Below are 139,457 nucleotides of genomic sequence, written 5' to 3'. Positions count from 1 at the left end.
TGTATTTGTTTCAAAATAAACTAGCCACTCAGTGAATAATTGTGCGTTTGTCCAGCCATTTTTCGAACATTCAATAAGACCATTCCTTTGCAAATGAGGTGTCATACGTTTCCGCCAATAAATCAGCATTGGAAGAATATAAGATTCTGTTTCGTTCAAAGCAAAAACACCAGTTATTGTACGCCTTTTTTCTGCTGAAGTAGCAACACCAATCTTCTTCACAACTTTCGCAACGTAAACATACGGACACTTCTTTGAGACGGCGGTGATGCCAGTCTCATCCATGTTGTAGATTTGTCTTGGCTCAAATTTAAGGTAATCCATAACTTTCTGAAGGTTTGGGGAAAATAGCTTCGTTTCTGCTTCATTGAATGCAGTAATTCTATTTAAACTTGTTCCTTCATTTTGTCGTATAGTTACATCCTGATTGGTTTTAAAAATCCGTACAACCAGTCCTCACCTGCTATAGCCTTTTCCATATTGAAAGTAATGTGTAGTTTCATATATCTTCTAATATCTAAATGCTGTACGTTGCAATCCTTTTGGAGTTAACTTTGTCAGCGTTAAAATATAGTCCTTCAATTCTGTTTCCACTTCAGCAGAAACGTTGATTTTCTTCCGAGCTGTGTTGGAGTAGGCATAGCACGATCTTCTACAAGCTTTTTCATAAAGTATTCTCAGGTACGTTGAAATATCTGCCAAATTTCCGTGTTTTTACTGTATTCTTTTATTTTTGATAGCGTCCAGAGCATTTCTTAAACTCTCCTGAAAGTAGGAATTACACCCTCTCTCTGAAGCGTACCATTGCTACACACCGACATTACAAAATAAAACTTACTACAAAAATATTTGAAAAAGTATCCCTCATAATAAGTAGACATGTGTATAGAAAAGGTCATGCATTATCGAAACAAGCACAGTTCAAAACAGTACATTAAAAATTTAAGATATATCTCCTTATTTTCCCCAACATCAAAGTAACAAGAAAGGGCAGAGAAACAAACATCCACTCGTCCCACACAACACAATACAACTGGCTCGAAAGGCCAATTTGGAAGTTGTTCCTATGATGACCCCGAGGTTGTAGCATCAATCAAAAGTTCATTCTCTGGCTCGTAACTTCGGAAAGGTGGTGTGGCATGGTTCCCCGCCGCGCACGATTCCCCCCACATGTTTCATATTCCCTAAATGTTTCATATTCTAGGATTATAATGAAAAATACCAGGTGTTTACTATTGAGATACAATGATTATGTGAGTGCAAAAGTCCAGGCACTGAAAAAGTAACACTTCTCTTTAACAACTAAAGATGCCATAAAAATATAGAATAACAAAATACTCGAAAGGGAAATCACTGAAAGCTGAAGGAAAGTATACTTTTTATTAAATATGTTAGGGAAAAAATATTTGTCAACTATTAAATATTTGGAGATAATTTTGCCGTTTGCTTTACAAGAGATTTTCCGATTCGATTATCTCTTAGCATTGGGACTTACGCATTTACATTTTTGTAGCGAGATAACTTTCCTATAAATTAGGAGTTAAGGGTAACTATTGCTTTTTTTGCTTCGTTAAAATTTTATCGTAAATAATTGAATTAAGTAAAGTAGGAATTATGTAGATGCGCAGTAAATGCACAATAAATACTTATAGGTTTGACCTCTCGTTTGACCAAAATATTACGACAAAATAAACATTTACTATTTTCAGATATATTGGGTCTTCTTGAACAAAATGTCATACATTTAGTAAGTGATTTAAATCAAATTGAAAAGAAAAAAAGAACGTGTAATAATCTTGAAAGAGAAAACACCTCCGGAAAACAGTGTTATGAAATGCTGAAAGTGCGACACATCAAGCTTCATGATGTTCTGCCTCGAAAATTACACAGGGCTGCAAATTGAAAAAGAGTTCATGTTGTTTTTTAATAGGTGAACTTAATTATTTGTTCCTACCTGATTACGAATAATGAATTCGTTTTTCCCTGTCACGTAAGGTTTTCTTACAAATCAATGTCAAAATTTGGGCCTTCTTCCGTATTCAATACTGCGTTATTATACCTTATTTCTTATCTTCTATCAGACTAAAGAGCTTATTATACTAAATAACTGAACATGTTTTGTTTAATGTGAATGCAGACAGATAAAGAAAAGAATATAAGATTCTCTACACATACAGATTACTACATATATACATATAATACAGAAATATATACATAAATATATACGTTGTAAAATGGAAATCAATACAGTCGTATAATATAGTTATTTTTCACATCTTTTTAGCACGCTTTCTCTTATAAGCTTTCCTAATTTTCTTCTGAAGTTTCTCTGTGCAATGTGCAACCCTAGTCAGCCATCATGCTAACACTCCAAAGTGCCTGATACCTTTTCTCCATATCCCTCATGTCTTGGTGGAACCGTTCGCCTTGTTTCTCACTTAATTCTCCGAGATTTGGTGGAAAGTAATCAAGATGAGAATGCAAAAAATGGAACTTGAGATTCATGCTGCAACCCAGTTCTTGGAATTTAACTAACATATTCTCAACAACTTCTCTGTAATCACCACTTTTGTGGTTCCCCAGGAAGTTCACCACCACGCTTTTAAATGCTATCCAAACATCCCTTTCAGCATTAGTCATTGTTGCCTCGAAGTTCTTATCCTTCAATAACTTCCTAATGTCTGGGCCAACGAAGACACCTTCTTTCACTTTGGCACTTGAAAGTGAAGGAAATTTGTTGCATATGAACTTGAAACATTCGCCTTCCTTGTCGAGTGCCTTAACAAATTGTTTCACCAATCCTAATTTTATGTGAAGGGGAGGAAGTATAACATTCTCAGGACTGACTAATTTTGCTGAATGATGTTTTTTGATCCCGCGTTCAGTGTTTTCCGTAATAGCCACTGTTTCCTTCCCCAGTGGTCATTCCGTGCCCTACTATCCCACTCGCAGATGTAACATGGTATTTTTGTATACCCACCTTGTTGCCCAAGTACAATGCTCAAAATCTTCAAATATCCACATACCACCCAACCTTGTATCTCGTATTTAATTTTATTAAGAATAAATTGCACATTGTCATATATTTCTTTCGGTGACACAGAATGAGCAATAGGAACTGGGGGGAACTTATTTCCATTGTATAACAGAACAAATTTTTAAACTTGTTTTATTCGAGTCAATGAATAATCTCTAATCACTAGAAAGACAAGAGAAATTTAACTTGATCAACAAATCTGACACATCACAACAAAACACGACACAACCTTCTTTTGAGAAATACTGCACAAATTCTTTTTCCCGATATCTGTACCAGGAAAATGTTCCACAGGCCAGCAAGTTATTTTCATTAAGTCTGGAACCAAGAAGTTCAGCAGATTCTTTAGACAGATTTATGTCTCTTAGTAGATCATTGAGCTGGCGTTGAGTAAGTGGTATAGGGTCACGAGATCCGCTAGGGTGGTTGTAGAATCACTGTACGAACTAGGATCACTTACAAACTCAAGACATGATGGAGGTGTCGGAACAGGCAAGTCTAAGCCGTGTAGCACATGTCTCATTGCAGAGGGAATATTGGGATACGCTATCTTTGTCTTGTTTCGAGTATTGTGTCCTACAATTTCACAGGAACAGAAGTAGCAATCGTCGCTGTGGTTTTTGGGTTCTCTCCACACAATTGGTACTGCGAATGGCATAGATGACCGCTTTCCAGTGCTCCAGTTCCGTAACGATTCCACACAAGATCTACACAGATTGTGTGGAGTCCACGATTTATCTGCCCTTCTTACCAAATCTGTAATTTTCTGTCTCTGTGTGGAACAAATTCATCACAGATGTAACAAAAATCTGGTCTATTCTTACAACCACGAGATGCCATGGCAATACAGTATTCAACGAACTACATAAAAGAACTAGCCTCAGATAATAATATTTTATACTATTAAAGCACATCTAAGATTTGCGATAATTAAATATGAAATTTATTTGAAATGAGATAAAAAGGTTTGATATAGAAATATTTTAAATATTCATACAGGCAAAATTTTAGCTAATTTAATTAAATTAAACTTCCTTACATTTAAAACACATTCATTTTTATTACGCCTAGATAACTTCACCACGTACTTGGGACATCTAGAGTCAATCAGTTGAATTACGCTTAAACATGCATATCGCAATCAACATACATAAATCGTGAATTGTAAGAAATTCTTACGTGATATGAGAAAACTAATGCCAATTTCGGTTTCAGCATGTTCAAATACATATAAAACACCCAAAATTATAAAAACAACAGAACCTATGCGGCCCTGTGTTATCAAACCAATCCATAGAGGTCAAAGAGTTGAACAGGAAATAATATGTCCTTTATCTAAAGATCCATATTCCACCAGTACTTACCCAATAATAGCTCAATTAGCACCGAAAACGTACCCTCGTACAGTTCGAAGCATAGAAAATGTTACAAAAAGTTTAATTCCAACTTAGGAACAAACTCCTGCGCCGTGTGCTTATGCATTCCGAAATACACTTCTCATCGACTAGGTACTTCCGGTATTCAACCCAACTCCCCCTCCTCCTCCACCTCTCCTTGTCAAGCGCGGTGTGTGACGTAATGTACCATTTAGAAAGGAATGATTTTCATATATAAGTTTAGAATTGGGAAAAAAATGATCGGACAGTATCCGCATTATGATGGAAATTGTGACTTTGAGAAACAGAAGAAGGAAAGCTTCCGAACTGCGAGGATCACATTAGGCAGTTGTTGAATTAAGATGGAGAATTCTTTTTAGAGCATCAGATGATTACGAAGGGAGAGAAATGTCTTAAAATCTAAAGATTTAAGAATTTAAAAAGTATTCAGCTTCCGAGCTGGGTTTCGAACCACGAACCTTTTAGTTATCGATCCATGACTTTACCCACTCAGCCACATAGTACGCTACGTAACCTGTCACATACTTTTGCTTCACCTACTACAGTGGGATATTCCAAACGTTGACTTGGTGGATGCGCAGTTCAGATAGGACGCAGACCTCTTGTAACTTAGTTATAGGGTGTATAATGAACTTCCCCTTGTTCAGGAACACTTTCTAAGTCAGTAAAATTTATTCTTATTGTGTTCATTAAGTCATATTTGATAGAACTATATGATAAAATAGTGCCCAGATACTTTCCGTCGTTCTCTGTTACATAAAAGTTTAATGTAAGGGATTCCTACTTGGAGGTCTTAGGCTCGAATCCCGTCCATTCTTATTGACGTTTCCTTCTAGCCACGCTCATACTGTGCAATCGAGAAACTCAATTTTGAAGTGAATGTAGTCACAGTTAGTTTGAGACGAAATAATATTCAAATATGATATTTGTTATTACATGATTTTCTTTAACTTACGATGTTTCAATGTTGATATTAAAACCTACTACCTTAATGTAATTCATTTGCCTACGTCATATCATGCTGAATGTATGCACGACGACAGTCGGAGGGTAATTTAAAAATCCTATTTTTGCTGTAATATATGTAACTTACAAATTTACGCAAATTTATAACTTACAAATTTGTATGTTCAAATCGTGGCTTGTGAGATGAGGGTTTAGTGAACAGTATTCCTTCTCTGGTTGTCCTAGGTTCGAATGTAGTCAATTCTTGTTAATTTTTTTTCTTTAGTTACACTTAGTTTATGCATTCAGATCTTCAAGCGTGAATCAAATATAGTATCAGCCAGTGAATTAATTGTAGCTGACATTATTTCCAAATATGACACGTTAATACATGCTTTTCATTAGTTTACAATATACAACTTTGGAAATAATACTACATTCAACTTTGTAGCTACATTTAATTCACTAGCTGTTATTGTATTGGCTTTAAGCTTGCAGATCTGGAGTGCATAAACTAAGTGTTGCGAAAAGAAGAAAATAACAAAAATGGACGAGATTTGAACTCATTAACACCAGCGTAGAACTCCCGTTCACTAACCTCTCATCTAATAAGCCATGACTTAAATATGACTATTTGTAAGTTATAAATACTTATCCAAATGACACAATTATGAGAATCTTATCAACCTTTTGCTGTTTTTCTCTTCAAAAACATAACATATTTAAGACAATTTGTTTCGTTTTCCATTAGAACTTCGAAAAAGATGATTTGTGTTTGAGTATATTGTCTTCTTTATCATACATTTCTACCCAATACAACTCAATTCATACAACAGTAAAAAACTTAATGAATTCGAAAATGTTTCTAAAAAGAAAAACTGCATCATGCATCCTGAACGGTGGCGTAACTAACTGGAGCGCGGTGCGGGAGGCTCACGGCAGAAGGGGACCCATTTAAGTTTCGTAATTCCTCTTTTTTAGGTTTTTGTATAATTTCACACATTTTCCTCAATGTGTAAAATGGACACTACCTCAGTCTTAGAAGAAAAGCAAGTTGTAAAGGGAATGTAGACTAAAATTTGCTCAAAACATTTATCACCTCTTTGCTGCAACAACTTTAACGGACAGTAATAAAGGAAAAGATTGCGCGAAATTTCAACCTAGCATGAATTAGCTAAAGTTTTATTCTTAGATAACTGTAATTGCTGGTAGTGTTCCGTATTTGTTTAGCTAGTAGTGTTCCGTAGTGTTTGTAAAGAAAAAATATATGTATAAAGCCATTTTCCATTTATAGAGGCTACTAACAAATGAGGAGCACTCATCTAAAGTGCCAGTAATCATCTCTTCTATACTACATGCGTTTGGATTTCCTCCAGTAGTCCATATTGCATTGTACGGTTTATTGTACTTTTTTCTGAGTCAAACTTCCTAAATACATATTATAATAACAATCGATTTTTTTAATAACCACACGACTGTCGTCGTTGTGCAAACATTCGGCATGATATGACGTACGGAAATGAATTACATTAAGGTAGTAGGATTTAATATCAAAGTTCAAACATCGCAAGTTAAAGAAAAGCATATAATAACAAATAAATTTCATATTTGAATATAATTTCGTCCTAAACTAGCTGCAACTATACTTCCTTCAAAATTGAGTTCCCCAATTTCACAGTATGAGCATGGCTAGAAGGAAAAGTCAATAAGAGTGGTCGGGATTCGAGCCTAAGGCCATCCGAGTAGGAATCCCTTACATTAAACGTTCATGCAACAGACAACGACGCAAAGTATTTGGCACTATTTTATCATATAGTTCTATCAAATATAACTTAATGAACACAATAAGAATAAATTTTACTGACTTACGTTGCTGAGTGGATAAAGTCATGGATCGATAACTAAAAGGTTCGTGGTTCGAAACCCAGCTCGGAAGCTGAAGCTTTTTAAATTCTTAATTCTTTAAATTTTAAGATATTTCTCTCCCTTCTTAATCATCTGATGCTCTAAAAAGAATTCTCCATCTTAATTCAACAACTGCCTAATGTGATCCTCGCAGTTCTTAAGCTTTCCTTCTTCTGTTTCACAAAGTTACAAATTTCATCATAATACGGATGCTGTCCGATCATTTTTTCTCCAATTCTAAACTTATATATGTAAATCATTCCTTTCTGTCTCAATATTTGAATCTCTCTCAATGTCGTCCATGAACTCTTATGGCTTGGGATCGAGCCTTCAACTTTTGAAACCAAACGTAAGCGCTCTAGCAATGTGCTTTCGTAACTATATAGGTTTGTTCATAAAAGCAGTGTCATTTTAGATTTTGACCAGGTTCGGGGGAGGCCGCCGACATAATATTTTCTTTTTTTTATTAGTAAAAAAGTGAAATGAAAACTTTAAGTTTTCCGTCCCACGATTATGCGGGTCGGATAAAGGAGACGGTGAAGATAAGCAATGAAATTGTGGAATGAAAAAGTGGGAGGAAACGGGAGAACCCACGCTCACGGTGTTTGTCCACCACAAAATTTAGTTGGCCCGAGCTGGGATCGAACTTTTTTATTATGTTACTACACATTTGATCAAACAATATGTATTTCTTAAGCTCAAGGAAGGGGACAATTACATTCTTCTGTCCTGCCCAAATGACACCAACTGGAACATTTGCTTGCAATTACTGACAAAAAATGAGTAACACTCATTTATGTCAGTAGTTTTTAGAGCTTTGCGCCCGGATTACAGAACTTGGGAAACACAAAACCTACTGCCATGGTTAACAATTTCCATAGAATTCACAAGGAGCATCTTTCCTAGTTTGATGTGATATGCAGCCTTTGAAGAAGGAAAAGAATGCAAATGAGGGTGTTTATGAAGGTATAGGAACATTTTGTGACGTTTTGTTTTATTCAGGCTATAGAAAGGCATTTCAGAATAAACTAATGCAAGAGACGGTTTTAGAGCTTATAAACTGGTACCTGATTTTTTTCCGTCTGAACGGAAAGAGTACATTACGTCACACACCTTTTTAGACAAGGAGAGGTGGAGGAAGGGGGGTGAGTTGGGTTGAATACCGGAAGTACCTAGTCGATGAGAAGTGTATTTCGGAATGCATAAGCACACGGCGCTGGAGTTTGTTCCTAAGTTGGAATTAAACTTTTTGTGACATTTTCTATGCTTCGAAATGCAATTCGTTTCACCGGTAGTGGAGGATTGTGAAACATGTACAACTAGATTGAACCAGCGATGTATTTAGGATTTTGTTTCTATGGGGACTATGCACAACACGGGGTAGCAGGGGGTCAATTGCTCAACTGAGTTTGAGAATTAAATATATTTTAATTGAATTGTCTACTAATATACTAGGAAAAAAGTAAAATTCATCTGTCCTTGAAGGATCTTACCTCTCCCCCTCCCACAGGCAAATCAGAAATGACGCTTCTGCAAACGCATGTTGAATATTTGTAATCTCATTGCAACTTGACTAATTTCATTTTAGAAAAAATGGAAATATTCTGTTTTATCTGTGTATTACCTGAAAGAAAATGTTGAGACAAGTCCAAAGATGTGAAAGTCACAAGTTATAAATTGAATACTAATGCGTGTATCCGCAGCTATAGCCACATTCACCTTTTCACGCGCATCTTCTGTTGCAACAACATGGACTTGATCAGGGCGGGGATAATCACTGGTTTTTTCACGCCCCTTCCGAAACATTCTGGCTCAGTCCACCACTGTTGCTTTAGAGACGAATACATCACCATACATGTCTATTATACGCTGGAACACTTCAGCTGGTTGACCACCTTAGACACTCAGAAACTTTATGACGGCACGCTGGTCCTTTTTGGACGGATTGGGGATCTTGAACGCCATCTTTCACTTGTTATACCTGCAAAACGGTGACACGTATCAACAACATTCCTACACCCAGCACACAGGGACATTAGCCGTTACACACTATTAAACAAACAATGTCCTGCTACACACTATTTCAGTAATACATGGAACAAACGGGTTTCAGTTGATGGCCCCTTATACTTAATTCTACACGTATCAACATTGTTCTTTCGTGATGTTCATATTTATTCATAATACGGTTCCACACACTATTTTTCGTTGAGACTTTTCTGTAAAATTTTATTTAACACTCCACAAAATTTTTTCCTTGTTTCTAGTAGTTTCTGTTTCAAGATCTTTTCTTTTAAAAAAAATCTACCTATTTTAGCGAAACCACGATATATTGGGTTCGTGTGTTTGAAATGTCCGTTTTAAGTCTGCTGCAAAACCAACCTCCGTAACGCAACCAATGAGTAGACCGAGATCATGCATACGACGTCACACACTCCGTATGTCATTAACCTTTAGGACACGAAGTAACTATATATAGATACCTTGCAGTTTGCCCACTAAACCTAATTGTTCTTTAACTTTCTGGGTATCAGATATATGCACTTGCATGTGTTTTATTCAGGAGACATACTAGGCAACTGCTGAATACAGAAATTATGTTGTTATTGTTTTTTTTAAAGTGAACGAACGTGACTGTTTGTATTTATCATACAAGCTCTTTAAAACGCATTTAAATTTTTAAAGGGCGCAGTTTCATTGTCAGAGGTTTAACACAACAATAAGTTAATTGTTGTGAAAGAAAATATAAATAATCAGTCAGGAGACGATTCCCTTTCAATCTTGGTGCCAGGGACGTAATTGGGAATAGAGGGTGTGGGGGGAGAGGTCTTGACCTGGCTGAGAAAGAAAGATTTATTTCTGCACGTGGTAATAACATGGAGTGATAAGAGAGTTTGTTTGGGTGAGGTTACGACTTTCGTGAGGTTACGACTATTAGGGCCTGATCCACAGCCATTTGAAAATATCCCTACATTTCGTTCAAAATTGGCGCCGTATCTCAGGCTTTATTTTTTTAAAAGGCTCCGTAATTAAAAGGTTAAGAAAACCCTGGAGTCAGTGTATTGTTGGCCAGAATAGTTTGAAAGTTCACCATGGACACACAATTGCGAGTTGTTTTCCTTTAAAACTTTAAACCGACTTAACAACGCCGCATTATGAACCTAGAATATGGCTTTAGTACCAGAAAACATCAGGACCATAGGATGTATGTGGTGTCTAAAATGATGACATAATCATGATAAATAAAACAATCGGTAAGCGTCACCAAATATGAACTCCAGGGTATTGCTGCTCTAGCATCACCAAACCGCGGTCATGTCTCCTATTAGATAGGGCGACCATAAATCCCGTTTTGACCAGGACAGTCCCGTTTTCAGGGCGTCTCCCGGTCGTCCCGTCAGTAGATGGGAAAAAATAGTATTTATCCCTTTTCTGCAAATGAAAGTAGTATGCAACAAACCCAGGCCATACGGGCATGGCGAGAGATGTTAGTACTTCGACACCTGCCGGGCTAGGGTATTGGTTGGGTGTTTGCAACAGTGGAAAAGTCTGTAAAACGCAAGGAGATGTTCATTGTCTACAGAAGGTTTTTGAAGATCGTGTGCGTCCCAAGCAGCTTTTTTGTGCAATTTAAGTGCGGAAAGAGGAATCATGTATTTGTTTCCAGACATGTGGACCAAGGGCAACATGCGAATATTTTAAAATTAGTGATCTCATCTATGGCTATTCCTTCACTCTGAGAAATAATTTATGCTTAGTACATTTTTAATTAATTGGCTCATCTCCCCATAATGAGCACCTAGATGAGAGGGCAACATTGGACCTCCCAAGTTAGTAAATCTAACTTTCTTAATGCAATAGCAACTTCAAGCAAATACGATTGGAGTAAATTATGTATTCAATTAATTATCCGTCTTAGGAACTCTTGAGTTCATATCTTCGTCACGCTATAAAAGACGAAGATATGAATAACTGCCGTTTATACGTATATATTTGCTCGACACAGAAAGGAAATTTTGATTTTTGTCATAAAAAAATTGATTAAACTACTCTTCTATGCCGCAAAATAGGCGATTATCTTACAATAATTTAAAAAGAATTTTAAACTGCAAATTTGGTATTTGTTTCAGAGATTTTTGCTAGTTTATTATTTAGTTTTATTCCTATGTGATGTAACGAGTTTTGTGTTTTTGTTAGGCGAAAATCTTGCATAGGAATATTATTTATTGTTTACTGTTGTGTTCGTATGCACTCCAAATTTAGTGAAAAATTTCATTTCCACTAAATATGTTTGCAGATACAGATGAATTTATCTGTTTCCTATATATATATATATATATATATATATATATATATATATATATATATATATATATATATATATATATATATATATATATATATATTGGAAGTAGGAATAATTTGGTAAGGAAGTCGAATAATAAAAGTGTGTTATCAATTTGTAAACAGCATGTATTCACCCAGATTTTGATCAGTGAAGATTTGAGAGATTGATCTTCTTCTCTGATGGTCACTTCAAAACTCTCTCGAGTTCACTACTCTTTTCGTCCACCTACCTTTTCTTCCTAGTTTTTGGTAGCGTCATTTCTTCCGCTTACAATTACATTTTCAGAAATACCTCATAATTTGAAGTAGGAAGTGTTTGTTATTGCCTTGACACATTGCTACATAACATAAGTTATGTTTCCTATTAAAATAATGTTTTATCTACACATAGTTTTGAATTGTTACGAGACTTCCTTAATTTTTTTACATGTGTGAACAACCTAACTGCACCAGATTGGAAATTGAGTTTTATCTGTATTTAAGATATGAAAGTTTACAAAAAATTAATGTCAAAATTAATAAAATATTATTTGCCCTTTACCAACTCGCTTCAGTCATATTACATTCCTTCCCGTTTGGATATTCGGCATAAAAAAATCGAAGCAACGCCAAACCATAAATAAATTAAATATATGTATAAAACATTTCGTTAAAATAAAATCAGTTTGTAGCAAGCTGAAATGAATGAGGGATAAAACACTGCTTAGTCCAAGATAATCATATCAAACATAAAAACGAAGTCGTTATGATTGCGTTTGCATATTACAAGGTTAGTTTTACAGTCACAAGAATATGGATGCGTCCTTGCAATGTCACAGGTAAAGAAAAATCTCCACACAGCAAAACAGAAATATAGGTCAGTTTTAGATTGTTTGTGTTTTGTGATGGAATGAATGAATTTCCAGTCGGTATGGCAGGAATCCAGATGTGTCCTCTTCCGTTGGCACTTGGCGAAATTTTAGTGTGCATGGAAAATATATTGGTGGAATAAAGTCGTCTTGATGTAGAGATGATTATTTATTAGCATATAGGTATAGTCGACATAGCCGTCTTGAATATATCCTTTACAGTCGATGGTTGGTGATTTGTAATTACACAATTCTTGGGTGTTTAGAGTACATGCATGCTGGTTTGATTGACACGACACAAATTCGACTTAAGGAGAAATATTTGAAGTATAGTTGGAATAAGTAACTATGTAATTTAAACCATGAATACGCAGAGAAATATTATCTGAAGAAAAATTAGGTATGTTTTGATTTTGCTCATTTTCGTAGTAGATATCCTCATATACAAAGTCTAGTTGAGGTAAAGATGGGATTTGAATAGAACTAATTTTCTGCTGTGGCTGTTGAATTACATTTTCTGAAGATTTTCTGCATTGAAAATAAATAGAAAGGGCTAACATAAGGAAAATTAAGATAGAAACGACAGTCAATATAATTATATAGAATATGGTGAAGTTCATGTTGATTATTTGCCTATAGAGGAAAACAGAAGAAAATACTATATAATTTTACGGTAGTATGGGAGTTTAATGAATAGATTTATAATTCATCCAATATAATTCATTATACACGCATCCAATGAACAGTGGCCCATGTCCCCGTCACTATTGGCTTCGTGCTAAAGCATTATTATCCCTTATCAACCGTTTTGCCCACGCTACCCGGCCCTAATGTTCACATTATGTAACTCTCTTCGATACAGGCTGTGGGAGGTGATACGTAAGTTCATCCGTCACTTGCACCTTAGTCGCATTACGGTTTTGAGTGACAATCTGCTTTAATCTCGGCAAGACCTGTCACTAAAGGTTTTTCTCTTCGCCTATTAGCTTTTGACATGTCTCAGGCACGTAGCCAAGGGGTGGGTCCGGGGGGTCTGGACCCCCCTCTTCGGGACCAGAAATAAAAAATAAGGAGGGATGAAACAAAAAGAAACGAGAAATAGGAAGAATCAACGTTAAAAAATAAAGATAAAATATAAAGATAAAAATAAAGCTAAAAATAAAAATAATTTTTTATCATCGCTTCCCTGTAGTATCAAACGTTATTTCGAAAACAATTTTCTACTGCCCCTTTAACTTGTCGTTGGGAACAGACAGTAGTTGACGAAAAAATAAAACAAAAAAGTTGTGTGGAAAGCAAGTCCTGTTAACATTTGATTCAACAGAGAAAGGAACGCAGATATTATAAATATTTTACAAGACATTATTGGATAGTACTTTTTTTTAAAAAAAAAAATAGTTGAGGTCATAATGAAAGGAAAATTGTTACATTTGGCTGAACAGAAGAAGGAACGTAGATATTGTAAAATTAAAAAAAAAAAAAAAAAAATATTTTTTAAATATTCTTTTATTCGATATTTCTTCATAGTCTGTTACTAAAATAATTACTAACATGCATGGGCGCCGATCCTGGGGGGCCGAGGGAGCCCGGCCCCCCAAAGGTCATGTGGGTCCTCTTGTTTATTTATGAATATACAATATATTGGCATAATTTGAATGCAGTTTGTCTTAAAATCCTCATATATCCCTTCTGCATCTGAATGGACCCCACCCCAAATTTACAGAGAAATCGGCGCCTTTGCTAACATGTCCTAATTTTAAAGTCTTAACATACCGATATATGTTGCTAGTAAAATAGTTTAAACTGATCAAGCCCCTGGTGTCATAACCACAATATTTCATATCAAATTCCCCCCCCCCAACACGAAATCCTGACTAAACGAACCAATATATGTTACGAGTAAAATAGTTTAGAATAATCGAACCCTGGTGTGATAACCACAGTATTTTATGTCTCGGACCCCCCTATTACGAAATCCTGGCTACGTGCCTGCATGTCTCATTGGGAATCAGAGAAGTCACCCATTTTACACTATCACTATCTGCTCAGTTCATTGCACGCTGCCGTGCTATTGCTCCTCATGTAGTTCGAAGTTTGTTCTAACATACCACTAGCAACAGCCCTGTGCTGTTGTTTTCGTCTGACCTTTGTCAACGCAGACACCTGACGTATTTCCAATTCCAGATGTTTTCATGAAATTGTAAGATTTATAATTTATCCTCAGTCCCATCCCTTTTAAATTGAATTACGTGTGTAGCTTATAAGTTACTAATGTTTAAATAAAACTCTTAAGACACCAGTCTAGTTCAAACTGGGGTCTATTTGTGCGTTACCTAAAACTTTCGGGACCATTTTTGTTCATGGGCCACAGTTGACGGTTCCAGGGCGGAAGATTTCTAGAAGTGACATCTTAAAAAAAAAAAAAAAAAAAAGAGAGAGAGAGAGAGAGATTGAGAAGAAAAAGGAGTGTATATTGAAAACGATGTTGGAATGCATCATAGCGCGACTGAAGTTTCTCGTTACCGTAGTACGCTAAAAATTATTGGGCCTGATATACTGTATATTGGCTGACAGCGTAATTCGTGCATTTGTTTATGTATACCCTGCTTCATTGCTCCTCCCAATTTTACTTAACACTTTTGACACAAGCTAAAAACTAGTTATGATGTAATAACAACATTGAAAAACTCTATAAATTATTGATATCAGACATCAATACAGGTTATCTGAAACAATTCATTTACACTTGATAAACATACATTAGCAAGATACTACTATGTCTTTCGGTTGTGGCTAGAGATAGCTCTCCGTGTGCCTCAACTTTTCTTCTGGTCTTTGCATTATCTCTTCCTTCTTTGGAACATAAAGTAGACAGCTTTGTTCAGCAATTACAAGTTGAATTTAACAAACATTATATGATATTTGGATTTCTTTTGAAAACATACATAAATCTTGAAATTTTCTAAAATAATCACGTAGAAGCAATAAAATGATTTGAGCTTCTTCTTGTTTGGGCTAATAGCAATCATGGTTTGAATGTCTATTTCGATGTCACTTACTTTAGCTTTGAACTATCTTGTAATTCGTAAATTAACGAACTCTTTCGTAACTAGTCTGTGTAACGGTTTCGAGGAAAACACATTGCCTTCACCAGGTACATTGTTTACTTCCGCCAAGTTTTATTTTTATGTAAAAAGTATGAAAAGCGAAGTATATAAGCGTAAAACATAAGTCATTCAGGTAGATCTTAAATGTCAAACGGTATAACTTCAAAAAATTGAAATTTTCCAGGAGAGAGCTTTGTGCTTCAACATCTCGCATAAATAACGTCAAGAAAATGTTAGGAAATAAACTTCATAATTACTTTTTTGATTGCACTCATTAACATAATGAGATTTTTTTTACTTTTTTTTCATGTTTTCTCCTAAAAAAATAATTTTGAAATTAAACAACTTGATGTCCAAGCGATCCAAACACAATCAATCTCACATCTTGAATCAACTTCGGTAAGCCCCTGAATAGAACATGTTTTCTTTTCTCTTTCTATGTTGGTCTATTTATGACAGAGTTTGTAGTCTATTCTGAGTACAGTAAAGCCACGATTATCCACGAAATTGGGTGGCAAATGCAGTGCAACGACATTGCGCATTTTTTTTAAATATTAGATCGTTGATAATTTTTGTAATCTATGACTTACTAATGAGGAGCATAAAGTGCTGAAATTGCGCAAATTTCCACCGCAATGTTGCCAACAACAGGATTCAGGAAATTGTGAGAAATTTTGCACCGAAATAAAATGTACAAATGCCATTCCTTTGATAAATATACTTGTATTACATTATAATATTTACAAAGGAAAAATATGTATTTTCAGAACATTTCACGTTTACAACCTGGAATTTAAATCTTACCGCTTTTAAAAATGTTATACGTACTTTCTCATGGTTTATCTGTGAATTCCTAAACCCTGAAAAACTTACTTCTGCTGGTCTTTGGGCCTTTGAAATTCCCTTGACTATCGACGTCATTTTCATGGCAGTTTCCGTTTGGATCTCTAGCAAAACAGAAATCAGCGTATGAACAGCAGGAGCAACGAAGTAAAATTGACTATTATAGTGTCTGAAAACCTTCTGGTCCATTTGTTGTTCGACGCAGCCCGGATGGTGAAGGACAGTTTCTAAAATACGTGGTAAACACACACATGAAATATGCAAACAAAATACTTGTTTATGATTGGCTAAAACTGGAAAGTGTAAACAAATCTTTATCTCTGATTGGTCTAATGCCTGTCCGCGATATTTAAAGGAAACTTCTAGAAATATATTTTTTTGTTCATTTCATATAAATTTGTTTTCCTTACAATTTGCCAATAACTATTTGCTTATAATCACTATTTTCTTACAGTTTTAATCTTACAAGCAATCTTACAGTTAGGCATGATATAGAAAATTATTGACAGGGTCATGTTAACCGACCCCCTCACTAACGACGCCCGTGCAGACATATAATAGCCTGAAAAAGCTATTGTTATCCATTAGTTTGTATTTTTCCCTAAAAAGACTTTCGTTTTGGTGACTATTTTTATTAGTCGAGATGCTTATGATAATGATGGCAACGTTGCACAACATTTTTCGCGCAATTTCTAATTTTGTTGCCTGCTCATTAAGGCTTTATCTGTATCCACAGATATGGGAGTGAAAGTTTGCGCAATTTCAGTGCACCCCGCAAGGGCACCGTGGATAGCGAAAATCAGGATAACCCCAAAGAGACTAAAAATTAGGTGCGAACAGGAAAAGAAAATCAGCATGTAAACTATATTTTATTGTACAAACTCATAATAAAATTTTTAAAATACCTTTGTATGTATGACGTCTAAATCATTAAAATAAAGAACAATAAACAAAAAAGAATAATGTACTCTCCTTTATAAACTTGTCAGTAATTTTCGACTTTCATACTGAGAAAAAAATGTAGGTGGCGTACTTGAAAAGATAGGTTACATGCGTAATTTCTGTAGTTTTTAGACTTAAGGTAGAGCAGACGTATAACTGAAAACGCATGTTTTATAATACTTTCTGTATAAGTGTTCCATTTATACGTACTTTCCATATGAAACAATGTAGGCGGTCAGGATCTCACATACAAATGGACGTATATAGCATATAGCTGACGAAGGTAACATAAGTATATGCATGTGATATACGGAAAACTGTTAGATGTCAGACATCCTGCAACGGCATGATGTAGCATCTAAGGGCAGTGCCTATGTACCATACGGATAACGCATGCTCCATACACATTTCTATAGAAGCAAGAGGATACCGTATATTTGTACAATATACCACTGTCCGGAGAACGGATTTTTCTCTGTGCATACTGTAGGACCTATTGAACTTTCCCGGTTCTTGGCTTAGTTCTTTTTTTTTTTTTTTTGGTTCGTAATTAACTGTCCAGTGGTCACTCCGCAGTGGACAATGAATGTAGTCTAATACCACGCAAATTCCCTATTTCCAATTCCCGCTTTTTATATCTTACAATAACTGGCAAATAATTGGCTACTCTAATTACACTGTTCAACAACGAAAATGCAAATTGAACAAAATCAGCTAATTCTTATTGATTTTGTGGTGCTGATCAGGAATTTGAAAGTTATTTTCGAATATTAGCTCTACTTTTCGTTTTACAGGCATGTCTAATAATAACGCTTTAAAAATAAATATATTATTTTCGTTTGGGGTAAAATGTTATACTGATCCGGCAACTGGAGAAACTATATGAACGCTTGGTTTCATTGTGTTCCTTATCTCAGTAGTGTTCTGCTATTGTTAGAAAAGACAGGTTTAGTGCAGTTATCAGCGTTTTGGGTGTGACGTTTGTGTAGTGCAGGACATAAAAATACAACTACAAGTACGCAAAAATACTGGTATTTCGAATGTATATTTTTAAATAGTTGTCGGAACTATTTCAAGTGACATTTTGAGGATTTCAATAAACAAAAATGCCGCGAAATTGTGTAAACAGTGCGGATAGCTTCTGCTACGTGTGTGGGGAAGTGACATTTTCCTCACAAAAGCAGACTATAACACCACTAATAAGAAAAGCCTATCAATATTACTTTGGTTGTAAAATTGGAGACCAAGATAAATCTTGGGCACCCCACATTGTGTGTAACACTTGTGCCAGCAATCTAAGAAATTGGCTTAATGGGAAGGGGCGCTCAATGCCTTTTGCAGTGCCCATGATTTGGAGGGAGCCAAGCGACCACATCAGAGACTGTTATTTTTGTATGGTTCCTTCCGTCAAGAAGGGAATTTCCACGAAGAAGAAGCGGGCCTTGATCTATCCTAACATTTCTTCTGCAATGCGCCCTGTTCCACATGGAGAAGGACTACCTTTTCCTGACCCACCTAAAGAATACGATCTTTTTTCTGATGATGATCAAGAATTTGAAGCTCCTGAATCAAGTACTTCGAAGGACCCTACGTTTGTTGTAGAAGAACTTCCATGTGAACCACATAGACTTACTCAAAAGGAACTAAGTGATCTAATCAGAGACTTGGACCTCTCGTAAAGCAAAGCCGAAATTTTAGCGTCACGCTTAAAGCAATGGAATTTATTACAGGAAAAAGTAAATATTTCAGTGTATCGGAATAGGGAGAAGATGTTCACTTCATTTTTTACTATGGAAGACACACTTGTGGCATGTACAGATGTAAATGGCCTCATGAGGGCACTTAAAATTAATTACGAACCTACGAAGTGGAGGCTCTTTATAGATTCGTCCAAGGTGAGTTTAAAGGCAGTGCTTTTACATATTGGAAATGAACTTCCTTCAATTCCTGTAGGTTACGCAGTTCATATAAAGGAATCTTATGAAAACTTGAAACGTTTACTTCAAGCCATTAAATATTACGATTTTCAATGGCTCATTTGTGGTGACCTTAAAGTAATAGCACTGTTGCTAGGTATGCAGTTAGGGTATACAAAGTATTGTTGCTTTATATGTGAATGGGACAGTAGAGATCGTGGATCTCATTACCGCAAAAGTGATTGGAGTACCAGAGAAACTCTTCAGCCGGAAGTGAAAAATGTGCAGCATGAACCACTGGTAGATCGTAACCGAATTTTGCTTCCCCCTCTACATATTAAATTAGGTCTTATGAAAAGTTTTGTTAAGAGCATGAACCAAGAGGATGAGGCCTATAAGTACCTAAGAGGACAATGCCCTCGATTAAGTGATGCCAAAGTTAAAGAGGGTGTTTTCATAGGGCCACAGATTAGGCAACTATTCAAAGATCACAAGTTCGACGAAATTCTCCAAGGTGAGGAGAGAGCTGCGTGGGAAAGCTTGAAGAGTGTTTGTTCACAGTTCTTGGGAAGACACAGAGCAACAAATTACAAACAACTGGTAGCAAAGTTGTTATTGTGCTACGAAAATCTTGGTTGCAATATGTCTCTGAAACTCCACTTTCTTCATTCACATCTAGACTTCTTTCACGAAGATTGTGGAGCAGTAAGAGACGAACATGGTGAGCGTTTCCATCAAGATATTGCAGCCATGGAGAAGAGATATGAGGGAAAGTGGAGTTCTAACATATTGGCCGACTACTGTTGGACTATTGCAAGGGATGCTCCAGATGTAACCTACAAAAGGCAAGCCAAGCGAAGACGCTCAAAATAAAATAAACATAATCCTGTACAAGGGATCACTTTGAACTTTTGTCTACATTGCAGTGTAGTTCTTGCAGAAAAAGGTATTTGTACATATTTTTCATGTTTTGATGTTAATACTGATTTTTATTACGGAATTGTTAATGTTTAACTTGACCACGGTTACTTTATTTTCTGTATCGCTGTGAAACTGGTATTTGCGCAATTTTGAAAAAGGAAGTACAAGGGTATAGAAAGCTATAGGTTAGGGTACTTCTTAACTCCCCAGCTTATCACATCACAGTGAAATAGATAAAAAAAAGTGAAATGTAGGTTTTTACAAGGATTTTGCTTAAATGTTCTATAAATATTAATACATTTGTATATATACAGCTACTGTTGTACAAGGGCGTTTTTTTCACAACCTGAGCTAAGAAAATTCTTCTATTATCATTTCCTTTCATATTATGCTTAAATGAATGTAAAAATCGCAATTTCAAAGAATTTACATACTTTCGATCAAAATTTGTTGAACAGTGTTATCAGAGTAGAGTTGCACTTCGAAATGTACAGTATTGTTGGAAATATTGATGTTTACAATACAACTTATTATTATGTTCTAGAACACACAATACCAGGGCAAGATTTAGAGGGGTGCAAAGGTGCTCGTGCACCCCCTTTCGTTGTAAATATACACTATCTAAAATGAGAAGCTAGCAGTGAAACTAGCCTACCAACACTTTCCAAAACTTTCTGCCATCATGTTTGTGTTTGAGGCTGAAAAGTAAGCAGAGCTTTGCAAAAGCAATAGTTTAAGTCGGTTTTCAGAAGGTTGAAAGAGAAGGATGCACCAAGCAAAACAACGCATCATTTGTCAAGAAGGCAAGAAAACAGAAGCCAGAAGGAGAGAAGAACATTTTCCCCTGCATATCACTTGCTACCCTCTTTAAAATGCTTTCCTCCGTTCTATGCATCAGTGTTGTCAGGGGTCAAGAATATTGTCACATGTCACTTTGAAGAGTTTCAGTGTGATTGATTAGTTTGGTAACTATTGATGCACTCTCCCTCAGACAATCCTGGATCCGGCCGTGAACAATACTTATTTGCATCCAGCGTGCCAGTCCGCAGCGAATACTTATGAAAAAAAAAAAAAAACCTGAGCGCGACTCCATCAGGGTTAAACATTTTTTTTCGCCGCACTCATGGATAACCCTCAACACGGATCATCCTCTCGCGGATAATCGGATCTTTATTGTATTTAATTAGTTTACAAAACGTTTAAAAACAATTGGATAACCTATTTCATTTCCTTTATTGAAGCTAGCTTTCCTTTTAAGCACCTAGGCAATATGCGATGTGGACCTAGAACTCGGCACTCGTTCTAGTACCAAGGCATTTACTCTCTTCTTGATGGTAAAAGTAGCATCAAACACTGATCAAAAGTTTAGAAATATATGGTAGGTGTCTTTAAAAAAGACCAAACTTTTGCTATAAAATGTATAACTTATCGTTACAGTGATTGAAAAAATCTTATTCATATCCTCCCCCTTTCCCTTTTCCATATAGATTTTTTTCTTTCAGATTTCCAGATAGATTTCACACCATTCTTAAAGCTCTGTCCCTCTCAAAGAAGACCCAACGTATAACGACTCTATAGAAAAGCGTCGTCAACCTGGTCCGTCTGGTAAAATATAAGTTACGAAGCGATAATAACTTTTCTTTATGCAAGAATCAACTCAGATATTCAAAGATCATTAGCCTCACCTTTATTGCTTGATATGTCTTAAATATTCCTTTTTAAAACCGTGAAATACATAAATTCACTTGACTAAGTCAACACATAACATGTACATAGCCACAACTATCCCATAATAATCTCTTACATATATTAAAAACATTCTTCTTTTCTGTTAATTTAAAATGAACATTCTACTAAGTATATTACATATTTATGAGCACTTTTTGCCCACGGTACAGGTAAATATTATACAAACTAAAGTATTTCGTTATAGAAAATGTCGCCTGACAAAGGGACTGAATATAAAAGTCATGAGTAGGCTTGGCTTTTATATTCAAGAACCACTGGTCTGATTAGATTAATGTTCGTACATTACATATGTTCTTTATATTTTGATCACACCTCGTATATATCTTCATTATTTTTTTTGTTTAACCCTCATATATATATAAAATATTAGTTATTATCATTCACATAAATACATTTACAATAAATCTTTGATTTCATTAATATTTCTCTTTTATTACATTATTATTTATTCTTTATCATTAAAAACATCGTCGCTTAGAAATATAATTAACGAGGGTGAAACACAAATTATCAAGATTACTAGTTTCGATCATTATTACAAAAGATGATGTGACAAATAATATTTATTCTTTTCGGGCGCATTGTATAACAAATAAGTTAGATGTTGCAATTGTAATGTATACATAGTAGCACTAAGATGTCATAAATAAAGAAGAATTTCATTCAAGGTAGTTATTGAATAATGGATTTTATAGAATGGATCTTATTCTTAACATAATCTTTGACAATTAAACACAAATCAATCTGATATAAAGTAAATTTTTTTTTGCCTTTAACTAATTATAAATTGAATTATGATTCTTCACATTAATAAGAAAGAATAAAAATTAAACATAACCTACGTTTGAATAATCAAATGGAAGTAAATAAATTTATTTTACAGAAACAAAAGACACCTTTTTGTTATTAAATAAACACATTTTTCATTATTATTGTTATTTTTCATTCTTATTTATTTGATCAAGAATGTTGGGTGCTACTAACTCTTTAACTAGATGCATTTCAAATATTTATAACCATCGTTTTCATTATTAATATTAACACAAACTTTAAAACGAAAATTCACAAGAATCTATAACCAACATGGGTTTAACCTAATTTCGTTAACGGTACTCATGTTACATTCACACTGTCATATGAATCTAATAAAGTGCATTGTACCGCACAATCGTGGTTAGGTTCTACATTAGGTTGTACATGTCTTTCATCGTGATTTGAATTTGGATACGAAGTACCATCTCGTGAACAATGATTATGTCTATACATAGGATTGATAGCATCTCTAGGATTTCGACATGTATTTCTATTATTTTTGTGTCTACTTCGGTTGATTAGGTTAGGCGGATTCCTTACATAACCTTGTCTATTTTGTTCATTTTGATTGCTAGAGTATACTCGTCTTAGGTTCGGTTCATTATTATTCACACTTCGGATATTCAAATTCCGAACAGGGACCAAATGATCTGAATTATTCTTATTTTTACCCATTCCTGATTGTGTTAGATTCATAGCATGGTATTGAGTTTCGTAGCATTGTACAAGCATTAATAAATGACTGAAACTCATACACTGTGTGGAAAATAAGATCTGCTGTAATTTAAATGGAAGCAAATTGCGAATCGATGCAATTATTCTTGATTCCGATTGCAAGGGATTAACAACCTTTAATTCATTATAGACATTTATAACAAACTCTACAATAGATTTGTGCAATCGAGGGTTGAAATGTTGATTTCTAAGAGTGGCATCTCTGTTTGCCAGCAAAAAGTCATTTTCGTAATTCGCGATCAATGCCGCTTTAAATTCCTCATATGTACTAATGTGATCACGTATTGCCTTAAACCATAAGGAACAAGGTGGGAGTAATACATGGGGTATTAATTTCATGTATTGTGATCGGTCGATAGACATTATACTGCATTCGTCTTGAAACTTCTCTAAGAAAGAACTAGCATTTTCATTGCACTTACCACTAAATTTACTCATGGCTTTGATTTCGCTCATCTTGACACTTAGCTTTACCTTTCTTTTCTCACTCCTTGTTCTTGTGGTGTGATTGTTCCGGTCCGTAGCGTGCTGTGTCATGATACCATTTATATTTCGTTCATCAGTGATCTTCGGACAATTTTCCTCTAATATAATATCCTCCTCAGATTCCGGCGAAGGCGTATTTATATCCGGTGATTGGGGAAACTCGAAGCGATCACTGCCCAGATTATTGCGATAAATGGTGTCTCTAGCCTGTAACGTTTTAATTTCTTCCTGCATAGTAGCCAACTGGATTTTTTGATGTTTAACGGAAGATTCTATTAACGTTAAATCCTTTTTTACAGCACAGATTTCATGATTTTGATGATCGTGCTTTTCTTGACACTCATCGGCTAACCTTTTTAACTTCTCTTCAAACTGCGAGGATATGTCGTTCATCACCTGGACGATTGTTTGTTTCGTATCGTCTGATTTCAGTTCTATCCGTTCTATTCGTTTACTTAATTCTTCATACTGCTTGCTAGCTTCATTAAATTTCAGTTCTATCTTCTTTTCCATGGTCTGGTTAGCTTCATAGAACTTCAGTTCTATCTTCTGTTCCATGGTCTGGTTAGCTTCATAGAACTTCTGTTCCATGGTCTTGTTAGATTCATTGAGCTTCTGTTCCATGGTTTGTTTTATCTCAGTCGTCATTTGCATAATTTGTCGCTGCACAGCTAACAAAAGTCGATCCTCAGATGACAAACTTGGTGTTGCACTAATTTCACCTGGATTACTGGTATTAGATTCCTGTTGCACTATTTCACTATCCATTTTTCTTTTGATGACCTTACCGCTTCGTAATACGGTTAAGTTCGTATTCATAAATGGTAATATCCAAGTAAATTCAGCCCTACTTTCCTTCTTCGGGAACTGAATTTTCAAAAGATCCCGGGTTTGGTAAACCAAATTTTTATAACGACTCTATAGAAAAGCGTCGTCAACCTGGTCCGTCTGGTAAAATATAAGTTACGAAGCGATAATAACTTTTCTTTATGCAGGAATCAACTCAGATATTCAAAGATCATTAGCCTCACCTTTATTGCTTGATATGTCTTAAATATTCCTTTTTAAAACCGTGAAATACATAAATTCACTTGACTAAGTCAACACATAACATGTACATAGCCACAACTATCCCATAATAATCTCTTACATATATTAAAAACATTCTTCTTTTCTGTTAATTTAAAATGAACATTCTACTAAGTATATTACATATTTATGAGCACTTTTTGCCCACGGTACAGGTAAATATTATACAAACTAAAGTATTTCGTTATAAACGTTTCTTCCATTTTTGCAAAGCCTGCTGGAACGAATTTTCTGAGATGCAGATCTCTTGACGCAGTTCTGAAACCCATCTACGGTTTATAAAGGACAACCTTTGAAAGTGATTTTAAGTTTGGGAAACAGGAAATAGTCTGCTGGGGCTAGGTCAGGAGAATAGGGTTGATCGGTCAAAACGGGAGTCGGATGTTTTGCCAGATGATTGCAGATGAGGAGAGAAGCGTTAGTTCGCACATTGTCACGGTGCTCCATCGAAGTCTGGTTTCCTTACAATTCAGGACTCTTCCTGAGCACAACATTCCTCAACCCTGCTGAAAATGATCTTGCACAACTGTTTGTCTGAATGTCTTTGTAAATGTTTTACCAAGTTTGTAGCAGAACTTCACACACACATGTTCTTCAAGATCTTTCACTGTCACTGTATCATTAATCCGACGAACAGCTTGTGCACGTGCTGACTTCAGCGACTGTAACTCGACGACTAACGATTATAGTAAAACAAGGCGAATGGTGATTTTTTTTGTCTAAACCTGCAGCTAGGTGCGCTCAGTAGCTACAGCGTGCTCCCTCTGCCGGTTAACGCGCTATTTCAAAAGTACGGTTTCATTTTGAACACACCTCGTATGAATTTTTAAGACATCATCTTCGTTATCTGTTAGACTTTCACACTATTCGATAGCTCGAACATTTGAAGCAAGGACAGTTTAACTGCCTTGGTACTAGTACCATGTCCTAGCTCAAATTTCTATTATCATTTTCTAATACTATACAACTTGGAATCAAATCTTGGATAATAAGCACCAAAGATACAAGGAAGCTCCTCAACTAGGATACTTTCTTTTCATTTACCATAGTTAATAATCTATTTAATCCAATACGACATGAGACAAGACCACAGAAACTTCGAAAACATTTAGGTCATCCGCAGAGTGATGAGAGGTAGGATAGTCAAGCCGTTGGAGAGAGCGGGAGGAATGGATTCGGAGAGACCTGATTGCGTTGACAGTATCCCAACAAAATGTTGGAGAGGTTTTTGTCTAGTGCATGCTTGAGTGAATATGCAGTTCGAGGCTTTGTTGCATTGCTCACAGACCCATTCCACGTCTGGGATATATTGTCCTCTTTTCAATCAGCGGATGGCCTTAAGATCACCAAATCTGTGTAGTGAGATTCGAGCTTCCAAATGAGTTACGTTCTACGGTCGCAGTATAGTGCTATGGAGGGGGAACAGAGCAGGGCGACTGGCCACGGGCAAGGAATTAAGGGGTGAAAAATTCAGGAGAAAAAAGGAAAAATTAGTTGGTGTATATGTATGGAGGGGCCGTCGTATACTCACCCCGGGCGCTGATTTTCTACGATACGGCACTGTACGGTCGCCAGCCTAACGCTTCAGACAGCCCGACAATATCATACCAATAGCCACTAGATGCGGGTAAAGGCTAGCGTTTAAAACTATTTTCCTTCCCTTTATTTTAAATCGAAAACTCGGCGGTGCTATCTTAAGAATTCACATTAATAAACTGTGTAATAGTTGAGTTTATATTCTGAGCTAATTTATATTACCTTTTCTTTGTCAGCAGCTGGCCTATATAGGAAGAGACTTACAGTATAAAATAGGATGTGTGTCTGTGTACACCTAAATACAGTGATTTCATTCTACCCTAGTAAAGTAATTTGATTCTTTTCTCTTCAATTGGCATGAATTCTAAAATTTTGTTAATCTGTAATTGTTCGAATCATTGAAATAACATTTTACCTCACTTCCATACACTTAAAACTCAATAAAATAAGCGCGTCAAGCCGAACGCATACATTTTGTATAGTCTCACTGCTGAGAGGCACGCTAAACTCAAATCAAATCCAAAAAGTGAAGACAGCCTCTCTCATTAAGAATATGCAAAACTGGTTTTCTGATAAGAACACTAATTTTTTTACTATGCAGTATTGTTAGCACTAACTTAGTATTACTTTTGTGATAGTTAGTGCAGATTGTATGTGGGTAGCGCTGTCTTCACGGAGGTAATGAACTTGTCACATAGTCAAATGTAGAAGGCAATAACTGGAAAGTGATACATTCTCGATCGACTGGTATATGTAAATGTTAATACAGTATTTGTGTTAGTTCATAAGTTCCAACAATGTCAGTGTCTCAGACATCAACTCATTACTCTAGGACAAAAGTTCTCAACCTTTTCGACTGGTGTATTATAGTAGCCTCAGTCTAAAGACAGACACTTGCTAATAAAGGGATGTCACCCCCATGTGAGGTTTCCTTTCATATTGTCCTGTTTTTTTTTTTTTCTTTTTTCTCCCTTGAAAAGTGACTGATAGGCAATAAACGGAACCCAAATTGTTGCCAAATCTTTGTCAATGATCTTTTTTTCTTTAACACAACGTCCTCCTCCACACACTGTTAGAGACATGGATGGAAGAGAGAGAGAGAGAGAGAGGAAAGGGGGAGAGGGAAAGGGAGACAAAAGTGTAACTGTTCTTAAAATATAGAATTACGTTATGTGAGTATACACATTTCTGACAATGGTAACACTTCTGTCCTGAAATAAACTTACAAGGAATTGACATGAACCTGTCATCCGGACATCGGAATCAAACCTAGTCTATTCGATAAACATAACAAAGATATGTTCATGCACAAAAAATTAGGTGCCATGGACAACGGAGTAAGTCCCTGGTTCCCATCGACCCTGTTAGTATAAAGAAAATGGTAGACTCGCAGTGAAATAGCTATTGCATCAACATTGTTCATTGGAAAGTTACAGTTTATAGTTCATTCTCTTTAGCATGGCACAAGCTTTCCAGAGTCCTATGTATTGGTGCCCATAACGTACTTGAAAAGGGAATATTTGGAGAATATCGAGAAAATTCCCTCTAGAAATCCCTCCCATCAACTTTGGACTCCTCTGGAGTGGTCCCGGGTAAAAGCACACAATCCAAATATACGTATCTCGAAAAATGCTGTACGGGATAAGATATGACTGTACCAAGTTTTGTATTGATAGATAGAGTAGGTATGAAGGAAAAGCGTGAATTGGTATACAAGCTATCAATACAAAACTTGGTACACACACTTCTTAGCCCCTATAGTATTTTTTGAGATACATTTGGATTGTGTGCTTTTACCCGAGGCCACTCCAGAGGGGACCCAAGTTGATGGGAGATATTTCTGGAGGGAATTTTCCCGACATTCTTCCAGTTTTCCCTGTTCAAGTACGTTAGGGGCCCAAATACATAGTACCTCTAAAAAGCTTGTTTCATGCTCAAGAGAATGAACTATAAACTATGACCTTCCAAAGAACAGTGTTGATGCAATAGCTATTTCACTGGGAATTACCAATTTTCTTTATGCTAACAGTTTTAATTGGCCCCAGGGACTTACTCCGTTGTCCATGGCACCTAATTTTTTGTGCGTGAACATACCTTTGTTATGTTTATTGAATGGACTAGTTTTGATTCGGATGTCCGGACGACAGTATTCATGTCCGTTCCTTGTTAGTCAAAACAGTCAATGAGTGTTAAAAAAGGAATATTATAAAATTCACACTCTTTTTTCAGTGTGAAGATTATGTTTGTTAGATAAACACAGTTTCTTAAGTCTTGGTTTCAATTGACTTAACTTCAGTTTTAAAACGGGTTCAACATTCAATTTGAACTATCTTGTACTTGATTGTTGATATCCATGTGAGAAGAAATTCACACTCACAGAGGTAAATAGTAGTAGAAACCAATAGAAATTTTAAAACTCTTGTTTGCTTGAGACTTTCGTCATCGGCGCAAATCTGTCTTCAACATTGGGGGGGACGGTAAGACCGTTCCCATATTATATATATACAGTGGTCGAAGTGAGACGGTATGCGGTGGTATGCCATACCGCCTCTGGTTTTTCAGTAATGAGGACATACCGTCTCTGGTTTTTCAGTGATCAAGACAATATTTAAATAGCCAGTATATTGACTCAAAATCATAATGAAACATACCGCCTCTGCTTTTTTCCACTTCTAACACTATATATATATATATATATATATATATATATATATATATAAAAGCGATGTTCAAAATATTTATTAAGTTGAAGAGCAATGCTGTGAAGAATCAGGGGACAATTGTCTTCAGTGGCGTATTTAGGAGGCTATCGGGCTCAAGCTCCCCCCGAAATAAATTTGTTAGTTTTTCGCATTCCACGTAGTACAACAATAATCCTTCTAACCATTTCTAAGAATGACATTGACTTTCCATTTTCTTATGCTATTTGTTCAGAAATAATACTGTATTTGCCAAATTTCAATCCATGTAAGTACTGCGTCCTTTTGTTCTTTCTTTCGTCCTTTCTACTTTTCTGTTTCTTTTTCTTGACGTTACTTTCTTTCATTTCGTCTATCATACTTTATCGACCATGGTCAGTTGTGATTCAAGTCGGCCGTCATCAGTAACACCAAAACTAAGAGGAGTTGATAAGCGAAACTGGTATTCCACACCAACTTGCGCGGATATCAACATGACAGGACTTGAGTTATTATAAAGAAAGGAAAAATTATATCGTTTAGTTATTTTTAAAAGAAGGAAATGTTTGAATTTAAAAAAATCAAAACGGGGGAATAATTAGCCCGGGAAATTAGGAAGGCCAAGAGGATGCTTCCTTTTTCTTGTATGAATAGAATAAAGGGTTAGATTCACTCCTAAATTTTTGTATCATATCATATAGGATTTATCGGTCTGCAATTCTTGCCATTATAACTTCAATTTATGCATAAATTAAAATATATTTAATTCTCAAAATCAGGTGGGCAATTGCCCACTTCTTTCCTCGGAACAAAATCCTAAATACGGCATTGGTTGTCTTCAACATTGGGAGGTGGGCAGATTTGAGGCTTATTCTAGAGAAGGGAGATGAAACTCAATTTACAGTAGATGAATCTACTCAACTGTTGTAGAGAATATTATATATTAGGCGGTGTAGATGAAGTAGTAGTACATATCAGTATTACAAACCACTGCCGTGAACACATTCTGAAATCTGAATACATGCATATTTATAATTGGTATGTTTCTAATTAGGCATCCACAAAGATCCACGTTAAAATTGTTTTATAATATAATAATATAAATAATGACTTCCCCAAAACTATGAAGAAAGAGTATCAATTATGTATGACGCAACAATACTCTTTGAGCAAAATGATGATAATCTCAAACAAGGACGCCGATTTCTCTGTAACTTTGTGGGGGGGGGGGGCATTCATAAAAATGCATAAAACAATACATATAACAAGAGAAAATACATATACAAATACATATTCATAAAAATACAGGGGGTCCACGTGACCTTTTGGGGGGCCTCCGACCTCCCAGGATCGGCCCCCTTGATCTCAATAACATTAAAGGAATCGTTACAGAAATCTAACGCATGTCATATACTCTTTAGTTAACAGATGTAACCTTAAGATTATGGAGAAAAATATTCCAGCAATTGAATTCTTTTCTTTGCTTACGAAGCATCCTCTCTCAAAACAAAAATTGGGACACGCGGAAATACGTAGCAACAAACCACGGTTCGAACGAGCAGAAAAGAGAAAACAAGCAAAATTACGTTGGCTACAAAATCCGAATGAAATAACCACACAAAATTTCGTAGACATCAGGGGCAAAACTTCCCAAACTTTTGGAACAAAGAAACGCGATTTTTTGAAAGCTAAAATTTAGGAACTTGAAGATAATAGTAAAAATAAAAACATTCGGGACATGTATAAAGGGATCAACGAATTAAGAAAGGCTATCAATCTCGTGCTTATATTAAAGAAAGCTGATGGAACAGTTCTCACTGATACAAATAGCATTTTAAAAAGATGGAAAGATTTCTTTAACGATTTGCTTAACACCCAGCAAAAACTAATGTGCGTGGAGAAAGGGAGATACACACCGTAGTAACGTATATTCCCGAACCCAAGCGAATAGAAGTAGAAATCGCTATAAAGAAATTAAGGAAACACAAATATCCGGCTGTAAACGAAATTTCGACTGAGTTAATTTTAGCTGGAGGCGAAAAATTGTGGAACAAGATACACAAACTCATTCTCCTTATCTACAACAAGGAAGAATTGCCAACAACAGTGGAAAGAATGAATCATTGTTCTAATTCACAAGAAAGGCGAAAAATTGACTGTAATAATTATCGAGGCATCTTTCTTCTGTCAACATCCTATAAAATCCTTTCAAATATTCTATTAGCAAGATTGACCCCATACGCAAATGAAATGATTGGAGATTATCAGTGTTGATTTAGACGAAATCGATCAACTATCGACCAAATATTTACCATTCGTCAAATACTCGAAAAAAAGTGGGAATACAGTAGCCCGGTACATCAACTATTTATTGATTTTAGAAAGGCGTACGACTTGGTTAGGGGAGAAACATTGTACAACGTTCTTACAGAATTTGGAATACCGAAAAGACTAATTAGATCAATTAAGGCATGTTTAAATGAATCCCAAAGTAAAGCCACGAGCTTTTCACGTCGAGAATGGACTGAAACAAGGAGATGCGTTGTCGCCATTATTATTTAATTTTGTGCTGGAATACGCTATAAGGAAAATCAAAGATAGCAACCAGGGCCTAGAATTGAACGGTATTCACCAGGTTATGCGTACGCTGATGATGTAAATTTAATAGGGGATGACAGGAGAACAATAGAAAGAAATGCACAGATCTTATTAAACGCTTGCAGGGGCATGAATTTAGAAGCAAATGCAAGGAAAACTAAATACATGGAAGTGCGTCGGGACCATAATACGGTAAATTATGGATGCGTTAAAATATTAAATAATTCTTTTGATAAAGTGGATACTTTCAAATATCCAGGATCAATATTAACAGACGAAAATCATATTCACGAAGAAATTTAATGTCGACTAAAAGCAGGGAATTCATGTTACTATTCGGTTCAAATCTCATGTTGTCGCGAATTCTGTCGAGGAATTTGAAGCCTAAAATATATAAAACGATAATCATACCTGTTGTTCTGTATGGTTACGAAACATGGTCGCTTACTCTAAAGGAAGAACATAGACTGAAAGTATTTGAGAACAAGATCCTGAGACGAGTATTCGGACCCAAGAGGAACGGAAATGGAGAATGGCGGAACTTCATAACGAGAAACTACATAATTTATACGGTTTACCGAACATTGTTAGGGTCATCAAGCCTAGGAGGCTTAGGTGGGCAGGACATATAGCCAGGATGGAAGAAAGTAGGAACGCTTTCAAAGTGTTAGCGGTAAGACAAATCGGAAAACGACCATTAGGAAGACCTAGGCGCAGATGGGAAGACAATATTAAGATGGATCTCGCAAAAATAGGAATACAAAGTAGAAACTGGATCCAGTTGGTTAAGGATAGAAGTCAGTGAAGAGCTTTCGTGAACGCGGCATTGAACCTCCGGGTTCCATAGGCTATAGAGTTAGCTTACGAAGCATGAGTAGATGCCTAGGCTGATACTACAAATAGATTAATTTCCCATTTACTGAAAAGATGGGTTCTACTGACATTGGATAGTCTGTATATTCTTCGTGTGCTAAGGCCTAGGGAAGAAAAGGAGATAAGATTTCATATCAGGTTACGTCACGCACAGTCGCACGCCTTCATTTTCATTAAAAATGAAAAAGCCAAGAGAAACACATTTCATCTCACTTTCCTTTGTGGCAGTCGGACACAAATCACCACACTTTTCTGCAAAAAGCAGTTTTCAAATCGGATTATTGGGAGAGCCTCCAGTTCCAATGTTAAGGGGGACATGTCTCCCCATTTCCCCGGAATTTGTGCCCGTACCTACAGCTGAGACAACTTTCCAGCATGAGGAGAGGGATATATCCTTCTCTAGCATTTATCGCAATTTGTGCCCAAGTAGTGGAAGTGTAATTAATACATATTGATGAGACTACTAAACGCACTACAGCATGAAGTTCAGTTTGAAATACTACAGATTACGATTCTTTTTTAAAAATGGAAAAGCCAAGAGAAATCAATTTCATCTTACATTCCTTTGTGGCAGTCGGACACAAATCATCAAGCTTATCCCAAAAAGCACTTTTCAAGTCAGATTATTGGGGGGACTGTCCCCCCCAGGTCCGTCATTGGGGGGACATGCCCCCCTCGTCCCCCCTGGGATTTGCGCCAGTGACTTTCGTAACATGAAATCTCGATTAACTCGTTTCTCCAATAAGGGACTAGCATTTCTGGCACTGCCTTACATTCAAAATTGGCCCCTAATCCCAAATTATGAAGCCAACACACTGCCAGTTCAGTACCAGAAATATTTCCATTCTCAGATATTCAAGCATAATCCAACAATGAAAAAGTTAAAAAAGAAAATAAAAAAACTCATCGACTCATGAAGCCAAGTTATTTCCTAAGAAGAGCAATTTTTATCCTAATCAAGTATAAGGAGGTATACACACCCTGTTTTTCTCTAATACAGCTGGCTGAGGTAGCGAAATAAATCTGCAAAACAAGCCAACCGAGCTAGCCAGAGAGGATCACTAAAATAATTCAAATCTGAGGGTGCAACTGGAAGAAAATATTCCTATAGTTCGAACGAAGTTCTAACAGGCGACTCAATATATACAGAATAGCCTAAAAGTAGGTATACAGTTCTATATTGATCAGCCTGTGGCATTTTATAGTAATTTACTTTTTGTTATCCATACAAGTATCAATTAGTTTGGTTTATTATTTATTTTTAGTTTCTTTTCACTCATACTTTGAACTCGGAACAGACTGGAGCAAATAAACTCAATGTTTTAGTATACTGAAACGTCATACTTGATCGATACTGTATACCTACTTTTGGGCCACTCCGTATTTCATTTCAACTATTATCTTGTTTTCAGAATGGAGTAAAAATGGATCATGTTCAGCAGTCATTTCATTGTACTAAACGGATATAGTTATGACTTCAATGTTCTGCCCTTAATGAAATTAACAATTTTAAAACGTTTACTTAAAACTGCCCTGAGAGGCTCAAGTAACTTTATACAGATAAAGGTGTCACATCAAAACGGTTAATATCTCCCAACTCACAAATTTTATATAATTTTGTCTGGAGCTACTTCTTTAACTAATTTTCGCAACACACATCGAATGTGTTTCCTAGTAAATGAATGTGCTCCATTGGTAACAAACACAAAAATATATTTTTATTTTCATTCTATGTTATTTGTTTCCATAAATTAACGTAACTTTGAAAATATTTAATTTAGAGTTGATCAAGTAGGCACTGATTGACCAAATACCAACCCTTCCTTCATTACTTCGCCATCTATAAATTTTATATACGTATTTAAGAAGATTAGAAGATAGTACGTTAGAATATATACGTATGTAAACTTTATATACGTACGATGTTAATAATCTCGTAGTTTTATCCATTGCAATATATTTACTAGCCTGAATTTTGTCAACTAACTACTCAATAACATTTGAAGACAAATCTGAAATCCTTCGTAATACATTTACTCCGTTGTTGGACAGTGCAATCATTTCAAGTTGTTTTAGGTTTTGACTTCAAACATTATTCTAACGTTATCTGTAGCCAGTGGCGTATTTACGATTTTGTTTCGGGAGGGGCTTTGCTAACTTTCGGGGGGGGGCTTTGCCTGGAAATGTGAAAATTCTGCAAGATATTTCATTTACTTTACTATACTAAGTAAGATTTCGGGGGGGGGCTTAAGCCCGGAAGCCACCCCCCTAAATACGCCATTGTCTGTAGCTGATTATAATATTGAGGACTGCAGTTAGGGAGGAGAAAGCAGAACAGGTACCTCGGGAGCTTCATTAGAAGGGTTCCTGAAAGTTAATAAATATATGTCAATAGAAGGCACCGAATTTCGTGTGTGTCACCGGTGACTCAAACTGTATTTGTGGATCTGGTAATATTAATGATTCTCCAATCGTGCACCATTTTCTTGCCTTAGCTGTTCTTAAGCTGATGTCATGTACCTCCAGAACCTTCAAGTGGTATCCTGGAAACGAGGATATAGTCTACAGTATTCGTACAGTACCAGGTTTAGTAGAATTTCAGCGGTACCATTCATATCTAATATTTAGGATGGTTAAATTAGTTATTTTTAATTGTTTGTACATCTATGAAGATATTAACGTTGCTATTTTTAAATAAAAGCTATTTTCTCTTGGTAAGAAAAAATAAAATAATTCTAAAATCATGCATGTGAAAAGTACGGTATTTGTACAGCTGACATACTCAAGAATATAATAATAAAAGCAAAAACGTTTCTAAATTGATTAACAGTTTGTAGAGTTCCTTCTAGCAGCTATAATTGCTTGAAGCCTTTCCGGAGTGGTATGAATTAAGTTCGCAATAATTGCATCTGAAATGTTATAGCATTATTCCAATAGCGCAGTGTTAAGATATGCTTTGTTAGAAATAGTCCTCCATTTTATTTCTTGGTCACGCACTCCTCATATATGCTCTATAGATTTGATGTCTATTGATATCGGGTGCTCGTGAAATTGTTTGGGTATCTTAATTAGCGCCTGGATCTCGGTATTACTTGCACTATTATCACGTTTTGGATCATTATCGTGCATAAATATCAAATCTTCATTGAGACCCATTCTTAGAGCACTTTATAGCAAACTGTTCCTCAGAATATTGATATAATTTATTTGGTTCATTGTTCCTTTTGCGAAGCACAAAATCCCATGCTCCGGCAGCACTTGATGTATCCCAAACAAGCACAAGATGTCCTAACACGTTACTGTGGAAGTAACATTCTTGAGGCTCATGTCTGTATTCTTCTTTCTCTACGTGCTTCTTCTCCCACCTGAACAAAGTGTATGTACTTACTCTCATCCATGAAAATAACTTGGTTTCAAAAGTCACTAGGCTTATTTACGTGCTTTTAAGGGCGAATTCTAGGTGTTTCTTGCAATTCCTGTCATTCACTAAATGTTTCGTTTCCTGAGACATGTTCGTCATAGCTGCTGTTTTTAACGTATTCCTCACTGTGTCCACTAAAGCCTTTCCTCCTCGTCTCTGGAGCTCATTTATAACCACCTGAAAGTCACTTGTCTTAGGATTTCTTATGATAGTAACCACTATAATGTTCTTTCCTCTATTTGATAGCGCTGCTAAGTTTGTTTTCAACGGACTGGGTAACGCAGTATCTGTCTAATATCGATTGAACTGTTGGACCAGTTGGTTATGCTATTTTAAACATTTCAAACAGAGATTTGGTTTGATTGTGAAGTCTGATAACACTGTTCTGCAAATTTAAATTTTTTGTTCCTCCCTGTAAATTTTTTGGCTCAGTTTTGCTCCATCACCCACCAATTTCGAGAGAGAATCGTTTAATTTTTGCCAATTTTCCATAATGTTTAAATACGTTCAATAGATGTATCTGTATCAAAATTGAAATAATCAAGGAAATTTAGAACTCCATTTCCTTCTGAAAGTTAAATTGTAATAAATCTACATCTCTAGAAGGAAATAGGATACACTTTAATATGAAATTTATACACGAAATAAAAGATCCTACTGCATATGACATGTCTCAATAGCATCATATGGATCAATTGGAATACAGTGGTTCAGTGTCTTTGGTTTCACAAATAGGCATGTCCAAAACGCATAGAAAGTAATACTGAGTTCTTATTTTGTCATCTTCTGTCTCTTGTATTGCTGGGGAGGTGTGACACGCAAGATAGTCCAACAGTAGTCAGCTAACATATGCTGAATACATTTACCGCTGTATCGGTTCTCCATTTCGGCTACATCTTGATGGAATCTCTTACCATGTTCGTCCAATACAGCTCCCATATTTTCTGGGAAAAATTCAAATGGGAATGCAGGACATGAAGCTTTAACGACATGTTTCACCCCAAAATCCTGTAAGAGGAAATAAGTTCTTCCACTATTTCTACATAGTTTTCCGATTTGTTGCTTTCCAGAAAATTCTTGCATACATTTTCAAACGCATTCCATGTTCTTCGTTCCACACCATTTAATATCTGCTTGAAATTAGTATCTTTAAATAGCTACCTTATCTGAGGTCCAACAAAGATACCTTCCTTTATTTTCGCTCAGAAATGCTCGGAAACTTTTCTTTCAGGTAAGCAAAACCCTGTCCTTCTTTATCGATTGTTTTAACAAACAATTTCATGAGGCCAAGCTTGATATGCTGAGAGGTAATATGACTTTAATTTCTCAACTAAGGCTGGCTGTGCTATATTCTTCTCTCCAGGAATGTTTTCTCCACGAACTGGCCATTCTTTTACAACGTAGTGCTGGTCTTTTGTTCGACTATCCCTTCGCAAATGAAACAACAAAATTTGTGTAACCTGTTTGCAATCCTGTCAATAACGCCACAACTTTTAGATCCGCACATATGCTCCACTGATGTTCATCATAACATATTTTTTGCATCATTCTCTGAAGATAGTCATATGTCTCCTTCATGTGAAATCCGTAGGCAATTGGTACTGACGGTAGCTTGTTCTCGTTGTCAAGTAAAACGGCCTTTAAACTAACTTTAGATGCATCAATAAAAAGTCTCCACTGAGCATGTTCATATATTAGTTTCAGTTCGTTAAACAATCCTCGAACACTGTTAGTATACACTAAATCACCGTCCATTTCAAACCACATTGCAATGGCCGATTCCCTCTTTCTGTACTGTGATACTTTTGCCCCACTTTCCAGAAGATTCCATTGTTGAAGTCTTGAACCGAGCAGTTATGTCTTCGTTTTAGGTAGATCCAAGTCCCGAACTAGGTCGTTCAACTCAGCTTATGTTATCAGGTGTGGTGTGGAAGTCTCGGGTGAAGGAAAGTCTCATCATCATCATCTTCCTCCTCTTCGCCATCATCTTTTTCTTCCACCTCTGAGTCCACGGTGTACTGCTCTGGAGGCACTGACACAGGCATCGAGTCGTCGTGAGGGACAGGTCTCAGCGCTGAAGGTATGTTTGGGTACTACAATTTCTTCTTTGATTTACCAGAAAAACCACTTACGTTCATTAAACAAGAATAACAGTTGTCCTGATGCTTGCGGAGTTCCCTCCATACCATAGGAACAGCAAAAGGCATTGCTTTATGTGTGCCCTTTAACCAGCCCAACAAGGTCCTTGAACAGGAACTACAGGTAATTTTAGGTGACCAAACTTTGTCCTGATCACCCACTTTACAGCCAAAGTAAAGCTCATATGCCTTCTTCACGAGTGGTAACAATGGCTTCCGTTCAGTTTTAAGAGTCAATTCGCCGCAGATATAGCAAAACTGTTTGGTTTGTTACGACACGTACGAGACACGATTGAAATTAAGAAACAGAACACTCACTCACCCCTCCAATTCTGATCGTTCACATTAACAATATTTTTTTGCCAGCCGACACCAGCTACCAATAATTTTTTTTTGCTAGCCCAGGCTAGCGCCCGCCCAAAGGGTTCCGCCCTTTATTCTGGATGAGAGAGTGAAGGAAGTTGGGGATGTTACGGTACATATAGTTGGTTAATACAGGGTCTTATTTATTTATTTACCTTTATTTCAATAAATCCAAATCAATAATGGTCATTATGGCCTTTTGGCCATAATCATTAGGAACGGAAAGTGAGCCAGGATTTTAATACAACTATTACAATACAAATTAATATATACAATACAAATTGAGATATTTATGAGCAATACTATAGAAAATGACGATCATGTGATGAGATTAGAGTGAGGTGCTATGGACTACACAACACGAGGGAAATGTTAGTCGGACGAATGCAGATTATGTTCTTATCCAGGGGCTACTCTGGATATAATGGAGACATGGGGAGCCCTGTTAGAACGGAAGGATTACTGTGCGATATGTGATGGAAGTATGTAAGGTGAGTTCAAGTCTGTGATGTAATCTTCGATGATTGGTAGGAAGGGACTGTTTGGCGCGAGAGTATAATGATAGATTTTGAATAATAGAGATAATGGTTTATGGCGTAAGAGCAGGGGGCTTGCGAAATGTAACATCATGATGCATGGTGTCGAACAGCATAGGATGGTGATTCTGGAATCGCTTCTTAATATAGAGAAGTCGCAAATCTTCATGGTAGAGAAGGTTGAAAAAGGGGGTCCGAGCATACAGATCTGTGGTAGGACTAGGAAGCCTAATACGGAAGCAAGACGTAGGGCATGGCGTTCTAAAATGAGCAAACATTTGTAAAAGGAAATCGGGGCATCGACTCAAGCTGTATACCCATACGTCAGGACAGGCCGCATGAAGACTTTATTGGTGTTTAAGACGGTATTTGCTTGGAGACCCCAAGTGGTACCTATAAGGAGGCAGAGTAAATTGAGGCGGTTTGTGGCTTTGGCCGTAATGCGTTTAAGATGAGAATTCCATTTCAGCTGATAATCGAAGGTTATGCCGAGATAAGTTACTGTTTTGCTTGCGAAAATAGGTGAATTCAGTAATAGTAGTTAGTTAGTTAGTTAGTATCTATCTATTAAAATGCTACAATAGCAATTAAAAGCGACCTGATGGTCTAGCTGCCTTTCAGAGGGTTACGCCCTCTTTTAGGAACGAGACTTGATGGTTAACTACGGAATGGGTATGTTAGATGGGCTAAGTGTTTTTAAACTTTATTAGCAACAACATTTACATAAATAAGTAATTTCGGAGGTGGAGACTTAAGGAACATTAATCCTTAACATTTGGTGCAGGTATATTTTAAACAAATAAACGATAATAAAATGATAATGACGATTAGGGATAGTTCAGTAATAAAACTTGTAACATCTCATATAAATCTATATATAACTGAAATCAGCAAGAGATACTAAAGTTACTCTTATTTATCTTCTCTTTTCATTAGTTTTACAAAACTGCAATGCATAAGTTTTACTACGTAAAGTATTATTTTAAACGCAATGCAAACTTTCATTCCTTAAGATATCAGACGGAATAAAAGGAAATAGTTTCAACATCTATGTGCAGCGCCATCTATTGACAATATTTGAGTCACCATAAAATCGTCGAAATAAAGATATCCTAAAACGTACTCTCCTTGCAAATTGGTGGGTGATGAGCAATTTGTCTGTCATATTCGAATTCAGCATCCTTGAAAACGTTAGAAACTACTATTTTTATCACAGGAAGCATATCCATGGAGGACAGTGTAATTTTTCGTTCGTCCTCCGGCGTTTCTTTTCCTTTGTACTTGATCTTTTGCAACACATTTGCAATGTATGAAGTACAAGAAATTGGTTGATATCTCTCTCAGTAATATTTTTAACGTATCACTGCAGGAGTGATTGATCATAATAACAATGCTTGGCAGCTGTTTACCATGAACAGAACTATTAGCCCAGTCAATGAAGGTAAAAAAACATCAAAGTTCGGAAAAAATTTGGGTAAAGCTGATTTTCTCCCAAGTGATAGACCACTATGAGAGAAACATTTTCCCAAAAGTCCCCGACCCTCCCCCTGGAGCTTTCCCCCACGCCCCCTCAAAGTTAAAAAATGGTCGTTTTAGATAAAAGGCCATATCTTCAAAACTAATTGACATATTGACATGCTTCTTTTTTTCTCGTAATCTGTGAAATGTGCTCTACAATTTCGTATTCCTTAAAGTTTTTCATAAACCTAATGGTTTCTTGGCAATTTTAACCTAAAGAGTAAAAAATGAAAAAAATCGCCCACGCCATTTTGTTTTTCCTCTTATATTTCCTTAGTGAGTTGTGATATGGAAAAATGTTTCAAATAAATCTTAAAGAGCATAAAATTATCTTTCCAACGGTGTATATATTGTGTGGGTTACTCTTAAAATTAGCCATGTAGCGAGGTAAGTTTGAAGACGAGCGGGCTCAAATTTTCGCCTCAAATATCAGTCACTATGTTTCATTTCGAAAAAAAAAAAAAAAAGACAAAGCTTTTTGTTTTTCAACTAATAAACCACTGCATTATTAGAAAAGCATTTTCGTGATATCCCTTCTCTCCTCTGGATCTCCCGCCTTACCCCTTCCCATTCTAAAGTTAGAAATGAGGGTCATCCATCAAAAGAAGTTTTGTAGTTGTGTCATATGATTTTGTTATGTGGTTAAATGACTAAATGAGCATTACTTTATTATAATTAATGTTTCTATTGACTTTTGCAGTATGTTTAGACTATGTAGGCTGTATGTGTAGCGACATTATTGTTCACGTTGTTGGCAACCCTGCCCCCTTCCACTCAATCTTTATCAGACTTCCTGAAGAACAAAGGAGTCAGTTGAGTCATAGCAACTGGTGAGCTAGGTGTTTGTGTTCAGCGTCTCTGTAAAATACTTTGTGCTATATTGCAGGAAAGATTTCCCATCTAAAGCTGTTTAATAATAAAAGAAAAATAGTTCTTTCATTCTAAGTAACCTTAATAAAAGAACTCCCCCAAACGTTTTGAATTGTAAATAATCCTAATAAAAACAACTAGGCCTAATTAATCTTGAGTGCGATAAGGTTAAGTAATTAACCTGTCGCCATATTACTGTTTATTTTAGGCTTATAAATATTTTTATAGCTTGTATTGTTTGATAATAATGGCCAGTTCAAGTTTCTCATGTATTATTTGTGGGGATGAATTGGAAGGAGATACCGTAATAGTTGAAAAGGGGCTGAAAACGATTATTGAAAGTAGCTTAAAGCTCAGCGATGGGCTTCATGAAAAGTTGGAAGGAAAACAAAATATTACATTTCATAAAAGATGCAGGCAAAATTATACTCGACCTTCGAGTATTAACGCTGCTATTAGAAAATCAGATAAATGCGAAAGTAATCCATCTTCAATGGCGTCTTCGGTTTTGAGGAGTTCGGAAGTGAAATTTGATTTTAGAAAAGATTGTTTTCTTTGTGCAAAACCAGCAGAAATTGACACAAAGGCACCTTCAAACCGAAGGAAACCTATTCACATTGTAACGACAATTGAAATAAGAGAAAACATGCTGAAAAAGTGTGAAGAAAGAAACGATACCTGGGGACAGAAAGTAAAGGCCAGGCTTCTCAGTGTTAGCGACCTTATAGCTCCTGAAGCAAGGTATCACAAATACTGTTACAGAGATTTTTGTAGAACTACCAAACATGATCACGGGTCGTTTGGTAGGCCAAAATCAGAGTTGAACGAAGCATTTTCTAGATTATGTGAACATATAGAGAATAGTGACGAATGCCAGTACCCAATAAAGGAACTACAGAACCTTTTAACGGAATTTTCCGGTCTCCAGGAAACGTACACAGATAAACACTTGAAGAACCTTCTTAAGGAACATTTTAAGAATCGTTTATTCATGTCAAATATAAAAGGACAACAAAATGTTCTGTGTTTATCTGATAAAGCTAACAAACTGATTGATCAGTGGTACAGAGATAGAGACACAGATCCTGCTACAGAGCGTATGAGAATAGTGTTAGTAGCTGCAGACATTATTAGAGAGGATATACAGAAAATGATGTACGATTTTCAGAAATATCCAAGTGTTGAAGAGATCAGAAGTGGAGGGGAAAATCTTGTTCCAGAGACTCTTAAATGTTTTACTAATAGAGTAAGAGAAAAGAAAGGAGCTCCAGATACGAAGAAAAATGAACGAAAATGTGCGGTAATAAATCACGCAATAATTTCTGCTGTGAGACCAAGATCGTTTTTATCTCCCATTCAAACAGGTTTGGGATTAACACTGCATAGGTTATATGGATCAAAACATCTTATTGATCTTCTAGCATCAATGGGTGTTTGCGTCTCATACAATGAAGTATCTGTATACATGAAGTCTCTCATAAATGCTGGATCGCCTAAGGTAAATGATGAAGGACTCATCCAATACGTATTTGACAATGCAGATGTTAACGTACGAACATCGACGGATTAAACACATTCCACGCGATGGGAGGGATAAAATGCATAACACCAAGTAAATGTGTTAAAACAGAAGTGGAGGTGAAGCGAACTCCGTTGGGAACATTTAATCCTGAAACTTCGTATTCTTTCGTATGCCAAAAAAAGTCACCGTAGTGGGCTCTCCAATATTTTTGTGGAAGATTTTAATGACTTAAAAGTTACCAGAGGAATTGAATGTCGAACGGTACACCCCATATTTCCAATGAATGTTTTGTGGATTGCAGGCGCAGATATGCAGCCTGGGTGGAATGGATTCATGACCTCGGTAATGAGTAGAAGAGAAGATTGTGAGGATACATATATTAGGAATTCCCTTTATAAACATGGATCCTAGCAATCCATCAACAATTTTCTCTGCTCTCAGTTATGCTGCAGAACAATGTCAGAAGCAACGCCGTGCCTGTATTGTTACGTTCGATCAACCATTGTTTTTAAAGGCGGCTGAAATTGTAGCGTCAGCAAATCCCAACAGTGAAGTATCAAAAATTATTCTGAGGCTAGTAGGATTCCATCTATTAATGTCTTTTATGGGTGCTATTGGAAAGATAATGGAGGGGAGTGGTTTGGAAGACCTATGGGCTACAGTTTACGGTAAACTGACTGTGAACCACATGTTGAATGGTCACGCATACGCAAGAGCTGTCCGAGCATATAGCCTTACTGCTTGTGCGATTGTTAAAGTGATGAAGAGCAGTTTTCCTGAAATAAATGGCTCTCTTGCATATTTGGAAAATATTTCTAAAGATCTTCTTGAAAAGGGTTTTAATGAACAAGATGTTCTAGAAGAACCAGCTGTTAAAGAAGCTTTGAGCAAATTTAACGATTTCTTGCAGGAAATTAGAACTTTAAGCAGAACAATTAAGCTGTGGGTTAATCTCCTTAGGTGCATTGACCTTATAATGCTGTTTATCTTTGCAGAAAGATCAGGAAACTGGGATTTACATCTGAATACAACAATTCAAATGCTCCCATATTTTCATGCTGCCGGACATCTTCCCTATGCTAAATCCGCCCACTTGTATGCACAAGAGATGTGCAAACTTGAATCAAAACTCACAAATCAAGAACTAGTTCTTTTTAAGGAGAAAGGGTTCTTCACTATTAGGCGGAAAGGCAAGTACTGGTCAGGAACGTGGTCTGATATGTGCATAGAACAAGATTTGATGCGACCCATGAAATCTGTTGGAGGACTGACACATGGCCGTGGCATTACTGACAATACTCTTTCAAAATGGGTACTTCGAACACCATTCTTTCTCAAAGTCCATGAGGCTGTAGAAGATTTTTTCGGAACAGCAATGCAGTTTAGCGAACAGCATGTTGAACTACGAGAATCCAGAAAGAAGAAAGACTTGTCAGACTTACAGAAGTTTACAGCTTGGTTACAAGAACACAATCCTTTTACAAAGTTGTCTGGTGAACTGGTCTCTTTGGCCACTGGGTTTGTTTGTGATGATTCAATAAACTGTGATCAAGCATACGATGTCGGTTTGTCTACCATAAACAAAATTAAAGGTAAAAATTTCCAAGAACTAAAACTGCAAAGAAAAGATATGGTGAAGACACAGGCAGCACAGAAGTCAGCAAGAGTAAGGTCAAAAGAGGTCAATATCAATTCTCAACAGCTTTTTAATCGGATTTTGTGTGTCTGTGATAGCGCCAGCAAATTAAAGACATATTTCGAATATGAATTGGCAGTACGCCCACCAGCTCTGTTTGATGAAGTTTCTCTTCGAAAAGGTACAAAATCATCCTTGATGAAAGTTTTTGAAGAAGGAATCATCGAAGAACTAGATGTAAAGGATGCAACATATATTGTAGACGGAGGGTTTCTTCTTCACCATCTGCCATGGCCAAAAAATTGTACCTTTGGAGCTGTCTTAGAGAACTATTGTACACATGTTCTTAATAAATATGGTCAAAAAACTATCGTTGTTTTTGATGGTTACCCTAGTGAGCCTACCACGAAAAATGAAGAACAAAACAGGAGAGCGGCGAAAAAATCTTCACAAGACATAATTTTTTGTCAAAACACAGTCTGTACCACGGGAAAAGACGAGTTCTTAGGTAATAGAAACAATAAGAAGAGATTATCGTTGGCTCTGGGGTCTGAACTCGTGAAACGGGGATTGACTGTAATAACAGCAGAGGAAGACGCAGATGTTGACATTGTAATGACGGCCATTCAACAGATGAAAACTGCTTCAAAAGTTATTGTTGTAGGATCTGATACTGACCTGGTAGTCTTACTTACTGCTTTGTCTCCTGAGAAAGAAAGTGCTTCTGTTTACTTCTGTAAAGAGAAAGGTGGTGTGACTCCGAACACACGGTACTTCAGGATCGAAACATTGATTGAAAAGTTTGGAGATTGCCGGCAACTACTTTTGTTCTGTCATGCGTTTACAGGATGTGACACGACATCGTGTTTTTATGGTATGGGCAAATTAAAAGTAATAGATATGCTCAAATCACCGGAATTTCAAAACTGGGCCAGAGTGTTTTTGGATATTTCAAAATCTAAAGGAGAAATATTATCTACAGGTGAAAAATTAGTTTTGGCTTTCTATGGTTTGGGAAAATACTCAAATTTGAATGAAGCCCGATACCACAGATTTTTGTCTTTGACAAAGAAAAGTTCACTAAGATCTAACTTTGACCTGGCCAAACTACCTCCAACTTCTGAAGCGTGTAATGAACATTCGCTCAGAGTATTTTTGCAAGTACAGAAATGGTTAGGAAATAAACTTCCTGACAGAGAATGGGGTTGGAGGATAGAATTAATTAAAGAAAACGGACGCTTCAAAAAGACATTGAAACCTATTCCCACATCCAAGCCATTTGCACCAGACGAGCTTCTGTACATAATATCATGTTCGTGTAAGCAAGGATGTGGCCAATACTGTAAATGTAAAATAGCTAAAATAGATTGTTCTGCAATGTGTGAGCACTGTAGTGGGCTGTCTTGCCTAAATTCACATTTCTATTCCGAGGAAGAACTTGTAGAATCATCATCCGAAAATTAAATAGTATACTGTATAGCTACGGAAGATTAAGTTGAAAATACTGCAGTAAGCATAGGGGACATGTTCAAAATTAAGATGTAAACATAATAAAAAATGTTATAGATATAATTTCATATGCTAATTGACTGAGGAGATCCAAGGCAAAAAATAGGGAAAGGAAGAGCAAACAAAATATTTCAAATTTTTATAGTTTATTTGTTTATCTAGAAATTATTAGATTTATAAAAAAATAGAAAATAAAATAAAATAATTTTATCACTTTTTAAGAATAAAACAGAATGTGAAAATTATCAGTGTGTTGAATAATTTTGGAGATAATGCCTTTTGTCAGAAACGCTTATTTTTAAATTTGGAATGGTAATGGGGATAGAGTAAGGGTTAAAGCTTCACAGGGGAGGCAGGACTAAACAAAAATGCTTTTCTAACAATGCAGTGGTTTATTATTTAAAAAACAAAAAAGCTATATCTTTTTTTTTTCGAAATGAAACATAGTGACTGATATTTGAGGCGAAAATTTGAGCCCGCTCGTCTTCAAACTTACCTCGCTACATGGCTAATTTTAAGAGTAACCCACACAATATATACACCGTTGGAAAGATAATTTTATGCTCTTTAAGATTTATTTGAAACATTTTTCCATATCACAACTCATTAAGGAAATATAAGAGGAAAAACAAAATGGCGTGGGCGATTTTTTTCATTTTTTACTTTTAGGTTAAAATTGCCAAGAAACCATTAGGTTTATGAAAAACTTTAAGGAATACGAAATTGTAGAGCACATTTCACAGATTACGAGAAAAAAAGAAGCATGTCAATATGTCAATTAGTTTTGAAGATATGGCCTTTTATCTAAAACGACCATTTTTTAACTTTGAGGGGGCGTGGGGGGGAAAGCTCCAGGGGGAGGGTCGGGAACTTTTGGGAAAATGTTTCTCTCATAGTGGTCTATCACTTGGGAGAAAATCAGCTTTACCCAAATTTTTTCCTTGCAAAAACCTTTATTGACTGGGCTATATAGTGCACGAATATATTATCGACGCAGGGAAGGCATACATCCAAGAAACAACATAGATGGCCACTGCATAGATGACGCAAATAGTAAACTAATAATGTAATATAGTATATGATATATAGTATATGAACAACTTAGGGTTTGTTCATATACTATATATCATCTCTATCTACTTTGATCATAAAATGTTTGTAAATACGACTTAATTCCTTAAAAAATACATAATAACTGTACGAATACTTTTTTCAAGTTACTATATTTGTTTCTTCCACTTTGATAAATTGAATAGTTTTCTTTCAAAATATTCCATAGGTTTGTGTTTCAATCCTTATGTTTGCTTACAGTGTGACGTTTGAGACAGTGTTGCCAGATCTACTGATTTTGCAGGAGATCTCCTGCTTTTTCTCCGTTCTACTGATCTACTGCGAAAGAAAATGAAAAGTGAGCAATCTCCTGCTTTTTCCTTACTTCGAGAAGTTGAAGGAATACGAGTATATTATTATTAATATTGAATTTTTAATGTTTCCTCACATAAAAAGACGAAACTTCTCTGTTATAATACACAAAGCTCTGTAGATCATATAGTTATAGAGCTTTACTGTATATAATATGAATCCAAAGAATAGGTCTACAACTGTACGTCATTCTCTATATGCATTATGGTTAGCGTTTTTATGACTTTCTGTAAGATTTACAAGTAAGTGTTGTTTAAATTTGGACTTGGGCTGGAAGAGTGGCTTAGATCGTTTCTCCGCGATCGTCAGCAAGAAATTGTCTTACGCCACGGTCACGTGTGACTGCACAATATAGCTACGTTATCGCTACGTGCATGAAAAGACATTTTCCCACTTCACTTTGCTCTTTCACTACGTTTTACTTCACACATGTTTGTATCAAAAAATATTAATATAAATCGGGACTTTTCACTTTCATTTGCTCAACGTAGTTCATCGGAAATGAATTCTGGATTGCTTGTTTTGACTACTGCCCTCTTAATAATGGCAAATGTTATTGCCCCCCTCCGGATTTACATTCAAACGCCACCACTGTATGTGTCTACTGCTTTCTCCTGTTTTTTATCTTCAAATTTCCTGCTTTTCCAACTGACTGGTCTGGCAACACTGGTTTGAGATAGAAATGCTTCAACGAATGATTTGATATTATTTCGTAACAGACTACATACTGGGGAACAGAGGCTGGTTTTCTTCAATGTATGTGAGACTAAATGTATAGTTGACACTATATTTACGCTGTGCTACACAATGCTTTTTGTTATCTGCTTGCCTAATGCTTTCCAGCGGTTGCTCAGAGTTTGAAATATTTTAACGCTGTGCTACACTATGCTTTTTATTATCTGCTTGCTTAGTGCTCACCAGTGGTTGCTCCCGTTAATCAGTAGGTCCACGTTTCTTGTAGCCTCGCTGCTGAACAGGACGTTAAACTCAGAATCATCATAATCATCAGAGTTTGGTATATTGTTTTTCAGACTTCGGTAAAAATGACGTCTTATTTCCACTTATGATCATTCATTTCTTGAAGTTTTTTTGGGAGTTCTTTAATTTAACCATAACTTCATAAATAAAATAACAACTCTCAAGACAATAATGTAGATGCACTAAACTAAACACATGACAAACTATTTCCAACTGCAGTCGTATCCACCGACTTTCAAGTGTACAACTATCTCTATAAGATTATGCGTTTTACATTAGGTCTTTACCTATTGTTGCGGTATGTCTGCTAAAATAACTTAACTACAATACAGATAAAGGCGTATCTGTCGCATTTCACCACTGCCAAGTCTATAACTCAATCATTTATGTAACTAAAAAACGGAACCGAGTTTTATATTATGAAAATCTAAAAATGGAACCTAGTTTTGTACTTATTATCACATTAGCGTCATTACTGTCATTCTACTTTTTATCGGGATAGTTATACTCGTTGAAAATAAAATAAAAGGCCACACTTAACGTTAGTTCTACATATCGATACTGTTTTAGTACTTTTCACGTTTTAAATATAAGTTGAAAAGAAAACTTGAAGACTGAACGACTTTGTTCTTAATTGAAATTTTGGTGTCTGTCTCCCATGACAGTTTCTTACTCGTAATACGAGTACTACTACTTCTTTTTTTACTTTTAAATTTAACTTCTCTATCATTTTAGTACTTTTTTATTTAAAAAATCTTAACGGTAATGATTAAAATAAATGAAGAGCAAACTTCATTTTTAGTATGAATTATCATCAATTGTATTGTGGTTTGCTCATAATTTTGAATACTTTTAATTTGGATGGGTTTTTGAAATGTGGTAATTTTGTTAAATTTTTAATTACATCATCACGTTTCAAGTTCTTCCGAATATATTTACGTTGCTTTTAGCATGATGCACGTATTTTGTATGTGTCCGCGATTACTTCGTCCACGATGACTCAAAAAATTTTCACCCGACCATCTTTAAATTTGGTAGGCACAAGTTACTAATCAGTTGCCACAGCAAAATAGATATTGCTAGAAATTTTACAAAGAGTTTACAAGAGGGTTGGGACTAACAAAAAATCAAGACATTGTAGATGTTTGGATTTGTCAGATGAAAGAAGATGTTGGAGACCAGGTCTTTAACTCGGCCACCCCTTCCTGAAGCAAGAAAATTTTTTCGCGCAACTTAGCAGAAGTCGTTACGTATCACCCATGAGCGACTTACGTACAACTAGCAGTAATTGTGCTACTAGTTGAGAAACGTTGCTGTACGGTATAACTTCCCTACACCCTGCTTTCCTATCGACGTCAGCTGTTGCTTTATGTAACTTTGATGCTGAAAGTTAGAAAATCAATTTCAACGCAGCAGTAGTGGAGAAAATGTTTGACAATCTTCCTTACGTTTTTTAACAGCAGAATTTATTCAACTTAAAGTCTTGTCTATCAAGAAATATCTCCTATTTCCTTAAATTTCAGAGAAATGTAAGTTATAATTAGATAATAAGGATGATATATCTTAATATAACTATTATAAATTTATTACATGGGAACTCATGTGCCGTCCACAAGCAAGCTTTCAAGGCATTACTTGCTTATTGCGTCGTCAACTCGCCAAGACATACCGTTGCTCTTACAAGGTTTTGGCACGTAATCACCACTAACGTACCCTGGTACTTAGTACTTAACATTTAGGTTACAGCGATCTTTACTTATACAAAATAATAAACAATAAAATTCATATTTATTTATTTAAAATATTTTTTCGCATACAGGTCGCAGACTAAAAATATTTTTTAGTATTCATCAAACGTTTTTGGTCCTTCAGGTAAATCATACTCATATTCACCGTCATCTCGCGGGTCATCTTTTGAATGGGTGTTAACTTTCTCCTTTCCATAAGTGTGTGTGTCTCTCGAGTTGTAATCATCTCGTGGAACATCATCCTTATGTTCTTCTCGTTCCTTCATTGCTAAAAAGTCCAGCGCCTTTTGTATCAACGGAGGAATTGGTGGAGGAACAGGCAAATGGTCACCTTCTGGTTGGAATCCATGGTCGTTGGCTATATAAGTTACTTTAATGGGAGTTCCATCCGGTGCTGTGTAAGAGTAGAAACCCTGAGCGACCTGCGCCTCTATTTCATCTCCTTGTCCGGGATGTTTAAGGTATCCAGTTTCTTCAACAGCAATGCCATTTGCTGTCTGATATCTACGATAGAAAAAGAAACAAATGTAAGTACATTTAGATGTGTACATGTAGACATATATACATACACGCATGCACATATACAGCGCCTGGCTATTGCTAGTGGTGTGTTAGGTGATTGTCTATTGTATGTCATTCAAGATAGTACAGAGGCGGAGTTGAAGCGGGAAGACCATGCTGATACAAAATTGGAGACGTCTCTGAGTTTCAAAGTAGAAAATTACGGATGCGAGCTTACTAAGATTATAGAAATCTAAGATGGCTTTTGTGCTACGTGAGGAATAGCGCACAAGATGATGGCCTGCATAACTCATGGGGAAACCACGTCGGAAGAGAAACTTTAGTGACACTGATCGACAAGTTTTGAAGTGGATCTTCATGACTAAATGTAGCCTAGATGAAAGAGGCAAAAGTGACTCAATCAGCACCGGAACAAGTTATTGCGATAGTAAGAGTCTTGCAACTTGCGTGACCTGAACATCTGAGGTCGAAATGCAATTTCCAAATCGCTAATTATCACCAGCAAAACTTTGATTCGAAGAAAATTATGTCGAGAACACTTATGACTCATGTGCATCCAATCTTCTAGCTAGGAATATCCTGAAGGCCAACGGTGATCTCACACCGCATTAATCAGGCATAGGTGTATTTTCTCATGGGTTTTCCTTCTTTTGATTATCATCAAAATACCCAGGCGTTTACGGAGGGTTCCTAGTTCATCATCTTCTACCCTTATTGCATCTTGTGTGCCTTTGCCACAAAGCATTACTTTCTTATTGAATAACTCTGATCTTCAATTCCGGTGCTGTAGGGAATTTGTCATTTTGAGTTTCAAAATTACCTAGAAGAATATTATAATTTTATGATTAGGTTATTAATTGGACAAAGGTGTTATTTCAATATGATTGGACAAGGTGTTGAGATGTTGTAGTAGGTTTGGGTACAAAACCTCGCGGCCAGAACCTCGCGGCGACAACCTCGCGGACCAAAACCTCGCCTGGCCAAAACCTCGCCTCCCAAAACCTCGCGGCCCAAAATCTCGCCAGGCCGAAACCTCGCCTGGCCAAAACCTCGCCGCCCAAAACCTCGCGGGACAAAATCTCGCCGGGCCAAAACCCCGCCTGGCCAAAACCTCGCCGCCCAAAACGTCGCGGGCCAAAATCTCGCGGGGCCAAAATCTCGCCTGGCCAAAACCTCGCCACCCAAAACCTCGCGGGCCAAAATCTCGCCGGGCCAAAACCTCGCGCCCCAAAATATCGCCATACCCAAAATCTCGCCTGACCAAAATGTAAATCTTCCAACAGATGATAAGGATGACGGTATAAAAGACGCTGTTTCAGAAGAAGTATCACGGGTATTTGACCAAGTCCCGCGATACCATATGAAAATTCTATTTCTGTATTAGAGGATTTCAATGTGAAGGTAGGGCGACAGGATGTCTTTAAACTGGTTATAGGGAAAGAAAGTCTGCATAAGGAAAGTAATGACAACTAACGAGGTTAGTTTCGTGAACTTTGGAACATCCAAAAACTTAAAATTTTAACAAAAATCTAATAATATTTATGAAAATATGAAACAATATATGAGTTTTTACGACGTCCCTTGATTATGTCCTATAGGTTAAAGGAGACGTAGATGACCAGGATGAAGGAAATGATCGAATAAAGAAAGTGGGAGGAAACGGGAATAACCCGAGAAAGCTCACGCACACGATGTTTTGTATATTATTATTATTATTATTATTATTATTATTATTATTATTATTATTATTATTATTATTATTATTATTATTTGTAATGTGGAATTGCATATTAGGAAACAGATTGGGTAAATTTTAAATAAAAGTTTCATTCGCGGCGAGGTTTTGGCACGGCGAGATTTTGGGCGGCGAGGTTTTGGCCCGGCGAGATTTTGTCCCGCGAGGTTTTGGCCACGCGAGGTTTTGGGCGGCGAGGTTTTGGCCACGCGAGGTTTTGGCCCGGCGAGATTTTGTCCCGCGAGGTTTTGGCCACGCGAGGTTTTGGCCCGGCGAGATTTTGTCCCGCGAGGTTTTGGCCACGCGAGGTTTTGGCCTGGCGAGATTTTGTCCCGCGAGGTTTTGGCCGGCGAGATTTTGGGCGGCGATGTTTCGGCCGCGAGATTTTGTCCGTATACCGTTGTAGTAATAACAAAAGTGCGTTACTATAGATTTTGTTTTGCGACAAAATATGGCGTTTAAAGCTTATATATTCATGAATTTGATTCCTTGCCATAGTGGATGTTCATGTATCAACAAGTCTAGGTATGTTAAAGTTTGGAAATAGACTGAGAAGAATTACTTCATTTCTAGGTAATTAAATAAGTGCCAACAATTTATAGTAACATTTATTAAAGGTAGTTTTATCCAACAAATACTTACACAATCTTAGATAGATCGTTGAGTGAAATTTTTCTTTTTGTATGGGTTGTATACAACTTTTCATATCTTTCTTCTTGAGAGAAATCCATGATTTAAGTTTCTCAAATGGAAAATTTGAAGATGCAGGATATTTCAAGAGATATGGTTAAACGTATGAGAACTACAGCTGAGAGTGATAAAGTAAGTGTTATGGCAATAGCGGAATGGTTTCGGGCGTTCGGTATCTGATCGCAATGAGTACTTTTCATTATGAATTTCAGCCCCATTGAAGAGCAGGGGTGTTTTTAACCATCCTTGTAATGTCTTTGTTCATGTCTCAGTCATTTTCTAGTAGAGCAGACTATTGAAAAAAACATCTGAAGACCATGGAGACAGGTATTCTGGTTGAACCGATTTTCAGGAAATGGTAAAATGTTCAACTATGGTCCGAGGAGTACCTGCTTCAATCTCAGGTAATGCGAATTTCTGGTGAACAACATTGTATCTTATGATTTTCTCGGAGTTCTCTCTTTCCTCGTACATTTTGAATCCACTAATTCTTTCAAATTGTTTGCTTTCTTTAATTATCTGTCTCCTTTAGTCCACACAGTTGACCTCAACAATTTTTTCGGTGACGGTACAGTCTTGTTTGTTGAGTGTACCTGCGACACACTAACATACAATTTTAGAGTTTTGTTTTGCATATATTGAATTATATTGCATTTCTTTGTAATTTCGTATGTCCATTGTCCCATTGCCTCGAATACCGCGGCACACAGATCGATTTTTGCGGCATAGCAGTTAAGAACCTAGCCTGTAGGGTATAATCGTGGAACATAAAACAAAAAAAAATGTTACTTTACGTTAAAATTAGATGTATTATTCATCAATTTTTCAACTAACTTTAGACTTCATTTACATTAATTCTTTCATCTAAGCCTTTGGCTCGTTTGCAAATTGGCTGTACCTGTGACATTTGTTGGTATGAGGCAGGAGTCAGATCAGCTAGTAGCCGCTATTCTCCTGACTATTAGGACTGTTAGTACTTAGCGTGACTGATAAACTCAGGCGTCTTGTGTTTCTAATAAAGATTCTGCAGAGACCAAATCATTAGCTATAAGACTGTTCATTGAAATTAAGAGTTGAAATTTACTGTTTAGAATTTTTTATTCAATTTGAACAAATAAAAAGGTATTAAAATTATGTAGCGTAAATTTTTAGTATTTACAAGACGATAAAAGGTGTACAGCAGTTTACAATGTTTTCAGCAAACATTTCACTTCTGGGTAGTTTGCCGATTTGTTTTGCCTTTGATTGTAATCACGTACAGAAACTAGAGCAGGATTACTTTCCAGAGGGTGGTCAAAAGACCGACATAAAATGGAATGAAATTAAATCTTTCAGTTTCACGCCCCACGTTTATGCCGGTTAGGCTAAAGGAGACGGTGATAATGAGAAAAGAATGAAGGGGGAGGAAACGGGTGAACACCGAAAAAAACCATGCATACGGTATTTGTCCATTACAAAGTCCACTTGGCGCGAGATGGGATCGAACCAGGGAGCTCACTTATCAGATGTGATCGCTATACCAATAAGCCACCGTGGCTACGCCGATACAAAACAAAGTAATAAATTCGCAAATACTTAGATGCACATAATACTTCATGTAATGCAACATTATTTATGCATATTACACACCTATATTATGTACACTAACTATATAAACTAATTTAAGGTGTCAGTAAGCAAATCTAATATATTTTCACAACTTTGTGGAAGAAGCGGACTCTTTTTCGAAAATCCAGGGCAATCTCTTGGCCTTCGCTGCGTGTGCTCACAGACGCGTAGCCTAAAACTTTCACTCCTTAGAAAATTTGACTATTTTAGTTTATAGGCTCTAAACCCAAACACTTAAAAAGTTAACGTTGTAACTCTATGATATTATCTGCAACTTTTCATCGTAGCATTTGAAGGACTGTAAGGAGTGTACCATGTTTTGTTTAAGTCCATAATATACTGCTTAAATTATCGGTAAATACGTATATAATCTAAGAATTTATATTTCAAGCATTAAAAGTATTAATAATAATAATTCGCAATACTCGTAATAGCATTATTTTCGATTTATATATCTTAGAATTCTTTCCAAAATATTACATTGACCATTTTATTTTGCTTTTCCAGGAGCCTACATACGATTTGATATTTCAAACTTTTCAACGAACTTAAGAATTTCGTTACTGAATTCTCTATGTCTGTGTGCAGGGTTGAATTCAGGGGGTAGCCTGGGGGAATCTCCCCCCGAAGAAAATTCATTCCCCCCCCCCTCCGGAGAAACTCAAAGAATTTCAGTCACAAAATGTAGAAATTACTTCACATAATTATTTGCTTTCTTTCCGTGCACGTGCAGACGAAATCCAATCTCTCAATATACACATAAATGACGCAGACCCATTCTATATAAATATTAAACATGTAACATCTAAGATAGAATACCAAATAGCCAATAAAACTTGTATTTCTTAACGCTATGACCGAGTTTGGCAGAACATGAAATTGTCAACTGTTGAAGAAAGGTTTGTATCTTAGTAGGTACTATACTCTCGCCCTATATTGTATATTTGTAGGTAGCACTAGCACAGGTTGAGATAGGAAAGGAAAGATAGGAAGATCTTTCGATCATTCCATATGATCTCTGATGTCAACAGATTTCAGTTCTTGCATTATTTGAAATAGGGCACCTAAATCCCATTTCTCGCATCGGAAGTAACAGACGTAAATGTGTTTTACGATTGTTAAAGTAAACACACCTTTCTTTAATTAAAAATAATTAAGTTAAAGGGAGAGATTCAGAGGACGTCATTTAGAGGGATCAGAGAGGAACAGTTATCCCTCCTGAATTAGAGACTTATATAGAATTCATCAATATGATAGTAGTATATAAGTGAAAGATCGCTATTGAAGGTGTTGAAGATCCTGCTCAGAGCCGTGCCATGGGGGAGGGGCAAGCGGGGCGACGGCCCCGGGCGCCGAAGTAAGAGGTGCCAAATTCGGGAGGGAAAAATAAAAGAAAAGAGGGAAAGAAAAACAGAGGAATAAAACACACGTGCACATATTATATAAAATAAAAGAAAAAAAGTAATGAAAAGTGCTCAAAATCAAAAAAAAAAGCATGGTTTACTTTTTAAAATTTTCTCACCTTTAAGGCTGGTCTGTCGACCTCACTCATATATACGGGTGTGCCGTCGTATACTCTCGCGCCAAGCGCTGATTTTCCACGACACGGCACTAATTCCACTGAAGATTTCGTAAACTAAACTATTGATGTGTATGCAGTGAAGAAACCAAGGCTAATATGCTTGATTTAGAATCAGAAGTGTGAGAAAGAATGATAACTTTTTGTTAAGATATTTCTGTGTGTGTTTGTTTTAGGACAAAAAATATTTGAGTTAATTTAAATCTTTTTATAAACTTCTACATTAGTAACAAACAATAACTACTGAATATAGGAAATAATAACAAAAATAGCTACTGTAAATAGCAGTTAAAGTTTAGTCTAAAATATTTTTGCCAGTCTTTGCTTTAGATGAAATCAAACGATTGTTTTTTTTTTTTTTTTAATTATAATTTCACATTGAATATTTATCAGCAATTAGTCTCAATATTAGGTAAGATGTGTATGTGAATGGAATTGTTAAATATGCTGCTGCTTTCTTGCAAAAATACAGAAAAACAACCGTCCCCCCCGAGGAGTTGACATTCCCCCCCGGGTGAAAATGTCTGAATTCAACACTGTCTGTGTGTCTATCTGTCTGTCTGTGATTTGCGATTTTTTTTTCAATTTTGAACCCTGTATTTGATAGAGCATCAGAAACTATAAGAGAAAGTGATTAAATTTTTCGCACCACTCTTACCGTTCCTGAGATATTGGCCAAACAATGGCCGACTTCCAGAGATTTAAGGAGCCATATCTCGGGAACCGTAAGCCATAGAGAGATTATATTGGTGTTGATCAATATCTGAAAGGATGGTAAATAGTTTGGTACCAAATAGTAATTGGTGGCCACTGTCCAACTGGCCACTGGTTTGGCCAATAGCCAGTTGGCCAGTAGCCACCAATTAATATCGGTACCAAAATGTTTATCATCCTCTCAGGTATTGATTAACACCAATATCATCTCCCTATGACTTACCGTTTCCGTGATATTGGCTAAAAATGGCCAATTTCTAGATATTTAAGGAGCCGTAGCGCGGGAACCATAAGTTGTAGAGAGATGATATTGATGGTAAATATTTTGGTTCCAAATATTAACTGGTGGCCATTGTCTAACTGGCCATTGATTTGGCCAGTCGCTAGTTGGATAGTGGCCATCAGTTAATATCAGTACGAAAATGTTTAACATTCTATTAGGTATTGATTGACACCAATATCATCTCTCTATGATTGACCAAGAGATAGTTCCGATTTTAAGGAGATTTAAGGAGCCAAATCTCAAGATTCGTAAGTCACACAGAGATCATATTGGAGTTGATCAGTATCTAAGAGAATGGTGAACATTTTGGTACCAAATAGTAACTGGTGTCCACTGATTAACTGTCTATTGGCCAACTGGTCACAGTTCCCCAGATATTGGCCAAACTTTTCGAATTTCTAGATATTTAAGCAACAATATCTCGAGAACTGTAAGTCATAGAGAGATGATATTTTGTTAATTTTTGCGAGAAAGAGAAGATGCGGATAAAAAAATTACTTCTACATCTAGGAACAATGACAGTTATATTTCCAGCTTCATCTCTCCATTCTTTTTAAGTTCGTTCTGACAATGCTCTTGGAGCATTCTTAACTGGTTTAATATAAATAGACGTTTAAAATAATTACTCTTACTTTATTTTTGTGGACGTTAAGACATTTTCATATGTAGAATATTCATTTATCATTTAATCCAATATATAAACATAAAATTGTGGATAGAAATGTAAAGCTATTTTTCAACCACGAAAAAATGAGTAGAAATATGAATAATGTTATCAGATTTCCAGTTTAACTAGAACAATTCCGGAGTTACATCATCTGTTTGCCGAAATTGGTTCAAATATCCAAATTTCCCATTTTTCTTCTGCAAAACATAATATAATTTGTGATTTTAAAAAAATAACCTTTTTATTAGTAAATTTTGTTGAAATCTTGACGTTAAAGTTTAATTAATTCTATTATTTCAGTACAAAGCAGATGCATAACTATGACAATAATGCAAATGCTGTTTCGGTTTTTTAAACTGAAAATCTGGAAGTTTTAAATTGTGGGAGAAAGTTGAACCTGCACATACGTATGTACAAAGTTACCTCAATTTTCCAGATTTTCAAGTTATGGCGGTTTGTAATTTGACATCAAAATTCCAATTACTGCGTTCAAAATTCCAATGAACGCAGTCGCGATACGTCTTCCACTCACTGCAAAATGCAATGAGAGTTGCAGTTACTGTGAGTCTTAGTAGTAATTATCCCCTCTTCGCAAATGGCAGGATTTAAAAGGTTACACTTTCATTCTCGAGATTAATGTATAGATACTAGAAAGTTAAATAATTAGATCAAGGTCATTAGAAAACACTTGCAATAGATGTAATAGATGAAAACTCTTAATTTTCGCAGAAAAGGATTGTAAATCGCCTGGGAAAAAAAGTGTGTATATTTGTATTTGCTGTCGACTTCGCAGAGAGATAAACAAAATATCAATTTAAATATTCTTATTTTTTTTCTGTAACCCAGTCGTGGGGTGTTAGCTGATTTTAGGCAGCCTTAAGGCTATATTCCCTATTACACTATGTTCGTTATATTTAAGTTGAATATGCTGTCTCAATAATCCAACTCTGAGTGAAAGTCCTTATCAATGAGGGACCGTATAATCCTTGAAACAAGTTAGTTGAAAGTCTTCTCTGATTTTATTATTGCCTGTTGATAGACGTAAAGTTAATATTGTTGAATTATATCTGTCTTGGATAATAAGTACATCATATTTGAATTTACGGACTGGTCTGAAACAAATTAATTATTTGATATAGTTCAGTAAATTTTTTATTATAATCTTGTAAGTATGAGGTTTCGCTAAATGCTTCGTCAGATTCACTTTTTAAATATGGTATATATAATTGAATTTCACTGAGTTGTAGGAATTCTATAATGGTGTGAATTAGATTCCAAATAATTGTTGCCAGAAGATTTTGTAGAGAATAAGGTCCATATTCAAGATTTCTAGAAATTTTATCCAATATAAATTTCCTTCCTTTTCTAGTGTTTTCACAAGCAAAAATTATATGGTTGATAGAGCCAATATTTTTTTCTAGATTAGTTTTAATTTTAATTATTTGATATAATTTGGAGGGTGTTAGTGCGGTATTAAAGAGTAGTCGCTAAAGCAGGATTATTTGATATCTTGTCCACTTATATATGAAATTAATGCAGGTTGTCCTTCATCACATGCAGATTTCGCAGCCAAGTCTGTTTCATCATGGAATTTTATTTTTGAGTGTGACTTTGTATATAAAAATGAATTGTATACCCTTTTTCTTGTAATTGTTTGTACAAAATTTTGATATTAAGTAGAAGCCAGGTAGTTTTGATAGTCCAGTTAGTCTGTTGTAAAGCATTATTCACACTTAGGGCATCAGAGCATATAGTATAAGAACTTGTCGTAATGCGAAAACCTCTCCTTCAAAAATTGTAAAAAAATTTGTAAGTTTGTACTTTTTAACAATATTCAAATGAGGAATTAATATTGCGGCACTAACATTTTTCCCTTGTATTTTGATGCATACGTGAAGAGTAAGGTACAATTAGCAGGAAGTTGATCCAAGTGCATATTCCAAATATTTTTGTTGATATTTTTTTTATATTTTCTAGATTATTAGATGTGAAATATTTCGGCGTAATAGGCTTAATTTGTATTAAGTAACTAAAATAGTCAATCACATAGCAAGGTAAAGAAGGTGTTTTAACTGTTAGTTCATCATACCTTTTTAATAGTGATAAAAGCTTGATAAATCCATGGTAGATTGTTCTTGTACGGTATCCTTTCTTTTCCATTTCCAACTATACTAATGAATCTGATGTAATTTATGAATGATCGGACATTTTGTTTTTGCCATTCTGTATAAGATGAAGTTTTCACCTAGTTTACATATTTGAAACTTTAGAGGATAGTCCCAGTTTCTTCAAAAGTTACATTTTTTGGACTGAAGTTAGGTTGAGATAGTATAATTTTAAGCATATCATATATAAATTTTGTTGATTTCTGGTAAAAGTATGTCATATTCTCAGTATAAAACATACTTCGATATAAATGTTTTTATGATGCATTGTGTGATAAGTTTATGAAGACAAATAGGATTTGTTCCCCATTGCTTGGAACTTAAACTTTTAAGTATTCTTTGATATTTATTTAAAGTTGTACTTAAATAAGATAAATGGTGTTTCCAGTTGTGTTTTGTGTCTAAGTAAAGCCCAAGATACTTAAAGTAATTATTATGATATAAAGTGTGTCCTTCTATTATAAGTTCTTGAATTATATATTTTTCTCGTAAATACTGAATATATGGCATTTTGTTCCAGTTTATCTCAATCCCATTAAGTAAAGAACATTTGACCATTTTAGTTAGGACATGTTCAAGTTTATTTTTGCCTTTAATAAGAACGTTGGTAGAAAGAAGTATTACAATATCATTAGCATACAAATATATTTTAATGTCTTTTGATAGCTCTGAAATTAGATCCAAGATATAAATATTGAAAAAGATAGGGCTCAACTTGGTACCTTGAAGGAAACCAAGGGATGTTGTTTGTGGTTTACTATAGGTTTTATTTACTTTAATAGCTATTTTTCTATTTATAAGTAAATTGTGAATAAATCTGACGAATTTAGGAGGTATAGTGATTTTATGCATCTTTTCTAGAAGAAGATCTAAAATAACTGAGTCATACGCTCTTTTTAAATCAATGCTGATTGCCATGACAATTTTCCTTTCAAGACACGCTTGATATATATCGAGAATAAGTGGTCCAATTGGATCGTTTGTTCAGGAGGCTTTGCAAAAGCCTGTGATATTCTGAGGTAATTTTGGTAATATTCTGAATACCATAATAGTCTATGTAAGATCAGAATTTCAAATAATTTAAGTGAGCAAGGAACTAACGCAATAGGTCTATAATTATATGCATTGCCTATATGTCTTTTATTTTCAATTGTAGGAATAATTAGTATTTGTTTCCATTGAGGTGGGAAGTGACCTGTTTTCCAGATGTTATTATATATTGCTAAAAGTATTTATCATCTTTCTATATTCTGAGTGGTATTTGTAATAAATTTAACAGATCCCATTGATTCCAAGAGAATTATTGATATGTAGATTTTGAAGTAGAATGTTGAGTTCCACCTGAGAGAAATCTGTTTCCAGTGTAGATGATTCTTTACTATATATATATATTGCATTATATTCATTAATGAATTATTCATATTTGGCGAAGTTAATTGATGATGAAAATCAGTAAGCCATTTTTGTTCAGCACTGGAAACTCCTGTATGCATATGTGAATTCTGATGTTTCATATTTTGTTGTTTGAAAAATTTCCAAATGTTACTTGGAAGTAATAAATGACATGTTATTACAAAATTGCACCCAGCTCTTTTTTTTTTTTTTTGTAATATAATACGGTTTTTTAAACTATAGTTTTATGTTTCTGATACGTTATGAAATTTTCTTTGGATTTATTTTGTCAAAATAATTTAAGTGATCTTAGACATGGGTTTATAGTTTTTTGAGATTCTATATTGCACCAGATTTTGTAATTGATTTTGGATTTATCTTTATTTATTGTAAATTGTTGAGTGTTGTAAGAAGTTTTCTTTTATATTGATACAATTTTTTTAAAATCATATTATGAAAGAAATTAATGTTATTTCCAAAGTCATTATTTTGTGTTACACCCATAGATTTGTCTGTTTGTTCAAATACAGATTGATATGCATTCCAGTCTATATTACAAGTGACCGTTTGTAATTTTGATCTGAAATCAGTAGTAGTGTCCATTTTACTAGAAGCTGTGAGATTAATTTCATGTGTAGAGAATACTATTGGGTAATGCTCACTACCTTCTGTATCAAAATAAACATTCCAATGAGTATATATATATATATATATATATATATATATATATATATATATATATATATATATATATATATATATATGTATAATGACAATTTTTAACTATAGTTATGTCTGGTACGCTCTCCCCGGTTTTAGTAATTGTGGTTGGAATACCATTATTCATAACAAGATATTGGGAGGTAGATATTGCTTGTATAAAATTATTTTATGCCGTATTTCCTTTAGAGCTTCCTAACAGTTTGCATTGTGTGTTCACATCTCCAAGAATATTGTCAAAATTGTATTTTGAAAAGATGTTTTCCCAGAATACAACATTATATGTGGAGGAATATATAGGTTTAAAAAATTAAAATTTTGTATAGTGCAGATAAATATTGGAGGCTATGATCTGGACAACTAATGTTGATGTGATCAATTTTGAAATTTAAATTAGTTTTGATGCAAAAAGCAAGTCCCCCATATCCGTCTTCTCTATTTTGTTTTATTATATTGTAATTCTTGATAGATAACGGAAGATTTGGCTTTTCCCAGGTTTCTTGTAAGATTATAACTTCTGGGTTAAAAATGGTAAATAATTTATGAATGAAAAAGATTTTATTATGGATGCTTTGTCTGTTCCATTGAATAACAGTAAGCGAGCGAAGTCGCATATTTTCTTTTCCATGATCAAGGTTCCTTAGATTTAAGATATTATATATATCTATGTTACTATGTATACCCTTAAAAGGAGTGTGAAGAACCTATCTTTTGTTAGAATATATATTAGTATTTGTTTCCGACCTACACATTTGTTTAATACGAAAGATTTCATATTATTAGTAAGAGAGATTAATAATTATGTTATTTTTTCTTCGCATTATTTAAGTAAACGTTTAGGTTCACGTCAACAGATTTTTAAAGTATTTATTTTTACAAAAATTCTGCCATCTATTCTTCAAGCAGTTAATTTAGTAATGTACTCTTCTTTTCTATTTACGATTATCTTCCTGCACGTATATGTAATTCCTATCAGCAAATTTGAGAAGTTAACTATCTTAAATGCTTTCTTGCCAAATTGAATTATGGTTACTGAAACCATTGCGAATCATATAAAATAAGGACAATCATTGCGGATACAGTTTAAAGGAATTAAAAGAAGTATCCTTTCTAATGATACACAGCAATAGCAGAGGCAGCGATATATATTTCATGACGCGGGGAAAGCTGGTAAGGTTTAATGCCATCTCTCCTCTGCAGAAAAGAAAGAGTTTTTAATTTTAAAAAAAAGAAATTAAGGGATCAAACAAATTAAACGCGCCCCTCGCATTTTTCTCTGGCCGTGGATCGACCATAGCGTAATTAGATTTTTCGTCTGTTTGTTTGTTTTAACAGCTTAAATGATTTATTATTTTATATACTTTTATAACAATGGAGGAAATCACGTGTATCGTACAAACAATTACAAAAGATGTATGTTCCGCACTATCTACGTATACATTATGTAATCCTACTGAATGTTCTACACTTTCCTAGTCTTGGAACCTTCGTCGTTACAAAAATCTTGATTGCTTGTGTCATACTTAACTTCTACGTTGCTTTCGACTCTACAGATATTGTAGCTAGTCTCTCAAAGTATAAATAGTAGATGTAGCTAGTCCGGTCAGTTTCTTCCCACTCATTGTTGATCTGAGGTCGTTTTCTATGATTTTCAGTTTAGAAAATCTTGCGCGAAGCTCACAGGTGTGGTCAAAAATATTCGAAAGGCAATACTGGTATTTGTCACATTTTCAAAAGGGTCGTCTTAGGGAAACATAATGGTACGTATGTCAAATTTTCTAACTTTTGAGTAAACTGGGAAAGAAGGTTCCACATTCCCATTTAACTCAATGGAATGACACATACCAATCAAGATTATCCAGCATTTGCAGGTTCATTTCTAAAATTAAACTACCTACATTCTGTTCTATGATTTCAGTGCCTTATTTTTAGTTTCAGATAAAATTTTAAAGTTTTTGGACTTAACTTACAGCAGACGTATAACTGAAAACGCATGTTTTATAATACTTTCTGTATAAGTGTTCCATCTGTACGTCTTTCCGTATGAAACAATGTAGGCGGTCAGGATCTCACATTCAAATGGACGTATATAACATATAGCTGACGAAGGTAACATAAGTATATGCATGTGATATACGGAAAACTGTTAGATATAAGATATTCTGCAACGGCATGATGTAACATCTAAGGGCAGTGCCTATGTAGCATACGGATAACGTATGCTCCATACTGATTTCTATAGTAAGCAAAAGAATACCGTATATTTTTACAATATACCGCTGTCCGGAGAACAGATTTTTCTCTGTGTACTGTTAGTCATTCCTATGCGTGTAAACTTCAAGCCCCTCTTCCCAAATAAATCAATTGATTTCTAAAAAGAAATAATATTTTCTCAGTGAAGCCTCTCTCAAACTATTTTTCTTGATCCCTCACTGTTCCAACATGAAATCCATTCCGGCATCTACTTAAATAAAATATTTACCTAAAATTAGAAGCAGGACGTAAAAGCAGTAGCAATTTCCTATCTAACGAGTTACTTTGGACCGATGCAAAGTAACCCGGACTAGAGACTGAAATCGCCTTCTCTCAGTTTTATTTTTTTATCTCCCAGTTTCACACTTGAGTTTCAACTATTAGAGGAAAGGGTGCAAATGTGGAAACGTGAGGGTAATGTGGAAACGTAACTTATGTTCACTGCAGAGACATTTACCCTAGCGACAATTGCCGTAAACAATCACCCTCGTCCCCATTCGTCACATCACAACGCTATGAACCAGTCGGCCAGTGTAGTTGATGGTGGTGCGTCGAATGTTGTTTACACATTTTCGTAAGTTTTTGGAGGTAAGTATGAAGTATTATTAAGTCTAAAGTATCATGGATGTAGTGCAATACATATCAAAGTATTGTGAAAGGGAGTTATTGGGAAGGTATTGGTGGCTTTCAATCAAACACAAGCACACGTGCTTTTAACTTAACTCGTACAATCCAGTTTGACTACAGTGCGGGTAACTTGGAAACATGTGGATGAGGGAAATGTGGAAACGTTTCCACATATCCCTCACCCTAAAGTCCATTGGATTGCTTTATTATTACTAAATAATTTATTGAAGATAACACACATTTGAATCATACAAGTATATATTAGATACCGGTACTTTTTATTCATGGTCTAAGTGAGAGATAGGGCAGAGGGGTAAGGCTTAGGAGTAAAGCAAAGTTGAAACTGACAAAGAGGCAGAAAAAGGCAAATAATTGTCTTCACAATTTTTATTACAGGGTTCCAGCGTACCGAGTATCTCTTCAGAGAATCCCAGCGTACCGAGCACCTTTTCCGAGGATTCCAACGTTCGGAGCACCTCTTTAAAAGTTTGTGTGTCACCATATGAAATCACGAAAATCCCCCTTTGAAGAGGAAGACTTCGAATAGAGGTCGTAAGCCGAGTTCTTGCGCTGTTTTCACATCGTCTCCGCCAAAAAACAGCTCGAACAATCCTTATCTAAGAGTACGACTAGACCTAAACAGAAACCGCCTGCAGGCGGTAAGAAAACTTGAAAAATACCCAAAGTTCTCCTCCAATTAAAAACAAAATATAGTCTATCTTCCAGTTGGAGTAGAAGAGCCCACCGAAAAAGGCACCCTGTGCATATTTTATGGGAATCCATTTTCGAAAGATATGCGTGGTGAACTATGGATTAATTGTCAATTATGTTAGAAATGGAGTCACTCTGAGTGTACCGGTGTGGAAACAGACATTTGTATTTGTGATTTCTGAAAATAAGACTTGCCTACATAACATCTTTGTCTATTGACAAAAAAAACCTTGAATGAAATTTGTTTACTTTGTAACTTTCAGCTTTTCAACTTTGTAATTATTTCAAATATTTTGTTGTCTTTTTTTCGTCTACAGATTAAACACATACTATGATTAAAAAACATGCTATGATCCAACAACTTTGTGTGTTTACACATTGATTTAGTGTAATTTTAGGGTGTTTCCACATTACCCTAAGTTTTTTAAAAATCGAAATATGCTAGTACATGTGCCAAACATGTTTTTATTTTTTACATACATGGTTTTTGCACTTGCGAATTATGGTCCCATATTTCTAACATTCTAAGGCATTTTGAGGCAATTTTCCAGGTTAAATTAACGATTCACTGCTTTTTTACAAATTAAATACAAACTGGGTTTCCACATTTGCACCCTCTCCTCTACTTTAAAGTTCCATTATACACAGCAACAGTGGCGTATTTAGGATTTTGTTTCGGAAGGGGGGAGGCTATGCGCAACAAGTAAATAGCCACTTATATTTTTTTCCTTTTGGGTGTCGACAAATTTTAATGAAGTTTAGCATATAACAAATTTATTTCGGGAGGGGGGCTTGAGCCCGGTAGCCACCCCCTAAATACGCCACTGCACAGTGGTATTTTATGAAACTGAATTAACTTTTGACGGAAATTCTTGTACGTAGTATCTTTCAAATTTTGTCGGTATTTACAATGACTGTTTTCCATACCTCTAGACAACAAATCCTTCGGGTAATCAGAACTAATGTTAACCGCCAATATTATAGCCAAAATACATTTAGATGCAAAGATGTTATATTTTACGGTGGCAGTTGAAACTTTCTCTTTACAGTTCATGGTTTTACCGACAGAGGTCTGTGCAAGTCTTTTCATATTTTGTGCGACGTTTCACTTGAAGTGCAAAGTAACCTCGTCTGACAGTAGTCTATACTTCACTAAAATTTAACTTATAAAATATTAAAATTAAATAGGAGTGCAAAAGGAATTAATTTTCACCGAGTAAGGGGCATTTCACTAGATTTGAAGACAAATATCAGTAAAACCAAGTATTAAAGTATCAATTCATTTCAAACGATGATCCCATATAAAAGCAACAGACTTAAATGAAAGATGGCGCAGGATTATTAAACAGAATTAACTCAAAAACATCTGTGATACTTCTTTTCTGCAGGTATATGTATAATCCTTTACAAATTGTGATTAATTCAGGTAGCATATTTTTTTTCAATTTTTTCATATATCGCATGAATTTGAGGGGCGACAGTAACAGTGTCGATATTTACACACCAAAATCTGTTGCTCATAAGAAAGTACTTAAACACAATTAGTGTAACTTTCTCCAAAACTTGAAGTCATGGTTTCAGTTGGACGTTTAATAACCTTCTCTAAAATGTGTTTGATTTCAATTAACTTTATAATAGAAGTACCTTATTACCAAATTTCGAAAGTAAGATGTAGAGTTTGAGTTTAACGTCTCGTTCAGTAGCGAGGCTATATGAGATGTGGACCTAAAGCTTAATGTGGAATCCGTACCACATGAGCTTCCGCTGAGAATCGAACCCAGTCTCCCACTTCAAAGGTCGAAAGTAAGATTTGGGATTGAAGTAAACGAGGTAAAATGAATGCCGTAACGTAAATTTGTGACTGTACATAATGTGAAAAGAACATTTTCCAGTATAGCTTTGGTAAAGCATAATCGAATTTGACGTAATATTGTGTTTATTAGGATCACCCTAAGTGACGGTCATAAGATAATGTTAGTAGTCCGATCGTTCGCTTACTAAACACGGTAATTTTTCAGCGAGAAGGGGCATGGTGGCAGGCCGGTATCCAGGGGGGGCTAAGCCCCCCGTAAATTTTTGTTGACCCCTCCTAAAAGTTTCACGGTAGGCTTGCAAATGAACTATAATATGGTGATGAGCTATAATATGGTTGTATCGTGCCCCTCTTAACTTCAGCCGGGCCCCCCCTACATTTTTGAGCTGGCTACAGGCCTGCATGTCGGGGTTAATAGTAGAGCTCTTACCTCTGGTATGTGGGGTGGATAGTTCGATGCCCGGCGAAGTAAGTTTGTGGTGGGCAACATTGTGTCCGTGGGTTTTCTCATTGTCCTCCGATTTCCTCCCATTATTCCCATTTCTTTAATTCCTCTATCATCAATCACTTACTTTAATCATCCCAATTCCTTAACCTAAAGGCCATAGCTAGTCGTGGGATGTTAAAGATTTTATTTTATTTTATTTTCATTTTCTTGAGCGAAAAGGAACCTCTGATTTTTTTTTTTTTTTTTTTTTTTTTTTGTAATAGGTAGCTGAGCGAATATTTCAGCCGAATTGGTTAATGGAGTGAATTCGTTAATATCTTACCAATTGTTAGCACATAACGGTGACTTTAAGGTACGTCATCTTTTAAAATCCATATCTTTCATGGGTGCCCGAAGAAAATTTCCTGGGGGTCTCAAATCCCTAGTTGCTATATTAGGCCTACGTTTGGTATTTTTTATTTGTATTAAGAAATTTAGCTTCAAAATGGGGAAGGAAAAAGGACCCGCGAGATTTTAACTGATTCTTGTAGTACTCGACGAGAGAAATCGATTAGTGAAAGAATTTTCAAAATCGGCGCAGGCAAACATGGAGAAAATAGCATTTTCGTGTACCGCTTCAAAATGGGGAAGGAAAAACTCGCGGGCCCATTTTCCTTCCCCATTTTGAACCGGTACATGAAAATGCGACTTTCTCTATGCTTCTCTGCGCCGATTTTGAAAATTCTTTCACTAATCGATTTCTCTCGTCAAGCACTACAAGAATCAGTTAAAATCTCGCGGGCCCTTTTTGTTCCCCCCAGTCGAGATTTAATACATTTTCGTAAGCCAGGGGGCCTCGAACCCTACTCTGTCCTCCCTTTCGCGCGCACATGATACCCACCTCTGGTGCATGGAGTCCCGGTTTCAAACCCTGTTCTAGCCAAGTGAACTTTGTGGCGGACAAACACCGTGTGCGTGGGTTTTCTAGGGATTCTCCCGTTTCCTCCTACTTTCTTCATTCCACCATTTCATTCATTTCTCATCTTGACCGTCTCCTTTAGCCTTACCGGCATAACCGAGGGACGTAAAACTCAACAACTAACAACTCATTCCCTAGCTCTATGCAATCTATTCAGCAGCAAAGAATGTTGGATGCCTATGACAAAAGGATATGTAAAATTTCTTACTGCAAAAAGTTTATTAGCGTTTGTTACTAGCTTAAGATTATAATGTTGATTTGTATCTTCTTCGCGTGATCGATCCTGGAGTCTGGAGTCTTTACCAAATGTCTTTATGGGTTTACAATCTCTAAGTGTGGTTTAATATCGAAGATAATGGGGCTAAAAAGAAGTACACTTCAATAAATTTATTGCGAACGTGGACGTTTTCATGTAACGCCTATTACATATGGAAATAATTGTCCACTATAGCATACATTCGAGATGAAGTTTATATTTTATTTAGGGTTACTCGACAATCTGGATTGATTAGTTTAAATCAATCAAGAGTAAGATGCTTAAAAAAAATAAAGGTAAACTCATAACATACTTGCTAATTTTCTGACAAAAGCAATAATTTTAGGAATGATCAAAAAATGAATCAAAAGATTGCGTCCTTCGCCAATAATAGTTTTGATCAGGCCACAAAACTTTAGAACTGCTTCTAAATCAAATTTTCGTATTTTTCACGGAATAAGCACATCATACTGAGTTAAGCAATAGTTTGACTTTGGCTACACTATATGTAGTTGTCCAGATATAAGGCGTACAGGAAAATTTTTGAATGAAATATTTTGGATATTTTGATGCATTTTTAGATCAGAGGGTCACAAAATTTTTGAACGGCTTCTAAGTAGAATTTTCGTATCTTTACGGAATAAGTACATCATACTGAATTAAGTGATTGGGTTTGGCTACACAATGCGTAGTTTTCCTACCCTATACTTCGAAACAGTCTGCTGAAAAATTTAGAAAACTGAACATATGACATTTGTGCTCTCAAGACTCGATATTTTATTTTTATTTTTTTAAATCATATGTTCTATTATAAAGAAGCCCGCACTATCCTAGTAGAAAAACAGTTTTGGTTATTTTTTTAAAACAAAAATTGTGATATAAAATTGTGACATCGTACTGAATAGAAATCGTAATAAGTAAAACCAACAGCGAGACCATTTAAGCCCTTTTAATCGGGCCCTCAATCATTAGGATAACACAATTGAGGAGTTTGATGTAATAAGCGAGTTTATGCCCTTTTTGTATCAAACGCATTTGTGGCTTTTGCCATTCTTGTTTAGCCTCCTGGTAACATTTCAATTCAATATCGGAATAAAATGCTGCATATTACATTGTTTTATGTAAGGAAAACACACTACCTAAATTTTCAACATCGTTTTTCTTCAACTGCATGTTTCAGACTTACTCTCTCTTTGCATAAAACTCCTCAATTGAGACCAATACAATTGTGCTGTTAGTTCATTATTTCGTATGAAAACTCTTGAACGAACCATAATTTTTAAATTGTATTTCATGTAAAGGATATTTAGAACAATTATCTCTGCAAAATGTGTTAATGAAGTCAATGCCGTGCAGGTTAGGAATATAGGAGCCACTTTTATGTTCGATTGTCCACATGATAACTCTTGAACGAAACTTTTTTTTTTTAATTGGAGCAATTATATCTGCCGAGTACGTTAATAGAGTTTCTAAAATGCATATTTTTAACTTGAACTGAATTGACTCTATTAGCAAATTCGGCAAACATAATAACTTCAATTATCTATTGAAAAGAAAAACTGAGTTGAGAACTTTGGTTTCGTCCAAGAGTTACCGCACGGAGTTATGTACTTATAGCACAATCTCACTTGCGTTTTCGTAATAATGATAGCTCTATTTGAGGACTTAGTAGGCCTTTCCGGCTGTTGTACCCACTATGACTTTTCGTTTAGTTAGATATGGAGAAGGAAACTGCACAAAATTAAAAAAAAAAAAAAAACATAACCGAAGCCATTTTACCATAAGGAAAGTGTTGGGTCCTTTCTTAAAAATTCTCTAAATTTTCTGAAATAGCGTGTGAGACTTCAGACTAGTGCCTAATGCTCCGAGTTCAAATTAATCGGAGACAAAGTAGTGAGTTTATTTCATTAAAAATTTTTAAGTATACAATTCTTTAAAATATTAAAATTTTCTTAATCCTTATAACTAATATGGCATAGTGAAGTCTGTCAATCATCCCCAAAACTCTGGATTGAAATTATTCAAGAATGAGGGATTGTATCATACCATATTTCTTTCTTCCCTATTTTAAAATATAGATTCACGATAAATTCCTTGAAAGTTATCTGACTTTTATGAAGTTTGTGTGCTTTCTATGGAACTTAAGACTTGTCCCTATTCTTTGAGAATAATGCTATTCAGGGACCTTTGCATTGAATTCACCTCATTTGCCAAAAGAAAGGTATAAAAAAAATAACCATGTGTTTTCTAGAAATTATCAGATATTATAAAGCTATGATGTGTGATTTCTTAGAGGTTTTCAAATGGAGCAGGTTGTTTGGGGCTCACATTCCAGTCAACGGGGTCATTAAGTTCAAATTGTCATCGCTTGAGAGTAAAAATACGAATTCATTCCGTTTCAAAAAAGTAGCAGTGTCACGTGTACACGACGTGAAGAAGTTTGGTTTCTGTAGCGTGATTTGTTCTCAATTATTATTGAAACCGGAAGTGGTAGTATATTTCTACCACTTCCGGTTTCAGTAGAGAGATTCGAGTGGAGAGAGAATACATCTTTGGGACGCTTAATTGATTGTAGAAATATGTTTCTTGCAATTACAAGGTTTACAGTATAGAGTTCAACATTAAAGCGGAAAGTGATTTAATTTCAGCCACTTCCGGTAAAAATAGTTGCTTAAGACAAAATATTTTACCTTCTTAGAAAGGTAAATCGATTCGAAAAAGAAAACTTCTCACCATCTCCTATAATTTTGTTTTATGTAGATCAACGATGAAACCAAAAGTTGTAGTAAATTTTTACCACTTTCGATTTTAGTAGACATTTTAAGGATAGAGATTTAATTAGTCCTAGGACATTAATCGATTGCATGAATCCGCTTCTAACTATCTATAAGCATTTTTGCACTATAGTGATCAACGTTTAAACCAGAAATTGTTCATTTCTACCAGTTTCGGTTTGAATATCACCCGATCAAGTAACTCGATGGCTAACTTTTGACCCTCTAATATCCTGAACAAAGTTGATGGTGATACGTCAAGTTGTTCTAGAGATATTTGTACTCCGGACGGACTGACACATGGACACACAGTGTATATCTAGAAAAAAAAGTTTTAGTAATCCAGCTCCTTAAAAATAAGTGCAAGATAAAATTCATAAAATTTTCAAATTTTGATGTGAGTTTAGAATTACCCCCAAAACATTTTTATTACAGTCAGTGAAGAAAATGTTCAACATTGCATAAATTACATTTCATGATACGTGGTACGGAATGTGAATTCTTTGAGGCTTTCGAATTAATACTATTGCTTAGAGCTAAATCAGTCAGGGTTGAATTCACTTCATCTAGCCCTGACTAATGTCATCAAAAATGTCTAAATATATACTTCCTGGGAATTATAAGCTTTATACGAGGCATGGTAGGATCACTGTGGTTCAGTACGGTAGTAGAGCATTCACCTCTGGTACGTGGGGTCCTTGTTTCGATCCCAGATCGCTCCAAGTTGGGTTTGTGATGATAAAACACCGTGTGTGTGGATTTTCTAGGAAGTTTCTTGTCCTCTCCTACGTCTTTTTGCAGCATAGACTCCAAGTTTATTTCGTCACTGAACCTAATCGTAGCTGAGCGATGGAAAAGTGTATGCTGGCCGACGGTAATTATTTTGATGAATCAGGCATTTTCATTTTTCATTTTTTTTAGGAGTTTTAGAACTGGGAGCGGGCATTTCATTCGCAGAAACCTAATATTTCGAGTGGTTATACATTGTTTACACTTTAAAAAAGTTAAAATGATTTTGTCTCACTACTAATTATGTTCGGTGTACATTCTTCATATTTTATTTTATTTTTTATTTTATTTATTTATTTGATTTATTTATTTATTTATTTTGCTATCTCGTGTACCAATTATTACGTACTCGCATACGTTTTTTTCCACTGGAAACAAAGGATGAAGTATCTTTTACCCTGTAACAACTAAATTACTTTTCTCGGTATCCTGAATGGTCTGGCGAGTACTCTCACAAATACGCTCTCCACAGGTTGGGAATAACTGTCTTACATTATAATGGATAATATATTACTACAATCTAGGCCTATATATAAACAGATGTAACAATCTCGTTTTTTTAGGTACCTGTATTTGTAAATGCCTTCAAATCCAACAACTTGTTCCTGACTAACGATCGGAATAAATGGCAGGGGTGTGGGAGGACCAGATGAGGATGATGAGGATGGTGATGATGGCGGTGGCTTCCCTGGTTTCATTTGTGCTGCAGGAGGCTCTTCGGACGGAGGCGCAGGTGGTGGCTTAGGTCGAGGACGTGTTGGCCTCTTCTGTGGCCTCTGGGGCGCTGCTGTCGCAACAACAAGAACGACCATAAGAAGAAATATCTGTAAATATGTCACACAGAAAAAGAATTATTAGACCTTGTCTGTAATAGGATTTACTTACAGAAAGTCGAAGAAAATTTTACATAACTTTCATCTTAACCTTCAGTGATATATCTGAAAACATAGAAACATAATTAATAGTCGTTTAACAACTTTAAATCTAACTTTAGGATAACAGATGACACACGCTTACTTAAAACCAAAATGTTGTTTAGTGATACCACTCTTAGCATGAAATCTTTGCTTCTGTTTCTTAGGTTCAAGGTAATCGTACACTAGCTTCGTCGAAACATTTTGTAGAAGAAGCAATTACTTATGCACATGCTAACTTATACGGAACAAGTCTAGGCCTAATAGTATTATTATTTTATCATTTTCCCCTCCGTATTTGTATGTGTAATTTTAGTTTCACTCTAGGTAAGTACTATTGTGGCATACGGAGTGTTTGTAATGCTGCTTGTAGACGATCCAAGAAAGCTTGAACAAGACCATTCAATACCTCAAATTTACACGTTCAAAGGAGTATTGTTCGAAACAATTGAACAAGAGTCTCGAATGGACTCGAAACAACTTTTACACGATCATAGAGGTATTGAATCTGTTTTATATTCTTGTTAATAGATGGCAATCCAAAACAAGAGACTGTAACTATGAAAACAAATGAAAGCGAAACTGCGTACTGATTTAGTTCAGACCTGCGCGTGAATAGCTATAATATTAGCATATTTTTCGTAACTTTCTGCAGGCATTTGTAATTTAATAGATTGTATTAAATAATTTAGAAAACAGGCAATTGATTTTGCAGCAATCCAATCGAATTTTCACTGAGTAGTTTGTCCCTTTTATATTAAATGCGAGTTAGGTTAGCTGATGTTAAAAAAGTAAAGTGCTGTTAGATATAAAATCGTTCCCTTTACTGAGCTTTTTTTTTAAAAAAAAAAATATATATATATATATATATATATATGATTCTCCAAATGGCGTGCTGATGACAGAACCACACTCAAAAAGAAAAAATCGAACTGTTTCCTAAAATTGTATCACGAGGCAATGACTGCCTTTTGATGTTATTTATGCTTTGGCATCGAAGACTGTTTAAAGAAAATATTGAAATCACAGAAAACCAAGGAAGCAATGATAATAATGTTTCAGCTACAAGACTTACCGCCCATATCTGCATCAGACTTTCTTCACAAATGTATCCCTGTTTTGGTACTGGTTAAGAATAACCCGCCAAACAAATAGTAATTTTACTGTTATAATGTGTGAGTGTGTATGAAGGAGAATTATCTGAGAAACCGTAATAAGTCCCACTGTCGAAACATGCCTGTAGAATGTAGGAAACCAGTATTTTATATTTAGAATTTTAATGTTACCAGTATCAAATCATTGCAAGAGCTATAATTCAGTTCAAATGAGTGAATACGATGTCAAGGGTTTGTTGCACTATTCTCATTTATACATGATTCTTATTCCTATACTATAACCTCCGTCGATGATGCGCCTGCTCCGTACGGACTACTCTCCCGTGGACCCCCTTCAATGCTTCTCCCCCGATACTGTTAAATAGTATCTCGATTTTATTTATTTATTATTATTATTGCACAGTCTTGTATGTAGCATATGTTAGAATGCACATTTGTACCTTACGGGAAAGCACTGGTAAAATTAATCTGCGCGCGTGAAAGCAATCTCTACCTTAACAAATAACTTCTCAAATACTGCGTGTGGATTTCGTGATAAAATAATTAGAATACAATAGGATAACATGTAATCATTTCCAGGATACTTCAGTCTGCGAACAATTATCAATCTGTACGCAATTATTTGATATTATCGGAGATCAATAACAGTACAAATGTCTTATTAAATCAAGAAAAGTCAGTTATATATTCTTATTACTTAATGGTCTCTTCTTTCTTAATCTACGCCCGGTATTCTTGTATATTAAATTCTCAAATTAATAATTATACTTCTCATTGCCTCAAAATTTTTACAAAAGTTATGGGCATGCAAGCATTATAACTATATAAATCGTGAATATTATCGATAAAATAACTAATAATATCTTTCGGGCCAAATATTAGCTTTTATTTATTATAATACACACTTGGAATATCAGATAATTATGGAAACGAGTAACGAAAAGATAATTATTCAATTGCAGCTCTATCTCACGACGCCATCATATTTGTTTTGTATTTTCCTGCACTCAACTCGAGCGCTGATTGGCTATTGAATGCTCTTGAATTGGATTGTTTAGAACAGGGCCGAAACGAAATTTCTTGAACGAAACTATTGAATTCAAGACAAAAATGATGTCAGTGCTGACGTGTTTTTCATCAAATAGTCTTGAATGGTCTAGAACAAGTGTCTTGTTCAAACTTTCTTGGATCGTCTACAAGCAGTATAACATGCATTGAGGTAAACAGAAAGTTTTACAGATAAATTTAAACATTAACTAAACACCACATAACATAAAATAGAAAATTCGTCCACGTGTTATAGCTTGCAATATTTTGCATTCCTTATAGAATTCTTTTTGGACAAAATAAATTTTAAACGCGTATCCTCGCACGATATTCGAATACCTCTTATTTTAGTGGGTATCTTAATAATCCATCCCCACACATTTTTCTTCCCTTTTAGGTCAAAAATTAAAAAATAAATAAATAAATAAATAAAAGTAAACGCTGAAACGCTAGAATTATTTTAAAAGTTCGTAGTGCAACGCTTTTTCACTTTCCAGTAGATAAAAGGTAAATCCGATCTTCATGTTAGAATTTCCGAATCGCATTGTATCGAAATCATTATCTTGAAGATTAGACGTCTTTACTCCATCGAGAAAAGATACAGACGTGAAATAGAACGGAAAAGCATAACGGTATTAATTTCTCATAAAAGTGAAGATGTAGGTAATGTTAACTTCCAACTGGAACAGAGGGGACTTCCGGTGAAACTTGAATTGAAATAGTCCTGTGCGATCGTAAAATATATTGTGTTATATTTCTAAATCCTGTAGCTTTTGGACTTAACGTACAGCAGACATATAACTGAAAACACATGTTTTATATTACTTTTCATATAAGTGTTCCATCCATACGTACTCTCCATATGAAACAATATAGGCGGTCAGGATCTCACATACAAATGGACGTATATAACATATAACTGAGGAACGTAACATAAGTATATGCGTGTGATAGGACGGAAAACTGTTAGATGTCAGATACCCTGCAACGGCATGATGTAACATCTAATAGCAGTGCTCATAAATCATATGGATAACGTATGCTCAATACTGATTTCTGTAGGAAGCAAGAGGATTCTGTATATTTGTACCATATACCGCTGTTAGGAGAACGGATATTTCTCAATGCATCATGGAAACAAGATACAAGTTCCCGCCAATCAACTTCCACGTTCCAACAGATAAGTATATAATATAATTCTCACTCGATGAGGTGAAAATAACAAAGATAAGTATAGAGAAGAATCTGCAATTCTGTAGAAGCAGGCAGTAGAATTAAGTAGAAACGTTTTGAATTTTTGCGTCTCCCCCCCCCCTAACATCTACCGGGACGCCCCCTACATTTTTAGGCTCTCTTCTAAATCAATAAACTGTGTTTAAACACAATGTTAATATTATATTAAATTTATTTGTAAATACTTAAAGGGTCCAATCGGTACTTTTTTTAGCTTTCTTCATTAATTTTATCCGTTATTAAAAATTTGTCACATTACTCCGTTTGCGTTTATTTTAAAGCTTAAATTTGTTATTTATTCCTAACTGCTAGAGTTTGGCTTCTAACTTCCATTTCCTTAAAAAACTATCATCCATAAACATAAAGTAATCTCGCCAGCGTTTGAAGTCTACAACTCACAAAACATCCTGTCATTCTCTGACATCACAAACACGTTGTAAAAAAGAGGTCAGAGTATGATTGGTTAACCATCTATGGAAATGAAGAAAGAAGAAAATGTAGTTTTGTGTCTCTGTCAGGAGAACAAAACTGAATGCTTAGTAGAAAAAAATAGAACTACAACTATTAGAAAAGGTAAAGTAAAAATTCCAAAACCTTTATTGACATCAAACTAAAATATTTGATTTCACCTATCCTCATGTGCTGCACTTTTATAGAAACAAAATCTGTATTTTTATTTTATTTAACAAATTCCTATAAACTACATCTCCAACGTAACTTTAAATTAAATTAATTATAGTTTTGTAAATATTTTTTGTCATTCTCCAGCTCTTCAGGCTTGTGTGGTAATACATTCCCATAAATTAAAATCCTAAATAATTAATTAATAGAAATAAAATTCTTTATGGTTCTTTACGTCATGGAAACCAGTCACGTTACATGGTAGAGATGTGTTTGGTTTTGATTTGTGTAGTACCTGTGTAGCCTACTTGACATAATAGGCTTAATACTGTTTTATTACATATGTTTCCTTTACTTACATGATTTATAGAATTTTAGTATACGTTAAAACCAGTTGTTAGAAAGCTAGTGTTGCTGTAGAAGTAAACGAAACTACTTGTCTTTGATAGAATACCAGGGAGGTTATTGCAGTAACATATCGAATGTTTTAACTGACAAGCAAGTATCATAATTACTGTATTTGATATACGATAAGGTTATTTATTATTTCTGTTTTTTTTTTTTCATTTTTCTTTAAATATATCAATGTATGTTGTTTAACCAAGACACTTCATAAGTATTTCATTTAGTTATGCATTACTTTTTAACATTGGTAGTATTTCTTTGAAGGAGGAATAGAACTTACCGAATGCTGAAATTAGTAGTACATTGCTTTCGTTTTTATTTTTTCCACCAAATGAAATCAATATATTAATCCAATAAATACCCTGTATGCTGCACCGTGTTATATTTGGCTAGCTTAACCTACGAATTAAATCCTCCACTGTTTTTCAAATACCTTCTCTTGTGATTTACGTTATATTTGTGTACTTTTTGAACGATTTAAATAATCCATAATTTCTCAAATACCTTGTCTGATTACCTGTTATATGTGTATCTTTCCCAAATATTTAAATTCTCCTCGGTTCGATTCCAGCCCCCGTCAAGTTAACTTTGTGGTGGACAAACACCGTGTGCGTGGGTTTTCTCGGGGTTCGCCCGTTTCCTCCCACTTTCTTCATTGCACCATTTTCATTCATTACTCGTCATCACCGTCTCCTTTAGCCTAACAGGCATAACCGTGGGACGTAAAACTAAAAGATTTCATTTTCATTTTTAAATTCTCCTCTATTTCTCGAATACCATGTTTGGTGATCTACATTATACTTGTGTACCTTTCCCAAGGATGTAAATTCTCCTCTATTTCTCGAATAACTTTTCAAGTTATCTACGTTATATTTGTCCACTTTTCGCAACGATTTAAATCCTCCACTGTTTATCTAATACCTTGTCTGGTGGTCTACGTTATATTTGTATACTTTTACCAACGAAATAAATCACTGTTTTTGGAATACCTTGTCTGCTGACCTACGTTACACTTGTGTACTTCTTCGAGCGACTTAAATTCTCCTCTGTTTCTCGAGTAATTTTTCTAGTAACTTACGTTATATATGTGTACTTTTACCAACGATTTAAAACCTCCACTGTTAATCAAATACTTTACCTGCTGACCTACGTATATATTTATGAACTTTTCCTAGCGATTTAAATCATCCTCTGTTTCTCGAATATCTTGTCTGCTGACATTCATTATATTTATATACTTTTCCCAATGACTTAAATCCTTCATTTTTTTCTCGAATACCTTGTCTGGTGATCTACGGTACATTTTTGTACCTTTCTCGATAATTTAAAACCTCCATTGTTTCATGAATACCTTGAGTGGTGATCTACGTTCTATTTGTGAACTTTTCCCAGCGATTTAAATTCTCCTCTTCCCTCTCTGTTTCTCGAGTAACTTTTCTACTGATCTACGTTCATTTTTGTACTTTTCCCAACGATTTAAATCATTCATTGTTTTTCGAATACCTTATCTGGTGATCTATGTTACACTTGTGTACCTTTCCCGACAATTTCTATCCTCCACTGTTTCTCAAATACCTTGTCTAGTGACCTATGTTATATTTGTGTACTGTTACTAACGAATTAAACTCTTTACTGTTTCTCGAATAACTTATCTACTAACCTACTTATCTTGGTGTACTTTATTAACGACTTAAATCCTCTGTCTCGAATAACTTGTCTAGTGATTTACTTTATATTTGTGTACCTTTCCCAACGATTTAAATCCTCCACTGTTTCTCGAATACCTTGTCTGGTAATCTACGTTATATTTGTGTACTTTTACCAATGAATTAAATTCTTTCACTGTTTTTTTTTTTTGAATACATTGTGTTCTATTAGGAAAATGTTCCATTGTATTAAAATAATTTGTCCGCTTTGTTGGTACTCCTTGTAAAAGTCAACAATATGGAATCAAAGTTTTTTTTTAAAAAAAAAAGAAAGAAAAAGAGAAAGAAATAAATTTATTTCTAAAAGATTGTTGGTTTTATTTTTCGTCTAGCAGTTGTTGAATTGAGTTGATTTGAGTTTAACGTCCCTTTGAGCAGCTAGGCTATATGAGACGGGACCTACTGATTAACGTGGAATCCGAGCCACATGATTTCCCGCCGAAAGTCTAGCAGTAGCTAAAAGCGGATGTCGTACAGTTAGTGAAATAGAAAGACGGCACTAGCACTAACGTGGTGTCATCACATAAATTCAAAACTGAGGAATTTGAATTGTAGAATCATTTTAAAGGATAATGTTAGAGTACAACTATTCTTAATGTTGAAACGTCAGTCGAAATAGCCGTATAGATGATTCTTTAGATGTTCCACTGAGTGTTCTAAAGACTCGTATTCAGAACGAAATACAAAATGAGACAAGAAATTGGACAAAAAGTCTCTTTAAATAATCTTGAGTCATGAATCTTAAATAATCATGAGTCTCTTTAAATAATCTTCAAAGGACAGAAACTGGAAATGACCATTTCGTAAGTGATGTGGATGATTTCGATTTCAATCCCTCATTTGTAGCAAAACTTGAACATATTAAGTGCAAATTTCAATCTCCGTGTTGTTTCCGTTTTGCTTGTTTGCTGTGTGCTATCCACTTCGTAAACTACACTGATTGTAGGGGGCATGAGACTTCACAATCTTAAGCTGAAGAAATCAGTGATTACTCCACCACACAAATTTTTCTTGCTGGTCGTGAACCCAATCTGTTGCCAGATTCGTCTGCTCCCGGTTTCAATACATCAACTACTTATAATCAGTATGAAATTGAAGGTGAGAAGAAAGAAGTTCCAGTAAAGAAGTATGGAAACAAGAAAAGAGTAGTGTATGAACTTCGGGTTTCAGGAAAATCATAGTGTCATAGTCTGATAAAGCCAAAGTGTTAGTTAGCGAAACTGTCACACGTATGTAGCCTTTAAATGTGAATATATTATTTTGCTCAGCAAATAGTTTGTTTGTGTTTAAGGAAAATCATATGTCAGTACTGTTACAAGGAAGATACTTCCACCTCGAATTTTCAAACCTCGTTTCAACAATAAGTCTTGCTCCAAAAGAAAGAAAAATGTACTTTCCTCACTGGCTAACAGAATGATAAGATTATGTTGATTTTTTATGGGACAAAAAGCTTGCATCCTCAAAGAGAGTATATTGTGAGACTGTCAAACAAAATGCTGTAAAGGTGAAAGGAACAATTAGAGAAGAATCGAAAAGATTAAGTACTTTGAACTGGTATTGTTTGTTTTGTAAAGAAATTGATGTTCTTGAGGTGTGTACAACAATGTTTTAAACGCCGTAAACATTTCGGAGAAAACTGTGCACTGCTCTTTCGAAAATAGTGCTCAGGGAACATTAGAACTTGATCGACGCAGAGGTCGATAAAATAACTTGCAGCTTATAAACAAAGAGCTCAGGAAGTCAATTGAGTCACACATGAATAGGGTTCCTCGTATGAAATAGTATTATTGTCGACAATCGTCAACCCGTGAATATATTCACTTGGATATTTATGAACGTCAAAAATGTATGAACTGTATAAGCAGGAACAAACTGACAATCTGCTAAGTTACGAAACCAATTGCAAAGGTGTTTCAGTCATTTCACCATCTTAGAAAAGATCAATGCTCTGTAAGTTCCGCGTGATGATGCCAAGAAGGCAAAACTAAATTATGCATATAACAAAGAAATAGGAGAGAAAAATATTGATAGGAGAGTGAAAGAATCAGCTAAGATCTTAGTCAAAGAGACTGTAGTGTTCGATCTCAGAAGTCATTCAATTTCCATTATCAAAAGAAAGTACCGTGTCTTACTAGAGGCGCTTCTTCACTTATAACTTTACCATGTATAATATTGGTAATAAAGAATGCCATTGCTTTCTTTGGCATGAGAACATCAGCAATATTAATGCTTCTGAAGTTACAACATGTTTAACAAAATATTTGGAGGTACTTGGTCAATCAAAAAGATGTCGAAAAAATAAAGTTATTCGCGGATTCATGTGCAGGACAACAAAAATGCTTTTGTCATTTGTATGTTACTTTACGTATTGACAAATTCTATATATCGAAGTACTATTTCTTTATGTTTCCTTTAACCGAACATTGGGCAAAGTGAAAGAGATTCTGCTCACAGTACACTTACGCGAGCGATTTCAGTTACAAGTAACATCTTCATTCCAGAGCAGTTGCTTTCGATATTGCGTTTAGCTCATCATTCAGACTCATTGTTCAGAAGATGGGAATTGATGATTTCAGTTATTTCAAAAGTGTCTCATAAGGTATTCGCATTCGATCACTCAAGAATTTAGAAACGGAAGATCAAATCGATTGGATAAATATTAAGGAGGTAATGGTTACCAGAAACATCTGACTTGTACCTACATAAATATTACCATCTTACACAAAGAAATAGTTCTTTTCAAGAGAAGCATTTTGGAAGTTTTGCGTCAACCTGCACCACGTCTCAATATCAGTGTTCCTAAGCTGTCTGCAGAGAAGTATAAAGACCTTCACTCTCTGCACAGAACTAACTGCAGTGATTTGCAACGGCAGAGCTCTACAAACGTTTACCACATCTCTGAAGTGAAAAGATTTAATTTACATTACAGGACATACAGTTAAAAAGCACAGTTTTTCTTTAAAATGATCTCCTGTAAAAAGAATGATTTATTTGCCACTTACACCCCCTTTGTCATATAGACGACGACAAATTTGCCTCCGTATTCTTAACATGTTCAGAAATATGCTAGACTGTTTCCAAAATTGTGCCGTATTTCTATCCTTATACCATCCGTAACTTCCTGCATTTAGAACAAGTATATGGCGAACTATAAAATATTAAGCAAGTATAGTTTCTATCACATCTTTGGTGTTAACAAAGCTTTCTGAATTGTATTAATATGTCCAAACAAGGAGAATAATTCTTAGGTATTTTACAAACTCCTACAACTAATCATTATTCTTATTCAAAAAGTTCGCAGTATGCGTTTCCCTCTCTGAAATCTTGATAACAATGCCAATTTCCAGTGCTACATTAATGCTACACATATAGTCAACATCTCATAATCATGCTAAACAATTTACACTTTAATGTTATCCAAATTATTCTGTATTGCCCGTGTAATTATCTTGGATTATCTTGGTTCATCATAGAACACGAATCACCGTACTCCAAAAAGGTCGAGTTGACAGTATAATGTACAGATCGCACATAAGTTATGCAGAGTACAGACGAGAGTAGGAAGAGTTTCGTAAACAAAACTTCAGCCAATCAGAAAGCAGCATCTCTCGGATAGTTATATATATATATGGAATAATCTACAATATTGCCTTTGAATACGGATATTATAATCAAATTTTAGCCAAATCTTAGTATATCGCTAATTAGACGTAAAATTATTTCATTAATATGGGTAAGTATGTTTTATTTCTAGTCTTATCGTTTTAAAAAATACGGAAGCTGTAGAAATTTGTATTATTTCCGAATAAATTTTGATCCCCCTTTGAGCAAAAACAGCAATAGATAACTTGATCTATTTTCTTAAGTATAGATTCCGTATCTCAAGAACAACCCTTATTCTCCCACAAGGGCGCCCATCAGGGGGGGGGCAAGGTGGGGCACTTGCCCCAACCCTTAAGAGGAAATTGGGAATATCGAAAACCCAATAGAATTTTTACATTAGTTGCAGCAAAATTTGAAACGTCGCTTATACTTGCCCCCGCTTGGAAACCACAACATGGGTGCCCTTGTTCTCCGATCATATCCCTTCTTGCAATATTGAAAGTTATATATCTATTATTTCCTGTTACAAAATTGAACTCCCCTATTCCCCGATCGTATCCTTTATTGCAATAGAAAATGATATATCTACTATTTTCGGTTTCAAAAAGGAATTCCCCTATTCTCCGATCATATCCCTTATTGCAACCGAAAGTGATATATCTATTATTTCCTGTTCCAAAATTGAACTCCCCTATTCTCCGATCGTATCCCTTATTGAAACAGAAAATAATATATTTACTATTTTCGGTTTCAAAAAGGAATTCCCCTATTCTCCGATCATATCCCTTATTGCAACCGAAAGTGATATATCTATTATTTCCTGTTCCAAAATTGAACTCCCCTATTCTCCGATCGTATCCCTTATTGAAACAGAAAATAATATATTTACTATTTTCGGTTTCAAAAAGGAATTCCCCTATTCTCCGATCATATCCCTTATTGCAACCGAAAGTGATATATCTATTATTTCCTGTTCCAAAATTGAACTCCCCTATTCCCCGATCGTATCCTTTATTGCAATAGAAAATGATATATCTATTATTTTCGGTTTCAATCAGGAATCCTCCTATTCTCCGATGATATCCCTTATTGGAACCAAAAGTTATATATATGTTATTTCCGGTTTAGATATTGAATGCCCTCTAGTTTGGATTTCTGCTGTTGTTTCATGATATGGAAAACAGCCTTCTTTATAAGAAAGTGAAAATATTTTTGGTTGTGTGGCTGTCTCCAGTGTTGAAAGAAGACAGTTCAAACCGGACCGACAAACCGAAACACACTTTTGTTTCACAATTAAAATATTTTCCCTATGATTTGTTCGCATCATTAACTAGTAGTACCCAACAATCCACGTATCCTTTCTTTCGATTCCAATCCTTGGGATATTAATTTCATATCGTTGGTAGTAGAGCAATATTTAAAGTACCCAGTCCTAGCAAGAAAATACACTCCAAAAGAGTATATACGGCAAGTAACTACAAGATGAAAATCAGTCATTGATAGAGAGAATATCTGCAATCACAATTAACTGTGTTATAGTAACGCAAAAGCAAGGATGATACAAAGAACATTAAAATACATTCTGATGTGGCAATGTAAATTATTATTGTAGGAAAAAGGATTAGCGAAATTGCAATACATATTCTGTTTCGATAACCATTTTAAAAGAAATTTTGATGCGGAAAAAGATTCTAATACTGCTAAGGATAAATAGCCAGAAATGGGCAAATATAAATGAATAAATCAAATAAAAGTAGCGCGGTTGTTTAGCACCTTTCAAGTCTCTGGCGAAGCGATGTAGCGCTTGTGTGCTGTCCAATGTGGAGTTGCTTAGCTGGAATTCCCTGCCTCTTTAGTTTAGGTAAAGAAGTCGTATTGAAAAGAAAGTCGTATCAGCAGCGAATTATGATGGCAGAAGAATATGTATAGATGGGGTCAATCAAGAACGTAAGTGGCCTTCATTGACATGTTCCTGAGATCAAAACCATCTGTCCAATGCTGTGTTCACAACCTACTGCAAAAATGGTATGGAACCGTGTCTGTGACTAATGCGAGTAGGCGGATACTAAATATTGTCCATCCATTGGAATATTTGGCTACTGATAACACGATGCAACCAAAAGTGTACCTGGAAAAGCATCCAAGTCAGTGTGTCACAAACAATGTATTATCATATGTTGAAGTATCAGAAACTGAAACCAAACACCTGATGGCCTAGTCTGCTACGATATCCTGCTCGAAACACATCTTTATGTCCGAGAAATCGGTATTTGATGCGCAGTTTCATGGCCATGTGTAGTGGTCCAGTTATCTTTGAATCAATAGTAAATTATGAAGTTTATTTTGGTTTCTCCCAACAGCACAGTTAAATCTATACTTCTACTTTCAACAAGATGGAGCCACATATCACCCATCGAAGGAACTCCTGAAGTTAGTGCATGAACCAGAACAGAAGAGTGCATGATAAGCAAGGGGTTGTGGCCACCTTGTTCTCTAGATTTATTCTCCTGTAGTTTTCATCTCTGAGATGCTTAAAGCAGAATGTGCACTCGTATAAAATAATCCCCACACTCTGGCTGAACTGCAGCAAAACGTTTCCCACTCTATCCGGAGCATCCCCCATGAAGAGCTATAGGCTTTGTCAATATGTTACACTGTGTGCAGAATATTTCGATGTTAACAGGATAAGTTTCATCATGTATTGTAACATGAAGGTAAGCCAGTGTTTACATTTTCTTACTTTGTCAGTCAGTATTATGATGTAAGGCTAATTTTCTTTTGAAAATCTTTAAGTTTTTCGTCCCATGGTTATGCCGGTTAGACTAAAGGAGACGAGAATAATGAGAATGAATGATGTGGTGGAATCAAGAAAGTGGGAGGAAATGGGAGATCCCCGAAAAAATACGCACATGGTGTTTGTCCACCACAAAGCTTACTTGATGCAAGCTGGGATCGAATCAAGGACCCCATGCACCAGAGATGAACGCTCTAATGCGGCCCGCTTCTGGCTCCTTTTATGTGGTACACTCTCTCGAATTGAGTACAATTATTTATCCATACACTACAAATTTGATAACTATGAATATCAATGCTGCGTCTCCTACCATACTTGATTTTCATATACTTCATACCTTTCATTTTTCAAATATAGAAATTTTGTGTTATTTACTATGAAGTCCAATACGAAAGAATAAATACTAAAGTAAATTTAGCATCTACAACAATTTAGACCCTAAATCAAGCAAAAGAATTGTGTAGAAATTAGGAAATGCTCCTTTATTTAAAAAGTGAATAAATGGCGATAGACATTTAATATGAAATAATACTACAAATAAAGTGTCATCTTTCCTTCTTAAGAACGGCAGTTTGAAATTTCTGTTCAAGTTTATTAAAAAAAAAGAGAGAAATAATGTCCTGCTGAATTGCGGCGAAAACAAAATCAGTGTTCTACATTTTCGTACTGGTTTACTTTTGGCGCACCACTAGAACGAATCGTGCACTAATTAGGCGCATTAATTTCTCTCTTATCGTCACCTAAAAGGTTTCCGCTGGGCGACATGAAAATATTTAAATTAGCCTAGATAAAATTTAAGGGTGCCACCAGAAGTAATTGTTAAAAATTTACAATTCTTTCATGATATGCATATTAATGCTGCTTGCGGATGTATGACATAAAAACTAATGTGCAAAAACTCACAAAGCCACTTGTGCTAGGTGGCCACTAAAAAGCTCAAATGGTATCTAACCTAGACAGCGCAGGGTGAAGCTGCTGGGTCCGCGCGGAATTAGGCGCTCCAGCCATGGTGGGTATGCGCGTAAGCAAGGATAGCGAAAAGAAGTGGGTTTTCGCAATGATAAGAGTTTCAATAGCACTTCTCATCATTTTATACTGACAACGCTTCACTTGTAAATATAAAATACAGGCTTTGTACACTTTGTAGAAGTATACCTCTGATAGAAAATAGCATCTAATTGAGTTATCTTCCATATACACTCACTTATTGTGTCACTCATAAACCTCTGTGTTATGATTTTACACTAGTAATGTAAATTGTAAACCTAAAATACAACTTTATTATCTTGTATTAAATCCTGCCGCCTGCAGAAATTTGTTCCTTATAAACACATATTTTCATGCAAAGTGTTGAATTTTACCTTTTAATGTTCCAAAATGTGGTACTCCAAATTTACGCCAGCACCTTAGTTTTTATATGCGTATTCGTCAATTTCTTTACACAGAATTTAAATGGTTTCGTTCGCTTAGTTATGCGTGAAGGGGACATGCTATAACATAACCCATTAGAAGTGCATTTTTTAAAAACAAAAGTGACGGGTCATGTTACTCACAATGACCTGAGAATTAAGCACACGCTTAGTTTACATTTTTGTGAATTCAAAAGTATATATTCTTACTTTACGGGAACACTCTAACGTGTGGTCGCGTTCTTAGTTCCTTACACTCTCCGATGAGTTATGAGACAGATCAACCTAGTATAAGTAAATTTAAAGAAATAGGAAGTTGCAAGTAGCACGGCATAGGCTGGTTCTAGATCCTGTTGAAGCAGTTATTTTTAAACATAAAAATGGTAATAGTATACAGGAAGATTTTTTTTAAGGCTCACGGATTTCATTTAGGTCTAGAATTTCTATCTGAAGTCCGATTTTCATGTGGTTTGTGGCAAATGATCAAGGAAGGATAGAATATTTATGGAACTATGTTTACTAGTTGAAACCCATCCGGAGTAATATCGGGTTCAAGAAAAACAGCAAATATTGCCTGTGTACCTTACAATTGGAATGAAATGCAGTGCGGTGTGGAGATTTGAGTTATCTTGGTTAGATAGCAACCTCGCTAAGATCAGTAAGAAACAGGAAAACGGGTCGTTGTATTGGGAATTGTGCTGTACAGTTTTGTGCTACTGTGCATGATCAGGACACAGTGAGACTAGTGTACTCTTTCGATCTATATGAGTTCATCGTCAAAATTTTTTAGAGAATGGAATCTGTTGTTGGTACGCAAAGGGCATTTAGAAACAAATTTGCCTCGCGTTCTGCTCTAGATAGGAACATAATATGGCGGCTAGTGAGTAAATTGGAAGAAACAAGTTCGCTTCTGAGTGAGACAAGGAATTATCGGACCTCGCAGGCAGGTGTTGTGCATGATGTTAGGTTTCGATTTCTTAAGTCGCCCGAAAAATCTTTGTTGTTCGTCGCAAGAAACCGGCTATAGCTAATCAACATATGATTTATGGGTGTTACCACTAACACTTAATTTGTATTCTCACCAACACTTAATTTGTATTCTGCAATTTCGCTCTAAAAATCCAAAACCTCATTCCAATTGTAAGGTACACTGTCGAATATTTGCTGTTTTTCTTGAGACGTGTTCGATATTACCCCGGATGAATTTAAACCAGTAAACATATTTCCATAAATCTCCCATTCTTCCATGATCATTTGCCACAAACCACATGAAAATCGAACTTCAGTTAGAAATTCTAGACACAAATGAAATCCGTGAGTTTTAAAAGAATCACCCTGTATAATATTAGAAATGTACGAGGTCCTACCCAAAATAACCGAGAATGTCACTGTAAAAATCAGAAAACTATACTTACGTCCTAATATCCTCCGTCACCTTTAAAGTAATTCCCTCCGGCATATATGGAACGATCCCAGCGTAGTTCAAACTTTTGGAAACACTCCTGGAAGTCCGCAGGGTGAAGGTGTTCAGAACCCGTTGGGATTCCACTTAGATGTCTTCAACAAAGTCAAACGTCTTCCTTTTAACACGAGTTTCATCTTCGGAAACAGGTAGAATTTGCATTTGTCTAGGTAATGGGAGAGTAGGGACCGCTGCCATGTTTTTTAACCAGGAATCTCCTCATAACGAACGAGGTGTGAGTGGGCACGCTGTCATGATGCAGAAACTAGTCCTTCGTTTGCTACACCTCTGGCCGTTTGCAGCGAACATTCTTCTTCAGTCTCTGCGAAGCGTAAAAGTAAAACTTCCCATTGCCATTCTGACCAGGTGCAATAAACTTCTTATGCACAATTCCTCGAATGTCTAAAAAATGATCAGCACCGAATTGATGTTGTTGAAAACTTATCGAGGTTTTCTTGACCTTGAAAAAGATGGCGTCTTCCATTGTGATGATTGCTGCTTGGTTTCCGAGTCATAACCATGGACTCAAGATTTGTTACGGGTAATGACTCTGGATAAGAAGTTTGGACACTTTTAAACTATTTGTTGCAGCTCAGTGGAAGTCTTAAGTCCTGAAGCTTTCTTGGTCGATGCTGAGAAAGCGAGGGACAAACGTTGCTTCAATTCGTCTCACGTTCAGTTCATCGGATAGAATTCGTTGAAATATACCGTACAACAGTCGAAGTCTGTTACAAACATCGTGAATTGTCTGCCTTCTGTCTTAGCAAATCACATCACCCACTTTCATGGTCATTTCCGGTGTTGTGCATGTTGACGGTCGTTCAGAATGTTTGTCATCTACAGATTCGTGGCCTTCTTTAAAACGCTTGAACCATTCAAATGTTCATGGGTTACTCAGTGCACTCTCATCAAATGTCTTTTTCAGCATGCGATGCGTTTCGGCCACAGTTTTCTTCCACTTGATACAGAACTTGATATAAGTTCGTTGTTCCTTAACATAAGCCATTTGACAAATCGCAGAAGCACTGAAACGCGTCCTGATACGCACAACTAACAACTTATTGCGCCGAAGATAACACACCTTTGTGCTACAGTAGCTAATATATGTACCTCGAGACATCTAGTGGCGAATTGTACTGCTACTGGTTTGCCCGATAAAAGGAATTCTCGGATATTTTGGGTAGCACCTCGTATAGAGAGATTTATCAATTTAATGGGAACTCTGAAAAAACTGTAAATTACTACGTTTGTATAGCATTGGACCACCTTTCGCCCTAACAAGAACTCCGATGCGAAATAGAGGCGAGTGATAGTGGTCCGTGAATGTTAGAAAGTGAAATAATACACCATTCTGCGTGCCTTGTAATACTTAGTTCAATGACAGAGGATAAAAATGGAAATCAGAGCCGGATTTGTGTCTCCAAAAGAGATAACAGATGTTAAATTATTTTCAGGTCCGGAGATTGGGCAACCTGTGAGAAGTGTTCACCTTCATTCCACTGTTCTTCGATCATGCCGAAATAGTGTGTGAATGGACACAATCTAATCTTGAAATGTTGTGTCACTATAGGATGCATGGTCACCTAAAATGGCGATACAGTCACCGGTAGTGACGCGATCTGTAAGTATCAGGACAAAACCCATTGAAAACCAAAATATTGTGAAATACAGCATAACAAAGATGGCGCCTTATTTCGCGGTTGAGCGGAAATGCAGCGCAACACATGCCTCTTCGGACATCTACCACGAAAAAGGGACTGTGTTCCAAATAGATGAATTATGATTCATCAAACCATATCACACGTTTCCTGTTTCCAGCCGCTCTTGTTGCATGTTTGTGACATTATTGACATTTTGTTAGAGCGTTGTGCTTTCTTATCAGTTGTTTCACCGTGCACACCGACTCCGTATGCCTGTATCATGTTAGTGGCTTCTTAATGGTTTCACCCGCGCACACCGACCATGTATGTCCATATCATAAAAATCTGCTTAGCAGTGGTTTCAACTGTGCAGTGGTTTTTAGACATGCTGCATGAGTTCCTCCTTCTCAGACCCTTCTGTGCGTCAACCCCCATTGGTATGACTTTTTGTTGAAGGTTTTATACAGACTACTGTTACTCTTCGCCTCTGTGGTTTTGTAGTGAGTAGATCGTCATCACTTTTGGACACCGAGCCTCGCGAGACATCTAACGCACTTACCACTTTCGTCACCCTTGCACAACATAACCAAACTCTGACGTTTTGCCCTGTTTGGAATAGGGTCAGGTGAATCATCTGACAATAGTTACACAGATAGCTGTACTTCCATCTGGTTTCTTTATCTGTTATTCTTGTGTCTTAGCATATATGAACATAAGATGGCAGAACTGTTGCCTATGTTACTGTTGTCAGACGGTTCACAGATTTACAACAATATTATTGTAACTGATTACTGAAAACACAGAACATTATTCGTTATTTAGCAGAAGTGCCAAAGATATTTCCCAAATCTTTGTTATATTAAACGATAAATACCAATGCAAATTCTCTCAGGTAGTAACTAGTTATTTCTGATATGCTCGGAAGGCGATGTCTTTGTGCTGAATTAACACACAAGTAACACGTTAAAGTGGTAGCCATTTGGTGTTGTTTCAAAACATCATTTTTTACAGTGTGAACGACTAACATTGCATACAAAGTTTGATTTGGATTGAGCGTTTTACTATAGGATTTTGAGGCAGCTGTGGTGCATTTGCCTATTAATTGTTCTTAGCAAATGATTTGTTTCGCTTACCACTGATGAGTAATATATATAGACCCTATACAGTTATTAATATATTAGGAGAGTACATTAATCGCTTACGCCCACCATGTTAGCTGTTGTTTTGTTACCAACAAATGATATTGTAGGAAGATCACCGTCGCGTTCTTCATATTTCTAGTTTCTTCGTTTGTTCCTAGATTTCTATAACACCATCGCTATGTTATTTTCACACCACGTAACACAGTCTCTGTGTTAGATCAGTAATATCAGGCCTGTGTTAAGCGCAACACCAGACTGTGATGAAATAACACGCTAAAATGTAAGTCATGCTGGAACTACTCATCTGTGAGAAAATTGAGTTGTTTTAGCACTATGAATTATTATTATTTGCAATATGCAGAGAAAATATTTCTTCCTCCAAATTGAATACAGAACATGGAACACACACACACACACACACACATATATATATATATATATATATATATATATATATATATATATATATATATATAATCAAGGGAGTAATGGGGCACATACGAGAGATAAAAGCAGCGTATATTCACCTAATATCTTTATTGTGCATAGTTTACGGACAATACATACAATGTATACTCACTTTAAATTTACGAATGAACTAGCGTATTTTGAGGTGGATATACGCTACTTTTTTATGTAAACGGTTCAGTGTGTACTTATTAAAAGCTCCAGCTTTACCTCATTGCACACAATATGGCGGTACGTCATATAGGCCAGCAAATTCGGTACTAGAAATAATTCTCAAATTTCAAGCAAAGCATAGGAGGTACTCCATTAAAGAAAATTAACTTTTATGGAATTTAACAAGGAAAATTTTTGTCTTATAATATTGTTTATGAGGAAAACTCCATCTTTACATCTTTATGCCCACCTTATCCTAGATCAATTTAAATTCAATGTTATAAAGATTATTTTCACATTATATATATATAGGTTGTTTCAAAACAACACCGACGTTTGGGAGGTGATTCCTGACACCAAGATAAGGCAAAAAGTATAGACCAACCTGGATGCACAAATGGTTACTTTCGGAGTTATGGGCTGCCGAAAACATGAAAAAATGAACTTTAAAGGTCCGCAGCTAAAAAACTATCAAACCTACCATAGTCGGATCAAGACTTTGCTTAGGTGTCCAATCCAAAAATACATGTTTCAGAATCCAAATTTAGTCACGCAACAATTTTTATGGAGTGGGTTTGGGTACGTGCATATAATTCGAAGTACTCACCAACTACCTGTATAAAAATTGTTGCGGAAGTACCGCAGGATTCTGAAACTTAGATATTTGGATAGGGGACATACTAGTTCCTATGAGAAGTCAACCCGAATACGGTAGGCCAAATACTATCACAGCTATGGACCTTTACATTTCATTCTTTTATGTTTTCTTAACTCTTCTTCTCACAGATTTCAACCCCAGGCTAAATTCCGACTACGAAATTCACTTCGAGGGAAATTAGATCTAATTATTATATGCTTTCTAAGTGTAGTAGGATTGTTATTACTATTGCCACTAGAATTAGGTTCGGTTACGCGAGTACTATTACTGTTACTACTAAGGTTAGGTTCGGTTATCTTACAGGTTAAATTAGGTTCAGTTCTCATTCGTTTTACTGGTGGCTAAAAGTCGTGTCTTGTGCTACCACGGTTTTTGTTTCCTCTGTAATTAGGTTCGGTTACATTACCAATACACATGAATTTAACATCACCTTTTACATTGGGATCACACTTTAATATCCCATGGATGTTTTGAACTTGGTTTCGATTAAGGTTAGTTTGGTTCAGGTTAGTACTGTATTGCACCATTGATGGATTTTCAAAATTTTGCAATGTCATACTTAGATTATTGAAGTCAACGCATTGCATCACGTTCTGTAAAAGCGCCATCGGATTGTTCACTATTATAATTTTGGTCTATTCCTTAAGTGAACATTTCAACAGCTCCAACTCAATCGACCAATCACTACAAGCATTGGTGGGAACACACGTTCTCTTTCTGAATTTCACGAATACTGGGATCAATTTTCTTCCTGCCACATGAACCGCTGTCGTGTACATATCATTGAACGGTTCTCTTACAATTAATTCATCTAATTAATAATGTATCATGTTGAATATACCGTGAATACAAGCAACCAATAGCATTCACTAGACGACGATGACAATAACTTTTCGCATATTGATGCATTATAAATCTTCATTACACGCAGCATCAGTAAAACAATAAAAAACATTCGAATGAAGAGAGTAGTCGCAATAAACTAATCCAGCCACTACCGCAGTGTTTCTGTGAACACTCAGCAAATAGCATCCACATATTTAAATCAATGATGTCATATTTCTTCGTTGATGCAAATTTAGGATCTATATTCTCTATAGTTTCTGTAGAAGGTTCAGGTTAACTTATTTGGGTACTGTGATCATTAACTATAGTTTCTACTATTTCAGCGGAATTTTGCACATCAATAAATCTACGTATAATTCGTTCCATTTCAAGGTCACTTTGTTCAATTTGTAGATTTGTCTGGTCGATTTTATTATCAAGTTGTTTCATTTGTTCCATTTGTTGGTTCATTCGATTACCAAAGTCCTGTTTTAATTGGTCTCGTTTGCTGATTCATTCGCTCACCAATTTGTTCCATTTTTTTTATTCATTTTTCCGTTTGTTGATCCATTCCATTACCAAAATCTTGTCTTAATTGTTTAATGAGATCGGCTAGGTCAGAAAAGTTCATTTCCCTGTTACCATCTGATTCAGATGTATTTCCAATATCAGGAAGACTCATTGTGACATTTCTGAAAATTTTTGTGCCACTCCTTAACAAAGTATACTCCGTTTTGATATTTCTTTTAACAAAATCACTACGTAGCCTTAAAGTCAATCTGCACACTTGGAGTTTATTATTTAGGAGATTGTCTACTAAACTCCATACAAATCTCCTATGGTCTTGGCGGCAAAACCACCAGATTTATATAAGGTAAATGTAATCCTGGGCGGAACCACCAAATTTATATAACGACACTTATTCGAAATAAAGTTATGCGATAAACCACCAATATATATATATATATATATATATATATATATATATATATATATATAGAACGTCGTTACTCAAAGGTCCTAAGTTTTTAGTTTCATACAAAACCACCATAAAACATTTTACAGATTGCATTTTATATATTACCTTTTATTATGGTACATCAAAAATAAAATAACTTCACTCCTTAAATTGGGTATGTTGTGTACATAAGATGGATCCGGAATTATATCTTTTCTTCGTTGCTATGACAACGAATCTCTATTATAACAAAACAGCAACGTATATCAACTGCAAAGAAATTACATCTACAAATTCTTTTTTTTCATATACTTCTTTTTCCTTTCTTGAGTGGGACATTACAATATTTATGCTCAAATTTACATAAAATCGAGGAACTAACAGAATTTTAGTAAGAATTAACGGAAACTAACAGTGAACTAACGATTCATGTCAAAAAATGTTTGAAAGCTTGTAGTGTACGCCTACTTCACATGTGAAGTTAGTATTACCACACATTTTTATTTATGCTCTAATTTGTATGAAATTGCAGAACTAACGGAACATTTTTAAGAACTAACGATTCGTGTCGAAAAATTTGGAAAAGCTTGTTGGATACGCCAACTTCACATATGAAATTAACCTGCCCACCATTTTTATTTATGCTTTAATTTGTATAAAATCGGGGAAGTAACGGAACTTTAGTAACAACTAACGTGAATTAACGAGAAACTAACGATTGATGTCGAACAATCTAAGAAAACTTGTTGGGCACGCCAACTTAACATGTGAAGTTAGCCTACCCACACATTCTTGTTTATGCTCTAATTTGTACAAAATCACGGAACTAACGGAACTTTTGTAAGAACTAACGGGAGTTAGCGGGGAACTAACGATTCATGTTGAAAAATGTGGGAAAGCTTGTTAGGCACGCCAACTTCACATGTGAAGTTAGCCTACCCACACATTTTTGATTTGTATATAATCGCAGCATTAACGGAACTTTTGTATGAACTAACGGGAACTAACGACGAACTAACGATTTATGCCGAAAAATGTGGGAAATCTTGTTGGGTATGCCAACTTCACATGTGAAGTTGGCCTACCCATTGGTTTTTGTGTAAAATTTCTTTAAAATCGTGGAAGTAACGTAACTTTAGTACGAACTAACGGGAACTAACAAAGAACTAACGGATCATGTAGATAAAAGTGGGTAAGCTAATTTGGGTAGGCCAACTTCACAGACCTATCCCGTGTTTAGAAAAATAATGACAAAAATTGCCACTGAATTGTTTACAAATAAGAGAGTGCGCTTCTTTCGAACCAGTACATAATTCATTTGGAAGATTTATGGAAAAATTTGCATCTTTATTTCAACGTAAATATTATTTCAAAATATTCACATGCGTTCATTCAATGTAGGATAATGTGTTTGGGTAATGGTTTGTAGCGTTTTTTTGTTTAAATAGAGATACAATTCTGCAGTAAATTGCTTTACATCCGTTAATATGGTATTTTGTATTGTTAAATACATTGAAACCATTTTTTGCGACGTTTCTATCAGCATAGATCCGCATCAACTTGGAAGGTGTTACACATTTGTAGTAAATAGATTTGAATACAAAAATGCACGCGTTTTCTCCTCTCTCACTAAAGCGTCTTCTTGGCATTGGCATAAAAGAACGATATATTTACATAATCTGGAAACGTATGAATAACAGCTATGTAACACCACAAAGAAGAAACACATACGTACAAGAAGCATCAGAGCGGTCGATATATGCGAAAGGCACTATTCACTGTCATCCAAAGTTTCAACTTCTGTCATATCTGCGTCTGATGAATCTAGGTAACTGTTCCACAGACCATCATCTTTACTTCCTTCCAAAGTGTTGGATATGATGGTCTTTTGGAGCTTTTCAACATGGTGTCAAATGTTATTGAAGACCAACTTTGTACCATTCACTTGCATAAAAGTTCTTTTGCTTGGACTCGCGCAAGAGAAGCAATTTCGAAAAAAATCGCATTTGTAAAGACAAGAAACCCGTTGACTGAGACTTTTGTGCGGGAAAATGTTTCGGCTAATATTTTTACTTCAAACTTAAGGTGCGACTATTATGCGAAGTCGACTATTACGCAAGTAAACACTGTACTATTTTAAATCAGTAATAACAGAAAATACATATACGTATGTTCTAGACAATACTGTAACTTGGATCGGGAGAAAGCTGGAACGAGACATTAATATTTGCCCCCCCCCCCTCTAGAAAATATGAAATTTAAGATTGTTTTACTGTTTTAAGGCTTAGATTAGGTTCGACAATTAATATTTTTTAGATGATGGGGCAGCAGATGCATTTTAAATTATTTTCAATTCTTTTGAAAATGTTATAGATTGGTCCCTTTCATACTTTATTAGTAAAATAAGGAAACAATATTTAATAAACTTAAAGTCTTAAGAAATATATATTAGTATTAAGAAATATTAGAAGAGAAATACGCACAGCTTATTATTGAAAATAAGGTGAAAGAGCCATATCCGACCCAATTACGATTCTCCAGTCAACGACGGTACACTTTCTATGTTATCGGTACTTTTTATTTTGCGCTGAAACGTTATTAGCGGTGTGGAAATTGCAGCCCGACTATGAGTGATCAGGTTATGAACAGGGGCGTCATTTAGGGAGGGCAGGAGGGGGCAATTGCCCCCCCCCAAAAGTTTGAGTAATACATATACTTTAATCGATTGTCTACTTATATACTAGTACAAAACGTTAATATACTTATTTCGGTGGTCCTCTTGCCCCCCTCAAGCGAAGGCTGAAATGACGCCCCTGGTTATGAAACTCTCGTGAGGCTGTGTAAAGTAGGTTATTCCAGGTAATTATTTAGTTTTTTAATCACTTTTACCATATTCACTCTAAGGCCCTTAGTCACAGTCCTCTTGTATGCTCGGCAATACCTGTTTCTCAGGCTTTTCTTCCATACACTTATACTCTTCGCTGACATTGTTTAACCATGAGTTCTGTACGCCGTCATTACTTTGAGCACTATTTATCGCGATGGACATAACACACTTCCTCCCTTAGATACGTTTACTCAAACCAACCTCGCAACCACATTTTTGTCCTTGCAACTCTATGAAATTCTTCGTTTTGTATCAAGACTATTATCGATATTGGATACTTTTACAAAAGTGTTTGTTCTCTATAAACGGATTGCAAATCCTAGGAAGGTATCAATTTTAGAAAATCAGAATTCTTTCGTCCACTGCAGGTCGACAGTGAGGAATAGGTCAGTGACGTGAACAATTTCATAACAAATACACTGCAAGTAGATCAGTGCGTATCAGTAGTATCAGTGCTCAAGTTTGTATTACGTATCAGATTTTGTGAAAACATTTCATAGGATAAATCATAAGTATTATTATAGAAATGTCATCAATTTGATTTGCTCACACAGTTAATTGGTTTGTTCGAGGCATATTTAAAGAATGGAAGGAAGTTTGATGCAAATTATACAAATTAGCAGAATATTTGTGCCTAACTGGGTGAAAATAGCACACCTTCCTGGTAGTTTCATATACATTTTATCAGGATATAATGATAATCCTCGCTGGTAGATCAAAGGCAGATCTAGAGGGTGAAAACTGGGGATCAGCTAGAATCCAGGCTATGGTAGGTATACCATGAGATTACTATAAACTTCCAAAATAATAAAAATAGTAGCTTAAATTATTTTGTCACTAAAAAACTGGGGGGCCTAGCCCACTCCGGTCCCAGACTAGATCCGCCGCTGAGCTAGACAATAAAACACTTGAACAGTCGCAGTGTGAAAACCGTAATTAACTGACTTTAGTATTTGTATATTCACAAGTAACTCCGAAATAGATGCATGGATTTTTGATGATTTGTAGTTTAGTTTAAAAGAATACATGGTATTTTTCCTTCGTAGTTCCATATAAATTTTATGAGGATCTAAGAATGGTCTTCAGAGTTAGACTATGAAACTTCACAACTGGAAGTGTATACGTTTCAGCGGCGTAGCGTAAGGGAATGCCGGTACGCCCGGCATCCCCTGTTAATAAGAAAAAGTACGTATTTCATTATATATAAATTGTCTGCTTGTAATTATCACAATTATTTCCACTGCAATCTTCTGGCGCGCTCTCTCGACTTACTTTGACAAGAGGAACCTACGCATGCGCGTCGCTCAGATGCACATTTTCTGTCTTTCCTCCTGTCGTATGCTATTTTCCTCGGGCTTCCAGGCCTACTGAAAGCATCGGGGTTTTCGTCTGCTTTCTGTTGAATGCGCATGCGCAAAACTTCCCTTCTCACTCCTCCTCATCCCTTGCAACCTTACATTCGCTTTAGATATACGCTGGCATATTCAAGTATTTCCAACTGTATATATTTTGAACTAAGCTATAGTTTCTGAACAGAACGTACGAGCCCTAATATAAAGGAAATAGAACAAAACGGAAATGGTTAGTTCAACGCATTTTTGAAGCATGCCGGTTATTTAAATAATAGTATTAAAATAATTATGCCTTAATCGTAACTAAATGCATCGTAATTGTAATCTTCATCGTAAAGGAGCTCACAGACACAGGCATAAATGTAAAGCATTATGTAGGATTACGGTCACCGATCTGGTAGGACAAGAGAGCCACCACTCCCCGTCACTCGCAAAGATTGTGCCAGGGCCCTTCAGTCACTGCCACAAATCTCGGGAACAAGGGGAACATGTTCCCTACAATCTTGTCCCCCCCCCCGATCCGATTTGAGATTGTGATGATGATGATTTCTATCCGACTGTCACAAAGGAAACTGATGTCCTTTGACTTGTTTCATTTTTAAAAATGAATCGTATTCTTTAATATTTCATTGTCATTAATTATTAGTAGTCTATTTTCAACTATTTGTTTAATTCCTTTAACAATTCCTATAATGCTATTGTGGTAATCATAATTTTGCTCAGATAAGAGTATTGTTGCGCCAAATATAGGCCTGATTGATTTTCTTTCATAGTTTTGGGGAAGTCATTATTTGTATTGTTATAAAACAAATGCCCTAAAATTTTAATGTGGATCATTGTGGATGCGTAAGTAGAAACATGTCAATTATTATTATGCATATATTCAAATTTCAGAATGTGCTCACGGCACTGAGTTGTAATAATGATATGTACCACTATTTCATCTACATCACTTGGTATATAATATACGAGTACAACAGGTTTACCTCAGAAATCTGATTCATCTACTGTAATATGAGTCTCTTTTCTCCCCTCCCCCCACAATAAGCCTTAAAATGTGCCCTCCTGCCGATGTTATAGACAACTCTGCTCCCCTAATCCTCCACATCATTTTTTTCAACTTCATAAATATTTTGAACATCGTTAAAAAAGGAAAGGATTATGGGAACAGTCTTACCCATCCCACGAACGTTGAATACAGATTTGCGCCCTTGACTTCAGTATCTGGGCCCCAGGCCCCCAGAGTTGGTTTAAGTGCTTTGTATTTACATCTTCAAATGATATATACACTCAGGCCCATATTCACGAACGGGCGTCTGAGTTCCGGACCCAAGATGACAAATTTTTAGGGGCGATAGTTTTTTTTTTTTTTTTTTTTTTGAAAGAACGAGATTGACGTATGGTATGTGGAGAAAAAAGCCGCCCACGAGAAAGAAATGAAGGGAACGATACTGGAAACAATGTTCATACAAAAGTGGGGCCTAGTTTTCTCGTCACAACGGTAGTGGCAAGAAAGAGCTGAGACAATTGGTTATTAAATTCTAACGTAATCCACGCATTCGCTTCTCTATGCCCCACAAGACCTCCAATTAGGGGGGCTTCCTCCTAAATTTTGTATAACCCTATATTTCCATTCGGAATAGCTATGTATTGCTGCTTGCAGTAGTACTATATCGCACAAATGACTAATTTTGGCATCCCCCTTTCGGAATATCACGCTACGCTACTGATACGTTTACCTTTGGTTTAAAAAGTATGTCTTCGTAGTGGTTACATACAAATTTCATTACAATCTGATTGTAGGGTCTGGAACTGGATCGTGTAACTCTTCAATAGCTGGCAGTATTAGCATCATAATTAACCGACTTCATTGTCTGCATGCTCACTCATAACTTCAACATGGTTAAACCGATTTTGATTATTGTGTCCAGTTTTAATATACTTTCTTTCATGTTCTACATAAATTCTATCAGGACCTAATTACAGCGTTTGGAGTTACGCCATGATAATCCTCAACACCTGACAATGTACGTTCCTTGTGTATGTTCACATAAAAATTCCACAACGCGTACGTCGATTATACATATACATATACAGGGTGATAAGAAACTATTTGAACAAACTTAGGAAGCTGATTCCCGACACCGAAAGAAGCAAAAAAAAAAAAAAAAAAAATCCTCTGGAACTTTGGTCAGTGAGGGATAGTTTCGGCGGTATAAGGTGTCGAAAGCGTGGCAAATAGGCTTACGGAAAATATTTGAACTTCCTTCTCCATTTGAATGTTTGTTTTATTGAAAGTATAAAAATACAGGAAATTCTCTGCTTATGTCATAAATATTGAAACATCCATGCCCAGCAAAATACACCTTGAATCAAATAGATATGACTGAAAAGTCAAGTTTGAGGTGGGTACTAACTAACCTCTAAAAGCCATTTCAAACGAATCCGACGTTTTCCCGAGCAACGAATTCGACGCAAATCTTAGTATTTTTCGACAGTTCATTTTTCACCCTCTCCCCTGTGCCGATGAGGATGGACTTGGACATAAACACCATTGGGTGCGCCACTATTCATTTCAGCAACCAAGAAAACTATCGATTGTACTCTAATATCAGTAGTTTACATTATTTTTATTTGGCACTCCTTCGATCTCCAACCCCTAGGGGTGTTTGCTCCCACAGTATTTCTTTCAAATTAGAACTCATATGTCTATCAAGTTTTATTATAATTGTTTCAGACTTCCGGAGTAACGCTGGAATATACATCTACATTATTCAAATACATATATATATAAATACATTCAAATATATATATAGATATACGAATACCACCATCGGCGTTGCCAGTGCAAATTTCTAATTCGGCTGACAGGCTCGTTCATCTCTAAACTTGTAATTAAATGACATCGCAATGTGACTTAATAACTTGTTGAACACAAATTATACATTCGATACTAATCTCAGTCGTTTGAGACATTTCATTTTCCACTCCCATGCCAATGGGGACTGAACTTAGACTTTAGCGCTATCGGGACATCGAGAACAAAACGACATCAAGGACTGTGGATTCGACACTAATATAATTTTCGATTATTTTATATATGTCAACCCCTTCCCATCACCCTAATTGTGTTAACCGGGTGTTAAAGGTAGACTTAAATGATATAAAGAGATTCACCAATCAAATTTGGAACCCTGAAAACTATGGCTTAGATACTATTCGCTATAATATCGGCTGCCTTTGAATGTCTTTTTCATGTCACCATTCCCCCCCCCCCCAGTCGTGCTATAGGGGTTGAACTTGGATTTAAATGGCATCAAGAGTGCTGCTATTCATCTCAGGGGCCAAGAAAACTATAGATTCTACATTAATATTGGTCGACTTGGATCATTTTATATATTATCCCCCCCTTCACTTGCCCTAGATGTGCTAGGAGTTCTTACCCTACTGGAGGTTAACCTTGAACTTAAAAGTGGTTGTAAATGCAACCAACCGACTTAGGAACCAGGAGAACTTTGGATTCCATACTATCATCGGTCACTTCCAATTATTTCCAAATGGCATAATTCCACTCCACCCCGCCCCACTCAGGGTGCTAATAAGGGCTGAACTTGAATTTAAACTGCATCTAGAATGCTACGCATTATGTAACCAACCCCGAAAATTCGGGGTTATCCGGGGTTAGCAAACTTTTTTAATGTATTTTTAAGTAAAGTACTCTCTGTGTAGACTTTGTCTTGATCCTTGACATTATATTGAAAGCGAGAGTGGAACATCAGCTAAAGTGTGCCAGTGTGGACTATGCGTGGCATATCCCTAATTTTGATTCAACCGCTATCCAACCGCTCAAATTATCCAACTCAACCTATCCAACGGGTGAACCTATCCAACTTTGGCATACCCTTTTTGAACCACAGGAAAAAAAACTGATGACGTATGAGTAGCATAATGGCTGAGAGACCCAACGAAACTGCGTGCAACTAAGTTAGCAGATACTCGCCATCATTAAGAGAACTTAGAAGACAAATGTACTATAATACCACTATTTTAGAATCACCATAGTATAGGACTAATTAACATAGGATTACCATTATTTTAGAATTTAGTTTAATATTATTAAGATATACTTACCATCTTCTCCCATTTCATTGGAATTTTGACGATTCTTGGTAAATTTTAAAGCTCTTTCCTTACAAATTCTTCTTTTCAATATCGTATGCCTGCAAAATTAATAAACCCATTTGTCAGAACGCTGATTGTGATACAAGTAATAAACATAAGATGTAGAATTTGTTGAACTGAAGGGTCCTACACCTTATTTTCTTGTCTATGGTAAGTACTTATCATTTTGTCTACAGTTTTGAAACTGTTTGCGTGAGTAGGTTCCAATTCGCCTAAAAGATACTTTTTAAGTATTAACTGAACGAAAACAGTTAAAAATGAAACCACTTCATCTTTGCAAATTTCTTTGTTCCTTCTTGCAGTGCGTCGGTTCCTTCCTAGAACCTACATCCATTTTCGTTATTAAGGTGTGATTTATCTAAGGAGCATCATCAACAAAAATAGAATATAATGCTTTTTCACTGAGCTTTACAGCATAAAGCACTACAGTAGGCATTATATTTTAATGGAATTATAACCTTATGCATTTTATGTTATTCAGTCTTTTTGAAGGCTTACCTATTGTCATATATATATATATATATATGTATATATATATATATATATATATATATATATATATATATATATATATATATATATATATATATATATATATAGGCCAATCATAGATGTTCACAAAACAGTATATATACCCTGTGAAAATTTTAAGACTACAGAACTGCCTGCTGCTCTCTAAAAGTTTATCTTTCCCTCCGTTTGTTTATTTATTTATCGACACTACAGGCATTACTGTCCAATTACAGTGTCTACATATGAACTTGAATACATAATGTTAGAGTATAACGTAAAAAGTGAATACAAAAATTAAATTATAAAGAAGATGAAGCTTGAATATAGAATGTTAAATTAAAATATTACATTTTACTTAAACTCTTCTTTTACAGAACACTCAGTATTAGTTACTTGAATTTTTTAGAACAATGAAATACATCTTCATAACTCTTAATGATTTTATTGTATATGGCACAAATTCTCCATGCAGGTGACATGCAGTGTATTTATATATGCCTTCCTGCAGTAGAATAGGCCACTATGCAAGCCACTATGGTAAACGTGCCTTGCGTGTTATGAAATATGGAAATGGATTATTATTTTTGTAATTATGTCTATACAATCTATTTTGTACAAAAGTTTGTGTAAGAAAAGGAGATCGTTCAACGTCCGTCTTTGTTCAAGACTCTGAAGTGTAAAGTTATCAAGTAAATTATCACACGGTTCGTATTTTATGTAAAGTCCTGTACTCATTTATGTGAGAAAACGCATGCATTTGCTTTGTATCGCTCTACTTTTTGACTAAGTGTTTTCATAGAAGTGAGGCATATTCAAGCTTGGATTTTACGGATAAGAAAAATAAAGCGCTTTTAAAGTGTTACCATTTGTAAACTCTTTAGTTGTTCTGATGAAAAACCCAAGATTTCTATATGCAACCCTGGTGATATTTGCCACATGATGCGAAAAGATTAATTTTTGTCAAATATTACACCCAGATCTTTACTTGTATTTAATCTTTTACCAACTAAGAAGTTAAAGCTGGCTTTGTTGCTGTTCGTTTGTACATAAAATGAAATGAAATCTTTAACATCCCACGAATACACCTTTCAGATTAAAGAAGATTAATTTTTAGTGAAGGTGAATATTTATGGAAGAACTAGCAATATGCCCATTTTTAGTACGGACAGAACATTATGCTACTTGCAAAATAGTATAGTATTCTGGGTTGTATAGCTTTGAGACACTTCTAAGATACTCTATAGTTCAAAATCTACCAGAACGAGTGATCCACCTCCCATTAGGGGTGTTCCAAGAACAGGTTAACCGGACTCGGTTCGGTTTGTGGTTTAAACCGTATCAATCGGTTCGGTTCGGTACAGTTTGGGAAAGATTCAGTTTAGTTCGGTTTGGGAACGGTTCGGTTCGATACGGTTTGGTATCGGTCCGGTTCGGTTCGGTTTTGAAACGTTTCGGTTTGTAAACTGTTCAATTCGGTTTATGTTTTCAGGAACCGCCCACCTCTACCTCCCATATCACCCTTGAGTCGAAAATCGAACAAACAATGTTTTTGTAAGTTATTTATTCTCGTGATGTACAAAATGTGGTGATGTGAGAAAATCGAATGAGAAACAGATACACACGAAAGTTATTCTATATAGCAGCATCGAGTGGTGGCATGAGAATATACAAAGAAACGAGAAAACAAGATATTCTCCTTAATTAGGAACTCAAAATGCCTGAGATCACATGAAAGACTGAGTTGAGCATTCTACCATTGACCTACCGAGCTTTCCTTACAGTGCCTGTAGTAAGAATATTAAATGTATGTACACAGTATACATATCTCTTAAATAAGCAGATTTGTAAGCGTTAGAGAGCACAGACACGTATTTAACGAAGTACCATATTTCAACATGAGAGGTAATATTTTAGAGTAAGAGATGTCACACAAAACTATTTGTCCTTCAAACAAAATTTAGCATTATTTGTTGTGTATATTAAATTCAAATAGTTACAGGTAAAAATAAGGTAATTATAATTATTAGAATGCAACACTATAATACTCTGATATCAGTAGAGATTTCCAAGACAAGACAATTTTCTGAAAGGTACACACTTTTGGTATTCTATATTATGTTCAGCAATAACCCTCTTGTTATATACTAATAAAGATAGTTTGTATTTCTACCTTTGTTTTCGAATCAAATAGATAGGAATTAATCGTAAAAAATAAATTAACAAAAGTATATTCTTTTGCATGGGCTTTCTAGAGAAGGCTCTCACATTGAAGTTGCGTCACTATGTAAGATTTCAAGACTTTCCAGTTGAAAGAATGCTAAAATAGAAACTAACGGCTCTGTTCATTGTTAAAGTACACAAAAGTTCTCTCTTTTAATTTGCAGATTATTAACTTAGCCTTATAAATTTTAGCATATTTTTAATACTATACCTGATAGATTTCAATCCCAATCAGTAGTATTGATGATGAGAGAAAGCCTTATTAGGGCATATACACTACTGTCTATAAGAATCGAATTATATTTAGGGAAGCTATCGTATCCCCGAGAGGGGAATGGATTGGGAAGTACCATTGAACGAGAAAGTAGCAAGGTGGGGAAGATAGATACAGAAGGAAAGACAAACAACAGCAAAAGGTTTAGGCTAGGGATATGGATTGTACGTAGCTTGATATAGGAAGAGAAATTAGAAAGTCTTAAAGAGGTAATGAAACAATCTAGATTTGGTAGAAATTTATAAGTTAGATGGGAAGATAATGAGGTGTTCAACAGCAAAGAATATAGAATGTTTCACTTATGTAATGAAAAGGATGGTCATAATGGAGTAAAAATAATTCTTCTTAAGCACTTAAAAGAGAAAAATGAAATGAAATCTTTGAGTTTTACGTCCCACGATTATGCCGGTTAGGCTAAAGGAGATGGTGATAATGAATAATGAATGAAATGGTGGAATGAAGAAAGTGGGAGGACACGGGAGAACCCCGAGAAAACCCACGCACACGGTGTTTGTCCACCGCTTAAAAGAGAAGGTAGTGAAAGTAGAATGTATTGATGATAGAGCTATGATGTTAAGATTTAAAGGAAAACAGAAGAATTTATACAGTCTAGTGATACAGACATATGTACCGATGACGTCGCATACAATTGAAGAAGTAGAGGAAAGGTAAGCGGAAATAGAAGAAATGATGGACAGGGAGAAGAGGGGTTAATATGTAATTGTAATGAGAGAGTTCAACGCAGTTGTGAGAAAAATAAAGGAAGGTAATATCGTAGACGAATATAGTTTAGGCGAAAGAAATAAAAGGGGGAGAGGGACGGATCAATTTCTGTAGACAAAATTCACTAGAAATTGGGATCAATCCGCGAAAGAGAAGACATACATGGAAATCCCCAATAGACAGCGGACGACAGGTATCGGAATGGGTTGAAGAACTCGATTCGAGATTCTTCCCGGGGCTGATATTTTCTCTGATCATAACTTTTTGCTGACTGAAATGGATATTCAACCGAAAAATGTAGGCAGAAGAAAAATAGACAACAAGATGTTTAGTACTGAAACGTTGAAAAACGAGGAAGTAAGAAATCTTTTACAGAGGTTTACAGAACAGATGTTGCAGAAAATGGGGGAAGAAAAACGTGAAAATAGGTTGATACAGAAGAGAGCAGAAAGATGTACAGGAAATTAGACGAGTTGCAAAGGGAAACAGACAGAGAAAGAGAAGAATTTTACAAAACAAACTGCGAGGACACAGAAGAATTAGAAAGAGTTGGGAAATATGAAAAAATATACAAAGAGGAGAAATTTATGGAACTTAATAAGAAACAAGGGGGTATGACGATGGCAGTAGAAAATAAGAATGTCGGTAGGCACCGAGAGAAATGAAATCATAGAAATAAGGATAGAGTATGTTGAGAACTTGCATGAGAGTACGGATAGACAGTGTGGCCTAGATGTTGAAGTAAAAATGAAATAGCAAGGATGATAAAGGCTTTAGTATTCTGTGGGATGAGTCTGAAAAAGCTATATCCGAGATTAGGAATGGAAAGGCAACCGGGATAAATAATATAACAAACGAATTCATTAAAAGCATGAGAGACAAGGGCAAGAAAGAATTATTCCGATTCTGTAATGAAATATATAAACAGGAGAGTGGCCAAACGACTTCCTAAAGACGATCATAATGCCGATGGCCAAGAAATTGAACCCAAAGAGATGTGAGAATTATAGATCTATTAGTTTCATATCTCACGCAGCAGAAAAAAAAAGGCTTCGAGTTCTGAACAGAAGGTTATACGGAAGAACAAATGAAAAAAAACTGAGGAAGAACAGTTCGGGTCCAGGAGAGGTAATACCACAAGAGATGCAATTGAATTATTAAGGATGATTAGTGAAAGGAAAACGGGAGGAGGTGTAAGTGGTATTTATTGATCTAGAAAAGGCTTTTGACCACTTCATTTGGGAATTGTTGTTGAAAGTTCTGAAGAAGGTTGGGTTGGAATGCAAAGATCGAAGACTCATAAGAAACTTATATGTGGACCAACAAGCTCGTGTTAGAATAGGAAATGACAGAGGAGAATACAATTGGAAGGGGAGTTGAGTTCGACAAAGATGCTGTCTCTCGCGAACAATTTTTAATATATATCAAGAAGAGATAGTTAAAAAGAGCCTACATAATGAAGACGGCGTCCCAGCAGGAGGTAGAATGATTAGGTGTATAAGGTTTGCAGGTGATAGGCACTTGTGGCGGAATCTGAAAAGAATATCAATAAAATGTTACGAAACTTGATGAAGGGCTGTAAAGAATTTAAGATAAAAATAAATGTAAGAAAAACTAAAGCCATTGTGATTAGAACGAAGCGGTCGATGCCAAATATAGAAGTAGTATTGGAGAAAATAGAAAAGGTGACTTGTTTTTGATTCCAAAGATAGGATAGCAATGGCGAAAAAAGCCTTTAGGAGGAAGAAAATACTATTTTATGGGACCTTTGTAACGGTATTTTGTAATTTTTATATAATAACTTGTATTTACGTTCAAAATGTGCTTTTAAAATATGCACAAGCTGTTCAAAAGGAAGAAGAAGAAAATATGAAGAGAAATAGATGTAATTTCTTTTCTGTTATTATGATTGATGTTTTGTTGTGATAGTGATATGACATGTTTTGTAAGTTGTCATAGCAACGAAACACATATAATATATAGAGAATCCATCTTGTGAATATACATGTATTATCAATATTTAAAAGTGTGTAAATGTTTAACTTATTACGTACCACAATAAAAAAAGGTTATATCGAAATGAAGTGTTTAGATGGATTTTGATAAAACAGGAACCTAGATTATACAAATATACGGATTGTGGACTATAACGACATATAAAATATCCAAAAACAAGCATTAAGCTAATTACAAACTGGTGTTTTTCATAGTAATACACATTTAGTGGTCGTTATACCTTAAATAAGGAGTTTAGAAAATCCTTCGCATGAGTCACAAACATGGACATTATGCAAAACTGATGAAAAGCCACTGAAAGCTTTCGAATTGTGGGTGTGGAGAAGAATTGAAAAAATTAGCTAGGTCGAGCGGAAAACGAATGTGATGATGTTAGAAATGGTGGGGGGGGAGAAAAGAACAACTTTAGATATTAAGAAGAGGAAGAGAAACTGGTTAGGACATTGGCTAAGAAGGACTTATATCATGAGGGGCGTGCTAGAGGGAAGAGAGGGGGGACAAAGGAGACCACAATGAATGGATGATATCAAAACTGAAAAGTCGTACGTGAAGACGAAGAAGTTAGCGGAAGACAGTGTAGCATGGAAGCTTCTCAGCTGCGGAAAGTGATCTGAGAGTAGGAAGCTGCGAAAGGGAAGCTTGAGTTAAATTTACCCCAATATTCTCGAATGATTCTAAACTGATAAATTGGGTATGGCAGGAAATTTCAGTAAAGCTATCATTTTTTTTTTTAATGATTCTTAACGTGGGAGAAGGGTAAATTGACTTATATTCTTTACTGATTTTAACTCCAAGCAATTGGAAACGTTGGAAAGCCTCAAGGACAGAATGAGTCGTATTGGTTAAAAATCTCTCTCTTTAAACCAAAATTATAATCGGATATCTTTGTATTAATTTTGAGGTGGGGGAATTCACTCTTAGATTTTTTGCAAACTTTCTACGGTGGAGTAATAGGGAAACATATGCGAAAATCTGCACCATATTGCATCAAAATCGAATCACTTAATTGAAAATCATCAAACAAATTTAAATAGGTGTAAGGAAACTTAAAAATCATTGGAACTTAGTTCTTTTACCCGCTTATCCTTGATCGATTTCAAAAGGGACTAACGCGAATGTTTGCGGCACTTTGAAGAAAATACCATAAACTAAGGTATATCAAAATCGAATAGCTTTTACATAATTCATACCAGAAGATTACTTGGCATAGCCTATAAATGCGCATATTTGCATCATGGGATGGATTTTATCCTTTATTCTCTATGGATTATAATCTCAATCAATAGGATTATTTTGAAAGAGTCGTAGAGCAAGTTTCATTAAAATAAGTTTTACCAAAGATGTCGAGGAGCAGACAAACAGACGGGCAATCATAAATATTACTTGAGTTGAATAATGAAAACTCGCTACACTTGCTTGAAGAAGTTTCTTCATTTCATTGAAGAAAAAAAAAGTCTGTCATTGATTTTAGCGAATCTCCACTGTAGGTGGACATTGCAATTATTTAACGTTTAAGAGAAATGGTTTAGGTTTAATATTAAACTAACATTTTTAACAGGTTTGTTTAGAATGTATTTTCCTTTTTTTTTTCTTTCTTGTTCTAAATATTTTCACGAAAATATGAAGTTCAAATTTCGTGGTCAATAGGTTTGTGCAGTTTGTTTCACGTATTCCCCCTTTACCTCATTCTAAATATTTTCGCGAAAATTTGACAAAGTCCAAATCCTAAGTTGTGTGGTCAATAGCTCGGGAACTGAATATTTGTACAACAATTTCACATGCGTACTTTGCAAGTCAATGTTTATAGTTTCATGTCAAGTATGATCTCAAAACCAGGGGAGTTCTACGATGTGAACTATACTTGTAATTTATTATTATTATTATTATTATTAGTAGTAGTAGTAGTAGTAGTAGTAGTAGTAGTGGTACTAGTACTAGTAGTAGTACTAGTGGTAGAAAAGTCAAACAATATAATCAAACCCGATGTATATTAGGCACGAACACTAAGAAAAAGAATTGCATATATATATATAAATTATTATAATAAATTGAATATATATATAAATTAGGAGTTAGATTTCAGCATCTAAGGTCATGTTAGCCTGTATGAGGAATCACGTCCTTCGGCGAACACTGTCCGAGGCAGGCAAGTAGCCAGGGGGAGGGGTCCGGGAGGACCGGACCCCCCCCTCCTTCGAGACCAGAAATGAAAAATTAAGGAAGGATAAAACCAAATGAAATGACAAAAAGAAGGATCAGCGTTAAAAATTAAAAAGAAAACTACAGGAACCTTTTGCTTACTCTTTCTTATGAGGAAAAATGAAATGAAATCTTTGAGTTTTACGTCCCACAATTATGTCGGTTAGGCTAAAGGAGACGGTGATTATGAGAAATGAATGAAATGGTGGAATGAAGAAAGTGGGAGAAAACGGGAGAACCCCGAGAAAACCCACGCACACGGTGTTTGTCCACCACAAAGTTCACTTGGCGGGGGCTTTCTTATGAGGAGATTTGTATTACTTGCAATATGGTGGTGAGGTAAGCGAGGTATTCTGGAAGAGTCAGGGAATTTGAAATTTCAAGAAAAGTTATGGAATTCTCAGAATTCCTGCTACTAGTCAGGGAGATTTCAAGCTTTCGAAAGCATAAGTGCCGTTATGTAACAGCGTGGACATTTTTAATCATAACTTTTTGTCATCGCATCCTTGCAGTATCAAACATGTTATTTCAAGGACAATTTTCTGTTGCTCCTTTAACCTGTCATTTGGAACCGACAGTAGTTGACGGAATAATAAAAACAAAAATATTATGTTGAAAGTTCTGTTAGCATTTGATTCAACAGAGAAAGGAACGCATATATTGTAAAACTAGTTGAATACACACATGCTTCGCACAGGGGCTGTATTTGGAAGTCAACACCTGTGGGAGTATCACCATTGATCTCAGCGACCGCGAAAACTATGGATTTGATACTAATATCGGTCATTTGGGCTATTTTTTACATGTCCCGGTATCCACTCCCCGCTGACTCTCGGCCCGCATGCTTGCGAGTCATCGCTAATGGAAGTGTCACCATTGATTTCAGCGACCGCGAAAACTATGAATTTGACACTAATATCGGTCATTTTGGATTACTTTTATATGTCTTGCTATCTCACCTCCACTCCGGTGACCCCCGGCCCGGAGTCGAATAGCGTGAATTTGCAAGTTAATGCGACTGGAGTTTCACCATTGATTTCAGCGACCGCGAAAATATGAATTCGACACTAATAGCTCAAGTGGTAGAGCATTGGCTTCGCATTCGGGAGGTCGTGGCTTCAAATCCCGCTGCCTACTATCCTGACTAAGGTTTTCCAGGGTTTCCCTCAGTCGTACCAGGCAAATGCCGGGATTTCACCTACTAAACAGGCCCTGACCGATACCTTCCCAAATCCTTTCCATTGTTAATGTTGTTGGATATTCAATGTAAAATGGCCTCTGAGCTGTATCTGGTGATTGTTAAATAAATAAATATCGGTCATTTTCTACTACTTTTACATGTCCCGGTAAACGCCCCCTGAGACCCCCCCTGGTTCGAATTTCCACAAAAACGTTTAACTCTGGTCTGGAGCCTGGACCAAGGTATTCGTGACTAAAATTTGGTAACTCTCGGTCAATTTGTCTGGTTCCCAGGCCGGTTCCGGTAAACGCCCCCTGAGACCCTACTTTTTCGAGAAAAAAAAAACGTTTCTTCTTGATCTGGGGCCTGGGCCAAGGTATCCCTTACCAAAATTTGGTAACTCTCGGTTCACTCGTGTGCTCCCCATGCCGCACACAGTCAGACAGACAGACAAACACACAAACTCTTTATTTTATTTATATTAGAAGATAGTTTACAAGACAGTATTCAGTATGTACTTTTATAATAATTGAGGTCATAACGAAAGGAAAATTGTTATATTTGAATAAACAGGAGAAGGACGCAAATATTGCAAAATCTTTTTCAATACTTTTTTTTATTATTTTGCTCGAGTTTTCTTCATAGTTTGTTATTAAAATACTTGCCAACATATCCTCATTTTATTGTCCTAACAAACCAATATATATTGATAGTAAAGTAGTTTAGATTGATCGAGCTCCTGGGCTTTCAGTATTTCATGTGACCCCCCTCCCCCCGTTAGTGGCTAAACGAACCAATATATGTTCCAGTAAAAAGTTTAGAGTAATCGAGCCCCTTTTGTGATGACCACAGTATTTCATGTCACGGACCCCCCCTTCACGAAATCCTGGCTACGTGCCTGTCCGAGGAAAGGGAAGGAAGAAAGAATTGGGGAACGAAGGAAGTGGCTTGGGACCTGTATGTTAGGTAGAATTTCGACATTTTGCCTGGTGTGAATGAGGAAAACCAAGAAAACCTCGTGTTAACACTTTTTGGACCGATTGCCCCATCGAACGCTCTCGACTTATAACGATAGACTATAATGAGAAATTTGATTAACGTGACATAGAATTAATCCGCCTTTCCTTTACTTTTAGCGCGCGAAAAGCTTTTAGCTAATAGTCACACGCACTAATTAGTATGACTCAAATACAGTATTTGTTCTAATTTAATATGCACTTCCAATAACGCTATATGTTCTTCATAGGAGATACAATTTACTCATCTCTATGATTGTTTTCTTTTCGCCAGATTTACATCCAATTTCAAAACTACAGTACTTAAGGATTTACAATTCAAATTGCAGAATACTTCATCACGGTGGCTTTTGGCAGTATTCAGCTTGATTTCACGCAAAGATGTCCGTGGGATTTATTTCCAAAGAAGATAAAGAAATTAACACTTATTCTGTTTCACACATCCTCCAGATAAGGTCTGGTAAGCAATAGTTGTGTCATTTGCAAGGATACACTACGGTGGCTTGAGAAAAGTAGATTTTCGAATATCTAATTTCAATAATGCGGAGTAGTTGAGTATTCGTCTACATAACAGGGTTGTTTTGTTAAAAACAAATGATTAAAACTTCTTTTAAACAAATGATTTTGTTTAAAACAAATTTTGTATACATTTTAAACATTTTGTTTTAAACACGTGTATTTTTAAGACTTGTTTTAAACTGTGATATTTTCCATAAGTAGAAGCTTTGCTTTGTTATAATTAAATATAAACTAATTATTTGTTGAGCAAAACTATATACTGTATTTTCGTTAAAATTCAACACGTGTTACAGTTTCGCCAACTAACTCTTTGGCTTCATCAGACACTATGTGATACAGGATAACTGTACAATCGTATATACATACAACAGCTAAGTTATCTTTCTTCTGATTGGCTACTGGCAGCAGCAAATCCCTTTTCCATTGCAGTTTATTTTAATTTTATTTTTGTAAAAAAAAAAAAAAAAAAAATCTTCCAAAGAAAGAAAATTGTCAAAACTGCTCCCCATTCAGAAGACTTGTTTTCTTCCCATTTGAATGTTTTGATTTCTCGTGGCTACAGAAGGTCAATGTGTTGATCTACTATTTATTTTGTCTTTTTTTCCCCTCATTTTTAACGTAGTATATTGTATTATTTAAATGCTTTTTAGTTAACTTGCGAGAAATTGTCGTAGTCGAAGGTTGTACTACTTGTAGAACTGATGTTAAAAAATAAATAAAATAATTAAAATGAAAACAAATTTTTGTGTTGTATTCAGGAAACAAACAAAAGGTTCCGGTTATTTGCTAAATTGCAGACCTGAAATTAAAATATAGCAGGCGTTCGTTGACAGCGGCGTAACTAAGGGCTCGGGGGCCACCCCGCAGACTACATGGAGTGGGGCCCCTTATCTACGTCCTACTTCACGATTTGGGGCCCAAGGGTGGCTTGAGGCACCCCCGCAATTCGGGGTCTGCGGGGCCCTTATTTACGCCCCTGTTCGTTGATAAACTACATGTTGGTTCTCAGTTTCGGTAAACTTAGAATCGTTTAACGTGAGTTTTACGGGAAGAAGAAAGGACATCATTTGGAGCAAATTTATTAAAGTAACTCAAATTGCATCAGATAAGTAAACGACCATACGAGCTCGTAGTAAAATGTGTAAGAAAGAAATGGTTGGTTTAGTTCAAAGAATGAAGAATCGTTATGAAAAATGCAATGCTATGGAAAAACTGGAAACCCAAACAAATGGTAAAAGTGTTCATCCGAAAATTGCTTCTGATGATTCTAACGTTAGTAAGAATTAATTTTGTATTAACAATATCTTTTGCATTATATTATGAAAATTTTATTTCGTCTCTCTTCCCCACCTCAGTTCTAAATTTTCTTAAATACTTTACACTTGGGTTTAGCTTGTATGAAGGGACCGGGCAAGAAATCGCTAGGTATGGCAGTCGCCAGCGTAACTAACCATTAAAGCGTGTTACTTATTGTAACATCAGTGCCGAACAACAACAGTGTATGGAACAATTTGATTTCAATTTGTGCGTCTGTCTGTATGTATGCACCACACTACAGGGCGCAATTTTGCGGTCTTTTAACATAATATTTTGAGGGTAGAGGCACGAGACGTCGGAATTTGCTGTATAGATTTTGACTGCGATTCGACGAAAAGTTGCAAAATTAGTAGTTCGGATCCCACTTTAAACAAAACGCCCTGTCTCATATAGCCTTACTACTGATGCAAGACTGTAATCAAACTAAACGAACTAATTTTACTAAATTAACAAACTTGAGTTGCAGGATAAATTTGGCTCCAACTCAGTTTTCATAAAATATTTTTAGATATGGGGCGTTCAGAGCACAAGGGATTCAAGTCCATTTTCAGAAAGGTTCACTTTTGCTCAGCAAACGTAGTATCATCGTAGCCAAGGGTACGAAAGAAATTAAACAAAATCCACCTGAAAGAGTGTGAACTGGAGTTTCATAGGACAACCGCTAGACAAGGGCGTTGATGAAATGGGGGAGAAGAGCTAATTTCCCCCTCCTTGCTCATAAATTTAAGATATTAACATTATATTGTTTACCTTCAGCATGAGAATGATTAACAAGTCAAGCTCCGAATGCTATAATCAATTATTCATAATTACGTTAAATAAATGCAGGGTATGTCCTAAAGAATACGACGACGAAAAACGTCATATTTTTACAACCACGAATCCGAGATAAAAGGAGAAAAACTACAGGGACATTCGTTTAGAGGTCGTCGTCCGCCCCTTACGATGAATTTCAGATTTTGAGAGCAGTAATTGCAGATTTAGAAACCTTTTGCTGAGCTAAGTCCAACATAAAAAATTTGAAGTCCCTACTCCGGATAAATACGGATTTTGGTCAGTTATAATACATTTCCATTGACCGTAAAGAGCTATACACCAATATTGCTCTCTTGTATATTTTTTGGCCCAAGATTTCCAAAGGTGGTTGTACTTTCGAGTTTCGGGCCTGCTTAAAATTCTGGAAATTGGGCCTAAGCAACTTTCCAGTTTTAATCATCTGTATGTTGTCCGTATTTATTCGGTGTAAGAACCTCAAGCTTGTTCTGTTGGACTTTGCTTATCAAAGGGTTTCTAAAACTGCCTTAATGCCCCCAAAATCTGAAATCCAGAGGGGGAATGGGGGCGGTTGCTCTCCTGCTCCACTGACGCCCCTGTCTAGTGGCTGTAATATGTAACTATCCTACGGTCTTTCTCATGGTTTTAGTTACATTTGTTTCTGACTCTTGACTGGAAGATATTACGTTTGAAATAGAATTCATTTGCTGAGCAAAACTGAACTTTATTGAAAATGGATTTGAATTCATGGTACTCTCAACGCCCCAAATATTATCTTTCTTCAGTAAATTATTAACTCAAAAAACAACCAATTACATAGGCTTGCAGAAAATATTCTAAAGTTAGCACAACATGAAGTGTGCTTCAAAAATTACTCTTCGAAAATTTATTATTTTAAAATAATTTTATTAGCATCAGTGTTCTGAAATAGTAATCAAATTTTGCAACTAAAATCTCACCTGCTTCCACAAAACGCGAGCTTAGTCCCTACAGGCATAGCTAGAAAACTTTCAGAAGCAGTAACTCCGAAATGACTTGCTTTAGGGCTAAAATAACCGTATTTCTGTTAAAATTCTATCCTTAAAACATGTATCATGACTCCCTTTGCATTTGAAATTTCAAATACCAATCAACGATGTTCGCCATGATGGTTGAAAGCTCCATCTAATGTCAGACTACTTCCAAATTTCATCATTCTCCCTCAACTCGTTCTCAATACACAAGGATGGTGGGGACTTTTGTGTTGCCATGTATATTGATAGATTGTGTGAAATCTCTATAGTAGAAAGATTTTAAAATCTACCTAAAAAGCTTATTACAACCAAGAAGGTACTTACGAGAGTCACTGGCAAGAGGGTGTAATAAAAGGGGGTCGTGATATGAAATAAGATGAGAATTACTAATCTCTCCCAACTCGTATAGTCTTAATGAGAATAACATCAATTAAAAAATCGGTTGCAAAAGCAAAAAAGTCTTAATAAATACGTTTTTAAACGACTTTTAACTGTTTAAAATCATGTTTTAAATTGTTCAAAATGTTTAAAACATGTTTTTTTCGTGTGTGTTTTAAAACATTTTCAACACCTTTTTCATGTTTTAAACAGATGTTTTTTTTAATGTATTTTGTTCCAGCCCTGAGACCTAATAACGGAAACATTTTGAAAAAAGAGCCCTATATTTTATTTTCCTTTTTCAGCAAAGGAAGGACCTAAATTTAGATAGTAAATAAAACATATTATTGAATTGATATTTTAAATTCAAGAATCATCTGACTCCTAAACCCATGAAATTACTTTATTTTAGTTCTTTAATAATGCAAAAAATATTTAAAATTGCAGTGATAAATTTTGATTTCGTGCATGTGGCTTAAACGTAGTAAATTTAACTGAAAAAAAGATTTATTTTTCTAACAGCATTGTAAACAGATGCACTCAGATATTTAAAATATGTTGATGGCCACTTTTTAATAAAGCATTATTTTACATATTCAAATTTGAGATGAAAGCACCCTCTCTTTAGCTTGTAACTTTTCACCTTTTTTTCGAATTATCTTTCATGCTAAAATGGCCCAGATCACACCACGTGGAGTTGACTCAAGTTGGATCTCCATCCAACCTATACTCAACTATCCAGCTATTAAAAGCAAGGTAAAGTTTGTTGAATGGTAGCGTTCAGCGTCCTTTTCAGCACTAAGGCTATACTAGACGTGAATCTACATCTTAATGTGGAATCCAAACCATTAGCTCCTACCGGAAATAGAAAACTCAGGCCTCACCCACTGAAGCCTCATGCGCTAATCATATAGCCATAAGAAATCTCTTAAATTATGTTCTTTCTCTATTGTCAATCAAGAATGCCATCTTGAAGTCGGATTTCCAGTCGAATCTAAGCATTAAAAAGTACAATATTGCTCAAGTACAGCCATTTCTGTTATCTTGTTGGCACACATTTTCCGGCGGACTCAGTAGCTATAAAATTATTACTCACCTCCCCACTATTTTGGGAAATTTATAAATTCAAACTCGGAGTTTTATTTTCCATGAATGATGAACTATTTTAAATTGCCAATCTTTTAATCATTGTTGGGGATAACAGCTTTCATATCATCCAAGCAATCAGCTGATGTAGTCCCTGGCATCAAAATGTGTGGGAGGGAGCGAGGCATACAAATTGTAACAGATTTTCCTTTCGTCTTTGAATACTAACTTTCAGTATCGTACTGTAACCCATCTCTCGCTCTTAATCATATTGTCGTCAATAGCATGTTCTCAGAATGTAAGAAGAACGCATTTCTCTTACTCCCTGGATCAATTATTTCTTTAATGTCCTTCTCCACATGCCTTGTTGCTTGCAAGACAGTAAAGACGCGCTTTTTATCATAGTTCACTGAGGGTAGTACTTTCTAGCCCCCAAAAGTTCATATATAAATTCCTATTTCCCTATCCTACTGGGAATAAAACTCCATAGTTGGCAGAGTAATCCCAAATTTTTAATACTCTATATTTAGCGAGTGAATGCTCGGCATTCCACCCATAGGGTAGGGATTTCATGGTGACTGAGTACTCGGGATCTCGGCGTCAACGTTTAACATCGATCCAGATATCAGAATAAATATTCAATGATATAAGTTGCTAGTATCTTCAGTTCATTAGTAGGAATCGTTTGAGAAATAAACATTCGTAGACCCGGTGCACATGTATCTAGTAAGAGAAACACCGTTTTTCCTGTCATTCTGAGAACATATTGTTGGCGAGCGATGATAGTGGTTGAGAGACAGCGCATACGAAACTTGGGTTATAGTAAAATACTGAAAAACTAGGAAACAACAGACAAAGAAGAAATATCCTAGTACTTGTATGCCTTCCTTAATACATATTGATGCCAAGGTCAACATCAGGGGCGCACCAACGGGGAGGGGGTCCACCAGGTCCGGATCCTACAATTTCCTAACTCAACATACATTTGTACAATTTCTCAATAAAACTAGGGATGCGCACGAGACGAGTCGAGACAGGATTTTCCTGACAAAATTCGAGTCGAGACACAGCTCTTCCAATAGAGAAATATACATTTTTCGAGTCGAGCCATCAATTTTACAGCACATTTCGAGACGAGACACCCACAAATCTTGTCTCGTGCGCATCCCTAAATAAAACTATACTGGTTCAACAGGAAAATGATTCACGTAGTATTAAAATTTTGCCTCTTTCTCTTAAAAAAACAATCCAGTTCTATCATTTTTTCGAGGGGAGGGAATATAGGTGAAATTATTTACAGTTACTAATCATATTTTCTAGTGCAGAATAATACACCTTCAATACTACATAGACGTAATAGCTTATATAGTATTGGATCTTCTCCAGAAAAGCTTCACTCCCAATAAAAATTTCTGGATGCGCACTTGGTCTACATTGAGATGATTGATTGTATATACAAAATGTAAGTTGTCTCCTCCTTCATCGATGGAAACCTTGACAACAGAAAATATTTTTATCATTTATGCAAAATAAAGCTATATAAATATCCCAATGCCACACTCACACAATGGAAGTACCGTATGTGTTAAATTTGTGAGAAGTATGCAGACAAGATAAACAGAGATGTCTACATTAAAGCAATATTGCAACCTTTTATGCCTAAAGTTTACCACGCGTCCGATTTCAAGACGGCATTTTTGACTAAAGTGTTGAAACATAATTTAACGTGTCCAGAATGGTTGGATGGTCGAGAAAAGTGTGTTTGGAGTTCAAATTGCAGCCACGTTCACCTGGTGAGATTTGGGTCATTTTTGCAAGAATCATTTTGTAAAATGGATGTAGAACTGCAAGTAATATTTTCACCTCAAATTTTAATATAAATAAAAAAAACTCTCTGGAATTGTATGCATTTTTAAAAGAATACGTCTGTAAAAGTGTTAAAAGTCAGTTTTTTACTGAAAATTCACTATCTTTTTACCATATGCGTGAACTGTAAATGTAGCCCTACCGTTGTCATTTAAAAAAAAAAATTTAAACATTATTAAACAATTAAAAGAATGTAAGGTCATGCTATTAGAAATCGGGAAACACAATTCTTAAAACTAGAATGTTAGAATACAATTCAATATATATATATATATATATATATATATATATATATATATATATATATATATATATATATATATATATATATATATATATATATTCAAACTCTGTGCGATCTGAAGGTAAAATACAGGACTTTTTTCAATATTTCCTTTATTAGCGTGCAAATACGCAACTTTTTCGCACTATTACAATTCGTAATTCGAAAATTCACGTCTATCCACCCACCCTAGGACATGTTTTGGGCAATCTTAATATACTTATTTTTAAAATATATTTTACAAAAACATTTTAATACCAATATATTAGTTTCAACTGATGTTTCTTAAAACAGTTAGTATAGGTTGTGTACACACGTTGGGAGACATAGCGGTACAGTGGAAGGACGTTCACTTCAGGTGCGATTTGCCCGTAGTTTGGTTCTAAAGCATATGAGTCTGTAGTGGGCAGTATCCCCTCTGTCAGTGGGTTTTCTTATTTCCTTTCACATTTTCATTCCACCAGAGTTGGCGTGGGTCAATGGAAACTTGACCCACCACTCACCGTGACCCACTCTGACCCACCACCCACCATGAACCACTCTCATCCACTGTGACCTACTATGACTCACCAAAATCCATCGTCATCAACTCTGAACACGATCCACGGTCTAAAGAGTTTCTACTGACCAAAGAGTTTATACTTGTAATAAAACAAGACTGTGAAATTGTCACTAATCGGGTTTTGAATTTCTAGTCAATCGCTCAAGCACCACTCTGTTACAATGGATCTGACCTTTACGATATAATATGGTAAAGTGTTTGTCAGTGAGGAAATTGCAACAGTCCGAGGTGGGGGGAAATTAGTGTGTGCCTGTACTTATCCTAAGAATGTATTCTTTCAAGTGTTAATTTCTGAATGCATTCCAAAAGAAACTTCTATTCTCAGGAAAATACTCCTGTACAATATGGAAAAGGTTATGTTTTCTCAGTTCACAGTATTTTTCTCACAAAAGACTTGAAAAATCAGTTTTTCATAGTGTATAAAGGTGCTCGGGTACCCTATGTGAGAGCATCTCCATAAAGTATGCTCATAATTGTAATTTGTGTAATCACTAAAACACCACGTTAAATTTAAGTTACAAATATGCATAATTGCAATTATTATGAATATTTATTCAAAGTAGTTTACCTAAAGCATAGAAGAGACTTACTAAAAAATAGGTACAAAGTTGAATTACACAAGTAAGCCATTACTAATACAAGTATACATTTTCTATAACTCGTAATTTTCCACCTTAAAACAAATCTGAAATCGGATTTATTTCCTGTTGGTAACTTTTTCGTGGTAAATCATCCGCAGCGGAATGATGTCCATCCTTCAGCCAAGAAATAACTAGCTCGTCTACTTTGAGCTTGTCTGGCGGTGGGCCATTAACATTGATGAACAACAAGTTAGACAATGTTGAGCACTTAGTCTATTTCTAATATGTCATCTGTAAATTCATAAGGGGAAATCCCCGTTCGCACTCTGTCGTAGAAATTGATAATACTTCTACCCGATTCTGCAAATCCTCATCGACAATCTACTTGTTAACTGGAATCTGATAACGATTTTTCTTGGTCAGTTTTGAAATACTCAGCAAGAAGTATCATTTCTCTATTACCATACAACATCGTCTCAATATCGAACACGTCATTTGGCAATGCCGACTCATGGAGAACAGAAAATTCATCTACCACGCCTTCAATAGGGAATCTTGTGATTAAATTATCAATTAAAGCCTGATAACCTGATGGTTTCTTATTTGTTTATAAATTTAATTTTTGTAATTACACATGAAGGTTTGATGCCATTACCAAGTTCCCTCCTTCGTCTAGAAAGCGAAAGGGAACGAGGTTCCTGGAAAGTGTTAAGAGGTTTATGGTAATTTCCTTCCTTCTTCCCGTTCAATTACCACACTGATGTTTGCCATGTGCAAATTAAGATGAATTTCAATTAAATTTCAACTATATAATTATTTCCTTGTGAATTATCGATACTTTTCAGTGGAAAAAAGGATGGAATATGAAAGAACCAAATCAAGGTAGGTAGACCAACGTAAAAGGGGGAAAAATTGTAAAATTTTCCATATAATTATGCGTAGGCTACAATCTAAATTTAAAATTTCCGTGTAATTAAGCTTACAGTACAAATTTTATGTCTATTTTTCCCACAACTTTATGGGTTGACTGCCCTGTGCTGTAAGCGCTCCATATAATAAACATAAGCTTCAGCAATTATTATAGTAGAAATCAATGGATATATAAAGCTGTATTTTTGTTTCTGATTTTTTTCTTAAATAACATCGATCGTTTTTGATCATTTTTACAAACCAACTCACTATCAATTTTCCATATATAGAAAGTGACCCCCCCCCCATAAAGGAGAATTTAAAAAAATGCTAGATCACATTCGGTTTATTTTCAATAAAGAGTTAATACACTGAATTTCAGCTCCGTAAGTTTAACGGCGTGCGAGGTACTATTTTTTTTTTCGCAAAAATTCGGATCCTTACTACCTCCTTAGGATATAATGCATTATAATGAAAGCAATATAACATCCCAGTTTGGATTAAGGCCTAACTATATACCAAAAGTAATTTCATTTGACTTTGCAATTTGACCGTGAGGATCAGGCACACACAGTTACATTCCATTTTTATATAATAATTTATGTATTATAGTGATTCAAAAATGTACTTTTTCAGTAGTTAGGTCCTCTAAAAACTCACAGGTTTCGAAAGCCAAGTAGTAGTATAAGTCTTATTGCTATTATTACAATTAAAAGTATCAATATCCAAAAGTGCCTGAAGTTCATTTTTCACTTGGTTAGATATACTCACCTCAGGTAAGTAGACAGAAACAAATGGATAGGGAAGGAAAATGAAGGTCTTGAAAGTAAAACGAAGGCAAATTTACCAGTCTTCAGAAGATACTGTCTGCAATGCAGTGAGCAGAGTGGGTCAGTAGATCATACTGAGTCGGTGGGTCGCAGTGGGTCATGATGGGTCGCAGTGGGTCACGGTGGGTGGTGGGTCAGAATGGGTCACATGCTGTGGAAATAGGTTAATTATGGAACGTTACGTTAAAAATTTCAACATTTCATATGAATGTGCAGAAGTTAAAAGGAATTTGTTGAAAGAAAATGTAGAAATACACACTGTAACATATATATATATATATATATATATATATATATATATATATATATATATATATATATATATATATATATACAGTGGCGGATCTAGGATATGATCAAGGGAGGGGCTAAACCATAGTTTGCCGTTTTATCCAGTGTAAAGCAGGATTGAAGCTCATTTTATCCAGTGTAAACCTGAGCGTCAAGGGGGGTTATAGCCCCTATAGCCCCTCCCTTGGATCCGCCAATGTGTATATATATATATATATATATATATATATATATATATATATATATATATATATATATATATTGCCCTTAAATGTTTCTTCAGAGACTTCTTCTGTAGTGTTACGGAAACATTAGCAACACTGCAGCTTAATCTATTCATTATCATTATTAAGAACCTGATACTAAAAATAATACAAAATTTACAATTTTTCTTTTGCTGGTTTTTTCATAAGTGAAAGGAGATAATGAAATGCAATTTACCACAATCATAGATAATGTTATTCTACAACAGAAAATATGATCCTGAAGAATTTTGAGTGTTGCCATCCATAGAAATTACAGTGTTCGCAGAATAACAACGCCCCTAAAATCTAAATTAAGGCAGTGTCTAGAGGAACGATCTCAACTGCATTTGGTTACGTATCATGTTGTTTTGGTTTTCTATGAACTACTTTCTAAATAACGTTATTATTTAGTTTTAATAACGGTATGTTAAAACTGTTTTGTTTATTACAAACTAGATACAACTATTATTTAAAAGGTAGTTCACAGGAAACCAAAACAACGTGATACGTAACCAAATGGACTTGAGTTCCTTCCTCTAGTTGCTGCCTTAACTTAGATTTTAGAGGCATTGTTATTCTGGCAACACTGTAATTTCTATGAATGGCAACACTGAACATTCATCAGGCTCACATTTTCAGTTGTAGAATAACATTGTCTGTGATTGTGGTAAGTTGCATTTCGTTATTTCCTTTCACTTATGGAAAACAAGCAAAACAAAAATGTTAAATTTTGTATTATTTTTAGTAAGGCAGGCTCTTAACATTGTTTTATGATTTAATCCATTTGGGAGTTTTAATTAATTTTGAGTATTGCGTTTCTTTCCAGCACTGAGGTTATATGAGATTTTGCTACAGTTTAATGTTGATATTCGAATCACAAACGCTCAGACTGGGAATCGATCCTAAATTCCCGTGTGGAAGGCGCAAATACTTATCTTATAGCCACAAGGAAGAACATAATCTCATTTAACATTGAGCTCCTCCGTGGCTAAGCGGTTAGCGTACGCGCCTTTTGCGTGGGAGACCCGGGTTCGATTCGCGGCGGAAGCTCATGTGGACCGAATTCCACGTTAGTCTCATATAGATTCGCTGCTGAAATGGACGTTAAAATCAACTCAACTCAATTCATTTAGCATTAGGGGCTTACAGTGATTCTTTATTTTAACAGAATAACGAAAAGAAAGTAGCGAGCGGTTCGATATTACCGATTGTGCGTAGCTCCCAGCACAAATCTCCAATAGATAATATACACAATACTGTATATTAGGAAATAAAAGAAAACAATTCAATATTGTACTTTTTAATAAGTACACTGTCCAATCTAACAATGGTACACTGTAAATATACACTCTACGACAAGAAAATCAACCTTTTCGTTTAAAATCAGGACTTTCGAACTGAATTGGGTGTTCCACATTCTGATCATTATCAAAATCTGTTAAATCGAGGGCGACTCAATCCATCTGAATGACTTCAATATGCAGAACAGGTTTAAATATTAGAAGAACTAATAGTCATTTGTATTATTAGCATTAATAAATTTAAAAAGTTTACTTACCGATGTCACCATGTCATATGACTCTCGACAGAAGACTAACCCAAAATGAGTTGCGACAGTGCATCATATATAGCCTTATTAAAGCACATTCCACCATGATTTTGTTTCGAAATATTAATTTTCTCACACTTTACAAGAAACTTCGAGAGGTCGCTTATAGAATAAGATCAATTTACACGTTCGTTCGTTATTTTTCCCTTTTTCGTAAACCTTAGTTCATTACACGCTAGTTCTTTTAAGCTGATGTCGAGGTCACGGACAAAGTTCTTTTTTGTCACCGGAAACAACTTTATGATCTGCGCTTACATCCGTTTCAGACAGATATTTCTTTGCCGTATGTTATTGCGTTACGAAAAAAAAAAAACTTTCTTTACATTGTAATCTTTTTGCCATTGTCACCTAACGTGCTCTGTACTTCCGGTTGTAAAAACCTCTTTTTGATAGATAGGAATTCGGGTAATTAGATGTCAAACATGTTAAAGAAAATATTTTTTTCTGTAAAAAATGTTATCTTAAGGAGAAATAGATGTCACCGCGTTCAGCAAGTATGAGGACATACTTTTTCTTACACAAAATGTTCTTTTGAAGTTCAGATATTGTTTCTTTCCAAACACATTTAATACCTACTGCAGTAGGCTACAGTACACATACAACTTTTTAGTTACAATTTTAACTTTAAATTTTAAATTATAAAACAATATCTCGAAAAATAGCGTAGTATAATACAGGTAGAAATAAAATAATTTTGTTTCCACTGTACTGATTATAGATTGCCATTTTCCTGCGTGGACCTAAAAGTTTTCAATAAAATATCTTGTTATTTAGACATTACTGTCCAAAAAGAAAATAGGACTACAAAATTTTGATAACAATTCAATTTTAGGTTTTACAAAATCTGTACCCGATTGTGGGAAAATTTTGAACGTATTTTTACTTGTGATCCTGTACAAAAATACGAGGGGCTTAGATAAGTTTCTGGCCTCGGAGTTAACACATGATGCCAAGTACACAGTAATAGCATTTTATTCAACGTAGTTGCCCTGTAGCTTGACACATTTAATACAACGACCCTGCAGCAATTCTATCCCATTCTATTCCTTTGTCTTGCGCTGCACAGCATGCCTCTGCAGCTGGTATGACGTCATTAGTGTCTCTAAATTCAGTTCTTTTTCCAGGTGCATCTTAAGTTTTGGGAAAAAGATAATAGTCTGAGGGGGCCAGATCTGGAGAATACGGGGATGGTCAATGATATCGAACTTCAGTTCAGACAGTTTGTGCATTACAATGGATGCTTTGTGGCAAGGAGCATTGTCTTGCAAGACAGTTTTCCTCACCTCTTTTCCTTCAATACGGAATGCAATTTTTCCATCAGTTTCACACATCATTCAGCATTAAATGTACGTTTTCTGTTCTCGAAACAAGAAATTAAACATTGTAGTTTTAGGTCCAACAATTGTGCCCTGTTGGCAAAATGAGAAAGATAGTTAATGAATGAGAATTATTACAAATGAATTGGTGGAATAAGAATGCGGGATAAAGAGGGACAGCCCTAGAGAACCCATTGATACGAACAGGATATCAATTCCGTCTAAGGGCTTGGGTACAAACCTTCGCAATTTCCCATCCTTCGTTCCAAAATTTCCGTTCTTCCCTCAAATTTATCATTCAGTCTTAAAATTTACTATTTATCCAAAACATTTACGTTCCTGCCCTCAAATTTACTACTGTATTCTGAAACTCACTTTACTATTCTCCCCCTGAAATTTATATTCCTTCCCTCAAATTTACAATTTTGACCCTTACTTTTCTATTCTCAATCCAAAATTTACCTTTCTGCCCTCATATTTACCATTCTGACCCTCAAATTTATCTGTCTTCACCCAAATTTACTATTCTTCAGTTTGATTGTATAATTTTCAATGAAAACTTTTTCCTCATCTCTTTCAAATGATCTTATCGACTAACCGTGCTCTCCAAAAAATTCCTTGTTGAACTCCTGGATACAATGTTGTTTACCCCAAACTCTCATGGCTTGATATTGAACCAGGTATTTCTAGCATCAAAATCAGCGCTCTACCACTGAGTCATGATTCCTCCTCTCTCTTCTTCAGATCCTTAAATTTTGGAGCACTTAGCGAGATGAATAATTAGTGCTAGTGTTCCACATAAGCCGACCTTCCTTTACTTTTTTCTTGGCTCAACAAATTCTTCTCGGCTTAGAATTGCTATCTTTATACGCTAGTAGAGCAGATCGCACACTCTATTAGCGCAATGTGAAGATATTATAGGCACATATATGAAATGAAATCTTTGTGTTTAATGTCCCACGATTACACCTGTAAGGCTAAGGGGAAACAATGGTTAAAGCAAATGGATGAAATGATGGAATGAAAGTGGGAAGAAACGGAAGTATCCCGAGAAAACCCAAAGATATAATGCAGGGATGAATTCAGGGGGTAACCCGGGGGGAATTTCCCCCCGCCCCCGAAGAAAATTCTTTCCCCCAGGAGAAACCCAAAATTTCAATCACAAAATGTAGGAATTTCTTCACCCGAACTTCCCTTCCTCCCGAGGAGTTCACATTCCCCCCCCCCGGGTAAAAATGTCTGAATTCAACACTGACATAATGTTGTCCACCATAAACTTGCTTGGCATTATTCGAATGCATTATTTGACTATAGAAGACGATGGTTTGTATTTAGAATGACGATGAATAGGAATCTATTGACGGTGATGACTGGGTAAACAATTAAATGGAAGAAAATTTACTCTTTATGCTTAAAATGATCAGTAATAAATTCTTTATTTAATAATTATTTTATATACGGGCCACCCGGTGGATTTAATTGAATAAACACGGTAGGCCTATTTTACTTAAGGAAAATTGACAATAACAATCTAAGGACAGTATTTATTTTATTTATCTATTCATTTTATTATTAGTTAGTTATTGTTATTACTTGGAATGAAAACGATCAGTGCCTTATTATCACCTGTTATCTGTTAGCTCACCATGGAAACAAAATTGATAGAAATTGGGCTAGATCGTTTGATCGAATTTGATCGCCAACAATTTGCTTTTGATCGCCATGTGTAGTGACATAACACGTATATATTTTTTAAAGCTAGCACGTTAACTTATTAGCCCCACGTAAACAACATGGCCGTGTGACTTATTAAACAACATCCTCGTTCGAAGAGAAATCCAATGGTAAGGTTATTTTTCCAAAACCTACAACAGTTTTGAAGTTGTGAATAGATTTGGGATAAGTTATATGTGAAATGCTGTGAAATGTGCTGTGCGAAGTTTCGAATTGAAGAATAAAAATAAAGTGAGAAACAAGTTTTGTAACATCTCACATTACGTATTCTTTAATAACCAGGAAGAGAGAGCTAACACATATGAGACAATTACAATCACATGACATGTTCAGCATGCCCACCGTTCTGTTCTATGTATATCCTTAACCGTGAGACCCAGTGCTTGTGCACTCTGCGAAGCATAGTTGGTGATATTGTTCACAGACAGTAATGATTCTAATTTTCAAGTAGTCAATGTCAATAATTTTACACTGGTAGACAATGGCTTTAAAGTGCTCTCCCAAAGATAGAAATCCAACGGAGGTAGGTCGGGTAATTGGTAATTTGACTGCACTAGTTTGCCAAAAATAAATATTCGAGCACGCCGAATTAATTTAACGCTAATGAGAACATAAGTAATTAACATTAAATTTAATTTCCTTTATTATATCGGCAAGTATCAATTGCAATATAACCCGTGTGGTAATATTCTGCTCCTCTGAATACATTAATAAATAAAATCATAGCATCAATTCCTCAGAGATTAACCGTAACATCTTCAATGTGTCATTGTTTTTATGTTACAGACGCTTGCAAAACAGTCAACCTAACAGCATGTTTGTGAACAAATTTGCAACATGGAGGATTTCACCCCCTTAATCTTGATGCATTACAACTTCAAACAAGATTAGTGGTCCCGCGTAGCGTAGGGGATAACGCTCTTGCCGTCCTGCGTGCGAGCGGTCGCAGGTTCGATAGGGGCATTCGGTCGAGAAAGTGTAAGAAGGTTTTTCAGGCTAGCCATCCTGAATGAGGTTTCCTCATACACACCAGGCAAATGCCTGGGTGATGCCTAGCATATAGATCCCAGGCCGCCTCCTTCCTTCCCCAATTCTTCTTTCTTTCCCTTTCTCCAGATAGTGTGTTCGCCGAGGGACGTCATTCCTCAAACGTGACGGGATAGCATGGCCATAGATGCCGATAGCTCAGAAATCTAAGTCCTAAATCCTAATCCAAAGAAGATTATTTCCCTAAGTGGGAAGAAGGCACGTACTAAATTTCATTAAAATCGGATGTGTTTTGCGACAGTTCCGTTGGAACAGACACACAAATGCAGAACGAGACGAATCGTAGAAGCCATGCTCGCTTCAATTATTATTATTATTATTATTATTATTATTATTATTATTATTATTATTATTATTATTATTATTATTATCTTCCAGTAGCTGTCTCTCTTTTTGAGAGTATGGGTATGATGCATTGGAACCCTCAAGAAAATCAAGTCTTGATGTTCCTGCAATTCTTGAAGAATTTTTTCTTGTAGGAGTAACTGAGGACAAAGCAAAATCAAAAACAATTGCTAAAAAGGAGTTTTCTTGAAGAGTCAGCGTGGAACTGTAAACAAACATGGAAGGGTATTGCAAAAGACTTGGTTTCTATGTTCAGAGCCAAGAAGTTGATTGTAGTGAACAGGGTTGGACACATTTTAATCAGGTTGAGAGTACCTCATCTCTAGAACTACCAACTATTGGTTACTTGCCAATTGTTCAAGCGCCAGCGCATGAACTTGGTACACCGCATACTGTTGTTCTGAGGAGGAAACATGTTTCAAGGCAACTCAGTCAACACTACGTTGTAGTAACTGTAGATCAGGCACTGTACTGGAGGCTCATGGAACCTTAAATGGACAAAAGACGACTACCAAGACTTTTTGGTTGCCCTAGTAGGGGATCTCTACACAGGTATGATATTCCTTGAGGTAACTGGAAAGCATGTTCAATCATCTGAACTTCAGGAAGCATAGATAGAGAGTAATATGCTTTGACCACACACTGTTGAACAAGTGTTGTCAGGTAAGTCATACTCCAAAGGCATGAGGGTGCACAAGCTAAAGTTGCAAGCAATGTGGAGGATTCTTGTTCCTCAGGCACTGAAGTTCATCAGTGACAAGGATGAGGATCTGGTAAAACAAATTGAGGCAAAGATCACAACCCATTACAAAACTAGATTGATTCATCTCTTTGTAAACAAACACATTTGTGAGAAAGTGGATGAATTTGTAGCAGCAAACAACAATCAAAACTTTCAGTTCTGGTTGACCTATATGCAGATGGTGCAGATTCTCCTTCTGTTCACCTGAGCACAGAGAGAAGGCAACTGGCAACTTCACCTGCAGGCATTTCAACAATTGTTTTTTTTTTTTTTTTTTCATTAGGTACAATCATACACAGTATGGAAAGTGGAAGACTGTGTACCTAAGTGAGATGTGCCACCTTCCAGAAGAGGTTACGGCTGAATTTAAGAACGGTAATATTGTTGTGAAAAGAGCAAACCAGAAATTCAACCAAATGAACCCAGACCACAGCCAGGAGAGGATGGATGCCATTGGTAAGAAAAGTGGTGGAATGGTTGGGATCACCGACATCATCAGCTCTCAGCCGATGAATCCTTTCATACAACGTGCGAAGTCACTTGGCTAGTGAGACGAAATGTATCTATGGAATTGGATGGGAAGATTTCTTCACTGACAATGAATGGATCATTCCAACCACATTTTACTCAATTGTTTTAAAGAGTATTCTGATAAAGTCAAAGAAATGTTCTATCTGCCTCATTCGCCAGACTTTAATTCTATGTATCATTATATTAGTGAAGAGGTCCATGTAAACACACAATCTACTGCCTTCAGTACTTTAATGTGATTTTATCTGAAAAGATTTGAAGTCCGGTAACGACTGAAAATGAATTTAGCATGCTCTAATCCTTTTTAAAAATCTAACTTGGACTACAATTTGCAGACAGTTCATAAAGAAGCTGAAATCTGAAATGCCGAACCAATCTATAATGTAAAATGGTTGAACAACAAAATATGTTTGTACCTAGGTATTATTGTAAATGTAGAATATATATTTGAATTTTTCAGCCTTTTAATTGGTTTTCTGAATTTTAAATTATGACGGTAGTCGTGCTGGAATATGGCTGAATAACAAAACCAATCACTCGTATGCAACAATAGACAGCAGATTTGAAACTTTCAGCCTAAGAAATATATGGTTTAATATAATTATGATTAATTTTCATTAATTTTAAATTTCGAATGATCATGGTAGCCATATTGGAATATAGCTTAACATAAAACCGGGTCACTCCTATGCAAGAATTGACGGCAGATTTCAATTTTCCAGCCTCAGAAACATATAGTTTGACGTAAATATCATTAATTTTCATGCATTTAAAATTTTTAATGATCGTGCCAGCCATTTTGGAAAATGGCGCCATACTACGAAATAGAGGACAGATCAAGCTTGGTAAAAATGAACTTAGCATGCCAAAATCCTTTAGAGAAAAACATCTGCTCACTTTGACTATCAAATGCCTACGGGTGTTATAGCACGGCCAACAAGAGATGGTCTCTGACATTTCTTACCACATGCGGTGGGATATTGCAGCCCCTACTTTGATACCAGTGTTACCAACCACGATCACTCTGTCTTATACCATTAATTAAATTACCACTACAGTTGCACCGAAAAAAACCTTGACACGCGAGTAGTGGCAATGTCACTGCGAGCTGTCAGAGACGTTCTCTTACTGGACGCACTATAACTTTTGTGAAAATTGCACTACTCTAATATGGCGTCACTAGTAAACAACTTATCCCGGTAAGCCGACAACTACGTCAATGTACTTTTTCGTTGCTATTATTTTTTGTTGTAGAATCTTTGCAACGACATATAAATTGTAGACTTACTTCAGCACACGCTGGTCTTCTTCAGAATTTCCAACACTTGATTCAACTTTTTTTTTTTTTTAAGATTTCAAGTTAAAATTTCCATCACACTGCTTCTTTCTTGTCTGCTTCATGCGCCCATCTAGCATTCATTTGCTTCCCGGTATAGTTCGAAGTTCGAATTTTCCACACAAAGTTCGTAGTGTTATGCGGTGCAACGTCACAGAATGAATCGTCAACAGCATTTTAATAGTCCCACACACAGCATGAGTAACGTGAGATGTAGGAAAAGTCTTACTGTCACTTTTGAAAATGTGACAAGTATTTGCTAAATACTGCTGAATTGGGTAGAACTGTACCAACTTTTTCACAAAAAAGGCTGAAAATGCCAGCGTGGTACCAACGGGCCGATGAAAGACAAAAAGGCCTCAATTTGATACAATTGTACCAAGTGTGGCAACAATGATGAGTACTGCAATATATATATATATTGTGTTACATAATTTCTATATCGTAATATAATAGAAAGGGATGAAAGTAACCAACTGTTAAAAATGATAAAACATCATGATTCAGTTATTTATTTGGTGCTCTATTTTTAACTATGATGAAGTAGAAAGAATCGATAAGTTCTGTTCTTGCAAAATTTAGAAAATATTTAATTTTATTTTTCCTTCTATCTGTTTTTTTCTTTTCTTTCCTTCTTTTCTTTAAGCTTTCAAGTAAAGAAGGAAGTTGTTTGAGCTTACACGTTAGAACAGAGTTTTAACAGCGAGACATCTCTGATCGCATTTATAGTGTTGTGAGTTTCGTTAGTTTATATTTGAACATATGAAGCATAATTCATTCATTAATATAAGCTTTTCTAAAAATACAAATGATTTTTTATAGTACAAAAATTAGAATTGCATGATTGTTATAAAAAGATTAATTCAACGAATACGCATAGAAATAGTATATAGCGGTGCAATTTGTTTTTCACACTAGGGAAGAGTGAAATTTGATAACTAATGAGACGTGCTTTCCCTACCCCTAAGTTACCAAGACATATACATGTTTGCAACAGTTTTCAAATCATTGTGGAAACAAAGAAATTTAAAATAATTCATATTGCACGCCTTCTATTTAAACATATTGGGTCTTATGCAGAGTAGTTCTGACGCGTGATTAGAGCCATACTAAAGAGTTCGACTAACATGTTTCCTGCAGTAGTCCGGCCTTTAATATGACGCTAATCAGTCGTCGAAACGACTCTGCATAAGGCCCAATATATTTAAGTACTTGTACTACAGCTACAGAATAATAAGCAAGTTTTCCTCGGTTAGCTGAGAATTTAAAGCAACATGACGGACCGGGAGTGGTTTACTGGTATAACGCTCATTTCTGGTTCATGGGGTAATTAGTTTGATTGAAGCTTCACCAAGTGAGCTTTGTAGTGCAAGCTACGAAGCTGAGAGTGTGTGTGTGGGGGGGGGGGGACGTTATTGGGGATATCACGTTTTCACCCACTTTCTTTATTGCACCATTATTAATGATCTTTTTCTCACAATCTTTCTTGCCCTCGGTGTATAATCGTGGGACGTTAAAGTGAAAAATAAAAGCTACTTGCCCAAGAAATTTGTCTTATCGGTACCACCTGACACCTAACAGCCTACCAACAATATTCAAAACAGAAAATTGATTCCTTCACATTCCAGTGCTTGTAGGCCTGTTTCTTTGCATTTCCCACCATTCTTCCCTTTTCCCCTTTCAGTACATTAAAAAAAGACAAGTTAGTATACGTATATTTTTATTTCATTGTCCTGGCCAATCATTGGAATAATAATAATAATAAGTTTGCAGAATAAGTGATGAAATAAGTTATCCTATAAAATATTCAGTTTGGTTGGTTATTTGATTGATTATTATTTTGAAATTCATTTTCAGCACCGTGGCTGTATGAGACGTGAACATAGGTCTTAAAATAAAATCCAAGCCTCATGAACATCCAGCCAGAATTTCATTCATTTCTTCAGTACCAAAGGAGCATATTCTAATCATAACATAGACACAGAGATTCCAAGAGTCAACTTTCATGACATAAGATTCTGAAAACAATGAAATTTGAGAAGGAGGCGATTCAGAAAAAGACTTAAACTTGAATGAGCTGAAAACTAAGATAACTAATTTGAGAAATTCATATTAATCAATTAGAAATATTTACATGGTAATTCTGAAATTAAAAATAATTTTACAAAGAAAAAAAATAGCTTAACAGTACTTCGCAGCATTCGAGCATATTAATACAATACTTCATTAGAAGAAAATACCTTTAAAGTTCCGGCATATCAATTAATTCAACCTAGATTCGATGGATAAAATGTATCGTAGTTTGCCTTTATTTTACTATTATACAGGGTGTTTCAAAACAACACCGACAACGTTGTTGGGACATGATTCCTGACACCAAGATAAGACAAATATAGACCAACCTGGGTGCACAAATGCTTCCTTTTGGAGTTATAGAGTGCCGAAAACGTGAAGAAAATGAACTTTAAAGGCACACAGTTCCAATACTATGTGACCTACCGTAGTCGGGTGAATACTTTATTTAGGAACTAGTATGTGCCCTAACCAAATGTCCATGTTTCAGAATTCTGCGATACTTCCACAACAATTTTTATAGAGGTAGTTCGTAAGTACTTTAAATTATACGCCCGTAACCAAACTGCCTCTATAAAAATTGTTGCGTGAGTTCCTTAGGATTCTGAAACATGTATTTTTGGATACCGGACATATTAGTTCCTAAGTGAAACCTTGACCCGACTACGGTAGGTCCCATAGTTTTGGAACTATGAACCTTTGAACTTAATTTTATCATGTTTTCGGCAGCGTAGGGCCTATATCTCCGAAAGGAAGCATTTGTGCTCCCAGGTTGGTCTACGTTGGTCTCGTATACTTTTTGTCTTATCTTGGTGTCAGAAATCACCTCACAGACGTTGTCATGTTGTTTTGAAACACCCTATATATATGGGGTGGATGTATATATAGGGTAGATCATTAGTTCTGAAATACCCTGAACATTGTTTGCCAAATTCTAATGTGCTACCAGAACAACTGTCCTGCCAACGCTACCTACATTTTAAAATTTTCAAACGGTACTACGTCAGATTGTTACGTACAATTAGATAGATATTTCAGTATTACCATCCGCGGTTATGGCGTATAGGCTAAAGGAGACAATGACTGAGAATGGATGAAATGGCGGAATGAAGAAAGTAGTATGAAGGAGAGAGCTTCAAGAAAACTCACGTACACAATTTTTGTCCACCACAAACCCCATTTCGCCCGAGCTAAGATAGAACCAGGGTCCCCACACACCTTTGGTGAACGTTCTACCACTAAGTCACAGGGACCTCATCAGATTATTTCATATTTCAAATCTATAAATTAAAAGAAAACTTACAATACTACACCTATTATTCAGTGTTACCTAGGTACTAAAGGTGCTACAATATCAAAATCATCAAAAATTTAGAATCTTCTATAGCTGTAATAGCACATGATACGTACAGGGGAATGCACATTTTATATACTGGAATCATATTATGATGTATTTCGAATGAATATAAACCAAGTAACAAGGAATTGAACTATTGACTATAATTGAAAAGGTCTTATTTCGATAAAAAAAAAAGAAATACTGAGATAACTATTACATTCAATTGCGTCAATGGTTTTCAAAAGACATAAACCATAATGCCACATGTAATAATTTAATATATCAAACTATAGAGGTAACTATTCTACCAGGCCTTGATCCCATTTTGTACTAATACACAATAACACACTGAGCAAGGCTATGTGATAATATGTAAAAAAAAAAAAAAAAAACACTATCACGTGACAGTTTCAACACAATAACTGTGTCTTCATCAGACTTCCACTCCTTCTCCTTTTTTTTATGAAACTGGTAAAGAAGCCACAAAAATGAGATAGAAGATGACTATTGTTGCCACGAGACGAGACTTCAAGCTGTCTCGTCTCGTCTCGAAAAGATATGCTCGTCTCGTCTCGTGTCTCGTTTCAAAGGGTTGTCTCGTAAAATGTTGTAGCATATCATACGAACGAAATAAAATGTAGCAGACTGCACCATGCTGATCAAGATACAACAAAGTTATTCTCAGAAAACAGAAGATAAGAAACGTCACGGAAGCTACACCGTGAAGCATTCACCTCTGGTGCGTGTGGTAGTCGGTTCGATCTCGGTTAGTGACATGTGAGCTTTGTGGTGAAGAACGAGTGTGTGTGTTTTCTAGGAGTTGCCTCGTATGCTACCACTTTCTTCATTCTACTAATTTTCTCATCATCATCCATTCAGTGTGAGTCAAAGTTGCCTAAAGATTTTAAAAATAAATTCAAAAAAAGCTCACAAGGCAAAGACAAGTAGTTTACAAAATAATATTTCTCTGCTGTTAGTTGTCTGATTCTGCTCGACCCTGACTTTTTTTTTTATATATATATATTCTGAAACTGAAATTTATTTCACGAGTTTCAATACCCGAATTATATACAATAAATTGCTTATAATTACATCGAAGACGGAGACACTTGATTCCATATATTCCAGAAAAATATACCTAGGTATATACTCTGATTTCATATATTCCCGCCTTTAGGTTTTGCAGTGTTAACCCAGACCAATCCAAAAACTACTTTCCATTTTAACATGTTTAGATGTGTTGCAATTATTAAAAAAAGAAAACAATAGCTTGGAACAAAATAATTTTATTGAGTAATAAAAAGTATTTAATTGAAATTTTAAAGGTTACTGCACAATAAGCTCTATTTAAAATGCCATAGTACTGGAAGCTGAACGACACATCGGAGGAAAGAATAGTACTTGGGGGACACTCTACACTCCCATTTTATAAATCTGTCCCCATATGCACAGGGTCTGTGCCGTTATATGGTGTTTGCCCCGTTTATGTAACATACTCATGACGGTACACCCAGTGGTGTAAAAAAATGATTTTTGGGTGGCCATTTTCGATTAAAGATGGCGAATGTTATAAACATTTTCTTATATTGTCTTGATCTATTCGTGATCGTACAACGTACACCTTCATACCAAAACGAGCACTCTGCGACGATATAGCATCGGCTCGAAGGCCCCGGGTTGAGTCCCGGAAGGTTCATGTGTATGGATTTTAACAGCACTTGTCTTTCAGTATGTGTCAGAGGGCAAAATCGTGCGGGATAAGAGGATTTCAGTCTGAAAAATTTGGGGAGAATGTTCTCCCCAGGTTACTTTAATGGAGGTAAGAAATTAGTAAAAATATAGGATATACACTTTATAGCAGGATTAAAAATATAGTTTGGTATCCTATTTGTTTTTTGTTAATTATTTTCTTCAATGTTCGAATTTTGCCCGTTCTCATCATAATTTCTGCTTTCTACGGACTTCCATGAATATTATACCAAATGTTCTTTAGACTTAGCAAGTTCGAAAGGTTTTATGTGCCTGTAGGAAACCGTTTCTGAAGATAATTCAGGTTCTAATTAATATTATTCACTAGGAAAGGGAAGTATTCCCCTCCTCTCAACATGAAAGCAGAGGGCAATTTCGCACTCTGGTCAGATCCAGCATTTCCCGTAATAAAACAAAGACAACCTCTTCACCTCCAGTGTTATCGTTAGTATCATAAATTTACTGAATGCAAACAATTTGAAGGGTTCGTCGACAACATCTTGGTTTTCTTTGTCCTTCGCCCAGCTTCCAAACAAAGAGCTGAATTTTACAACATGACTGCTGTATATTGCAGATGCCCCGAAGCTAGCGATTGATAATATGATAAAAGTATATGTGTAAGTGTGTGTGTGTACGCGCGCGAGAGAGACACAGAGGAGACAAAGTTTTAGTTCCAAGATGACGTGCTTTAATTGCCGTTTTCGGTGCATTTAGCAAAAAGAATACAGACACGAGGGAATAAAAGCCACTGTAGTCTATTCTCTTCCGCCACCTCAGCCAGAACTTTCAACTACAGCTTGTGAAGAGTGTACCCAGTTTTCAAGTTGAATGGATGGTGGTGGTAGTGCGGTTTCTTGAGCATGTAAAAATCTTCCCTGTCTTTGTTTTGTTTTCATCATTCCAGCTAGAAATGAAGAAAGGGGAGTTTGGGACAAGAAATTAAGGATGATATTCCTGGAAGCTCATGTATCTCGATTGTTTCATTCAATAGACAGAGGACACTTTTCTATGAAGGCATTTCAACATGTTTTCTCACAAAGGAGATTTTCCTTTTGCAATCTATATGACAATTGGCAACTTCAGTCTTGGCCTTTCCCGCCAGTGTTTGCATTTTCGAGACACGAGACGAGACGAGAC

The 139,457-nt window shown here is 35.7% G+C and overlaps 1 protein-coding gene across 1 annotated transcript; it reads right to left on the bottom strand.

Annotated features, from left to right (window-relative positions):
- Nucleotides 1–50,464: 50,464 nt before the first annotated feature.
- Nucleotides 50,465–126,259, bottom strand: LOC145684818 (uncharacterized). The gene is made up of 4 exons (XM_081757185.1): nucleotides 126,058–126,259; nucleotides 103,654–103,742; nucleotides 73,698–73,954; nucleotides 50,465–50,930 (listed from the first exon to the last, which is right to left on the bottom strand). Exons 2-4 carry the CDS (start codon nucleotides 103,669–103,671, stop codon nucleotides 50,519–50,521), a joined length of 687 nt encoding a protein of 228 aa, XP_081613311.1. The 5' UTR covers nucleotides 103,672–103,742; nucleotides 126,058–126,259; the 3' UTR covers nucleotides 50,465–50,518.
- Nucleotides 126,260–139,457: the final 13,198 nt, after the last annotated feature.

Source organism: Thermobia domestica, chromosome 5 (genome assembly GCF_964235325.1).
Source record: "Thermobia domestica chromosome 5, izTheDome1.hap1.1, whole genome shotgun sequence".
In the NCBI taxonomy this organism is placed as follows: Eukaryota; Metazoa; Arthropoda; class Insecta; order Zygentoma; family Lepismatidae; genus Thermobia; species Thermobia domestica.
The sequence above is the reverse complement of the archived record's forward strand: the minus strand, read 5'-3'. Positions and strand labels throughout refer to the sequence as shown.

What these genes read in the sequence shown, in the direction of transcription:
- LOC145684818 (XM_081757185.1), bottom strand. An exon ending in GAAGGCATTTACAAATACAG is followed by an intron (nt 50,931 to 73,697) that starts GTACCTAAAAAA and finishes TTTCTATCGTAG; the next exon opens with ATATCAGACAGCAAATGGCA.